General features: G+C 41.0%; 1 protein-coding gene across 3 annotated transcripts; it reads right to left on the minus strand.

Moving 5' to 3' along the window:
• Positions 1-374: 374 nt before the first annotated feature.
• On the minus strand, positions 375-76,711 carry R3HDM2 (R3H domain containing 2). Of its 3 annotated transcripts, XM_063427387.1 has the most exons (25): positions 76,674-76,711; positions 60,865-61,046; positions 60,627-60,668; positions 58,167-58,253; positions 55,279-55,390; positions 55,091-55,169; positions 53,383-53,442; positions 51,988-52,128; positions 49,760-49,868; positions 48,853-48,948; positions 48,423-48,451; positions 48,038-48,091; positions 28,043-28,272; positions 27,478-27,641; positions 23,889-23,981; positions 19,986-20,228; positions 18,284-18,410; positions 17,560-17,717; positions 16,739-16,893; positions 15,720-15,820; positions 6,527-6,699; positions 6,205-6,349; positions 4,514-4,611; positions 3,527-3,605; positions 375-1,638 (listed from the first exon to the last, which is right to left on the minus strand). In XM_063427387.1, the coding sequence occupies exons 1-25, from the start codon at positions 76,690-76,692 to the stop codon at positions 1,295-1,297; spliced, it is 3,120 nt and encodes a 1,039-aa protein (XP_063283457.1). In that variant the 5' UTR covers positions 76,693-76,711; the 3' UTR covers positions 375-1,294. The 3 variants fall into 3 exon arrangements, with proteins under 3 accessions (XP_063283457.1, XP_063283462.1, XP_063283470.1); XM_063427392.1 differs by lacking the exon at positions 48,038-48,091; XM_063427400.1 differs by lacking the exons at positions 23,889-23,981; positions 48,038-48,091 and having other exon boundaries at positions 76,674-76,710.
• Positions 76,712-138,890: the final 62,179 nt, after the last annotated feature.

Genomic DNA, 138,890 nt, shown 5'->3' on the forward strand with positions numbered 1-138,890 from the left:
ACTCAAATTAAATAGACCAGGAACCAAATATAGCAAGTTGACACTGGAATTGTATATAGCAACTCTAGAAAGAAAAGGACACATGTGCTTTAATGTGACACATACTTCTTTTTTCCATATTTAAAAACAAAATTGGATGAAATAAAATTTACAGTGAGTACAGCCCATTTGTGCAAATAAATATCCATTGTTAATGTACTCTCACAAGCGTCAGAAAAAAAAAACCCTAAAAAAATAAAAAGAAAATTAAAAAGAAAAAAACACAAACCTTTACAATGTTCAGGGACAACCAACTCCAAGAAGAAATAAAAAAAAAAAAAAAAAAAACAACAACAGAATTTCCACTCAGGGCAAAAAAACAAAAATGGAAAAAAACAAAATAAAAAACAAATTATTTTGTCCATGTTATCACCCTATGGCAGCTTGATACCTTCAAAATAGCTCCTTTGCTCTCGATCAGCAAATAGGTTAATGTCTACATCAACAGAACAGTAGAGGGGGAAAAAATCTGACAATAGGAAAACAAAGATATAATGGTTTCATCCCTTAGGTAGAAGAGCCTGTTACTGACTGCAAGGTAAAATGCAATGTATGCTGGATGTGCAAGAAACAAAAAGATAGAGAAAAGCAAGTGTATGGCAGAAAGGGTTAAAAGGGACAAATTGAAAGTCAAAAGGGAAAAAGTGGCAAGGAAAGACAAATTAAACATATAGAAAGGGAAAAGGGAAAGAGAAACAGACTATTGGGCTCATTTGCTAACCCAAGACTTGTGGAGGATTGATCAGAATGAAAAAGTTTGGGTTATAATTCTAAATAGAAGAGATTTTCCAAATGTCCCCACCTCTGCTATTTTGGCCTAAAACTAGTCATTCTCCAGTCCACCCTTCACAATTCATGGATTAGTAGATAAAACCGAAAGAAGATCATACAACTCTCAGAAGTGGTAGAGATGAAAAATAAAAAGATTCAGACATGGAAAGCTAAGGTTGATGAAAGGTAAACAACACAAGACTAGAACTGAGTGAACAATGAAGCCATGCTAGAGACAAAAATAAATTAATCTGTGAACAAATTAGATGTTTTCAAAGAAACTGCTCCAAAAATATAGCTGACAGAAAGAAGGGGAGCTAGGAAAGGAGAGGCTGTATTTATAAGTCCAGTGTGCTTCTTGTTTGGGGCAGGAAGGGGAAAGGGGAAGAGGAGGAGAATGGTGAAAGTTGAGGGATGAGTCTTTCATGTCCCTGAATCTCACTTCAGTCCTCTTGCTCCCCACCCTTCCACCCTTTTCCACGCGCTATTGTGAGCTGGCACGTTCCAGTATGCGCAAGTTCTTTTTTATGCTGCGCAGTCTAAAGCGACTTATTGGGCTGTTGATCTGCAGTGAGGCATTCTGTGCTGCCGTGGTGCTGGGGAAGACTGCCACGATGGTATACAAGGCTGCCAGGTCATTGTTATGGGTTTGACGGCCATTTTCGGCATGTCCATTGTTGTCGCCACCAGGCCCTGTGTTATGACTCTGAGCGTCCCTCAACCACTGGATTTTGGCACCAGACATTGCCAACTGGGTGAAAAGTTTGCATGCTTCTGCTCGTGTAATGCCCTCAGGCAGGTCTGTGATCTCCAGGACCCGGCCAAGCACTAGGAGAGAAAATAAGAAGAGAGGCAGGTAGAAAACATATCTGCTGTAGGGTTGTAATACATTTGCATGTTCAGTTGTACACAAACTGCTATTCTAAAACAAGTCAAGCACACATTCATTATCAAAAACACACCACCCACAAGCAAATAAAGACAAACTAGAAATACTCTTCCTTAAAAAAAGTTGTACTCTCCAGGACTCCTCAATTCTTTATTAAAAAAAATGCAATACAAAAAGGGGATATAATAAAACATTAAATAAAAAATCATAGGGAATTAACCATATAAATGAACCCTAAAGGCTGCCTAAGTTGCAAGCTTAAGGAAGTAGAAATAGAAGGCATACCACGGTCTATCGCTGCAGACAGTATTTCATGTATCTTTAAATCACCATGCCAAGCTAATAGAGGTTTTTCATGTGTTCTAACATGCAATGTTGTAAGGTTATACACTTTCTGATCAGCCTCCTGATCACACATCCCATTTTATTCTTAACTGTAGACAGTAGGGACAGCACAGCAAAGAGAACAGTGATGAAATAAATGTATATAAAAACAAAACAAAATTGTAAAATAAAAATAGATGAAATAAAACAGTCCCAGTGTTACATATTTCATCTGTATAGTCAGACTTCATCAGTGATAACTGAAGGCATTGCTGCTAACAATTGTCTCTTAGGAAGCCTGACTATGCAGACAAAATGTGTACGTATGGGACGGTTTTATTTTGTCTACTTTTATTTTATCATTATTTATATGCACTTCCCTAAAGTCCACAACTGAGAAACCGTAGGAGGTGTGTACAGGAGGGCTGGTCAGCTGTACAGAACTATAGTACAAGACAATGGGTAGTGTTTCAAAAAGTAAATCTTTAAATCAAAATATTGAATAAAGAGAGATTTTAAAGTCAAAAACAGAGTTTAAGGAGTCATTTGGTTAGTTAAAAGTTGTATTTTACATTATTAGTACAAACTCCTTTTTCATGCTGCACACAATATATTAAAATTGGAATAACTCCCCCAAAAAACACAAACCGCTAGATCAATAGCACTTTAGGCTAGACAGTCCATTACCTTATTGCGATTGTTGGTGAGCCTGCCTGGTCACAGGCTATCCCACTCTTTTTGTCTTAATCCATATTGATAAAGCCACATTGGCGAAACGCGTTTATGGAATTTTACTGTGTATTTTAATATTAAAGATTTTTTGGACACTTTTTATTTAGTGCCATTTATCTTTTTTACACTGTATATTAATTTGTTATCTGGCATTTTTATTTTCCTGGACTCCAAGTAATCCGAGGTGGGGATCATACCACCAGCGCTATCTTCAAGGAGCAGTCGGTCTGCTCCTCCCTTGTGAGTACCATTTTATACAAAAATATTTTTTATCACTATTTTACCCAGTGAGCACTATTGGTTGTTTCACTTTTATCTTTGAGCGTGGAACATATCACTGACGGAGGAAATTTTCCCTATATCACATAAGCGGGGATTGTACCGCTGTACGCCTTCAACACTAGAGCGAGTTATAGCTCTTATAAATGTGAGTTTTATACCAGCTTTTAATTTCCTATCTACCTCACTATCAGACGTATTGCACTATCCTGTTTTGTATCTGTTTTTTTCCACATACAAGTGAATTCCTAAGAAGGAGACCAACGAGGAACTTTCCCCTGACCGTGGATCTACAGACTTCCCATTCTCCATAGGAGCATATTCTAGATAAGACTTTCTCTTTTTACTTGGACTAATTGTCGTTTATATATTGATTTCCCCTGGCGCAGCCTTTTTTGTTTTTTCTTTTATCCCACTCTTTTATTCATTTTTAGAGCTTACACATACTCTATATGTTAAACAATACTTGCTAACAGGTTAAACATTACTTACCTATGTCAGCTGTGCCCAAGTCCGTGGATGCGGATTTCAGAGCTTGCCTCTTTCCTCGATTTCCATGTTTCATCCCTGTCTGTACCGTTGGAAGTATGAAGAAAAAAAAAAAAAAAAAATCAAAAAAAAAATCACTGAGATGCCTGCAAAGTTTTCACACAAACAGACGTTGCCATCTCATTTCACACACTTTTTCAACCAATGTGGATGCAACACTTAATGAGGTTGAAGTAGAAATTTTGAGAAAAAAAAGCTAAAACAACATAGGTTTCCGTCTTTCACTTTCTTAATTTTCAATGCAATGTTTTTCAAATGTTTAAAATAGTGAAAGGAGGGGAGTTCTCCAAACCTTTATTTTTCATAGAATAATGCACTAGTGGCATTATTGCCTTATTTAACCCCTTAAGGACCAAACTTCTGGAATAAAAGGGAATCATGACATGTCACACATGTCATGTGTCTTTAAGGGGTTAAAAATGCCCAAAGAGCATTTTTAAGTAAGATTTTGCTCACCTTAAAAATCCAGCGTCAGGAAAAGCTCCCTGGCAACCATCATCTGATGTCATGGGAGCCATGCCAAGGTCCAATCAAAAGCTTCTCGAAGAGAAAACTTTGATTAGAAAATGTAATGGGCTCAGAGTGCATGCATGTGCTTTGAGCCCACAAATGGAGGGAAAAGGGGAGGGGCGCAATCAGTGTGGGAAGGCGGACAGACAAGTGCTGTTCGCACTGACGACAGACTTAAATTATGCACAGAATTGACATTAGGCAGGATGGAATTGAGTTCCAGGCTGCCTACATTATGTGTGCTGGGGGTGCAACTTGCCCCTAGGACACAATTGCCAATCTTTCAGAATGTTCAGTGTTTTAAGCAACTGAAGTGGTCATGGTGGTTGGAGTAAACTTAAGTAAAGCTCAACTCCATTTCACAGACATGGGTTAAAAGGTGTTAAACTAAACACTACACATATACTTATGGTAGCATACCATTTGTGCTGAATAAGGTGACTGGTTGTGCAATAATGGAGAACAGACAGAGAGGTTGTACTGCAGTGGTTGTCCAAGCAGAGAGTAACGAGCATCACCTGAAGGAGGGAAAAATGTGGAGTTTTATATAAAACAAAGCAGAGCTGTCAAGCGAACAATCCATCTGCTTTACTTGGTATGTAGAAGTTCTATGTAATATTGTGCTTCACTATTCACAACTAAATACAATATTCCACTGAAATACTCTCATTTAGTTAGATACATGCAATTTGAATTTTTTTCCTAAAAATACATTAGATAAAGTATTACATGAAGGTAACATCTTGAGGCACCCACCAACACAACCTTCATATTATACTTGCTTATTTTCCAAGACATAATACAGAACCACAGATAGATTTTAGGATTTTCTTTAATTTTACTCTATAAAATGACTTAAATTATACTTATTAATGAAACATTAAAGTGTACCTGTCATGACAAAAATAATGTAATTTTACATAAGTAGTCAGATTTCATCTATACATTGTGCTAGGGGGATTGCTGTATATCTAGTTTTCTATAAAATCAGAAGTTCATAAAACAACCCTTCCCTCCTCCTGCTAGTCAATCCAGTCTCTGACAGATAAGAAGGCTGTGATCTGCATATCTTATCAGGGAAATCCTCCTCTGGGTGTCTCCCCTGCTTGCCTTCCGTCTAAAGGAAAGCAATTCCTGCAATGGAAAGGAGGAAGAGGGGACAGGCAGGCCAGGTGTGAGAGTAGCACCATAGAGAAAGGAGAGAAAAGGCCAGATTTATTGCAGAAGCTTTGGACAGACAAAATGAACTAAAAAGTTTTAATTACATACAACAAGACCGCATAAAGTGTTGGGGACTTTAAACCTGTACTCCCAAACAGGGGTATGCAGAAGAGATGTATCTTATAGAAAGTGTAACACCCACTGAAAACATGATTGATGCGGTCAGCAGGAGAAAGGGTAATGGAAATAAATTTAAATATGAGCTTTTAATAGTATTAAGAGAAGAAACACTTAATTGTATAGCATGTGTAAAGCCAGATAGTAAGAACACTGCAGTTTAATTTGTGAAGAAATGTAATGGCTTAAATCATTCATCAACATAGGAGAATTCTGGTAGGAATTCTACTTTCAATGCCTGTGTTCAACATTTAATTGTGTCTTATTGTTATGAACCCAATACAAAAGCTAAAAATACAATTACCCCCCACATCCTTTTTGTTTTGTTTAACGGAAAAATAAATCCGCAAATAAATCTATGGCATTCCTTTTTAAAAAGTGCTAGACATAAATATTGCCTTATGTGTGTTCCTGTAACTCACTGTTGGGTCTTCAAGGTAACAACTTTTCACCATTCACCTGGTGTACCCCACCCCTCCCCCCACATCATTGCAAATGCAGACTTCTTTTACGTTTTTCCCATTTTTGATTGCATGATTATTAGCAACATTTACACAGCACCAACATATTGCATAGCGCTTTACAATTAAAGAAAGGGACTATTTAGGGGTGAAGAAGGTCCTGTTTAGCCAAGCTTACAATCTATCCAGTTAATTATGCCAAGTAAATAAAGAAACTATGTCTGAGCCACAAGCTAGTAAATTAACATGTTGGAACTATTTTATTTTCGTTAACATACAAATATAATAAGCTGACACTTTCACATGTTTTACCTTGTGCCGGTCCCACCGGCCGGGGGAACTGTGAAATCACAGAGATTGGCGAGAGCCCAGTGCACACACTATTCATGTTGGAGCCTGGAGATGGTGTAGGTGACTGTGCTGGGGATGTCATGGGGCTGCTCATCAAGTTATTGGCCTTAAAAAAAAAAAAAAAAAAAAAAAAAATACAATAATAATAAGCACTGTATAATTTGTTTTTATTAATGCTGCATAACAAATTATAGTGTCTAAATATGATAACTGTTAAAGTGATATTCATTTTGACATAAAAAGTGTGTAAAATAAAGAGTAACAAAAATATTTTTTTGCTTACCTGAGTATTGGCATCTGGACTGTAAAGATGCTCAGGTTTCTGACCCCGCTGGTCAACACTGAAATATTTGCAGTGGTTCCACTGGACCATTGGTGGGTTCTGTGAAGAAGACTGAGGGCCATTTGGAACATTTAGTTGCATTACCACCACACCAAGACTTGAAGGATTTACTCCTAAAAAGCAAAAAGATCCGTGTTATAAAAGATTTTTGTTAGAGTAGGACTGCATATTGCTTTATGTATTTTCAAAGTAGCGGGTTAGGCTCCATTCCCCCTACACCCCCCCCCCCCCCCCATACATAAACTTGTACTTTTAATTCACCATAACAATAAACATCTCAGCACATTTAAAATATTGTCATTAACAACCATTAAGGAGTGTATCTGCATACAAGTAAATTATGGTAGAGCTCACACCTGCCACCCATATGTGGAGCTGGAATGGAGACATTACCCCCTAGAATAAAATTAGAAGCCCCAACATACTGACCACTGCACCCATTTTTTTTTTATGTAATTTAATTATTTAATAGCTCCCAAATGCTGGCCACATTAAAGTCCCCCACTATTTTACAGACCACATGGGGCCTTCCTACTGACTGGGCAGCAATGGCTGACAAGTTGCTAATTTATTTGAGATATATATTCATAATGATCCCCATATTACTATATGGGAGATTTTAAACCTCTCTATGCCCCCTATCTGAGAGATATATAGATCTCTCTCTCTCTCTCAGATAGGGGGCATAGAGAGATTTTAAATCTCCCATATAGTAATATGGGGATCATTATGACACCCATGGACTATTTTTTGTTTATTTTGGAGGCAGGTTAGCTAGCACTTCTACGTACTGCCCTCGCATTGCCGAGGGTTTTTAAATGATTTGCCCACCAACTGCAAGTGAATGATAATGTGCGAATGCGCAACATGCCCCATGTATTTAATCCAGACATTAAATGCATCTTTAATGCATGTTGCAAATCTGGTCAGGTTGACTAAATTCCAACCAGATTTTGTCCATCTGGTGTTTAACAGCTATTTTAGTATTTCACGTCAAAAAGTAGTGAATATATAACTAATCCAATAACGTGAGTTATAACAAATACATTTGCATAAACTGTTTTTATGTAATTATACACCCCGGATCATCTCTCTTCTCCATTCTACCACGGAAAAGAGGTGCAAATGTAGTGATAAGACTTTAAATCACAATCTCGATCATATTGTGCATACTTTTTACACCTACGCTATCTGCATTTACAGCCAATATATTGAATGGATTCCACTTCTAAAAAAGTATAGGGAAAATTAAATATACAGGAATTGGTAATGCATTAACTCCCTCAAGCTCATAGCTGTGACAATCAAAGATCTCTCTAATGTTTTAGAGGACACTATTATGGAACAGTAGAGGTAATTAGAGCAATATACCCAACTGAACCATCAGGGTAAGAGAAAATTAATAATTTCAGAGGTAATGTTTAACATCTCTTAGCTTTGCTGCTAAGCAAACTTTAAAGTGGAAACGCAGCAAATCACATCTATTATTAAAAAGGTAGCCACTGGTGGATAACAAGCTGAGAATTTTCAGATTGAGAGCTGTGAAAAAGAGCTGTGAAATTGAATAATGTGCAGTTCTGAGATCCAGCTGTGCGTGTTATACAGACAGCAGTGATGAGCAGAGTAAGAGAAGAAGTGGCAGAGAAATCATGTAAATCATGGTGAAAAGCAGTACATGATCATCTATTACAGAGCTGTCAGTAGCTATGGATGTCCATTATTTTTAGGAGTAATCATTGGTAGTAGGTTTGTATTTTAACTCGGAGTGATGTCGTTTACCAGCAATAGATAGTGGCGCATGCTTGAGAGCAACAGATAGCTGAGCTGATGCCGGCATTCCAGCAACAGCCAGAAAGCGGTGTTCTGAATTATGGGTAATGTTAGACATCAATAGTACCTGCATTAAAACAATGACAGACCATTTTACATGCCCTACATACAAGCAATGAATATCAGTTATGCATGTCCTATATTCCAGCAGAGACAGATAGCTGTGCATGTCCTAAATACCAACACTGACAGATAGCTGGGCAGGTAATTTGTGCAAAAAGAAAATGCCATACATATGGAAACTGTGATCTTATCAACTAGAAGTAGAACACAAAATATGAGAAAAGGCATGGCGACAAAAAGAGCAGGATTGGTCAGTCTCTACAGACTTAAAAATGATTTTTAAAATGCCAGCTACCGGTTGGAGGCGGGGCCTGACTGCCGAGACAAGCAGAAGCACAATCCTTGAGCTCCCAGCGAAAAACGGGAAAACCGACTCGAATTACTACAAATCTCACCTCCAAACACAACAACACTGACGAGAGAACTCACCCAGCATCATGGGGCGAAAAAGTAAAAAACCGCCGACGGACAGACCAACTCCGGGACTGACAATTGGAGACATGTGGCGGCAAGCACGCGGCACGGGCGAAGTCAACATGGCGGCTCTCCACGGAGGCTGCTCCGACTTCTACTCGGATGACTGCTCTGGGGATGCGGAGGATGACTACCCCCCAGCTTCGGCCCCTAAGCAAAAGCCGAACCCCACCAAACCAAGGGCTGACACAGATTCCGATTTGGTAACCACCGGGGTCTTGAAAACATTGCTGGCGGACCTGCAGAAAAACATACTCACAGACGTCACTGCTCTCAGAGGTGAGCTGCAGGGCCTGACAGGCCGCATTTCGACACTGGAGGTGTGAGCTGCCCGCAGAGACTTGAAATTCCGGGGAGCGGCTCATCTTGCCGCTGGACTCTCACCCAACTGTTGCTCCCTGGTTCTTTGTTCTTTGTTTTACTTGCTTCACGGACTGCACACATTGCCCCTGGCTTCCTCACCCGACCGCGATGTAGCGGACTCGACGACCGGAGAACCCCAGATCCATGAACACTCCTTGACTGCCTCCTGAGGATGACTAATCTGGAGCACACCGCAAACACAGATTGATACACCGAAGATTCACCCCAGCACATGAGGCTATCTTGAGTGGGACATAAACTCTGACACTGAGGCCCACATTTCCTCACCACAAACGGTCACAGAGCCGGTAGCGGACATGGAGGACTCCAGCCTTAGCGGCCACTTGTCGGCTCACCACACCCTTGGTTTTCCCGCTGACGTACGAACCACCTCCGCTGCTCAGACTATGGGGCCTCTGCACACCTATACCGGGACTCAAAAGTTTGTTTGTTTTCTCCCTCCCTTGTTTTCCTAGGTGCTGCATCACAATAAGGTAACGCCACACTACACTGGGACACATAGTGGATAACATACTAATGGTTTACAAACACAGCACGTAGACAGGTCAAAATTTCAACCCAGGTAACCAACTAACGTAGGAACGCAGGTGGCTCACTTACTTGCCCCAATGGCTAACCTTATAAACCGGCTGGCAATAGATTTGTCCCACACGAAGCATCTATGTCATTCCCCACCTAGCCAATCATATACTGCTCCTAGATCTACACTGCTCCTCCCTTAATTTACATGACAGCAGTGACCAAGTGGTAACGCACATCTTAAAGGGCGTGTTTTAGACCACAAATTGAGCGCTACTAGCCCGGGGTGCACCCACTGGTCATACATATTGGGTCCAGTCTCTGCTATTATTAGGAGATGTTACTATATGTTCGTTATTAGGTACCCATCATTCTTCTTTTTCTCTCATATAACTATGCATAGTGCTGGCTAAAAGGGTGCATGACCGGCAGTTTATCTTGTATTTTGTTTAACCATAAGAAAGGGTAACGTTCTGCCCTCCACTGTTATGAGCATAACTGTTTGCATAACCATGGTGATGCGGTGCAACACACTCGACTATCGTTTAACAACCCTAGACTCCGCCCTGACCCAACCTGCACTGACTATCCCTCCTGACGGTAGTCCCTAAAAACATACCCTGATATCACCATACCAAAGTAATGCTACGCTTTTTACCCAGATAAGTATAGTTGAAGTTTATCTTAGTTTACAAGCAAAGCCTCGAGAGGGGGCCAGTTACTAACCCCACAATCTACCTAGCCTGAACTAACAGCGTGGTCTCACATTGATTTACGAAACCATTATATGACTCCCCTACCGGACTTAACCACTTCAGTGGGCTTGCATAGTAACCATAACGTTGGATACAACATCTCACTTACTTACCCCACGAGCAGAAAGTTTAGCGTTGCCAAGTTAGCTTATGCTAGTTTATTTTATTTTATGCATTACTTGTGTTTTATAAACATGCAATAATTTTAACTTTTAAGTACACTAATACCCTGATCCAACCAACACTACTGTAATGTTTCAATGCTGTTAATCTTATTGTTCACTAGCATGGTTAATCTAATCTAACATTGTTTCGTAGCGACTACCTAATCCTAATAATATGATAGTAATGTTGCGGTCCTAGCTTGACAATTAAATGATAAACCACTAAATATAATACTAAACCTAGAAGTACCTAGGAATGTCATATGCATGTCTAGAATGTAACAAAACTAGCTGTTTCATATAGTTCCCGAAGCTGATAGTCGCTCACTAGCCTGTAAGCTTACTGTTTGTTCTTGTTTTTATTTTTAATACAACACTCTTGTATTGCACAACTTGGAGACAAGCCTGTTTAATCTTTTATATACACATTCAGCTCAGCATTATACTGTTGTCTACTCTTATATAATGTAAAAAATGTGCACAGTCTATCCATGCCAAATGATTGTACATCTATGCTTATGAAAACTCTGGCATTGCTATTGTGGCATTGCTAGTATAAAATGTACCTTGTCTAATTAATGCACAACAAAATAAAGAATTAAAAAAAAAAAAAATGCCAGCTACCAGAACAGCACTGTTGCTGAATATTCACAATTACATAAGGCATATGGTCACGTACAAATGTGACCTACATCTTGCATGAGGTAGTAAGATGTTTACACCTGCCTATATATATATATATATATATATATATATATATATATATATATATATATATATATATATATATATATATATATATAAACATCCAGATCTCTATTCTAGTCCATCATTACAAACTCTTCGTTCCATTTGTGTACATACCATCGGCTATTTAGAGCATCATATATTATTAAAGGTCTACAGAGTAAGTACTAGTTAATTCCAAATGGCTCCTCTTCCAATAAATTTCCTCTTTTCTAAAATCAGCATTCTATAGTTCACGGAACATGAGGGATACTACTGCTTTACAAAACTGAGAAAACCGTACATTAACTGCCCTTTAACGCTGAAAGTTTGCAGACTAATCAAATGCCTTTGGAAATTAAAGTAAGTGAATTTTAAAAATATATGGTGGCTATCAAAGATAAACCAATTATTCAAGGTGTGTACACAATCATTCTAGACAGAGGATGGTGGCAGATGTGAGTCATACAGTCTAAAACTCTACATAAAGAAGCCCACAGCTACGTCTTCATGTCAAACCATACTGAAGGGAGAAAAAAAACAAAAACAATCAGCAGTAATAAGGGACACGTACTCTATGAACCTTAAATGTTAATGTGATTAAATGATTACATGAGTAGCTTAGGAAAAGCCTGCTTTAACATAAATGTTAAAGGACCACTCTAGGCACTCAGACCACTTTAGCTTAATGAAGTGGTCTGGGTGCCAGGTCCTTCTAGGGTTAACCCATTTTTTCATAAACATAGCAGTTTCAGAGAAACTGCTATGTTTGTGAATGGGTTAAGCCTTCCCCTATTTCCTCTAGTGGGTGTCTCACTGACAGCCACTAGAGGCGCTTGCGTGATTCTCACTGTGATTTTCACAGTGAGAGCACGCAAGCGTCCATAGGAAAGCATTATGAATGCTTTCCTATGTGACCGGCTGAATGCGCGCGCAGCTCGTGTCGCGCGTGCGCATTCAGCCGACGGGGAGGAGAAGAGGAGGATCGGAGGAGAGCTCTCCACCCACCGCTGGAAAAAGGTAAGTTTTAACCCTTTTCCCCTTTCCAGAGCTGGGCGGGAGGGGGTCCCTGAGGGTGGGGGCACCCTCAGGGCACTCTAGTGCCAGGAAAACGAGTATGTTTTCCTGGCACTAGAGTGGTCCTTTAATGCTCTAGAGCCATTAGCAAAAAATGTATGTGCCGAGCAACTACTAATGTGCTTCTTTAGCAAGGAAGTCCCAAAATCATAAATAAATTATTAAAAACAACAGATAAAAATAACCCCCCAAAAAACAGTCTTATACCGGACGGGGCCGGATTCTTGTGCTGAGCAGACGTTAACTGCGGTTGCTCCCGCTCATCTTGTGGATTGTCAGGGGATATCCCCAATCTAAGCGCATATTCAGGTGCCATCACACCCTACCTTTGTTGGCGGTGTCGGGGCAAACCTATTGAACCCTCACTCTGGTTCCCTGGTTGATGGGGGACCTCAGTAGGCGACTGAGCTAGGGGAAGGTGGCCGATTTCCCTGCTCATAGGTAAGCCGTGTGGACTAATCTCATCTCTTCTGGGCCGACTGGTGTTATCCTGGTCCCCACCAAGCAAGAACCTACTTACCACACTAATCCAGGGTGACCTATAAGTGAACAGCTCCCTCGTGGTCATTTCAAGATGGCCAACCGCAGTAAAGCTACGAAGCAAAGTGCACCAGCCCCGGCCGGAGAATGAGAAGCTGCCGTTAGGAGCAGGTTTGACTACATTTGTCAACAGTTCTGGAAGAAACTACAATCATGAGAGAAGCAACCTAGAGTGCCCGCTCCTGCTACTAGGCCTCAGGGCAGAGTTATACCCCAGGGACTCCCTCCCAGACGAGGAACCAAGAAGCTCCGATTGACCACGCGCCGTCCACGCACCTCATATTACCAACTAGGATCTCAAAGCTGCACCCTAGTTAAAGGGAGAGTGGCCAGTGGACTCTGGGTTCAGGTTCCCATCACTTCCTGGGACTAGGTTGATGCAGCACTAAACAGCACTGTCAGAGCATTACTCATATTTGGCATTTGTGTAGATCTAGCTGCAGTTTACGGTTTTAAATACGCTCTCTTCCCATATACCTCTATTATTCCACTACAGATGTAGCCTATAAAGTCTTGCCCTGTCCCATAGCACCTTGGTGGTACTATTTGCTTGTGATCCAACAGGTCTCGCAAATCTAAACAGGCTGATAATACAGTTAGTGCCATGCTACTAGTATGCTAAGTGTTCTGTTATTCTACTCCACAAACAATATAGAGCTACATAGTTAGAATGAATGTTTAGCTACTGTCTAGTCTATTAATTATACATGCCTAGCATAGCCTGTTATTTTCTTGTTTTCTATGTGTTATTTTACAAAAAATAGTGCAGTTGGTTTAATTCTTGATGAAACTACACTATAATATAAAACGTGCAATGTTTTGATATGCCAATCAATCGTTTCTAAATGTTGAACGACACGCCGGCAATAGCTGTTGTGGCATTGATTGCCTTTCTATTTTACATGCACGACAAAATAAAGAATAAAAAAAAATAAAAAGTCTCATGAATTAGTGTTTTAGATTCAGGGTGCAGTAATACATAAAGGACAGAAGATGGCAGCAGAAGACCGCATGACTGGCTTGTTGTGAAGTGAAAACGGCGTTTTTTTTCTTTTGACATTTATCCTAGAGTCATTCAACACATACAGAAATTTGTATAAAAAGATGCAAAATGCACAGGATAAATTCCTGATCACTTAGTGGTTTGATGGTGGCAGGAAATATCTAAGTACAACGAGAAGGCCAATGGTTTCAATTAAGGCAGGCTCATTCTTTCATGTTTTTCAAAATGAATGCTATTAATGTAGACAGTAAAAGCTGTCGCACATAACCCAATTCTGCTAATTACACTATGTAATGATGCAAATCATCACACATTTTTACATAAGGGTTTACAGTGACATTTTGTGTTTAAAAGTTAGCCATACTCTAACCTATTTTATATCTCATTGGAAACACAGCCAGGAGCAACACATATAAAAATCTAAAAAGTAACCTCTTCAACCCCTTCATTTGCCAACTTCAATTATCTGGATGTATTTGCATAAAAGGTTAGAGAATATTTAGTATCCCCTTTCTCTGTTCTAATTAGTTTTTACACAGTGAAAACACATATTTGAGGCAAATATTACACTTTAAAAAAAAAGAAAAAACCTTTATCTAGATCTGTCTGCAATTACCCTAGTATAGATATTAATAAAAGTTCTCTAAACCTTGGTATTTATGGTATAAAAACCCCACCAACAGCACTTGAGGTTTATAGTTGGTTGGCATTCAGAATGTCAGGGAGGTTTTCTTCTGCTTCCATTATCTGCACAGAGCCAACGGAAGCGGCAGGTACACTAAACTACAAAAAGCCATGCCTTGCCCCCTTCTCAATGAGCTGTACTCATCGACAAAAAACTGTGATTGTGTATATGTACTTGCAGTTCCAGCAGAAACTTCTCAATGAGAACAGTAGGTGTCAGGGAAAGAGGGACAGACTTGCAAATGCTGCAGAGAGTACATCTCACCGCTCGCCCAATTTTTAAAAACACTTCAAATAGCAAAAAAAGGATTTGGGATGTGTGGGGGGTGATTTTGTAAGGAAGTAAGGCCAAGAAGAGAGTAATGGGATATTTAAACTGGACACTTTACTCCATAAGCGTCTTAATGAATTTAAGTAGTGCCATTAACTGCAAACAGCCATGCAGGCTTTAAAAGTGCTCACATTAACAGACTTCCGGGCATGTGAGCCTAGTCATACTCTTAATTAACTACATTGAGCTAACTGCACCATATTTTTCTCTTTTTCCTGTGAGGCCACCTACCTTATTTGCAGTGAGGAGCCAAGAGGCACATAGAGGGAATGAGTCGCTCTAAAGAGGCTCCAAAGCTCTATAGAACAGGGTCATTCTCATAGGCTCTTGGAAATATGAGTTGCCACTCCTCCGCTACACCCAGGTTGTAAAAAGTCCAGAATAATACATATGTATTCCTTGGTGTAGGTGCCAAAGAATACATTTATATCATTCGGCACTTGTTCTATTATCTGCACTATTATATATTGGTCTATTTCTTCCTTGAGGTATTTCCCAAAATTGATTTGTACATAGTAAACCCAGTGACTCACTGAGCGTGGGGAAAGCATTTTGCACGTTTTTGAATTCTAACAATACTTACCTGAATACTGCTGTTGCAGCTGTGGAGGACTGCAGGGCGAAGGAGATTGAGACATCTGGTACTGCTCGGAGCCAGGAGGTGGGAGAAAGCCAACTGAAGGACTATAGCAGGAGACAAAATGATGGGAGAAAAACAAAAAAGCAATAAGATTTGCAATACAACATTTAATTCCACTTTAAGGTGTGGAAGTCATAAAGATATGTTGTATATTATATTACAAATACATGCAGCAGATATTTACATCCAAACAAATATTAAATAAAAGGAACCCATAAAGTCAACATATTCTACAAACCAAAAACTCACAATACAAACCAAAAACTCACAATACTTTCAAGACTATGCAAATGTATATCAAATAATCACTTTTCGCAGAAAGAAAGAAATATAATAATAATATAAGGCTTAAAGGGACACTCCAGGCACCCAGACCACTTCTGCTCATTGGAGTGGTCTGGGTGCCAACTCCCACTACCCTTAACCCTGCAAGTGTAATTATTGCAGTTTTTCATAAACTGCAGTAATTACATTGCAGGGTTAACTCCACCTCCAGTGGCTGTCTACTAGACAGCCACTAGAGGTCACTTCCTGGGTTCTAGCACAGGAAACCTGTGCTAGAGCGTCGCTGGACGTCCTCACGCTGTGTGAGGACCTCCAGCGTCACTCAAAACCCCATAGGAAAGCATTGAAATGATTTTTCAATGCTTTCCTATGGGGAGACGTAATGCGCATGCGCGGCATTTCCGCGCATGCGCATTAGGTCTCCTCGGCCGGTGGGTGAGATCAGTCTCGCCCACCGGCCGACGCAATCACTGGGAGGAGCGTCGCGGAGGCGGAGACAGCGGCGAGGGACATCGCCGCTGTCCCAGGTAAGTGACTGAAGAGGTTTTCACCCCTTCAGTAACTGGGGATTGGTGGGTGGGAGGGAGAGGGACCCTCCAGTGCCAGAAAAACGGATCGTTTTTCTGGCACTGGAGTTTCCCTTTAAATAAGACAAACAAATCATGCAGGAAGCACACCTGGAACCATTTTGCTGTGTCGGTGGTATAACACTGTAATATACTGGCATCCCTCCAGCAGGCATTGTTCCCTGAACAGACTGGTTTGCGGGTACCAGCACAGATTGCGGATACGTCTGCGGCACTACTCCCTGGGATTCATTGCCCACTGGAACCTGCAAATCAAAAATTTTGAAATTTAAGTACAATAATTTATGTGAACAAGCTTGAGCAATTTACACTAGATGCATAAAGAAGTCTTCATAAAAAGAGGCATTTACCAAGACTGAAGAGTTCTTTGCCTACATACTGACAGGCTATCTTATGAGGACAACCACTGCATAAAATCCCAACATAAAGAACCACAAATAAACAAAACCTAAAATTGGCAAAGGAGTTCCAGTACGCTAGAATTATAGACCTGTATGAAAACAAAAACAAATTGTCTGATAGGTGTATTATTATGTCTATGTTGAAAAGAAGAAAAACTACCACAAGAGGGCAGTCTTAAAATTAGAGGAGCAAAGGCTAAAAAATAATTTCAGAAAGTATTACTTTACTGAGAGGGTAGTGGATGCATGGAATAGGCTTCCAGCTGAAGTGGTAGAGGTTAACACAGTGAGAGAGTTTAAGCATGCATGGGATAGGCATAAGGCTATCCTAGACTTAAGATAAGGCCAGGGATTAATGAAAGTACCTAGAAAATTGGGCAGACTAGATGGGCCAAACGGTTCTTATCTGCCATCACATTCAATAATCTAAAGTCTTATCACCTGCCCTGATTGCCAAATATACATTCAAAAGTACTTAATAAACAAGAGGATTCTTCTCTTGACACGCACTTGATATGACGGGAGTGGAGTGTATTGCACCATCATGCTCTGCATTTGGCTTCCAACATTGGATCTCTGGTTGTTCAGGATGGCAGAATTCTGAGACTGCTGGACTCCCATCATGCCTTGGTAAGCAGCAGGCTGGTTGGGGATTACAGACTGCATACCTGTCATTAAAAGAGGCATATTGTTCAGTAGTGGCAACAGAGGCTGAAATCACTGATCGATACCTACGTAGGGCATAACTTTACAATTCTATTGTCAATTCACAGACGTGGAAATGTTTTTCCAATTTATCTAGATATAGCAAAATGTTTTAGTCATGGTTTATTACAGTAATATAGGTATAGATATTTTGAAAGAATAAAGAAAACTTTCTTCAAATCTTGTTATAAAATAATTAAAACAAAAGTCAGGCTTTATATGAAAAGAAACGCCTTGATCCAGTTCATGCCCAATCGTGGAGTTTCTCGTCATGTGAAGTCTGACTTTTGGTGAAACCTGCAAACGCCACTCTCTGCATTCAAGGCACTATTTATGAACTGTGCTCAAGTGAAACTTTAACTGGCTAACTGATCTCCGGCTTGGAGATTTGTCTTTGCCTTTAAGCAATAAAGGAATGACGGCTGTTTTGGAAAGAGTATAAGTTCTTTAATACAATCTATCTCTACCTGTAATTTTGTTGAAAATCTCAGACATAACCAATTAAAGAAGAGCCCTTTTACCATCTTACCTGCTTGCTGAGACTGCTGGGTGACCTGCTGATTGCGTTGTGAATTGTAGGCCCCTGGGTGTGATAGAGGTCGGTATTGCTGGCTAGAGTTTGGGTACTGCCCCGTGGGGTAATACGAGACCTGAATCTTCAGGAAAAAGATGAAAAGTTAAAATTTATTCTAAAACATCTGAATAATGTCTGCATATTACAACATTCATACAAATAGCTTGAAATGTTTGAGGAGAATCAAAACCACTCTTAATAAGTTAATGTGGGGTTTTCATGTTATCTACAACATATATCAGGGAAATAACCTGTTTTACATAGTATGTCAAGATACAAACGTATTAACATCGTCACATATATATGTATTGTAGAACACGCTATGATATTTGTTAATGAATATCTTGCTATGTCTTCAAAGCTGTATTTTTTCCCCATAAAAGTAAAACAATGAAATGGCAGATTCCACTTATACTCCTCTTTATTACATGTTAAAGGGCTTTCTGCTTGGTGCTGTGTCAGCAACAGAAAATGATATTGTGATGCCTAGGATAGTTGTATAAGCGCTCTCCACACAACATTGTTTACAAATATGGGTGTTTATATATCCAATGTGTGTATTGGATCATAGCCCATACTTTGGTTTAAAAGACAATAAGCAACCACCACAAACTGAATTTAAAACCGTATATGTTGCCAAATACCTGCAGAAATGCAGTTTTAAATCTGAAACACAAGGCCTGCCTTAAGTTTGTAAGACAATGCTCATTTGCATGCCTGTCTGAGAACTCTGGGATAGTTGTGGAAACATGGTTTGAGTTTCTGTACTTAAAGGGACACTATAGGCACCCAGACCACTTCATCTAATTGGGTGTAGTGTTCCAGGTCCATTAACCCTGAAAAAGTAAAATATTGCAGGTTTTTATTTTTTTATTTAAACTGCAATAATTACTTTTGAGGGTTAACTCCATCTCTAGTGGATGTCTTCCAGGTTGTTAGGTGACTTTTGGTAACCTGACGCTGGACATCCTAATGCTATGCAAAAGGACATCCTGCGTCACCCAAACCCCCATAGGGAAGCATTATACAATGCTTTCCTGTGGGGGAAGTCCTGAAGCGAGCACAGTTGTTTCCGCGCATGCGCATTAGATCTCCCCGTCGATGAGGAGCCTGAACCAGTGCTGAGAGACATCGGCACTGGAATCAGGTAAGTGACAGAGTCTTCTGCACCTTCTGAAAGTCCAGCTTGATATATGCAGATGATGCATAACAACAAAATGTTTTATTTTGCCACCATTCCAAACCTGCACCATATTTACACAAACAGTGGAAAATATAATGCGGTTTTCTACATGAATATTAACAAACATGCGTCTGTCATAGAGCTCTGTGTGGATTTTTTTTCTGTTTACCTCACAGAAAACTATCCCTTCAAAGGCTCGCAAGCCTCAGAAAACATGTATTACTTCAATTTCAGTACTTTATACAGAATTTTAATACCGCTATTCCCAATAGGGCCAAAAACATATACATGTGTTTCAAGGAATCTTTTGTCCCATGTGTATTTCATGTTATTACTTTAATTTAAGTATTTAATGATCAAAGCATTTACAGGCATCTATTTTAAATTCTTGCACACATTATCTTTACATGCGTAAAGCACTCAAGAGATAGACACATCAAAGTGAACATTAAAATTAGAAATACAGGAACATACTTGCTGTGGAGGTTGCATGAATCCCTGTGGAGGGATGACCTGCTGAGTAGGAGAAGGGTGCCCTGAGGAAGGGTAGCCGGTTGTGGGGATGGTTTGTCCCCCTGATGCCATGATGAAACCGGCTTGCTGGGGATGCTGGGTTATCAGGGGAGGCTGGTACATGGCAGAGGCTGGATCTTGTGTCTCAGTGGAACCTTGCCGACTAAGAGTCATCTGCCCAAAGTGACTGTTTAGATCTTCAGCCTGCAAAAAAAAAAAGTGATTAAATATCTTAAATTTGCTGCAAACACTTAAGGGAGTTTAATTAGGTACAAACAAAAAGTGCAATAAGGTTAACTTGTCTTTCGAGTTAAGTTTATAAATATTGGATTTAAAAATCATGATATATAAAATATGCACTTTTACATTTTGCAAAATAGGTGTAAATATAGCCTAAAGCTTTTTATCCCTTCAGTATTTTGGTAAAGGCCACACAAATACTTAAAATTGACATAATTGTAATCTTATATGTGTCTTTGAAAAGCAATATATACACACTGTATGGACACAAGTATTGGGACACCTGATCATTACATCAAAATGGACTTTTATAATAGTGCATTCTAAATACAAAGACATTAAAGGGACACTGTAGTCACCAGCACCACTGCAGCTTAATGTAGTTATTCTGCAGAATAGTTAGCCCCTGCTGGATTTTTGCAGTAAAAACAGCTTTTTCAGAGAAAAGGCAGTGTTTACATTACGGCCTAGGAACACCTCCAGTGTGCAGCACTGACATTCAGTGTCTCCGCCCTCTGCATGAAGACACTGGACTTTCCTAATAGAGATGCATTGATTTAATGCATATCTATGAGGAGAATCTAATTGGCCAGGGCAGTGTTTGGCTATGCCCCCACGGCCACGTTCTTGGCTGAGGTCATCAGAATTGACAATTGCAGCCAATCAAATGCTTTCCCATGGGAAAGCATTGTGATTAGCTGAGATCTTCCCTTCTGTCAGCCAAGAAGGCAAATTAGGAGCAGAGCCAGCAGACTAAAAAAAAAAAAAAAAAAAAGGTAAGATTTTACTATATTTAGGAGGGCAAGAGGGTGCCAGGAGGGGCTAGATAGTGTTTTAACACTATATGTTCAGGAATACATGTTTGTGTTCCTGGCCCTAAAGTGTTCCTTTAATATATAGTTGGTTCACCCTTTGCAGCTATTGCAGCTTACACTCTTCAGGGAAGGCTTTCCACAAGATTTTGGCATTTCTGTGAGAATAGCAGTATAGCATTTGTGAGGTCAGGCAATGATGTTGAATGAGAAGGCTCAATCTGCATTCCAGTTCATCCCAAATGTGTTTGAAAGGGTTGAGGTCAGGGATCTCTACAAAGTTGGATGCATTGCTTAAAATGTCTTGGTATACTGAAGCATTAAGATTTATTTTCACTGGAAGTAATGTGCCTAGGCCAACACCTAAAAAATAGCCCCATACCATTATCCCTCCGGTACCAAACTTTACAGTTGGTATATTGCAGTCAGGCAGGTCAAATTTACACCACACAGACGATTGGAATTGTACTTGGTGAAGTCAGCTTTGAGTGCAGCTGCTCGGCCATGGAAACCCATTCCATGAAGCTATGCCGCAGTTTCTGTGCGAATATTAATGTCCGTGGAAGTCGGAACTCTTCAGCTCAGGAAACAGCATAGCATGGGCGACTTTTACGCACCATGTGGCTTAGCACTCAGTGACGCCGCTCTGTGACTCTACATGGTCTTTTGCTTCGTGGCAGAGTGGCTGCTGTTGCTAAAGGCATCCACGTTTGAATAATCCCATTTGCAGTTGGCCGTAGAATATCTAGCAAGGATGACATTTCACAAAATCCTATCACAGCACCACCCTTGAATTCAAATGTTTATAAATGAAGATTGCATGTGCTTGATTTTATACACCTGTGGCAATCGGTCGGATTGAAATACCTGAATTCAATAATTTAGAGGTGTGTCCCAACACTTTGTCCATCTAGTGTACAAACAAATTTGCCCCTTAACTTTACCTATGTGTTCGCTATGTATTCAATGTTTCAAATAAATATTAGAACAATTATTCTGAAAAAAAAAAAAAAAAAGAAGCAGGTTTACTTTAATTAAGAGTTTAATTGCTGATTAAAAGGGACACCTTTAGTTTGCAAAACAACTTCAGCTCAATTAAGTTGTTTCGGTATATAGATCATGCCCATCTAGTTTCTCTGCAAAATGTTAAATCAAGTATTTTCTCCTGCACTGTTAATTACCTACTAGATCCTACAGGAGCCATATATACAATTGAAGTTTAATTAACAGAATAGGATATAAGAACTTCTGAATTAAGCACAATATCTGATTAAAAATAAAAGGTTTTTTATGGAGGCTGTGTGATTTACAGCCAGGTAAAGTGTGGATAGGGCTGTATAATCGGAAATAGAAGTGATATAACTCCTAAGTGACAGAGAATTGAGCAGTGGGACTGCAGAAGCATCATCTATACATAAAAACTGCTTCATCGTTATATATAGTATGACCCTCTTCGTATGTTAGAAGCCATACTTCTCTCTATACACACACACACACACATATATATATATATATAAACATATATACACACACACACACACACGTACATATACATAGTGTGACTGAATTTGACACGCTACACTACACAGACCCATATTAAAGCAATACAGTTGATGATCATTTTATAAGTAATAGACTGAACAACTCTTAATGACACAATTTGATTGTGATATTTCTATATTTCCCAATAATCAAATAGAAATGTTTAAATTCGAAGAAACAAGTTGTATCACACAACTACCCATAGCCAAGATTGAGAGAGCATTATCGGACTAATCAAAAGCCAAAGAAAAATGTATATAGAACTCTTTACACTGTGCACAAATCCACTTAAAAACAAACCAAGTAAAATGCTAATCATATCATGAAGTCCCTAAATACTCAAGAGCATCCAATACACTGGAATAGTGGTTTAGAACAGGAGCAAAGATTCTACAATTAGATAAAAGATCATGCCATTTCAGCAAACAAACGAATATGGAAACACAGGCACTAGGAATTATAATTAAGAGTTAATGAAATGAAAGGATCTAATGCTAGTGAAAAACAACTCGTGCAACTTAAAGTAAAAATGTCAAGTCCTATATGAGTAAGATCCATGAATAGGATGGTATGGACAGGAATCACACCACATTCCAGACTATCAGCAGAGCCAATTCAGGACAGTAGTAAGGTGGCCAAGCAAAGGCACAAGTATCCATGAACAAACCAACATGCATTTAAGGGACTCACCAAGGAAAGAAAATTCTTAAAATAGGTCTTATGGCTTACTGAGCACCATATTAAATATAGTTCACATACAGAAAGTCAAGCTTAGTCATTCTTGCATTAGAACAATGGATAACCTTGACACTTCTCAAAATTTGTGAACTTCATTTTCTAGGATGCTTAACCAGCTTTCATCAAATGTTCCATTTTTAGACACCCATGGTCTAAAGTTTTTCTCTTTCTCTCCGAAAAGATAGAAACAAGTTTATTTCAAAACATGAGCAATTCTAAGGTAAAGTGCTAAATTTAAACAATCAGCATGACTATATCACTAGTTTCTAAGGTGATTGCTCCATCAGTAGGCACTTTGCTCTGGAATTGCTCCAGTTCTGTTTGATGAAAAAAGGCCTATACTGCTAAACTGAGAGTTCCATTTTTAGAATGTAGACAGGAGACATAAAGCTGACAAGACTAGCAGGAGCAATTACTCATCATTCTCCACAGAAATACTCCATCTTGGAACAAAATACTAATTAGTAAGCAATCCCTCACACAAGTGATTCCATAAAATAAGAGGAGGAGGGGAATGGTTAATAGAATATACCAGATTGAACTGCTGGGGAGGTGAGACTGGCAGAAGGACTTGGGGGCAGGAGCTGGCGGAGTACTGGACCGGTTGTGGTGAGGGCTGAAGGGTCTTGGCACCAGCAGAGCAGCATGCAGATAATAGGATAAAGAAAGGATGGGTACGGAGTGAAAAAAGAAGGACAAACAAAAGGATGGGGAAGGGAGTTTGGGAATAAAAAACAAAAACAAAAAAAACAGTATGTTAGTACCACATTGTTAAAAGAAGCACATCTAAATACCTAATCTAGAAGAAATAAAATAACTACAGTTTTTATAATCTTAATTGTGGTGCATAATTTTATGGACACTACAAAACCAAGAATCAATTATTTGGACACAATACCACAAAGAACAGAAGTTCATACTAAGAAATGGAAGCATACTATAAATTCTGTTTTATTAGCCTAGTATTTTATTATCTTCTTTTAATGAGTTAATCCGACATCCTTTGTGGCCATGTCAAACTCCTAACCTGCATGCGGCCCTGGAAAGCGGGAGTTTGGTGGCACACCATCTCAACTGTATGGATAAATTTACCCAGGCCTTGCAAACAATCCTTACACGTACATTTCATTTGCAGTCGGTGGCTCAAGCTACTGCTGTAGCCCCTGTACGTTAGTCCAACTCCAGTAGCTGGTAATTACTCGCCTCCGGTACATATGACTACGCCACAGTTACAGTCGGGATCCTATGTTGCGTCGTGGTTTCCTAAACCAAGTTGACATACACTTTGTATAGAACCCCATGCGAGATGCCCTGTGCACATCTGACTACTGACTTCATTGTTGAGTTGCCACCTTCTAAAGGAAACACTTATCCTAATGGTGGTTGACCGGTTTTCAAACATGGCCCACTTTGTAATTCTGACGAAATTACCCACTGCGGAACTCTTGGCCAAAGTATTTGCAAAGGAGATATTTAGGTTGCATGGAAATCCTATAGAAAGTCTCTAGCAGGGGATCCCAGTTTATGTCTAGATTCTGAAAGAGTTCTTGCGCTGCACTCTCAGACAAACTGAGCTGCTGAACGGCTAACCAATCACTGGAACTGTACTTGTGCGGTTTTAAAACTTATTCTGCTCTCATGGGCTGAATTTGCTAGAAGCTCAGCTCATCATGTTTCTACTGGACTAAGTTGGTTCTCCTTGTGGCTTATGGTGTACAACCTAGTGTCCTAGTATGCCGTGCAAGGTATTTTCTGAAAAACTCGCTTTGGATACACACCTTCTTTCCATGCTTTGTTGGAGCAGGTTCAGAACACCTTGTCTCAAGCAAAAAAAAAAATGCTGATTGCCTTCAGGCTTTGATGCTAATCTACCTATTTTTGCTCTATTTTGGAACAAATTTCATAGAAGATACTCTGAGACATATGTTTTTTTTCGCAGACAACTTGCTCCAAAATACATTTGGTCTTCTAGTCATTCGGTGGACTCATCATGTATATTATGCTTCGATTCTGTTTAAATCTCATCATTAATATGTTTCCTCGCCTTTTACCCTGTTGTGATTCTAGTAGCCCAAGAACACGTTCCTTGTAATTCCAGTTCCTGGTTTCGGATTTTGTCTGTTTACTCAATTCTCCTGATCTCTTGTATCCTTTGACCATGGCTTGTTTAAAGGGACACTATAGTCACCTGAACAACTTTAGCTTAATGAAGCAGTTTTGGTGTATAGAACATGCCCCTGCAGCCTCACTGCTCAATCCTCTGCCATTTAGGAGTTAAATCCCTTTGTTTATGAACCCTAGTCACACCTCCCTGCATGTGACTTGCACAGCCTTCCATAAACACTTCCTGTAAAGAGAGCACTATTTAGGCTTTCTTTATTGTAAGTTCTGTTTAATTAAGATTTTCTTATCCCCTGCTATGTTACTAGCTTGCTAGACCCTGCAAGAGCCTCCTGTATGTGATTAAAGTTCAATTTAGAGATTGAGATACAATTATTTAAGGTAAATTACATCTGTTTGAAAGTGAAACCAGTTATTTTTTTCATGCAGGCTCTGTCAATCATAGCCAGGGGAGGTGTGGCTAGGGCTGCATAAACAGAAACAACGTGATTTTGCAGGGGAATGATCTATACACTAAAACTGCTTTATTTAGCTAAAGTAATTTAGGTGACTATAGTGTTCCTTTAACATTTATCCATATCTCTCCTGTCCTTGACCTCTGCATTCTCTCTGACTCCTACCTTTAGCCTGGCTACTCTGAAGGCCAGTATACAGCTTGTCTATTTATTGTGTTAGAGTCTGCATGTTAAGGTTCCAAGCCGATCCGGACAGTCACCAGATATTGGCGTAGAAATGAGGTAGGAGCCACATTAATTGTGCTTAGGTTCTTTTGGAAGCTTGATGCTTATTATTTTTCTCCATATGGGTGCAAAAATAAGTATAGATACCCGATTTAGCTGTGTGTCAGAGAGGAGCTCGAGCTCTATGGGGCCATTTGCTTCATGTCCAAGCCACACCCCTGTATAAAATTATTGTTATTAGAAAAGTTGTATAATTATGAAGTTTCTAAAGTGGAGAAATCGCTATAGAAATCAATGTATTCAGCAGAATCAATTTCAACTCTGTCACACAGTCACGTTTTATATATATATCCCTACTGAGTTCTGCATTTTTCTTCAAGTAAGCAAAGATGATTGTAGCTTGAGAATAACCACAGCTGGACACACCAACCATCAGAGAGTATGGCTTTGCCTTCTGAGACAAAACAGTTAAAGGAACACTATAATGTTAGGAATACAAACATGTATTCCTGACACTATTATGCAACAATCACTGTTTAGGTCATTGGAATTCCTCTAAAGGAGATTAAAAGTTTAAAACTTACATTTTTATTCCACACCATGCCGGACTCACCACGGCTGCCGCCGCCACCTTCATGGCTAAGATCATCAATCTTGATGATCTCAGTCAATACAATGTTTTTCCATAGGAAAGCATTGGAGGCTACTGTGCATGTGCGGCATAACGCTGCGCCAATCGGCATCCCCACGTAGGGATTCATTGAATCAATGCATCTCTATGGAGATAATTAATTGTGCAGCACTGTCTAGGATGTACTGCCTGAGTGACTGTCACTAGGGGTGATCTTAGGCAGCAAAGTAAACACTGCCTTATCTCTGAAAATGTATTTGATATGATTTTCTTTCATTGGACTAGATTTTCTTTGCATATTCAATTAAAACTGGTCAAAAAAACAAATTTTTGCTAAAGTGAAAAAAAACTAAACATTTTTTATTTACTTCCTAAAAGTAAAACAAGTACTTTTTTATTTAAAGAAGTATATATTCTGACCCTTTCTACTATACTGGAAAATGTAAGCAGAGAACATAAAATATGCACGACCAACTACAAGGAGAGAACAAAGTTGAGAATAAAGGTTTGATGTCAGAAATATCAGTGGAAACAGCAACAGGGAGAAGGAGGAGATGGAGAAAACTAGGAAGGGAAAAACAAGATTGACACAGGGTAAAGAAAGAGCGAAAGCACTAGGCAAGTAAGCAGTGAGACAGATGCAGTGACATTATATAGTAGATGGACTTGATGACAGTCTGGTGACTCACCTGTGACATTAAGTGGTTACTCATGGATTGATGCTGAGGAGTGGGTGGAAGTGCCTGGTGAGGATGGGGATGCGGTTGCTGTGCCGTGCAAGATATGACACTTCGAGTGGACTGTTGTGAGGAGGAGGCTTGGCTGCATACTTCTGGAGTGCCTACCGGCAAGCCTGCCAAGAACAAACAAATAAAGCCTCAAAGCGCAATGAAAGTGGTGAGAACGTCAGAAGAAAAGGGTGCACAGCATTGCCAAATACACCAGTATGTATCAATATCAACAGCTGAATCAGTCAGTGTGAGTCAGTGAAAGCTGCAAAACACTTTAGGCTCTGATTTAATAATTTCCTTTAAATATACATATGCACAGAGATTAATGACAGAGGACAACAGAAGAGTGTCGATTATTACAGTAAATCAAGATTGCAGCAGTGAAGGACATGGAAACAAGGTAAATCTAGAATACGCCCAGGCTTCCATGAAGTATCATTACAAGGCATGTGAACACAGAGTTTGTTTGTGTACGCAAAATGTAGTTGAAATGGAGGTATGCTGCATAGGTTAATAATATTACCTGGTCTGCCAGATCGGTTAATGGCATTCTTATTGCTGCCAATACTGTCTCCTCTACTTAGGATTGAGATGCCACTGAAGCTGCTGGCTTTGGTTACAGGAGGACGCATGTTGCGGCAAGACCCATCAGACTCTGTGCTGCTCCAGGGACGAGGATCCAGAGACTTTAATTCGCTTTCAGTGCTGCTCTGCCGACTGCAAGAGCCTCGATTCAGCAAATCTCTGTTACCTCTACAGGAAAAGACACTGCTTACATCAAGCTGTATTATTATACAAAAGGAGAGTACTGCGCAAATATCAATGATTTTATACATAAACACTATTAAAAGGGCTTTACAAAATTAGGCACAAGGTTCCCATGGAGACAAGAGACGCATCTAGGGTCCCAAATTTATTCCCCTTTTAAGCAGGAGGGATCAAAAGAGGTCCCTTAAGACAGACCTTTGGTGATAATTACTGTTTTTCTCCTCTCCTCTGGTGCCAAGAAAAGTGATAAAAGGGAGGTCTCCAGCTAGTGCCTGGGTCACCGAGTCAGTTAGGATCTGTCTGACACTGCATGATATGGTAGCAGTGGCAGCTTTCCTTGCTACCCCTCACTTCAATCCAGGCAGCATCTTGACAGCACTGGGAGGAAGTACCGTATATACTCGAGTATAAGCAGAGTTTTTCAGCACATTTTTTGTGCTGAAAAACCCCAACTCGGCTTATACTCGAGTCAATTGACTGTGTTATGGCAATTTACATTGCCATAATACAGACAATGGGGCTGTGTAGGAGGGGGGCTGGCAGAGCTGTTACTTACCTCTCCTGAAGCTCCTGTCAGCTCCCTCCGCGCCAGTCCGTTCAGCACCTCTGTCAGCTCCCAGTGTAAGTCTCGCGAGAGCCCCGGGGTCATAGTGCGGCCGCGAGACTTACACTGGGAGCTGCATGGACCGGCGCGGAGGAGGAGGGAGCTGACAGGAGCTGCAGGAGAGGTAAGTAACAGCTCTGACAGCCCCCCTCCTACACAGCCCATCCACTGGACCACCAGGGAGTGAGAGCCCCCCTCCCTGCCATGTATCAAGCAGGGAAAGGGGACGAAAAAAATAAAATAAAAAATAATAATTAAATAAAAAAAAAAAAAATGAAAATAATTAAAAAACAATAATAAAATTGCCCACCAAGGCTCTGCAACACACACACACTGTAAATAAATATTCAATTAATATAATTTTTTTAGGATCTAATTTTATTTAGAAATTTACCAGTAGCGGCTGCATTTCCCACCCTAGTCTTATACTCGAGTCAATAAGTTTTCCCATTTTTTGGGGGTAAAATTAGGGGCCTCGGCTTATATTCGGGTCGGCTTATACTCGAGTATATACGGTAATAGTGTTACGTCCACTTCGTGCTTTGCTTGAATACAGCATTTAAAAGTAAAAGAAAAGAGAGGGAAGCAGTCTCTGCTAAAGCTTCATATAGATCCACTTCCCAACTAAAACCAAGGATCAGATTCAGACCTCCTATCCCCTCATCCTCCTTGCAGACAAGATTCCTGAGCAGTGAGAAGGCAGGGAAGGATTTTACCTATGCATGAATGTATAAAGAAACAGATATCTATATCTATGCATGAATGTCTGTACAGTTGTCATGTATGTATGTATGTATGTATGTATGTGTGATTGTCTAACGTGGTGTATGAATGTATGAGTGGCTAACTACGCGTACATGCAAATATCGAAAAATTTAAAATGTCTATATTATAGTGTATTACGTGCTATGATTGTGTGTATAATTAATTAGGTATGTGCGACAGGAATGGTTTCTGTGTGTTAATGAAACTATGCCCGCCCGTCTTCTAAGTATTGGCCCGGGATTTTAACTTTAAAGAAAAAAAAAAAAAAAAAACTGTCATGCCTTGATCTAGAAAATTGTAAACCAAAAACAAGCACGAGTTCTTTCACACACAAAAAAAATAATAAAAAAAAATCCTAACAGAGAAAATCTATTAATACTAGCCCAATCCATTTGGTGCAGCCATGCTGTAAGAACTGGGCAGGTTTAATGTGATAGGAGTTGCACATCAAATGCCTGGTTAGAAGTTTATGCAATAATGGGCACATTGAGCTTTGTGAACCTGACTGATGTCCAAAAGGTGATTTCCCCAGTCATCAGCTGTTAGATCCTCAACATATATTTTAGAAAATTAAACGAGCAACGCAAAAAAATAAAAAAAAAATACAGTTAATGTACAATTAAAATGATATCGAAATCCAACCAAATATCTAAGCAACTATAGCCCATCCGACCCACTTACCGCCACAGCTGGGTCCCCAGAGCCATAACACATCGATAGATGCCTTTCTTTCTTACGACAAAGCACTCCAAACCACGGCGCAAATCCGCGGCCTACAACACACCCCTGAGCCTGGGACTGGAAGCACTCCTCCGTGGCAGCACCATACAACCCCCGCAGGGAACGGAGCCCATAACGTCCCTGCCGCAACCGGCGGACCGCAATGGGGAGACGCTCCCAAAAGCCAAACACAGTGACTGACGGCAGAGACATTGGGGACATGCTGAGACAGCCCATGCAGCCTAAGCTGACCCCTGCTGGGGACCGGAATGAGGAGAACCGGGCGCAGGACAGACAAGAAGCTGCACCGACCACCCAGGCAAGTCTCCTACACATAATCGACAACCCGGACGGGTCTGCACCCTCAACAAAGCAGGATTTGAAACTCCTGCTTAATGACATCCAACAAGTGTGGACTGCTGACCTCAGGGCACTGAGAACTGACATACAGGCCATAACTGACAGAGTACAAACCTCTGAAAAGGACATATGTGCTGCCAGAACTGACATCGTGGCCCTTAAAGAGACAGTACAACAATTGCAAACCACTCAAGTCACACTGTCACACCAAATCTCAGCCCTGGAGGACAAACAGCGCAGGAACCACATAAAAATCCGTGGCATCCCTGCTGCGGTGACCGCAGAGGAACTCCCTCATTACGTACGTAGATTAATCACATCCATACTGCCCCCACACAACAGCCAAAAAGATGGTTATGGACGGAGTGTATCGCATATCGGGCACACCTAAAACACCAACTGGAACAGCACGAGACGTTATCCTCCGCTGCTTAACCTCACAAGATAGGAACCAGATCATGATGGCACAGAAGAATAAAGCACCTCTGCCCTTTGAAGGCTCCTCGTTAACATTTTATCAAGACCTCACCAAAAATACCCTAGTCTGGAGGAAGTCATTGGGTACAGTTACCTCTCAACTACGATCTGCAGCCATACCCTACCGCTGGGGAGCCCCAGGAACGCTTGTGGTAACCCACAATGGAAATAATCACACACTCACGTCAATAGAAGGGGCACCGGCCTTCATCCAAGCACTGGGACTAACGGACAGCCAACAGGACCCACTGGCGACCAACCCTAGGGGCACATGGGACCCTGCCCACATCAGCCCCTTCGTCCCAAGAGCCGGAGGCTCACAGGAAACCGACGGTTGACAGCTAATGGGGTCTGGGCCAATGCTTATGGCTATGGCACCTGCACAAAAAACATCTGGGGCAAAATCGACAAGCTGTTATACCCGTTTTGATTTCAGTTGCATTTGTATATTTGTTTTTTGCTTTTTATTTCTGTTTCTCTCTCATACACACGTTCCAGACCACTGCTCTACCAGAGCTCTAGAACCCCCAGAGACAAGCACCTTGAGGCACACTGATGCTACAACCCCTCCCCGCCACCCCCTTGGTTAGGGGCAGCACATAAAGAGGAGGTCCCACATCTCCCCTCAGGCGCCTTGGCAGTGCGCCTAGCGACACCCAGCCACATACCCTTATATGACAGCCACTAGGCAAAAGACACCCCACACACCGGGGAACTCCCGCAGAATACCACGGACATACGCATGGGAGGCCACTGCAAGCCTTCACATAGAATCGCATACGACTCTCTCACACATCACAAGGGCACACCTAAGAGCCTTTTTTTCTCGAGACACCTAACACCCATCACTCCTCGTAGATGCGCTCACAAGAAAGCCATCTCCTGTTATAACGCACACAAAAGAAAATGTTGACAAGCATGTTTTATATCTTGTTATTAATCCTGTTAAAAAAGAAAAAAGTGCAGCACACCATGACTATGCTATGCGGAACACTGTCAATCTCTTTCTAAAGCCATGTAATATTGCTGAAACGTATATTTACCGCTGCACTCAAAAATAAAGAATTTAATAATAATAAAAAAAAAAAATGCTTGATATCACAGCCATACACACATTTACAAACAGATAGACCACGCATATATTTTGCAAGTAGGGAGAGATTACAATGGCCTTATACAAGACTGGTTATGCCCATACTATCAAACCCAAACAAAACTTGCAAGGAGGGAGATTTTTGAGGTGTAACTCCAATCGCGGAGACTGAATTGTTAATTGCTGAGAAGATAGGAAAATGAGTCTACCAAAAACTTGGATTTAATGTCTGTTGAGATATTCAAAAGAGTTCTTGCAAAACAAAACGGACACAGGTATATAATTTTTACTATGTCTCCCATCACCAGAGACACATTACCACATAAACAACCAGTTTGATTCACCAACAAAAGTAACTTTTTTTTTATTCTGTTGCATCTCTTCAGTACCCTTAAAATACCCAGCACACAATTCTAGCTTTTCAGACAATGAAAAGAAGTTCTAGTATTAACCAGAAGAAGACACGAGTTCTTACCTTCGTGAAATACTTTCAGAGCCAACAGCTCAATAAAAAGTCACAGCACTTGCAGTTCAGCAGCGGCCACAAATGTTACACAAGATCAGAAACATGCTTCTTAGGAACAGGCATGTAGTTACAGACTCACTCCTATAAATATCTTGAAACTTGGCTAGGCTAAACTACATGGCCTAAGTGGTGCTCTGTTCAAAGTATGATATGAATAAACTGGTAGTACAACATAAGGTAATGTCTGAATGACTTTCGGGAGGCAGTAAATACATCAGCATGTCAAATGCATCTCCACAACTTTACTAGATTTACTAGATTAGAAAATGTATTTGAATGGCAAGATATAGGCTAAACTAGCAGATTTGAATAAAGTTTCCAACTCTGCTATAGTCACAGCTCGGCTAGTCTAGCCTGGAGTTTTCCATTTCAATTAGCTAGAATGTGAAAAATAGTGAATAAATCACTACAAAATGGTGAAAAACAACTAAAATGAATAACACTGATAAAGATGTATCCTTTACTGTTACATTGCCTGGTTCATAAATTGCATTGCCAGTAAGCTCTCACACCAATAAAAATATATGTTCAGACCTGCACTCCATACTCTTTGTAAAGTCCACTTTCAGCACCTTGCTCTCCCCATTCCCTTTACAAGAAAGTGAGTTGTGCTGTATTCTCATACAGAACTCTTGCAATTCTAAAATAACCTACCAGAAAACATTACATCTCCACAAACCTACAAAGATCTAAAAAAAATGAAATCTCAACCAATCTCCAGTCAAACAAAACTGTTCTTCCATATATACATTTTTAGCTTGAAATAGTGCATGTGTGGGAAAGAAAAAAAGTAAAGTCAAGAATAAAAGGAATATATCTATATCGATATATATCTATATCTATATCTATATATCTCTTTCCACGTGTCCTGCAATCACTGCTCCCGGTCTTGTTAATGCCTCGGTGCAAACTCCATAAGTATATATAGGTTCTTGTTGAAGTGCACTCACAGGACTCAATAATATTTCTAATCGTGTTGTTTATTCAAGCATCAAGTAATACAATTGCTCGCTGGTGCTTCCCCCTCTCATCGGTGGTGAGCACCGATTTTAGCAGTTTCTGCGGTAGTAAAGCTTAGCTTTGCCGAGTTTTATCTCGGAGCCGTCTAGAGATGCGTCTGCCTCGGAGCTCCGCTTAGCTTCGCCCCCACTCAATAATATTTCTAATCGTGCTGTTTATTCAAGCATCAAGTAATACAAAGAAGTGTCGACGTTTCAGTCCTTCCGGACTTTTTTCAAGACAGTTTGATGGTGTGGGTCATTTCATTAAATACACACTACTGAAACATGATTGGAGGGTGAAAAACAGAACTGAGGTTCAATTCAGTTTTAAGTGACGTGTATCATGTGAAAAGAATATCATGGGTGAGGCAATTACCAACCCTCACAGGATTGAGTGGTAATGTTGAGACAAAGTGTCTATAAACAATAAATTACATATTTACAACTATTTACATATATTGTATCATCATCTCCACAGCGAAAAAGCCGGGCTTCAATGGCCATGATATAAACAAAGCACTTGGCTATCGTGCTTATAAATGTCAATTATGATTATCCGTGTATATTGTTACTATCATGGTCACTGATTCCTCCTGCATTAACAACATGCAAGATTATATTAATGATGTATCACAGCATTCATAAGATATGTCTATAAAATGCAATGTTTAGGTGATCTTCCTTTTTTGCTAATTCAGTATTCAGCATGTCTAGCTATCAGTGTCCTGTTGATATATGGTTATATTAATTATTTACCCTACAACTTATGTTTGATAATGATATGGATTGATTCAACATTCATACAACTAACATGTTATGTGATAACTATAAACTATAATACATAGATTAAGGGTAGACATATCTTATGAATGCTGTGATACATCATTAATATAATCTTGCATGTTGTTAATGCAGGAGGAATCAGTGACCATGATAGTAACAATATACACGGATAATCATAATTGACATTTATAAGCACGATATCCAAGTGCTTTGTTTATATCATGGCCATTGAAGCCCGGCTTTTTCGCTGTGGAGATGATGATACAATGTATGTAAATAGTTGTAAATATGTAATTTATTGTTTATAGACAGTTTGTCTCAACATTACCACTCACTTAACTATTCACTCATGTGAGGGTTGGTAATTGCCTCACCCATGATATTCTTTTCACATGATACACGTCACTTAAAACTTAATTGAACCTCAGTTCTGTTTTTCACCCTCCAATCATGTTTCAGTAGTGTGTATTTAATGAAATGACCCACACCATCAAACTGTCTTGAAAAAAGTCCGGCATGGACTGAAACGTCAACACTTCTTTGTATTACTTGATGCTTGAATAAACAGCACGATTAGAAATATTATTGAGTGGGGGCAGAGCTAAGCGGAGCTCCGAGGCAGACGCATCTCTAGATGGCTCCGAGATAAAACTCGGCAAAACTAAGCTTTACTACCGCAGAAACTGCTAAAATCGGTGCTCACCACCGATGAGAGGGGGAAGCACCAGCGAGCAATCGGATGCCCTTCACTTTCCCCGCGCACGCCAAAACCAGGCGCCGAGGCCTTCGGGCCTACCACGTGGAAAGCCGGTGGCCGACCACCGACCCCTACTGGAGCGGAACGAGCCCAGAGGGAAACACACGCACAGATTACTGCAGACCGACCCCTCCAGACGGCGACATGGTACGCAAAACACAGAAGCAGACCCAGTCTGCACCAAGAGAAGGCAAAGATATCGGCCAACTACTCACCCTGAAGCCCAGAGGGGCGACACAGCCAGGCCCTGTAACAACAACATACTCACCAACAGGGACCCCCTCCACGCCGGAGACCACGGCGATACCCGATGGAAATGCACCGTCCACCAAACAGGACATACACAACCTGCTGGTACACATACAGCAAATGTTTGCGCCAGAACTCAAAACTGTGCGGGCAGAAGTACAGGCGGTTACTAACAGGGTCCAAACGACAGAAGAGGCCCTCACTGACCTGAAACAGGATTTGGCTGCCATCAATGACACCGTGCAACACCTACAAACGGCTCAAGCTCACCAAGGTGTCAAATTGGCCTACCTAGAGGACAGAGAACGGAACATCAAGATCCGCGGAGTGGCGGAGGCCCTTTCACCCGAGGAGCTTCCCCACTTCGTCAGGCGCCTAGTCTCCACCGTTATGTCCACAAAACATGCAAAACAACTCAACTTTGACGGCATGTACCGCATTGCCAAATCGTTGCAGGCACCAGCCACGGCCACCCGGGACATTATTTTACGTTGCCAAACTCAAGCCGACAAACAACAGCTCCTCAATGCAGTGAAGGGCAAGACCCCTCTACAATTCGAGTCACACACGCTCACGTTCTTCCAGGATCTGAGCAGAGCCACATTACTGTGGCGCAAATCGATGCAGCCGATCACAAAGTCACTACAAAACGCTGGCCTCCCCTACAGGTGGTCGTTCCCTAGAGCTCTGGTGGTCACTCAAGATGGAAAGACTTTAAGGGCCCAAGACCCCACAGAAGGAACTGCTTTCCTCCAGGTGCTCGGATTACAAGGCCAAAGTGCAACGACAGACACAAGCCGAACCTGGGACGTATCCAGAGTCACCCCTTTTACACCCAGTGGTTCCAGTAACTCAGTGACCTGACTTAATACGGGACAATAATCTATATTATGTTTCCTCCTATAATGTTCCTTTCTGCTTCTTTTAATGTTTTATACTAATTTTTCATGTTATCCGCCCACGACATCAATACACAACTCACTTGCCGCCACTACCCCTCAGTGGTATACTAAGATCTGCCTAAGAGAGCTATAGCCTAACACAAACGTTGCTCTCCCGTGTCACGTTCCCGACTAGCCATACCAACCGATCAACATGTAAACCTCCCTCTCCCTCTCCCTCTCCCTCTCCCTCCCCCTCCCCCCCCCATAACCCCGCAGGTTAGGGGGCAAAAACACTAAGAACAGGAGCTACAACTCATACACGCAATCGCACACAGGTTAGACCGCAACTTACACATAGCCTTACATGGTGGTCGAAACCTTCTACACCCTTAGACACCCCACTCCTGGGAACCACTAGCACACTCCTAGATGTATATAAAGGAAAAACGGGCCATCTCACAAAAGGACATAACCGCTCATGTATGTTTACAATGTTTTTTTTATCACGACTGTCTTTAAACTTTGTTTAACTGCCTTGAATCACCCGAACAAAGTAAAGAATTAAAAAAAAATATATATATTATTGAGTCCTGTGAGTGCACTTCAACAAGAATAAATATATATATATTTATTTATTTTTCCTAGATAAGCCTGATGCAACAATTACAAAACCCAATGTGAATAAACTGCCTTGGATATTGGAGCCACTGATTGAAATATTGCAAACACAGTAAATAAGTAATTAACTTTTGAGGAAGGACTCAATTCAGATTCATGTACACGGAAATGCAGTGTAAGGTGCTACACTGCCTACCTAATCTGGTATAATGATGTGCAGTGTGGCATTTCCCGTCACGTTCTTCGTAACGTACATTGCATGTCATATGTTAGGTTGACAAATAAAGTGGGTATTGCCTTAAGCCCCCACCCTTTGCCAAGACTGATAAGTGTAAGAAAAAAACAAACCATAATACAAAGTCATCCCTACGTTGTCTTATATCTCAAAGAGAAATAGATCAGAATTAAAGAAACAATTCTGAAAGTAGAAGAACCAATAGGAGAAAGGTAAATTTGGGTTAACAGTCAGACCTGAGAGATTCAGAATATCAAGGCACTCCTGGTGAAGACACCACCAGAGTAACCATACAGTTAGAAACATGCACAAACTGGTGGACTCACTATACAGCTATTGTCTTACAGATGGTGTGAACCTGTCCCCAGAGACTATTCTAGAGCCGGTCTTATTTTGCTAGTTGGAATTTGAATTTGAATTTCTGTGTTACGTTTATTTTTTCTGAATATCCTTATGATGGGTGACAATACTTATTTCAGAACCCTAGAACTGCAAAGATTATGTAAAATATTAATTCTCCTAGGTTAGGTAGTCTGATATGCTTCCTTGTGCTGCATTGCTATTATATTCTCTTTTTTTTCCCCTCAGTTATTAGTGTGCCCACCTGACTGCTTCTATCACATTTATTTCTGCAGTCTAATTTGGGTTAATTTTCCGTTGAAGACACAAATGATTCCAAAGAGTTCTCATTAACTCCTTAGTCCTTTTCAATGACACGCCAGGCTCCTACCTAATACCCGATCATTAAAAGTTATTGTTCAATTATATACAGGGATTGAGTTCTTTCAGAAAATCTGGATGGAAAACACAGTGACCATATAACATCAGTTGCAAGGAGCATCGACAATCCATCTAGAAGCAATTACCTTTTTACCAGTAGCCCTAAAGTCTAGTGCAGGGGTGCCCAAAAGGTAGATCCCCAGATGTTTCAAAACTACAGCTACTATGATGCTTTGTCATAGCAAAGGCATTCTAAAAGGCATGCAAAGCATCAAGGGAGATGTAGTTCTAAACCAATGGGATTTACCTTTTGGGGACCTCTGTTCTGTGTGATTCTGTTCTCTGTATAGTGTGTTAAACTAAAACAGATAACCTTTTTAGTTTTAACTAGTGTAAGATTATGAAGCAAGGAAATGTGGGAAATAAATGCAGAGTTGTGGGGAATCCCAAGGGTAAACAAAATGTAAACCGTCGAGATGTCAGAAAGACAACAAAGGAACACAGCCAGCAGGAGTAATAACGTTATTTTATTAATCATATCTGAAGAAACAACCACACAAACAACAAGAAAAAGCTGACCTAAATTCTACAAAAAGCATGCCAGAGACATATTCTGTTACAGCTACACTTCCTAAATAATTTAGATTTACCCCATAAAAACAGGAAACCGCAATATGAATAAAGAAGGCAACATTTATAACATTAACAACATAGGAACACAAAGTACTTCCAAAATTATCACCATACTATTACAATTTCCATTTTTATTATTTTCAACTTTATATCTAATGCAGTGTTTAACATTGTGATATCCAGCTAGATACATTCTGTATCTCATTTGATAGCACTGTACAGTAGGTTTGTGATTTAATATAAAATATTAACAGAAAAGAAAGACCACCATGTAGAACAATCAGTGAGTTTTCAATGGGACTAAAAACTGAAGAACTGAATTGAAATCAGCTGAAATAGGACTTAAAAACAGAATTTATACATTATGTATTTAATTTAAATTGTTTCAATATTCTATAAGACAATGTCTAATGAAATGATTACTCCTCCCATGATGGGACTACTAGATTATTATTACTGGTATTTATATAGCACCAGCATATTCCGTAGCGCTTTACATTATCAAAGGGGGAGATTTAACAATAAATTAGACAATTACAAAAACTTACAGGAACGATAGGTTGAAGAGGGCCCGGCTCAAGCGAGCTTACAGTCTATAGGAGGTGGGGGCGTAAAACACAACAGGACAGGAAGTAGCAATCAAATAAGGTGGAGAGAAGCAGAGCTGGAGGAGAGAATAGAGTGCTGCCCTTTAGGAGAGAGCAAGAGACAGGTATGTGAGGTAGAGGTTACCCTGGGAGGCCATAAGCGTTCCTGAAGAGATGGTTTTTGAGGCACGTTTTAAATGATTGAAGACTAGGGGAGAGCTTGATGGAATTAGGCAGGCTATTCCATAGGAAGGGAGCCACCCGCGAGAAGTCCTGCAAGCGTGAGTTGGCCGTACAGGTGCGAGCAGCAGACAGGAGGTGGTCACGGGCAGAGCAGAGAGACCGAGAAGGGGCATACCTGCAGATCAGTGAAGAGACATAGGAGGGGCTAGAATTGGTCAGTGCTTTATAGGTGTGAATTAGTACCTTGAATTGATGCCTATAGAATACAGGAAGCCAATGTAAGGACTATGGGGAGAGGTGTGAGAGGAGCGACAGGAGAGAATAATCAGTCTAGTTGCAGCATTCATTACAGACTGTAGCGAGGCAATACGACTTGTGGGAAGACCCATTAGGAGAGAGTTACAATAATCCATGTGACAGATTACTAGAGCATGTACAAGCTCCTTGGTAGCATCTTGTGTAAGAAAGGAGCGAAAGCTATGTTTTTAAGGTGGAATCTACAGGATTTGGTAGAGACTGGATGTGAGGCCAGAATCAAGTAAAACATCAAGAGAGCACACTTGCAAGGATGGACTGATGTGGGTGCCACTGACTTGAAGGGAGAGCGAAAGAGGAGGATCAGTATTAGGAGGAAGAAAGACAAGGAGTTCAGTTTTAGAGAGATTGAGTTTCAAAAAGCGGGAGGACATCCAATAAGAGATGGAAGAAAGGCAAACAGTGACAGGTTGCAGGACGGCAGGGGATAGGTCCGGGGAGGAGAGGTATATTTGAGTGTCATCAGCGTAAAGGTGGCATTGGAATCCAAATGGAAGTATTAAGATTGCCAAGAGAGGCAGTATAAAGAGAAAATAGAAGGGGACCAAGGACAGAGCCTTGGGGGACTCCAACAGAGACAGGAAGAAGGTAGGAGGTATCATTAGAAAAGGAGACACTGAATGAGCGTTGAAAGAGATAGGAGGAACACCAAGAGAGGACAGTGTCACAGATGCCGAGTGATTGAAGAATTTGGAGAAGGAGAACATCGTCAACAGTGTCAAAGGCAGCAGAGGGGTCAAGAAGAATTAGTATGGAGTAGTTGCCTTTGGTTTTAGCTGCCATTAGGTTGTTAGTAACTTTGATAAGAGCAGTCTCCGTAGAGTGGAGGGGGCGGAAGCCAGATTGAAGAGGGTTAAGGAGAGAGTTGGAATTGAGACATATATGTCTTTCCAGACAAGACAAGTCTTTCCAGAAGCTTTGAGGAAAAAGGGAGCAGGGATATGGGACAATAGAAGGTGAGGACAGGTCAAGAGATTTTTTTAAGATGGGTACTATAGTAGCATGTTTAAGGTCAGCAGGGACAACACCAGAAGAGAGAGAGCAGTTGAAGATGTGTGTTAAGGAATGCACAGGACAAGAGGAGAGAGATCTGATCAAGTGAGACGGGACAGGATCAAGCAGGCAAGTGGTGGGGCGAGAGGAAAGGAGAAGTGCAGCCACCTCTTGATCAGTAGCTTAGGAGAAAGTCTGAAGGGTAGGAAAGGCATGACCTAGGTGTGGTTGAGAAAGAGAGGGGCAAGGTGGGGAGAATTCTTTCCTTAGCTGTTCAATCTTGTCGGTAAAGTAGCATGCAAAGCTATCGGCTGTAAGGTTAGTTTGGCAGATGGCAACAGGAGGGCAAAGCAGTTAAAGGTACTAAAAAGACGCCTGGGATTGCGGGAGCATGAGCTAATGATGGAGGAAAAGTATGACTGTTTGGCAAGGGCTGTGCTGTATGAACGCAACATGAATTTGTAGTGGAGGAAGTTAGACTGGGTGCAATGAGGCGAGAGCAGAAACCCTACACCACTACCTATGCTTACATGCACATCATTTTAAATGTAAAGTTATGTGTTCGAGTAGATAAATCTGATACACCTATTACCGAGATTGTAAAGTATGTGCTTCTTTTGTGAAAATGATGTGAATTCAGGCAGCAAGGGCTTCAGACGGTCAAAACATCCACTGGATGATTTATTTATTTTTTTATTTATTTTTTAATACCTTTATTCCAGAAGTTATAAAAATTTATGAAAAAAATAAATATATACGATAAACAGCTCAAGAAAGCCAAGCCAGCTTGGAATTTAAAAGGTATTGTGAATATTTCAGGATGGTTTATGGTTGCTTGAAGACAGCTGGAGGATAGAACCAACACTGGTTTCCAACTACTGTAAGGCTTACTGGTAATTATGATTGAATTAAGTATTCTTCTATTGAGAAAGCCAGCCAAATAAATATTAAAGCAACACAAAAAAAAGTGTGAACGAACGCGTGCGCACTCACCCCCTGTCCCTCTCCCCTAAAAAAACCCCCACACCTTTTGCTTAATGAAGCAGTTTAAATGTATAGATCAGGGGTAGGTATAGATCAGGGGTAGGTATAGATCAGGGGTAGGTATAGATCAGGGGTAGGTATAGATCAGGGGTAGGTATAGATCAGGGGTAGGTATAGATCAGGGGTAGGTATAGATCAGGGGTAGGTATAGATCAGGGGTAGGTATAGATCAGGGGTAGGTATAGATCAGGGGTAGGTATAGATCAGGGGTAGGTATAGATCAGGGGTAGGTATAGATCAGGGGTAGGTATAGATCAGGGGTAGGCAGCCTGTTCATAGTACTGTGCCAAAACAAGATTGGTGTATGATATCTATGAATGTGAGCTGTGTATGCGGGGGGATGCCTGTGGAATTGTGCAGATGATATATCATATTGTGTATTTGGTGGTGTGTGTATGTGTGTGGCTGCTTGTATTATTTGCATGAGGGAGAGGATTATCTTGCAGCTTTATGTATATCTAGCAGTGTTGTTTGGGGTCCAGTGGGTCCAGTGGGGTCACAACCACTTAATTACACCAAAATGTTTTGGTGCTTAAAGGGTTTCCATTGCTCAAACACCCACAAGAACATTAAAAAAATAAATGAATTAAACTCATTGGTTCCAGTGCCAGGAGAGTCTTCTCGCTGCAGCTCAAATCGGTCTTATGTGAGGTCAACAGTACTGATGACTTGTGTCCAATCGAATACAACTGATGGCACATGTGCAGCAATCAAATTGCTTAAAAAACAATTCTTCTGCCTGAGAAGCACTTTTCCACTTTGAACTACAGTTCAAAGCAAGTAAAGCAGGAAACACTTGCAGACTGAAGAGGAGAAATGCAAGTATTTGGAAGGCCAACGAATAGAGCGTTGCAATAGCCAAGATGGAAAATGAGTGCATGAACAAGTGCCTTAGTTGTATCCCAGTTAAAAATGGGTGAATGCAGGCAATATTTTTACATTGGAAGCTATGTTATTTGGAAACAGACTGGATGCGAGGAGAAAATGTAGGACCAGAGTCCAAAGTAACACCAAGTCAGCGAGCTTTAGCAGGTGGGGTAATAGGCATCCCATTGACTTTCAGGCAGATTGATGTAGGACGACTATTGGAGGGGGGAAAGATGAGGAGTTCAGTTTTACAAAGACTAAGTTTTAGGAAGACATGCAGTTATAAATGGAAGAGAAAGATAACTCAGGGGAGGAGAGGTAAATCAGAGTATCGTCAGCATATGATGGTGCTGAAATCCAAAGGAGTTAATAAGGTTACAGAGAGAGGTAGTGTAAATTGAGAATAAAAGGTGACCAATTGAGAGAGGCAGCGGGGAAAAGGCAACACCAGAGAATGAGACACTAAATGAGCTTTCAGAAAGATAACATGACCATGACAAGTATCAAAGGCAGCAGAGAGGTCGAGCAGATTTAAAAGTGAGCAAACTGCCATGCTTACATTCCAGTGTTGAGACCGCTTCTGGATGTCGTTTACCAGACAGCCAATAAAGGTGCTTTCCTGCTGATTCACCGAGTTTGACTCTGTGAAACAATGCTGGATGTCCTCATGGTTTGCATGTCTCCACAGGAAAACATTGTGTCAAAGCTTTCCTATGGGGAAGTCCTAATGAGCAAGCGGAGCTCACCATGCATGCGCATTAGGTTTTCCTTTTCGGCTGACGTCAGCGGAGGAAAAGCCCGAGGAGGAATGCTATAGAGCAGAGGATTCCTATAGTGTTAGGAATACAGCTTTGCATTCCTAACACTAGTGTTCCTTTAAAGGGACACTAGTCACTAAAACAACTACAGCTTAATGTAGTTCTGGTGAATATAATAGCTCCCTTCACGCATTTTTATGCAAACACTGCCTTTTCAGAGAAAAGGCAGTGTTTATATTGCCCCTAGGGACACCTCCAAGTGGACACTCCTCAGATGGCCACTGGAGGGGCTTCCTGGCACTGGGCTGCACAGTGAGCAGCCCTGCCATTCAGCGTCTCCATGCTCTGCATGGAGATGCTGAATTATCCTCATAGAGATGCATTGATTCAATGCATCTGTATGAGGAGGTGTTGAATGGCCAAAAAGGCATTTGGCCCCGCCCCCTTGTGGATTTTAGCCAATCCAATGCTTTTCCCATGTGAAAGCATTGGACTGGTTAAAAAGCTGCAATTTTGGTGTCACCAATGGGGCGGGGCCAGTGCCGGTGGACCCGTGGAGAGCTGGAAATAAGGTGAGCTTTAACCCACTCTGAGGGGGCTAAGCCATCTAAATGGTGATTTTTCACTATAGGGTCAGGAATACATGTTTGTGTTCCTGACCCTATAGTGATCCTTTAACTAGTGTATGTTTGATGGAAGTGAAGAAGATGCCAGTAGACAAGGAGAGGTTGAAAATATGCATTAAGGATGGGACCAGACAGGAAATAGAAGCCAGAGAATGAAGGATGAAATGAGACTTGAACGTATGTGTTGGACGTTGGGTTTTAGCGGCGGAAGGGGAGGACAATGATGTGTGAAAAAACGTCATGGAATGGAAAAAGGGGTGAAGGAAGTATAGCAATGCAGATTGGGTTACATGGATGTGAAGGGTGGAAGGAAAGGTGTACTAATTGAAGAAGCAAACAGAAAAAATAAACAGCTTTATAAAGACAGGGAAGGAGATATTATGTAGTGTAGCAGTCTGATAGCAAGGCAGGAATAGTTGAGGATAAAAAATGGTGAGTAATCAATGTTGGAGATTGTAAGAGTGCCGTTTGCAGAGAAGAACTAGCAGCTGATGACTCCCCTTACTCAATTACTCAAATATGGTCAATATCAAGACAGGATGCCAACGTGGGTGGATGAGGGAAGGATGGGACAGAAGAGAGTGTTGTCAGGCTTGCTTGCAAAAGACTGAGCTGGTAAAAGAGGCGATTAGAAGTTAAATAGGTGCAATTTGGGATGGGTCCATAGCGTTGAGGTGAGGTATAGGCACGGTGACCGATACTATAGGAGAAATATTCTGTATGTAAGCATACAAGTTCTACAACATTTTAGTACAAAAATATAAAACAGAATAAATAGCAATTGTCAAAAAGGGAATGATGATATATTCAATGTAAAATATTTACATTGTGTTGCTATCTTCTCAGCTTTGTTACACTTTGTAAAACACTAACCCCCGGTCCATCTTCTGTTCCTCCTATGGTCTGCACTGATCTGCTCTGCTTGAGGACACGTCCTCCTCGGTGATGCCAACACGCAGGCTTTGTTGTCAGCATGCAGACATCTGAGCAGAGTGACATCAGTCACTCCATTCCTATACTCCCTACCTAGTGCAAGTAGCGTCTACTAGCGAATTCACATAGCAACTGCTGAGCATGCGCTGTGGTTATGTTTAGGAGAGCAAGAGGACTGCATGTGGCATTTTTGCTGTCGCTTGTCAGTCAATTTAGCATTTGACTTAGAAATGGGAGAAATACTTCATTTTAAACAGGGTTTTTCTCCCAATCTATACATTTGCTAGTATATCTACTAGCACAATGTATGGGTGAAATGTCATGCTCTTTAAAAAGAGTGGGTTGGGGCATGACAGGTCCCATTTAATGCATTTGTCCTTGGTCTCATTAATATATATTGTTGTATGCTTAAATCTTGTAGTTTTTTTGTGAAAAAATACATTGCAGAATTTGTCACAAAAAGTCTGCCTTCTTGCCAACTCCCCCCTGATTACTGTAAAAGACCTTAGAATTATGGGTACACGGCTCAGCTATCAACTAAACTGATTGAGCTGGAAGCCAAACTGCCTGCATTAAAAAGAATGGACACCCAGGCAGATACATAGTAAGGGTATCAATATATGTATGTTTGACTGCAGGATGGATGTAGATTGAATGAAGCAGCTACATTCTATATTAGAGTGGAAGGGAACTGTAGGTTGTGGTTGCTCGTTCTGCTCACTGTAAGAACAGCAAAGCTTGGAATCGCCCTGACTAGCAGCAGAAGTGCAGGTGTGAAGAAAAAAAAAACACTTAAAAAGGCCTTTAGAAAATCTTTATATAATGTTTTGCTAATGCCCATTGTTTAAAATTTTTTAACCAAAAAGGACACTATAGTCAGTAGATGAGTAGAATCATTACCTTCAGGCTTTTTGCTGTAAACACTGTCTTTTCAGAGAAAAAGCAGGGTTTACATTACAGCCTATTGATAACTTCACTGCCCACTCCTTAGATGGCTGTTAGAGATCCTTCCTGGGTCATGGCTGCCTAAAATGCATCCAAACATTCAGTATCTCCTCCCTCTGCATGCAGACACTGAACTTTCCTCATAGAGATTCATTGATTCAATTAATCTCTATGAGGAGATGCTGATTGGCCAGGGCTGTGTTTGAATCATGCTGGCTCTGCCCCTGATCTGCCTCTTTGTCAGTCTCAGCCAATCCTATGGATCAGGCTACCACTTCTGATGATGTCAGCAGACAGCTTGTTTTTCTGAGGGAAACAGCATGTAGATCTACAGCTTCAGGCTTGAATACAGTAAGATTTATGGAGGCATGAGGGGCTAGATGGTGGTTTTAACACTATAGGGTTAGGAATACATGTTTGTGTTCCTGACCCTATATTGATTCTTTAAAGGACCACTATAGGCACCCAGGCCACTTCTGCTCAATTAAGTGATCTGAGTGCCAGGTCCACCTGGTTTAACCCTGCAGCTGAAAACATAGCAGTTTCAGAGAAACTGCTATGTTTTCATTGAGGGTTAATCCAGCCTCTAGTGGCTGTCTACGTGACAGCCATTAGAGGCCGCTTCTGCAATTCTCAATGTAAAAATCACATTGAGATGACGCCAACGTCCATAGGAAAGCATTGAGTAATGCTTTCCTATGGGCGGTTTGAATGAGTGCGCGGCTCTTGCCGCACATGAGCAGTCGGAGCTGACATCGGCAGGGGGAGGAGAGGTTACCAGCGCCGAGTGAGCCCGGTGCTGGATTAAGGTAAGTGGTTGAAGTGGTTTTAACCCCTTCAGCCTAGCGGGAGGGGGACCTAATAACCCTATAGTGCCAGGAAAATTAGTTTGTTTTCCTGGCGCTATAGTGTTCCTTTAATGCTCCATGCAGTTAAAGGATCACTATAGTGTCAGGAAAACAAACTTGTTTTCCTGACACTATAGCATCCTTAGGACCCCCCCTCAGGGCCCCTCTCCCGAGGCACTGAAGGGGTTAATACCCCTTCAGTTACTTACATTAATCCAGCGCCGGGCTCCCTCTCCTCCCCCGCCGTCAGCTCCCGAGTGGAGCGAAATGCGTGTGCGCATACAAACAGTCCATAGGAAAGCATTTCTTAATGCTTTCCTATGGACATTCTGCACGCTGGATGCGAATTTCGCATCCAGCATTGCAGAAGCGCCTGTCAGGAAGACAGTCACTAGAGGTTGGATTAACCCTGCAATTTAAACATAGCAGTTTCTCTGAAACTGCTATGTTTACATCTGAAGGGTTAAAACCTGGGGGACCTGGCACCCAGACCACTTCATTGAGCTGAAGTGGTTTGGTTGACTATAGTGTCCCTTTAAATATCCTTGGTGTGCAATATTTAGCCTATTTGGCTGCTTTCCTCTGCTCACTTAAACAATTAAGCTGTAGCAATCCATATCCAAGCTGCAGATGGTAGTTGAAACAGATATGTAGTGAAATCCTTCCTTGAGTATCCTCTTCTCATGCATGTTACTTTGGTTGCAGCAGTTCAGCTCACTCAGTGCAGTCACTAGCTGGTCTTTTGTTAATGGAGAGTCTTGTGTGAAATGGGAGGTGGAGCATTGCAAAAACTACAAACATTTGAGCACTCAAAAGAAAACAAACAGTATACCAATGAGGCCCAAAAGTTATGTTGGTGCCTGGAGTGTATCCTTACATACACCGCACACATTGCTTAAAACTCTTGCTAAGAAGTTTCCACACACCAAAAAAAAAAAAATTTATAACGTGAAATTGGAAACCGTAAAGCCATTTTAGTTACCAAGCACAAATAAAACAAAAGACAAAAAAAAATTAAAGAAATTAACAGCAGACATCAAAAGTCATATTTTGACAAAAGCCGTGAAGAAATGCAGCAAGGAACCCTGGCCACAAACAGAAAGTAACACTTCAAACAATGTACACTGCAAGAGTAACTGCACTAGCAGCCATGCGAGGGGGGAGAGAGGTATCAATGACCTTGACAAAAAAATAAAGATACTTCAAATACATAACATAGAAGGTACCTAAACAATTGTCTCCTTTTGTGAGAGATAGAGGTAAAGCCTTCTCTGTAGACTCTGTTGGTTACATTAAGGAGGAAGGAGGAAAGACATTTAGCAAATTTTGCCCTTTTAAATTTTATCAGGAAAAAAGAAAATGACACCTGCCCTGCTTACTAGCCAAATTAATATATAGACATTTTTATCATCCCAAAAAAAATGTGGTTTTTTTTTTTTTTTTTTTGTTTTTTTTTACACTTTATGCTTATTATGCATTATCATTTTTATTTTCTGAATTAGTGATATTAAGAATAGGAAGCAACTTAATTTGTTAGAATCCAGTTCTGTAATTTTAAATTGTAGGAAAAATAAAAATAACATTTGGAATTGTATGAAAATATTGACTTACCTATCAACAATATGGCCATTCTGTGCAGACTGATGGAAAGCAAAAGAGAAACAGAGACTTGTTAGTGACAATGTTTAAGAACACACACCATCAAATGTATTTCTATTTTCTTCACCAACACACCTAAAATGTATTGCCTGTTATGTGCTAATCAAACTGCTTGTAAAGTACATGCTTTTTAAGTGATCCAGATGTGGCATGGTTGTTATCAAATATTTGAAAGAACTTGCATCTTTCCAACAAACCGCTGCTATGGTGGTTTCCAATTGCTTAGATAACACTCTGCACTTTTCAGGTTGCAAAATTTGTGTTGCACAGTGTATATTTCAACAATCAATTTGAAAGTAAATAAAACCTGCTATAGTTATAACAAATTGAAAAAAAAAAAAGTTACCCCCCAAATATAAAAATTACCATTCAAGGCACTTACCTCTCGGGCAAAAATCCTTTCCCGTACCCGTTGATATTCTTCCTCGCGCTCTTCTATTGACTTGCTCCGCCTTCCATCTTGTAACGGAACTCTGATCTATATTAGATTTACAGAGAAATATATAAAAAGTTGCTCTGAACAGCAGTGATATTTAATGCTATATTATGTGTTAGATTTTAAATGTTTATTCAGTTCTCGACAGATCAATGCTGTAGATATGCAAAATGAAGGTGGGAAGGAATAATAAAGCATGGAAAAATAAAATACTACCATGTTACAAAGAGGTAGACAGCTCCTACACATCGTAAAGATTTAATTGTGAAACTGACTTAGTATCCTCCTAACACAAATGATAAAGAGTGCCCCAAGATCTCTGATTATCTCAAATATCGTGGCCCACAATAAATAATTTTTTGTCTGAAGGTCGATCCTAACTAGGACATTGTCAGCATCTTATCAAGACTTAACAGTACTTAGAACCAGCCTCTGAAAATGTAACTATTCATTCTTTGCCATTTCTGTATTTATCCTCACTGATTAAGCTGGGCTGTACCTCCTACCTAATGATAATATGTGGGCAAATATAGCTCCGCGTGGAGCCATCCAATTACAGTACTGGGAATCGTGCTATGAGTTCGAGTGCTCATGATCACAGCTCCTGCATGCAGTGATCATGCCATACATGTACTCTGACAGCTTAATGGAGAGTTATTGTTTCTCCATGTTGTCAGTGGTAAGTGTGGAGGTACCTAGACACTAGAGATGAAAATGTAAAAAACCCACATCCACAATCCAACACATCATAATTATCTATAATAGTCAGAGACGAAAGCAGATATAAAAACTGTAAATAAAACAATATTATTATTACAAATTAATGGGGGGGAAAAAATACAAGAAACTTTACCTGATTATCATCCCTGTCCATGCTGGCATCATCTCTTTTAAGGATAAACCTTTGTTGGAAGTCACAGCTCTTTTCGTCTTTGATGTGCTCCGAAAATCGCTGTTCAGGACTGAAAGCAAATGTTTGTCACAATTAGAAGACATGCTATTCTAGCAGGTTAATACAGTAAGGCAAATATTTTTCTGTCTCAGTTTTATAAAGTCCTCCTTCAGGACTATTGTGAGAGAGAGTTTGCAAAACAGATACCAGGCAGTAAGAAAAGTAATTAAGTAACATCAAAAAGAAAAGTCAGTCAGAAACACCAAGCTCCTAATTATCAAATGTTATACTTGCCATCAATACAATCTGGTGGCAAAAGTTATTTAGACATATTACTGTTTGACAAACAGGATTCAGCAATGTTGTGGTTCATATAAAAGCTTTAAAAAGCTGAATCGTTGGGAATAAAAATCACGTTTTAACTAAACACCTGTGTCATATTTTATGCTTTACACAAGATTGATAGGAGTCACACTGCTGGGCAGCAGCTGCTAACGGTCTTTATAAGTTCAGTCCATCTCCCCTTTAAGATGAAATGTCACTTCGTTTGCATTTGGGTTTAACAAAACCCAAATGTAAACAAAAAATTAGCTCAAATATTATATAATTGTATTGAATAATATATTATTATTTATTTTCTTTAATTTGATGTAAAAATTTTGTCAGACATACAGACTTCCTCGATAAAATGTAGAGCGTGCATGTGCATTTTTGCAATTTCTTTATTAAGAGGCATACAACAGGAGGGTAGAATTAATGATGGCATGAGCAAATGGAGGCTATTTTTTTTGCCGTCTGAAGTTTGCTCTTTGCTACCCCATGATTGATAGACTGTGTGCCACAATGTTGGATCACACTGTGAATTAGATTTTTTTATTACATATTTTGAAAACATGACCTTCCCAATGAAAATACTGCCAGATTATAAAATATAGACCTATACTGATAGATATACATATGTGCAGGAGAACTTCATGGCATAATATATTTATATTCAATTTATCTGAAAGTTATTAGTGCATTTTATTGAGGACCAGTCCAGTTAACAGCTTGATTAAATGCCTATTCCAGATACATATATGGCAGGATCAAAGCTTGAGGACCTGCTCTGAATGGAAAAATATCAGTCTCTTTCTAGAAATAACATTGATCTAGTATGTGGCACACGTGGTTTACTACAATGGCTTGTGAAGTATTACCTTACAAAAGAAAATGTTAAAATGGATATAAACCAGTATAATACAGACAAATTCAATGGGAATGTTTAGACCCCTATAAAAGCCATATGAAACAAATCTATGGTGTAACTAACCAAATATAAAGCTGTAATATATACAGCGGGAGAAAAAATATATAAAAAACATAAAAACAGCCATCATGATATCAGAACCATATTTACATAGCTACAGTGTGTTTGGGGGATTTTTTGGCACACAAAAATAGCCATTAATATATATAAATATATATACACTAATATTCTAACTTTATGCTATCACTTTCCCAATGCAGCAAAGAAAAACTCACTTAAAGATGAAAAAAAAAAAAGACTATCGAAATGAATAAATAAATGACACAAATATGTCATAATAATGTGTTCCTAAATAATAAATAGCTACATATGAATAGAGGCCATATGCAATATGTATGCATACATTACAATTCAAATAGTGATAGCAAAAGCTATATAACTCTATAAATATAATGTATGCAATTCTCTTCTTTCAAAGCTTCCATTTATGAGTTCGACATATTACAAACAAAATGCTATAGCCTACTGCGCAGGGTTCTCTATCAAATTGTAAAAAACAAAGGTGCCTTATTGTATAATGTTTATAGAAACATAATATGAAGATTAGAAGGGCCTCTGAAAAAACGGTTTGAATTACTGCACAATAAATAAAGTGAAAGCCCTGTAAAACATGACACCTAATGTATACTTGCTGGTATATGTACCAGGTTTGTATTTGGAAATGACAAAGAGCAGCATGTTTTAAGAAGATTATTATAGTCGTTTTTAGAAACATACTTAATTCCATTAATCCACATATAAGCTAATGCTATGGAAAGAAAGGGGAAAAAAAGAGATGAACAAAGAGGTATTTTAAATAAAAATTAAACAAAACTCAAATAAGTTACAAATGTATAAACAAAAAAAAAAAAAAAAAAGCTAGCATTGGGTTGAAGCTTACATTCGCGTGTTACTGGTTTTATTGATGATCACGGCTTTGCCCGTTTGATCTACATTATGATCCATGCCAAAGTATGCAGCAGCACGGTGTAAAAGCATTCTGTGATATGAGGTCATCTGTGGAAACTTCTTAAACTGATTGCTAGATGGAAAAAGAGATACAGAAATAGATACAGTAACTTGAGAGGTAAAATAAGGCTGTCACCAAAACAAAAAACACTTGTAGGTTCAAAATATGAACACACACTATATTTATTATACAATGATTGTTTTGTAATGTTATCCTAGAATAGATGGTAGAATAGGACGGCTGTCACTTACTAAAAGTTTATTATAAGACTATTTGCACTGTTTGAGAAAGGCATTTATAAGGTTGAAATGGTGCTACTCTGGCGACAAAATGGGTGTTATTTACGAAGCAGTGAAATAAAAACTAAAATTTTAAAAACTAAAACCTTTAGCTTCATTTTTTGAAATATAAGGGGAAGGCTTAAAGTTGCAGATTTTTGTTTAGCAAATTTATATATATATATATATATATATATATATATATAAAATATAAACAGACTCAAAAATGTGTGTAATTTGTTGTGCATGTTCTTAATTTGGGTATTTGAAATCTTGGCTTGCAATGGTTGCAGATCGAAAATATGCAGCTATTGCAAGCCATCCCCCATTCTTTCTTAGTACATACTTTGTGTGGCTGTCCAATCAAAGATTTCTCAATCGTTTACTCAATATAGTTATATTGCATCTCATCAACAAGTCTTTGCAAGGCAGATGCTCTGGGCATTTCACCATACAACAATTCCTATATTTGCTGTATGTATTGAAGGAAGTCTGATTAACAGCTGAGAAGGTGTAAATGTTTATTTAAAAAAAAAAAAAAAAAAAAAAATAGATTTGTATTAAAAATTTAAGCTTTTTTATAAAATGGAGAAAAAATAAAGAACAAATGTTTCACATATACAGCACTACCGCAAGCAAAAAAGTTTTCCTTTAAGATAGCATGTAAAGCAGTGGTGAGTGGTCAATAGACAAGGTGTACACACACACACACACACACACACACACACATACATATATTTATTTTACAGTTAAGACCTTTAAACGTCAGGGAGAATCCAACACAGGGTAGAGCATGAGTGTGCTTCATTTCAGCTTCAGTAAATTATCTAATTGAAGTCACTATTTGCCTCTGTTCAGTTAATTCACTTAAATATTAGGATTAATCGTCAAATTCTATGACTTGCTACAAACTGGATTATTTGTTACAAGGTGGAGTTGTATTGATCAAAATACTTACACTATAATCTGTTGTAAGAAGGAAAAAAATAGCAAGACAATATTGGAGTACTCATGTCAGATTTCACTACACATCTTGATGGGGACTTACCTATTGTCATTAATAAATTCAAGAATTTCTTGTTCTAATTTTAGCAGCATCATTCTGTCCCTACAAAAATTGCACATGGTTACTAAACCTGGTAATGAATTTAAAAACATTTGGTATCAGTCGAAAAAAAAGCTACTTCGGTTCATGTGGTACTCATGAAAAACAGTACACAAAATAATCATAGATGAATAAAACATCATACAAAATTACATTTTGGTATTTTAACACTAAACACAAAGTTTCAAGCACGCACAACATAAAACAGCATAATATATGAAGCAAATTAAGCAAAATAAATTGACATGAGTTTTGATGAAACGGTTTGAGCAATTTGGCAAAATACAACTGGCTGAGGAAGCAATACAGATTGCCTATAATAAATTGGCAAAACTTTATGCACATTAATAATAATATATATTTTAAGTGACACGATATGATGGCATTTAGCGAATGTGTGCAAAAACTAAAAGAATTAACAACTAAATCTCAGACAGCCACTAGAGGCATCCATAGTGATAAATTTAAACATTGCATTTTTTTCACAAAGGCAATGATTACATTCGTCATTTTGCATTACAGGGACAAGTGTCATCATACCAAAACCACTACATTAAGATTTTGTGGTTTTGTTGCTGAAAGAATGCCTTCAAAATAGACCTGTCATAAGAGGTTCACTTTAAGTAGCAGATTTAGGGGCAGCTATAAAAGTGCACAATGACAGAGACAAAATTCCAAGGATTAAAGGAAAACTCCCTCCACCAGAACAACACCATCTCATAGAAGATATGGGTTGGGAGATTCTTTATGTGAAGCTTTTTTTCAGCAGGTAAAACTTTTTCCAGTGGAACAATCCCAAAGTAAAGCCTGTGGTACTCAACACAGCCTCCCCCTACCAAAATCACCCAATGAGAGAAATAGAACATACAAGCACATGTTGCGTTAAGAGGCAGTTTGAAACTGTGAGTATATGTGGTCTAATATTTCATGGCTGGGCTGTTCTTAGATACTTTCACTTCACAATAATAGCTCTAATAATTGATAAGGGGAGATCTAGTAGGGCTGAAATTTCACAAACGTGATTTGATTTAAATGTGTCATCCTTTGACAGTGCTATACTTAAAGTCACTGAGCTCTTTAGTAATACCCATAACACAGCCATGAAATCCCAATTGACTAATATTGGCAATGTGCTGGATTGTATTCACCCATTATCAATGGATAAGGCTGAAATGCCTGAACTCAAAACGTAGTAGGGGGATCCATATTTGCATAGTTAAAGACCCATTATTCATTGCTTAGCCCGCAAAATTATTTTAAACTTTATTTTTATTTTTTTACTTACTCAAGAAGCGATATTGCAATGAAAAGTTTACTTTTACTTTAAAATACAATTATGTAGGCACAGCACGTTAAACATTTACTACAAGCTTTTCAAGTGTAAATGAAGCCATGGGCCAGATATGGCTCAGCAGGGTTTATACAAAAGCTTCAAAATACACCCAGAGAGTCTAAAATATTGCATCTGTCCATCAATGTTCATCAAGCAAACTATGCTTCTAAATGGTGTTTGAGCTCCACAAGATATTAAATAAAGTAAAAGTAATAGATCATGAACAACAAGCTCAATATTTCATAAAACATCTAGTTTACAGTAACAAAACAAAATCAAGCCAAGAGGGTTCACATCAATGAGAATTTAATGTATTACCTTGGGTTATTCTTCAGTGTGTTCACTAGAAATTCATGTACATCAATTCCCGTAGAATCAGTGTATTCTTGGCTAGAATCTATAAGAATTCAATGAAAATAATAGCTTAATATGCTAAAAACTAAAATCTGAACCTTCAAAGGTTATGTGCAGTTTGAAATTATATTTCTGGAAAGCGGTCTACAAACCTCTGGACAACATTTTCTTTGGCCCCTTTTCTTTACTTTTATCTTCCTTCTCATCTTTGCCATTTTTCTCTTCCTTATCAGATGGACAGCTGATATGCAAATGAATAACATCCTGAAGAAAATAAATAAATAATTAGAATATACTCAAACATTAACCCCTTAACACCGCAGCCAAATGTACAAGTTGTGAACGAAACAAAATGTAAACAAAACCTGGCATTTGCGCTATATGTCTGTCAAACCGTAATTCACCTCTTTCATATTAAATGCACCCCCCTTATTATATATCATTTTATTCAGGGGAAACAGGGCTTTCATTTAATATCAAATATTTAGCTATGAAACATAATTTAATATGAAAAAAATGGGAGAAAATAAGATTTTTTTTGATTTTTTTCGTTCTACATGACATTTTAACTGTCAATGTCATAATACTGTTTGCTTTTACTGCAATAAAATACACATATTTGTATTCAGCAAAGTCTCACGTGTAAAACAGTACCCCCTATGTACAGGTTTTATGGTGTTTTGGGAAGTTACAGGGTCAAATATAGCATGTTACATTTGAAATTGAAATTCGCCAGATTGGTTACGTTGCCTTTGAGACTGTATAGTAGCCCAGGAAATAAATTTACACCCATAATGGCATGCCATTTGCAATAGTAGACGACCCAAGGTATTGCAAATAAGCGATGTCCAGTCTTTTTTAGTAGCCATTTGGTCACAAACACTGGCCAAAGTTAGCGTTCGTATTTGTTTGTGTGTGAAAAATGCAAAAAACGCAAATTTTGGCCAGTGTTTGTGACTAAGTGGTTACTAAAAAAGACTGGACATACCCCATTTGCAATACCTTTGGTTGTCTACTATTGCAAATGGTATGCCATCATAGGGGTAATTTTCATTCTTGGGCTACCATAGGGTCATAAAGGCAACGTAAGCAATCTGGCGAATTTTAATGTGAAAAAAATTAAACACCTGCCTTATATTTGACGCTGTAATTTTTGAAAACACCATAAAACCTGTTCATGAGGGGTACTGTTGTACTCAGGAGACTTCGCTGAACACAAATATTTGTGTTTCAAAACAGTAAAAAGTATTGCAGCAATAATATCGTCCCTGTAAGTGCTGTTTGTGCGTGAAAAATGCAAAAAACGTCACTTTTACTGGCGATATCATGGTTGTAGTACATTTTACTGTTTTGAAACACTAATATTTGTGTTCAGCGAAGTCTCCCGAGTAAAACAGTACCCCCCATGTACAGGTTTTATGGTGTCTTGGAAAGTTATAGGGTTAAATATAGTGCTAGCAAATTAAATTCCCTATACTTTCGGCATGGGTGGTCAGGCAGGTCCCGCTAATTGTAATTAATTAGGATACCTAATTATGTAAAATTATTACATAAATATATGTGTAGAATTAATATATTTATATATATACATATGTGTATATATACGTATATATATATATATTTTTTTTAATATTTTTATTTATATATAGGTATATATAGTGATATATATGTATATATTTATGTATATAGATATATATATTATTTCGTTCTACGTGTATTTTGATATAAATATATATATATTAATATCACAATACAGTTAGAACGAAATAAAACACATCTATATATTTTTTAATATTTTATTTTTAAAAAAAATTTTAATTTTTTTTTTTACGTATTTACATATTTATTTTTTTTATATTATTTATAAATATATATATAACAATAATTATATATATATTTAATCAGTATCAGTCTACGTGTAATTTGATATTAATATATATAATTATATATATATTAATATTAAAATACACCTAGACGGTGTATGTGTGTGTATGTATATGTGTATATATATACTTAGATCATATATATATATAATTTTTATATAAAAAATTTTTACACTTATTTAACATTATTTTATTTAATTTTCAGCCAGCAGGGGGACCAACTGTCATTACAGTTGGTCCCCCTGCTGGCAATGCCTGAGCCAGCTATACCGGCCATGTGATTGTGAGGTCCTCGCAAGGACCTCACCCTCACATGACCGGGAGGGACCGGAGGAGGCAGATCTGCCTCGGGGGGGTTCCCTGGGAGTCCCCCCAACCGCGATCGCCGGCGTGGGACCACCGGCGACCGGGTAAGTTAAAAAAAAAACGGCGGGCGTATATTTACGTCCTGCGGCGTTTAGAGCCGCTTTTAAAAGGACGTAAATATACGTCCGCCGGACTTAAGGGGTTAATGAAAAAGATTTCATGACCGGAGCAGACAACGTGATTTCAGTTAGCAGTTAATAAATATGGACAGGCACTAAGGATGTTTGGTTCAACTGAAGTGAGCGATTACAAATTAAACATTGCTTACTCCATAGATGCCCCAAATATTTATTTTCAGAGACAAGTTAATGAAAGAGCATTACATTTTTCAAATAGTATACTTGGGCACTGTTTAAAAACCCACTGAATGTAGCAAGCCACCAACTTTTAAATTTGCAGTGCTTCAGAGAACCAAATCCCCAATCTTCATTTCTCATATTTATGAAACCATGCTGGGCTGGAAATAGGGCACCACTAAGCCCACATTAAATGCAAAACTAACAAGTGACTGTTTCTGAGATCTGGGCGGAATGGGCTGTATGTGACACTAAATGCAGAGCTTAACATTTCAAGTCCTGTGCTAGTAGCCAGGCCTGAAATGTTACTCACCACTCCAAGCCTGCAGGTTCCATAGCACACTCACCAGTGGTAAGTTTCTACTTGCCAAAGCTGATTTTTTTTGCCAATGGCTAGTGGAAATTGTGGGCCTTGCTACATGGATTACATGCATAAATGTTTGAAGGTGACCTTTCTTTTACAGACAGTAAGTCTACTTTAAGTTTAAAATTTACCTGAGGCTCTAAAGGTCCATCCACAAATGGTCCAGATGATTCTTCACAAACAGCTAAGCCTCTGACCAGCTTTAACTTTGAGTTAGACTAAGGAATAAAGATAAAATATTTTACCGGATGAAAAAAATTATAAGAAAAAAATTACAAGTCAACCATACACTTAAATCCAGGGCTATCCACCAAGTCCAACTTAGCTAAAGGAACACTATAGGGTCAGGAACACAAACATTTATTCCTCACTGTATATAGTGTGTTATTTACCATTCAGGTGGTTTGCGCCCCCACCTCTCCCCCCACCTAGAAAATTTTAATTCACCTTATTTCCATAGGGAAAGCATTGGAATGGCGGAAAGCGGTAAGGAGGTGGGATGGGGGCAGGGCCAAATGCCCTTTTTGCCAATCAGCACCTCCTCATAGAGATGCATTGAAGCAATGAATCTACGAGAAAAACGCAACATCTCCATGCAGAGCGAGCAGCACTGCCCCAGGAAGCACCGCCAGTGGGAATCTGAGGAGTGGAGCTGTCCCAAGGGAGAAATGTAAACACTGCCTTTTCTCTGAAAAGGCAGTGTTTGCATGGAAATGCCTGAAGGCAATGATTATACTCACCAAAACAATTACATTAAGCTGTAGTTGTTCTGTTTCCTATAGTGTCCCTTTTAAGAGGTTAATCTAATCATTATAACCACTTTAACTGAAGTGGCTATAGTGGAAGCACCTGAACTGTATAGCATTGCATCCTGAAAGGGTACCAGATCAGCGATATCATTTTGTTTTTGGACTGGCTGTTTAAATTTTATTCAAGTTCTGTGTGTTGTGTAGCAATGTGTAAAATTATAGAAGCAGTGGTAAAATTGTTATCAATTTACAGAGAAGTTCCACGGTTTCATGAGATGAATGGAACTGCTCTTGATGATAAACCACTTATAACTTAAACCCCTGCTGTGACTTTAAGAAAAAATATCCTTCATGGTTTGGAAGGTCTAAATGAAGCTGCAGGCAGACCCAATAAACATTACACAAAGGGGATCTTTGAAAGGTATAGAAAGGATATGTGTGTTTCAAACCAAAAGGTTCCCTTTAAAAGGTTATGCATTCTCCTGAATTAGATTGTAGGGCCTGTGGGATATATAGTCCTGGAATCTACAACAAGTGAGCTCTATAAGTATTATTGGAAAAATATATGCAACAAAGTCCATACATGAGCAGAATATTATGCCATATTGGCTAAAAATAAAATGGGCAAGGTAAAATTATCATGTGATAGCTATGACAAATAGCTTTGCAAAGTAAAGATGTAAAGTGGAAAAATATGTCAAAGCAGGCATTCATTTAATAACTTCTACTAGAAAAACTCATGCGCTTGGCAATTAGATTCAAATGGAATTGTGATTACTACCAATAACGGCTGCATTCACCTACATCATTAATTTAAACTGAAGTCAAAATTACAATTGTAATTATTCTCACACCCTGAAACTTTTCTGACTCTATATTTGGGTGATGCATACACCATATGTACAAATTAGAGAATACCTTTTTTTTTTTATAATTGCTGAACACACTGCCAATTTTGGATACCAATAGGAACTTTGAATGTTGGATTTCTACCGTTAAGGCCTTTGACTAAGTGCAATTCACATGTCTATGGCTTTTTTTTCTGCCAAGTCAGCCATCTTTGACGCCCTGCTCTACAGAAGTATTTTTTTTTTTTTTTTTGAAGGATGAAATAAAGCAGTGAATATAATGTTAATTCCTCTTCTTGGGTTGATTTTTTCGATCAAATAAAACATTATGGCCAAGTGCAACAGTCTTACATGCTCAGGGTAAGAATACCCATAGACCATTTTTTTTGGTCTGTGTTAACCAAGTCTAATGAGATTAATAATATCATCTACATGGGCTTATACTTGATGTGCACTGGGTGGTAGTACAGAATCAAATTTCTTCATTTTTATGGTCGATTAAATGTGGCAAGTATTTTGACCGATTTAAAAGGAAGAAAATCTCTCCTGTAATATAATGCTATAGCGTTTCTGTAATGTATTAAAAATGAAAACAGAGATACTCGAAAGGTAGGTCCCAAATGCTGGAGAACTAGAAATCTCACAGTGATTTGCAAGTCTTTAGAATGGTAAGAACTGTAACTAGAAAGTTATAGAGTGACTGAAAGTTACAAGATTTCATTATTGCCCCAGTAAATGTCAATGTTCATGACACAAACGCAAGTAGAGCAAAAGTGCTAAGAATGACAGGTGTTTTAATTGGATCAACTGACAACGGCATACAAGAACAGAACACACACAGAATTTAAGCCTATTCTTGAGTTAGGGTTGAGCAAAACTGGGCTAAGTATTGCTTGTCCCTGCTCTAATGCCTTCTGAAATTCGATTGGAGAGAGTACAAGTAACAAGTGACTGTTTCTGAGATGTGGGCGGAATGGGCTGTATGTAAGTGTACCTTGGCTCTTTTCCTAGCGTGTCCGTGGCTTGGATTCCGCCTCTGCATCATTGGAATAGATTTATATAAAAAAAAAAAAAAAAAAAAAAGAATTTAAGATAAATGTAAATCGTATGAATAATTAAAAATATCATGCACAGGACTACAATCTGAACTACATTTATATGCTCAGTTACACAGTCAGATTTTTTAGAATGACTCGCATAGAAACAGGAATTAACCCAAAATATGAAATAACCTGAGGTTCTTGTCGTGAGTTTGGCTCATCAGATTCCTGCTCCTCTTTACTTGATACAGTCTTACTTCTATTGACAGATTCCTCAACCAGTCGCTTTTCCGACTCTTTCATGATTTCTAGAGTTTCCTGGGTTGTGTGGCCATGGGACATCTTCAGCATAGCACAGAACAGAAAATAATAACCTGTGAGCAAACAGAAAGTACAAGATGAGCACCTACATAGAAAATAAACTAAAAACAATTTCATGGTAGATACATCTTTCATAAGGAGTTAAAGCTCAATTTTTCCATAGTGAAAACACTATAGGCCAAATCACTAAAGTGGTCATTGTGCTCAGAGTAACTCTTTAAAGTTTACAAGTCAGAAAACTATTACAAATACAAACTACTTTTATCCTTTGCTTATATACCCAACAAATCAAGGAGGCCAATCAGTGGTGTATTTTGGATTTGTGCTGCCATAGGCAGAACTAAATTCTGGCACCCCCAAATCTAAATTTGCCCCCTCTAATTTGTGTCAAGGCGACTTTTTGACAGACAGACACAGGCCCTCATTGATACATGCACTGACATACACAGTCATTGGCACACACATATAGTCATTGGCACACACATATAGTCATTGGCACACACATATAGTCATTGGCACACACTGTTTAACCAACACACGCTTTCACTGACAGACACACTGACACCCACTCAAAGACACACACTGACAGCTACAGAGCAAGAAGAGCGGAAGGACAGCACTTCCTTTTCGCCTGGCAAGAATATAGAAGCTCGGGGTGGCGTTTTTTGGCGCGCCCCCCCTGAAAGTGCCGCCCTAGGCAAATGCCTTGTGGTAAATACAGCCCTGAGGCCAATATCTATTATAGCCTACACATAACCCTTTAAAAATGTAGATGCTTGTAATCAACATTTGTATAAATCATGCAGTTCTAAATTAATCAAATTGCCCATGGCGTGCAGGAAAATGGGAAACATTTTTGCACAAGCAAACTACTAAGTAAAAGTTTCTCCCCCGTCCCTCCCCCATTTTTCGGATTGGCATATATGCAAGAATGAAAACACACAACTGGTTATACAAAACAATTTAAGTTGACTACCAGGATGCTATGGTAGAGCACCATTTAAAGAATCCCTACACTTGTGCAGCAATCTAGAATAAGGCATTCATGATTCGAGAGGACCTTGGAAAGATTAAAGTGCACACAAAGTGTGTTGGTTGTAGTGATATAAAGAGAATTAGCCACAACCTCCACAATTTACAATAGTCACCAAAACAACTTTAGTTAATTAAGCAGTTTTTGCCTCTGAAGTTTCACTGCTCAATTCACTGCCATTTAGGAGCTTAATCACTGTTTTTGTGCATGCAGTCCTAACCACACCACCCTTGGCTGTGACTGACACAGCCTGCATGGAAACAAAATGGTTTAATTTTTAATCAGATGTTAACTTACTTTAAAAGTTTTTATCTCTTGCTCTGTAAAACTTAACTTGAATTACATACAGGAGTCTCCTGCAGGGTCTAGCAAACTGTTAACAATAAGAAATTCTAAATGAAACATAATTTGCAATAAAGGAAGTGTAAACATTAGATGCCTAATTACTAGAAGTGTAACTAGGGCCGCATAAACAAATATTTAATCCATAAATGGCTGAGAATTAAGCAGGGAGACTGCAGGGGCATGGTTTATACACCAAAACTGCTTCATTAAGCCAAGTTGTTCTGGTAACTATAGTGACCCTTTAAATAAAGTAAACAAATTGTTACGTTAATGGCCAGTGGTAAGATCATTTATATAACTTGCCTACTGCCATCAGACTCTCCCCTAGTCTTCAATCATTTAAGAAGGGCCTTAAAACCCATCTCTTCAGGAAAGCATATGGCCTCCCAGAGTAATCTCTCCCTTACATACCTGTCTCTTGCTCTCTCCTATGGGATAGTGCTTTGCTCTCTTCTCCAGCTCTGCTTCACTCCTACCTGATATTTCCTATCCTAATGTCTCTAATACCCCACCTCCTATAGACTGTAAGCTCATTTGAGCAGGGTCCTCTTCAGCCTATTGTTCTTGTAAGTTTTCTTGTAATTGTCCTATTTATTGTTACATCCCCCCTCTCAAAATAGTGTAAAGTGCTACGGAATCTGTTGGCGCTATATAAATGGCAATAATAATAATAATAATAATAATAAAACCCATTTAAATTAATAAACAAAGCAAATGACCATATGTCCACATGCAAATTGTCCCTCATCCTTCTGCTGCAATGACCTTCAACTCCTTTTGCAGATCAGAATGAAACAGCAATATGAAAATGTTACAGCATAAGCAGCCATGCATCACAGCATTGTGAGATATAATGTACCTGTGAGAAGATCACATTACCAATCTTAAAACAGAGATACTTTAAGCACCAAAACACTATATTGTAAAGAGAAACTATCACTTCCACAACAATATTTTACCAGCACCTTTTCCATGCAACCACCTACTCTGCTTCCAGTCTGGTCTTCCTGCAGAGACACTATAGTCACCAGAACAACCACAGCTTAATGTAGTTCTGATGTCCACTGCCTATCCCTGCAGGCTTTTTAAAAACAATGCAGTGTTTACATTACGAACTAGGAACAACTCTAGTGGCAGTCACTCAGACGGCCACTAGAGGCGCTTTCGGTGTCATTGCTGCACAGTGTGCAGTACTTTCAGAGTCTCCCCGCTCTACATGGAGGCTCTGAATGTTTTCCATAGAGATGTACTGATTCAATGAATCTCTATGAGGAGATGCTGATTGGCGCAGTGTGGTACTTTGCTGTGAATGTGCAATAGCTTCCCAAATCATACATAGAGAATAATACATAAAGGAAGGGTCAGCCACATTGAGAGCGGCTGGGTGTGGGGGAAAATAAAAGGGGGAGTAAAAACCTTTCCTATATGGTAAGAGGGGGATCAGTTACCTAACAAGACACACATCTCACACACTCAAAAATTGTGTTATTTTATTTTACATCCACCCAGCCTCCCTACCTTTGGGAGGAGCTGGAGTGGATCCTCTCTCTGGAGTCCAGTGTGGTTACTCTAATCTTCCTGCTCTGCCCTCTGTGTTTAGTGATCCTGGCTCGTGGAATCACAGCAGGGCACAGCTCGAGGGAGGAGAGCAAGATGATAACAGCTCCCTCGCCGCCGCCCACTTGCCTCCATTCACCTGATCGACACACTGTTACGTGTATGGTAGGCTGAAAATAGTAAGCTGGCACTTTCAGACAACAATGCCGCAGCCTGCTACTGCTCAAACTAATGTGGAAGCACACTGAGAAGCAGAGATGGGCTGGGGTCAACTGGGGACACGCATTCAATGTTAAACCATTGAAAACTGTTTAACACGGAACAGAGGGATGGCGCCAGCACTTTCCTGTGTCTCAAGAGTGGTTTATAGTTGAATATAGTATAAGTCTACTGTATAACTTACTCCAGGTATAACATGTTTGTTTCCAGAAAAAAATTACACAATTAATGTTGTTTTCCACATTTTGACACAGCTATGTCAATATGTGTAAGACTGCAGCAGCCGACATGTGTGGCATGTATGTAAAGGTTTAGTAAATGAAGTGGCACGTATAAGCGTGGCAAAATCTAATTGTCTATATCCGAGAATGATTTCAAGCATGTGCATGGAGAGCTAGTGTGTGTGCGCATGAATGCAGAAGTGTACTATTTCCAATCCTACCACGATCCGAGGAGAAAAATCACAACACCAAATGCTCATTAACAACCAATATACAAATGGTCCCATTTCAAAGAACTAAAGAAAGAAAACAAGATATTAAAGTGTTGGCAGGAATTTAAAGGAAATATCAACTGTGAATCACGTTCATGAATCATTCACACACAGGATTCAATGCACAAACACACAAAGTGTAGTCATATCTATAGCTAATGCAATGTCGATGGACATCAAAGCAAACCGAATTGTGGGGTAAAAGGTAGACACTAATATAAATCCCATCATGCTGTCAGCCTTAAAACTGGCAAAACAACAAGGGAATGGTCTACCTTTTGAACAGTCCTTCACTTTAATTCAGATAAATACCAAAAAAAAAAAAAAAAATAGAGGGTTGCATTCAATCAAATAAACCACAGGGTGCTGACCAAGTAGGAGTCAGCATACCCCAAAAAACAGATATCATAAGGAAAAAAAAATCTCAGGCACTCACAGTGAGAACTTTAAGCAGATTTAATGGACACCACAACGTTTCAACCTGTTCCCAGGTCTTTATCAAGCTTACTTAGCTTGATAAAGAACTGGGAACACAGGTTGAAACGTTGCTGTGTCCATTAAATCTGCTTAAAGTTATCACTGTGAGTGCCTGAGATTTCTTCCCTTTTAATTCAGATTTAGTCTCCAAACATTCAATGGCCATTTGTTTTTCATATGCTTAAGAATTAAAGAAAAATCATTTGTTATATAGAAAAATTAAGTATGTTAAGCAGCAATTCCTTGAGAAGAGTATTTTAACCTTCATATCACGCTCACACTCTGCATGCATAATGTAAGAATGCACTGTCTGAATGGGTTTACTCACTAAATGGTAAATTGTGCTCAACAGATTTGGAGATTGTATCTGATTTGAAAAATTGGGTCAAAATAGAAGATTTGGAAAATTCTTCCAATATTATAATTGCCTCAATTTTGCAACTCGGTAGTCCATAAACCACATAATTTAATCATGCTCCTGCTTCCTAAATGCCTAATTAAGAAGATAAAATAGAAATTTTATCAAAAAGATTTTCAAGAGTGAATATTTGGGGGGTGTGTTTCATTGATCCTACAACAAATAATGTTAATAATTAATTGAAAAAGTTGATGACTGAAAACTAAAAAAAATTTTTTTTTAAACTGAATAAGTATACCAAAGCAGCTGTATTGGAAAAATTGTTATTGTTTCTTGGCTCGCAGACTGAGCATTATGAAAAATATACTGCAAACTAGTAAGTTTTCAATTATATTACTACGGTTGTCATGAAAATTAACTACATACACAGTATACTATAATATGGAATACAAAGAGACTTATCTATACAATGATCTAGCACTAGGATGAGAATACAAGTAGACCAAATGGAGGACTTTTTTTTGTTTTCAGCCACATTTTGTATCTGTTACATTTTATAATGATTCTTGTGACTGAAGCTCCTGGAAGTGTTGTAACTGGTTTGTCGTTCTGCGTGGGATCGGTGGTGATAATGTGCTAATTATTTTGATAGCGCTATTTTAAGCTGAACTGAAGGTGAAAATAAAACCAGAGATTTTCATCACATTTTTTCACAAGGGATAACTAAGCAGAGCAGAAAGCAAGGGGCCTGTTTCACCGTACTGAATGCCTCTGCCTTGCACTTTCATTAAGGATTTTCTAAAAGGCAGGATGTTTTATCTGTATGAATGAATCAGCCCAAGTCCCCCAGGTCAGCGTGGGAGGCTGTGGAGGAGGAAGGAAGACATGATCAAATCTGACAACAGCGTGCAAGAGCAAATAAGCACTTGGAGACAGGGGAAGAGAAGGGTGAGAACCAGGTAAGGCAGAGCTTGACAAATTTGTTTGGAATCTAGTAGCCAGCTAAAAAAAATTAGGAGCCTAATATTTTTTCGACGAGTAAAATGCAATTCTTAAAGGGACACTATAATCACCAGAATCACTACAGCTTGATGTATTGTTCCTGGTGTCTACAGCTTGTCCCTGCAGGCTTTTCAGTGTAAACACTGCCTTTTCAGAAAAATGGCAGAGTTTACATTCCGGTTTAGTAACACCTCTAGTGACAGTAACTCAGACAGCCACTAGAGTGTCCTGGGACACTGCTGCACCACATGCAGCACCCACGTTCAGGGTCTCCAAGCTCTGCATGGAGCAGCTGAATGTTCCTCGTAGAGATTCATTAATTTAATGCATCTCTATGAGGAGATCCGGATTGGCACATTTGCTGCGCATGCACAAAGGAAGGAAAGCATTGGCTTAGCTGAGATCATAAAGATTGATAATCTCAGCCATGGAGCGGCAAAACTGGCACGGAGTGGGGGAAAAAGGTGAGTAAAACACCTTCCTTATTCAATTAGAGGGGGCTGGTGCCTAAATGCACGCACACACTCCCTCCCTCTGATAAGAGGCTCGCACGCGCGCAGACACACACTCTCTGGCTGGCGCACACACAAACTCACATTTTTGTTTTCATTGAAACCCACTCAGCCTCCCTACCTTTTGGAGAGCTGAGTGGGTCTTTCCCTGTGTGCGAGGGAGCAGTAATAATACTACAGCTCCAATCTGCTCCCTCGCACTGTTTAAAGGGAAACTCCAGTGCCAGGAAAACTATCCGTTTTCCTGGCACTGGAGGGTCCCTCTCCCTCCCACCCCCCAATCCCCAGTTACTGAAGAGGTGAAAACCCCTTCAGTCACTTACCTGAGGCAGCGGCGAAGTCCCTCGCCGCTGTCTCCTCCTCCGCGCCGCTCCTCCTCTGTATTGCGTTGGCCGGTGGGCGAGACTGATCCCGCCCACCGGCCGAGGAGACCTAATAGGCATGCGCGGCAATGCCGCGCATGCGCATTACGTCTCCCCATAGGAAAGCATTGAAAAATAATTTCATTGCTTTTCTATGGGGAAATGAGCAACGCTGGAGGTCCTCACACAGCGTGAGGACGTCCAGCGACGCTCTAGCACAGGAAACCTGTGCTATGGAGGAGGAAGTGACCTCTAGTGGATGTCTAGTAGACAGCCACTAGAGGTGGAGTTAAACCCTGCAAGGTAATTATTGCAGTTTATAGAAAACTGCAATAATTACACTTGCAGGGTTAGGAGTAGTGGTAGTTGGCACCCAGACCACTCCAATGGGCAGAAGTGGTCTGGGTGCCTGGAGTGTCCCTTTAATGATGCCGGGAACCGGAATATGACATCACTCCGGCCCCGCATCATTACAGAGAACCTGAGGGAGCAGATTGGAGGTGCAGTAAAATTACTGCTTGGAACAGATTGGACAGCAGGAGAAAAAAGTGAGCGCTAATTAACAGATGGACAGTGTAACGGATCGACGGGCACCCGGACTGGGTACCTCCGTTGAAGGATGCTCCTAGCGCTTCCTGAGGACTCCAAGCACTGCAGCAGACACCACAACCACCGAACCGGAGAAGCATACACATGCTCTCAAGCATATGAATGCTCTACATGGAGGCTCTGAACAGGAAAAGCATTCAATCAGCTTAAACTCGAGGCAATCAGCATACAATCCAATTCCCCCAATAACGAGACGACACTTCGTTTTGAGGTCAAGCAGAACTGACTGTACTGGCACATACAGCCTCTTTTATTCACAATCCACAAACATAGTACTGCCCACAGGGTTTTTAAATACAACCAATGAATCCTTACAATACACACAGACACTCCCACACACAATCCTCCCCACTGCCTGTGATATGATTACTGAACACAATGGGTAATGTAATTATCACAGACAGAGAATTACAGTTTTATAAAACATATCACAGGGACCCCAAAACATGCAATAACCCCATAATATCTTTAGAACCGGGGGATCTGGGTGAACCACATATCCAAAATTCACCCAGATCCGTTCAGTAGTTTGGAAGATACAGTTTAATGCAGATTCCGCAGAACATATACAGGCTATATGAAAAATAATTACTGTATAATGTGTCCCCTGTTTTATAGTTTAAAACTACTGCACGATGTCTTTGTGCACCAAATACCGGCGAGATGGCACCGTGTAGAAAAGTCACAACAGTGTCTGTGAGTTAAAATGGCCGCCATCCATTGTTCTCACCATGTGCCTCTGATACATGAAATGGTGGCCACCCAGTAACTCCACAGTATGTCCTCAGATGGTTCTTAAAGGGCAAGTAGCAGCATAATACAATATAATATGCCTAAATCAGTTCCTAGAAGGGCAATACATCCCAGGGCCATAGTAGCAGGGCAAGAGGCTGGCAAGCAGTCCTCTCCAGGCACAAGTGGTGGGGCTGGTTCCGCCACAGGCAGCAACCCTAGAAAGGAGATCCCTCTAAACCCATCGAAAACAGAGATAGAGAACAAAATAGAAGAAAGGGCTGAGCCAACTCATATCACATGCTTTATAAAAATGGAACAACTTATTTATTATATATGATATTCCATTTTGATAAAGCCCTGAGTAGGGATTGACCGATTATTGGTCTGGCAATATTATAGGCTGATATTATGTATTTTCAGCAATATCGGTATCGGCCAATACCGATACTGCAGACCAGGGCCGCCATCAGGGTCCTGGAGGACCCGCAGCGGTCCTGGGGGGTCCAGCAAGCGCTTACTTACCTTCCCAGCAGCTCCCCTGTCTAACTCTCGAGAGTCAGAGCGTTGTCACGGGTTACCATGGTAACGCTCCGCGCGGGGGCACACAAGCCGCGAGAGTTAGACAGGGGAGCAAAAGGGAGCTGCTGGGTGGGTAAGTAAGCACTTGCTGGGTCCCCCGGGGAATGCCATATACCCCCCTCCCTGGCCAGGTTAGAAGCAAACGCGTTTGTGGAATTTTAATTCTGTATTGTAATAAAGAGTCACTTCCCTTGTGCCAACTATCTTTTATACAGTTGTTTTTACCTGGCATTTTTAGTATCCTGTACTTTAAGAAATCCAAGGTGGAGATCATACCACCAATGCGGTTACCAAGGAACAGTTAAGCCTGCTCTTTGCTTGTGAGTACTATTTTAGTTATTTTATATACTGTTGCTTTTATTTGGTGAGCACTATTCGTTGTCTCTTTATACCATCTTTACTGAGTGTGGACCATACCCCAGATTGAAGAGACTCACAACATATGCCATAAGCGGGGATTATACCGCTGTACTCCCCACAAACTAGAGCTAGCTATAGCTCCATTAAATGTGAGTTTATTCCCATTTGTTTCATCTACAAATATATATATTGGACAGTTCATATTGCACTATTTGTTCTTTTTATCTGTTTTTTGTCTTTCATATAAGTGGATTCATCTAGATAATCCTCTCCTGATCTCTCCCCATCCCTCTTGACTAGTGTCTCTGACTGTCTCTCTGCTGTTTCTAACTGGTTGGCTGCCCACTTCCTTAAACTAAACTTGACCAAAACTGAAATTCTGGTCTTTCCTCCGTCAAGTGTTGTTACTCCTGTGTCTCCCTCCCTCCAAGTCAACGGTGCTACCATCAGCTCCACCACGCAGGCTCGCTGCCTAGGTGTTCTCCGACTCCGACCTCTCCTTCAAGCCTCATGTTCAATCTATCGCCAATTCCTGTCATTTCCATCTCAAAAACATTGCGCGCATCCGCCCCTACTTAACGCCAGATGCGACTAAGGTGTTGGTCCATTCCACTGTCCTTTCTCGCCTTGACTACTGTAATCCGCTTCTCAGTGGTCTTACGTGCTCCCAACTTGCGCCGTTACAGTTCATAATGAATGCGGTGGTGAGGCTCATCTTTCTGTCTGCCCGCACCTCCCATGCCTCACCCTTCTGTCAGTCCCTACATTGGCTTCCTATAAAATATAGAGCTCAATTTAAAATTCTGGTTCTTGCTTTCAAATCTCTACATAATGCTGCTCCCACCTATCTATCCTCCCTTATACACAAGTATGTCCCGTCTAGGCCCTTACGATCTGCTGAAGACTTACGTCTATCTTCTGTCTGTACTCCCACCTCTGATGCTCGCCTTCAAGACTTCTCAAGCACTGCACCGTTCCTGTGGAACTCGCTTCCCTCCTCCGTTAGATGCTCACCTAGTCTCCACTCCTTCAAAAAATCGTTAAAAACCCACTTCTTCATAAAAGCGTATCAATTAAACTGTTAATAGCTCCCAACAGATTCCTCTTCTGCAACTGTCACTATTCTAATACTATCCTTACCTTTTGTGTCATTTTACCCCACTCCCTCTAGCATGTAAGCTCATTGAGCAGGGCCCTCAACCCCTCTGTTCCTGTGTGTCCAACTTGTCTGGTTACAACTACATGTCTGTTCGCCCACCCATTGTAAAGCGCTGCGGAATTTGACGGCGCTCTATAAATATCATCATAATAATAAGGAAACTAAGGATATTACTCCCGAGCAAGCACTTTATTCTATATTTGATCTGAGTAAGATCCTTTTTATTGCACTCTTTTTACTGACATTTGGATCGTTTACTTTTTTTATGTTGTGATTTTCACTGCTCATTATATTGTGATATAAGAATTGGCACAGTCCTTACTTGTATTTGGAAAAGATTGGATCTGCAGGCAGAGTTCTGCTCCCTCACACTCCTTCTACAATGCCCCGCGGGCAGCTCTATGTTGCCTTAGCCAGCTGCCCCATGCTCCTCACGCCGGCCGCCTCCCTCCATGCTGCTCACTGCTCCAATATTCCCTGCAGAGCTGGCAAATCCCAGGCGCCAGGACGAAATTTCTAGTCGCCGTGGCGACCTGGGATTTGTCGAGCCCTGAGGTACGGAAACACAAGGTAGCAGCAAAAGTGAGGGCACATAACAAAACGTTAAGACACACACACAAAAAAAAAAAAACAGTCCAATGGTTCAGATTAATCTCTTATGAAAGGATGATAGAGGCCTTACATTTCATCAACACAAAACATATTGTTACTAAATGTCTAGATAAAATTAGATTTTTTTTTTTTTTATATTCTTTATTTTGTTGTGCATAGGAGATTACAACATTGCTTGTATAGCCACAACAGCTCTAACAAGCGCGGTGGTCATAGAGTGATAAACGTATTTGTGGCACAAAAATAACTTGCACATTTTTTGGTTAATTAGACGTTTCATAGTATTGCTAACAAGTTTAGCGTGAGAATAGTGAAAGTAGAGAGACATAAGCTTAATATCGAGTAGAAATTTTAGCAAGTATGTGCCATGAGGAACAGTGCACTTTTTAAGCAAGTGTGATAGAGTAGTATCTTACCGGCACATTTTTAATAAGGACGGGTGGTCCAGAATATAGGTATACAATGCTAGGTAAGAATTCTGGCTAGTGCGGTTAAGCTTTGTAGCAGTAGTATGGGTAAACAAGCTAGTCAAACATTTAGTCTCGCGTACAGTGTTGACAATAGTAATCAACAGTTGCTAGTGTAAGCTGCTTAGAGACATTTAGAAGCATACGTTTCAACAATTTAGACAGATTCAAATAATCTAGTATACATTCGTGAGAGTTCAAATGGGGCACAGAGGGCTGTGTGACAGAGGGTACTATGCCTGGCTTTGAGTCTTAGTCCCTCTGGGGGTCAGCCGATGCCTTGTTGGGGCTGTGGTAATCGGTGCAGCTGGTGTGATCCCCTTGGTGTGAAGGAGCTGACATCCCCTGGGCTATGCAGAGTTGCTGAGGGCACTGAGTGTAGCTCCAACCAAGCTGTGTGTCGGGTAAGGTTTGCCTGTCTTGGGCTGGGGTAGCTCTGCATGTACCTTCCTGTCGCAGTCACCTCCCCTTCGCTTGCCTTGTCTGTGGAGGTCTTGTGCTCAGCTTCGGTGGTCTCCTCCGTTTCACTGCCTTGCATGGGGGGTGAGAGTACTTGACCCTCCACCGCCGTCCAGCTTCCGTTTTTTTGGGCCTTGTGACTTGACTCTGCCCCCTCCGATTCGGGTTAGCGTCACCCTTGTGAGACATCTGTTGTTGGGGTTGCGCTGCTGTTTTTCCCCGTCTGGCCTCCTGTGAGGTGTGCTGTGGTGGAGTCTGGAGTGGTTCTTCAGACTCTGAGGCTCTCATGCGGGCTTCCAGGGACTCCAAGAAAATGGCGAAGATGCTGTTCAGCCTCATTTCCGTTTCCCGCCATGCGTCGGAGGTGTGGGAGGCTTCCGACATATTAAAGACCGCCGGGTCGGTTGGTTTGGGGCTCCACGGAGCTGGTACTGGCCCATTGCTTTGCCAGGGAGTCGGTTGGGGGTAGACCGGGATAACCCCCACCGGTCCAGAGGGGGGGGGGGGGGGAACGAGGGCATGCAGACAGATTCCCGGCGTGGCATTGCAGCTGGGGAGCGGCCGTCTCCCCTGCGCCTGCCATGCTTGTAGGCCTCATTGTGAGTTGTGCTCGGTTCATCGCTGGAGAGGTATCTTTCTCTTCCCCTCTGTGTCTACTCTCGAGTGGTAGCTTTAAATTCACGATTAAGTGCCTGTGGGTCTGTGAAATTTAGCGTTAAGTGCCGAGTTAAGCAGGAGCTGCTGTGGTGAGCGTCCTTACAGCTCTGCGGTCAGGCCCCGCCCCCTAGATTTTTTTGTGTGGCACAGGCACAGCAATGTGAAAGTATGGGGATTGCAGTTTGTGTGTGTGTGTGTGTATAGTCATGAATTCCTGCACTATCAATAGTGACCTCTGTCAAAATGTCATCATGAAATGCAAAGTTGACCGTTGTGAGTCTACAGATGCCCATAGAGCCCACAGCAGAGATTTAGAAACAAATTTTAGGAAACTTACACCTAACCTGCATAACTGATAGAGATTGTGACCCCACAGTCAGGGCAAATTTGATTTAAACCCCTTGTCAGTAAGACTAAGTAATGATTTTTAAATGTATAGACTCATTCTTGCTTATTGCTAAAATATTAATATGTGCACCCAGATGAAGATTTATTTAGAATGATAACTTAAAATATATAATAATTGCCGGAGCTCCCGAAATCTGAGTGGCAAAAGCACCAAACGCCCTGGAACTATTATGGGGTAAGACCAAGTGTGTGGCCGGTCAGAACTTTACCAGAGTGGCGTATCCCCTGTACTGCATGGATCTGGGCACTATTTGGACAACTTGGGCGCACAGATCAGGGCTATTGGGGGATGTGGGACATGTGTTGTAATTGTATGTTTTTATTATGTTTTTGGGTACTTTTATGTTTTGTGTTGGGCTCTCTGTTCCTGGGAGATAATTAGCTTACCGGTCTTTAACTATTATCTTCCAGGCCCAGAGATTCCTGGGGTTGTATTGCATGGTTTGGAGATCTCTTGTTGGGGTCTGTGCATAAGAGGCACTGTGTCATCTAGTTACTGGGAGGGAAAAGGGCTAATCACTGCTCAGCACCTTGGTTCAGCTCATGGAGGATTCAGCGGGAAAAATCCTTTGTTGTCCAGTGCCTGGGAGGGAATAGAGCTTGTCCCCCTATCCTGTTCCAGGACGGAGATGCTCCAGATGCTCCAGGAGGACCCAAGTCAAGCCAAAGCGTCAGGGGCCAAAACACTGAGGTATTCCCCAGTTCCAGCAAGGAAGCGATTCTTGGTGGAGCTACGTTAACACCCCACTTGCTCTTCTACGCTATCCGTGTAAGTGAATGGTTAATATATCTTGAATGCACCATCTCAAAGGGATCCTAATGGCTGCTCCCTTTGCTGTGACTGTAAAAAGAGGGGTGAGGAAAACTATTGGGTTATACTACTACTCACTAGTAAATAAAATAATAAAGCTTTAGTCAGGTGATGAAAAATGTTTATGGAATATAGAAGTCAAAAGAAAGTCCTGTCATTTTAGGAGGAATTTAAGAAGTCCAGTCTGATTTATACACAGAATAGTACAATTTTAGTAGTTAAAGCACCCTGATTTCTGGGGCTTGCTGAATTATTAAGCGACGGGTTAATAATGTGTCCTACTAGTTATCCCCTTAAAAGATACACTTTTTATGAGAATAGCAGAGTGAAATAACTATTCAGTCTAGAAGCGTTTTATATTTCTGAGAGAGAGAGAGGGGAGAGAGAGAGGGGAGAGAGAGAGGGGAGAGAGAGAGGGGAGAGAGAGAGGGGAGAGAGAGAGGGGAGAGAGAGGAGAGGGGGGAGAGAGGAGAGAGAGGGAGAGAGAGAGGGGAGAGAGAGAGGGGAGAGAGAGAGGGGAGAGAGAGAGGGGAGAGAGGAGAGAGGAGAGAGGAGAGAGGAGAGAGAGAGAGAGAGGGGGGAGAGAGAGAGAGAGAGGGGAGAGAGAGAGAGGGGGAGAGAGAGAGAGGGGGGAGAGAGAGAGAGAGGGGAGAGAGAGAGAGGGGAGAGAGAGAGAGGGGAGAGAGAGAGAGGGGAGAGAGAGAGAGGGGAGAGAGAGAGAGAGGAGAGAGGGAGAGAGAGAGAGAGGAGAGAGAGAGAGAGAGAGAGAGAGAGAGAGAGAGAGAGAGAGGAGAGAGAGAGAGAGAGAGAGAGAGAGAGAGAGAGAGAGAGAGAGCGATCTTGCCTTTCCTACCCGGCTACTTAACAAGAGGTGGCTGCGCTGCTCCTTTCTTTCCTCTCGCCCGCTTAAACCTGTCCCATCTCACCTTATCAGATCTCTCTCCCTTGTCTTAGTGCCTTCCTTAACACACATCTTCAACTGCTCTCCCTCTTCTGAAGTTATAACATATAAAAACACTTTACTAGGCATTAAAAAAGTCCAATTTCCATGAAGACAAATAATCTCCAACTTCCCATGGAAATTGGACTTTTTTAATGCCTAGTAAAGTGTTTTTATATGTTATATAGTTTTATGTAATAAAGTATTTATAATATTTTTTAAACACTACTGGCATTGTTCCTGCTACTTTTATTAGAACAAAGAAGGTTTGTGGTCCTTAACCACATATGCTCCTGATCAGAGCCGATTTGGAAGGCTCTGGGTTTGTAAGTACCCATTTTATTTTATCCTTTTGAAAACTTTTATCTAAGGTACTGCACCATATACCTCTCCTGATTTTAGAGACCAAGGAAGAGGAAGAATTCCCACCAAAAGAAGGGATTAGGATCGCCTTTACGGATCCTACAGGCTATTTTATTGAGCTATATCGATTAGCTCTCGAAAGTGTGAGTGGGAAATCTATATATTTTATATACTCTTTTTTATATATCACAGGATACACTATTTTGCTTTATTTGTGTTTTATTTTAAGGTACTATATGACACTTATGGACCTATCTGTATGAATTTAAGGTATTATCCTTGCATTTTTATACCTCACATTGTTTAAAATATCAGCGCTTCACTTCACGTTTCACTTTTTCCACTATGGTACAAAGGAGCTTGTCCATGATCTAGTAATTTCCCACATGGATTACTGTAACCCTCTCCTATTGGTCTTCCCCTTAAAAACCGTATTGCCCTGCTACAGTTTGTAATGAATGCTGCCGCCAGACTGATTTTCCTCTCTAGTATGTCCTCTCACACCTCTCCCCTCTGTCAGTCCTTACATTGGCTTCCTGTATCCTATAGGAGTCAATTTAAAGTACTAACCCACACCTACAAAGCATTGAACAATTCTAGCCCCTCACATCTCTTCACAGATCCATAGGTATGCCCCTTCTCAGTCTCTCCACTCTGCCCATGAACTTCTCCTGTCCAATGCTCGCACCCATACGGCCAACTCAACGCAGGACTTCTCGGAGGCAGCTCCCTTCATATGGAATAGCCTGCCTACCGCCATCATACTCTCCCCTGCCACTCTTCAATCGTTTAAAAAGTGCCTCAAAACCCATCTCTTTAAGAAAGCTTATGGCCTCCCAGAGTAACCTCTAAGTTTGTTTGAGCAGGGTCCTCTTCAACCTATCATTACAGTAAGATTTCTTGTAATTGTCCCATTTATAGTTAAATCCCCCTCTTATAATATTGTAAAGCGCTACGGAATCTGTTGGCGCTATATAAATGGCAATAATAATTAGTGACACCGGCATTTAACCATTTAATCACCAGGTGGGTTGTGGGGGTAGACAACAGCTTTAGGGCATAGGGATACTATAGTGTTGGCAATACAGTTTCTAATTAGAAGAAGGAAAAAAATTGCATAAAATTAGTTTTCCTGAGGTTGTAAAATATCACACAAAAGCTACCTTTTGTCAAGCTTGTCATTTCCCTCAGCTGTTACCAGTGATGGCTGTAGGGGAGTAAAAAAGCGATTTTAAAAATGTCCTACATGGACAAACATACATAAACACAAAAGTATAGACACACAAAAAAAAAACAGCTTTCTGAAAATGCGTTACAAAACATCTGCATTTAATCTCTCCCATTGACAAAGTCTGTAGCTCCATATATTGCAAGACAACGAAACCAGGGTTCCAAATTTTCATTTTCCACTAGCCTTTGCAGAGTGAAAATTTAGTCGTGGCAAGTAGAAATTCACAGATCGCAAGAAGCACAGGACTTCAAATTTTCATATGAGACTATTATCCCATGCAAGCAAATATACATAATATACATGCATATTGCAAAAGATTGCAAGAATCTTAATGCAGGAGATATGGGAAAAAGAAAAATATATATTAGAGGAACAATGCCAGCATTCATTTTCTAAACTATAATTATAGCATCAAAAGTGCATACTGAGATTTTGAGTTTGCTACATTAAAAATTCCCAAAAGACCTGTAATTTGTTGCCAATTCCACTTGAATGCATTGCTCCCTATGCTTGTTTTCCACCGGTACATTAGGCATATTACTTCAAATTAGGATTAAATTAAATATCAAAGGAAAATGTCAAACAATTTGGGATAATTAAATAACATTTATAGGAAACCGTCATCTGCAAGATAATGCATACAATTAAATGAATTCTTTGCAAGAGGTATATCTGCGGTTGGCACATTCCCTCAATAACATTTCAGCAAAATGCAGGTGCACACACTTTTCTATTTTAACATAATTTGATATAGATAAATTACAAGCACCTAAAAGCAAAAACACTTCAGGTGGCATCCATTTCATATAATATGCACTCTTTTTTATCCTCCTAAACTAAACATAGAAATGCAATCCTGCTCTAACATGCAATGTTAGAGTGATGATGCCGAGAAGATCTTGATTCTCAATGGCAGCAAATGCTGGCCAATCAGAATTTAAACTCCATGGAAACGAACACCAGGAGTGGCCAAACAAGACATATCTGCGTACAGGAAGCATACTGCAGTACTTACAGAACAAACCAAACAAACAAAAAAAATAAAAATAAAAATCTATGTAACAATTCACAATCCATTCAAAACCTTTTTTGTTTGAAATGAATTCAAAAGGAATAAGCATCAACATAAATATTCAACATGACTGTAAATAATAGTGTTTGTGTAAATTAGTGATGAAAAAATTGTTTTGGGGTAGGTCACGTGAAGGAGGGCGTATGTTTAAATTGACTCACTGAGAACACAAGTAAAATGTGCCTTTTATGCACAAAACGTCTAATAAAATTGATTGTATTGCTCAACTACCAAGTATAAAAAATAAGCCTCAAGTACATGTCAGTATAGCATTAAAGGGATACTGTAGGCACCCAGACCACTTCAACTCATTAGAGTGGTCTGGGTGCGGTGTTCCTTTTGCACCTTCCAGAGAACTGCAATGTTTACATTGCAGCACTAATTTTGCCCCCAGTGGCTGTCTACCAGAACGTCACTGGGGGCGCTTCCGAAATCGTGACAGACTTTTGGTCCGTTATCTGACGCTGGACGTCCTCACGCTCTGAATGAAGACCTCCAGCGTCAGATTTTTTCTCACAAGAGTTAGACAGGGGAGCTGAAGGGAGCTGCTGGGAAGGTAAGTAAGAGTGTGCTGGGCCCCCCGGGACCGTGATGGCGGCCCTGGTCTGCATTATCGGCAATATCTGTAATATCTGGCAGATACCGATATTGCTGAAAACACAGAATATGGGCTGATAATATTGGCAAGACCGATAATCAGTCGATCCCTAATAAACGCAACACTTTTGTTTTTGCCCCTATTTTTCATAAGTTGAACTCAAAGATCTAAGACTTTTTCCATGTACACAAAAGGTCTATTTCTCCCAAATAGTATTGACAAATCTGTCTAAATCTGTGTTAGTGAGCACTTCTCCTTTGCCAAGATAATCCATCCACCTCACAGGTGTGGCATATAAAGATGCTGATTAGACAGCATGATTATTGCACAGGTGTGCCTTAGGCTGGCCACAATAAAAGGCGCACTTTTACGGTACTGTGATTGTTGATTGTGGCCTGTGGAATGATGGTCCACTCCTCTTCAATGGCTGTGCGAAGTTTATGGATATTGGCAGGACCTAGAACACGCTTTTTTTATACGCCGATTCAGAGCTTCCCAAACATGCTCAATGGGGGACAGGTCCGGTGAGTATGCTGGCCATGCAAGAACTGGGATGTTTTTAGCTTCCAGGAATTGTGTACAGATCCTTGCAACATTATCATGCTATAACATCCAGGTGGCTGGTCTCAGACGATCTTGGAGGTGAAGATGCTGGATGTAGAGGTCCTGGGCTGGTGTGGTTACACGTGGTCTTGGTTGTGAGGCCGGTTGGCTGTACTGCCAAATTTTCTGAAACGCCTTTGGAGACTGCTTATGGTAGAGGAATGAACATTCAATTCACGGGCAACAGCTCTGGTGGACATAACCTGCAACATCTGTGGCATTGTGCTGTTTGATAAAACTGCACATTTTAGAGTGACCTTTTATTGTGGCCAGCCTAAGGCACACCCGTGTAATAATCATGCTGTCTAATCAGCATCTTGATATGCCACACCTGTGAGGTGGATGGAATATCTTGGCAAAGGAGAAGTGCTCACTAACACAGATTTAGACAGATTTGTGAATAATATTTGAGGGAAATAGGCCTTTTGTGTACATAGAAAAAAAGTCTTAGAACTTTGAGTCCAGCTCATGAAAAATGGAGGCAAAAACAAAAGTGTTGCGATTACAATTTTGTTCATTGTATTTTGAAGTGGAAGTGTCTAAGATCAACAACAGCCCAGTTACAAAGTGGCAGACCAAGCATTTGTTGCATTACTGACTACATACTTCCCAAGTGCCTCTGAAAGTAACATTAGCACAAGAACTGTGTATTTACGAGCTTCATGATATGGTTCTCCATTTGCCAAGAAGATATATATATATATACAAGCCTTACATCAGCATGCCACGCATTGACTGTGTTGTAAAGCACACCAATACTGGACTCTGGAGCAGTGGAAATATCCTAAAGGGGTGATCATGCTTCGCTATCTAGCAGGAGGTACATTTCTGGAGGAGAACGCAGCCTACCAGAATGTACAGTGTACTGTAATACTTGGTGGAGGTGGGATAATAGTCTGGGCCTGTTTTTAGAGTGTAGACTGGGCTCCTTAGTTCCAGTGAAGAATTATCTTAAAGCTAAAGAATACAAAGACATTATAGACAATTGGATGCTTTCAATGTTGCGGGAACTGTTTTGAAAAGGCCCTGAACTGTTCTTGTATGTCTGTGCCCAAAGCAAGGTCCATGAAGACATGGTTTGGGGGTTTGATATGGAGCAACTTGAGTGACCTGAACGCAGCCCTGACCTCAAACCATTCAACACCCAGATTAATGATAACACAATTGCGAGGCAAGACCTTTTTGTCCAACATTAAAGGACCACTATGGTGCCAGGAAAACCTACTCGTTTTCCTGGCACTATAGTGCCCTTAGGGTGCCCCCACCCTCAGGGACCCCCTCCCGCCAGGCTGGATGGAGAGGAAGGGGTTAAACTTATCTCTTTCTCCAGCGCCGGGCGGGGAGCTCTCATCCTCCTCTCCGCCTGCATTGCGCGGCAAGAGCCACGCGCACATTCAGCCAGTCTCATAGGAAAGCATTTACAATGCTTTCCTATGGACGCTGGCATCTTCTCACTGTGAGAAGCATGCAAGCGCCTCTAGCAGCTGTCAATGAGACAGCCACTAGAGGCTGGATTAACCCAAATATAAACATAGCAGTTTCTCTGAAACTGCTATGTTTATAGAAAAAAGGGTTAACCCTAGCTGGACCAGGCACCCAGCCCACTTCATTAAGCTGAAGTGGTCTGGGTGCCTATAGTGGTCCTTTAATGCTCTTTTGGTTAGCCTTCCCAGAAGAGTGGTCTATGTTCTAGCTTTAATGGGAGCCAACTGCATATCAATGCCAAAACTGGGCCATGCAGTGCTCATAAAAATAAAAAAACAATTAGCACAGGGAGAAGGGTAAGGTTGGTTCACAATAAAACCTAAAGCAACTGGTAAAATAATATTAAAAGTGAAAAGAGCTAGGAAATAACAGCAGAGATCACACTATTAATACAGAACTAAAAAACAAAAACAAAAAAAACAACAACAACAACTTGTAATTACAAGCATAAGCATACATTATCACCTAAGCATAACCACACATCTGATCTATTAAAAGACTAAGGAAGAAAGGACACAAAATCTGACTGCTGCACAAACAAATGAAAATAAAAAGTGCCAGTAGCATAGCTTATTATGGTGCGTGGAATGACAGGGCTTCTCAACCTGTAGTTCTGATAGAATGTGTGAATAATTCACTAATAATTTCACTTAAACAGCTAAAAATAAACAATTCAGGCACCAAAATCATTGTTTATACCTTTTGACCAGAGTTATCTATATTTTGTTTAGTTTTTTTTTCTGCACAGGCTAGTTTGTAATTTTTAAAATAAATATTTTGCAGCATTAAGCACTTCAAATGGTCAGTCTAAGCAACCAAACCATTTTGGCATTCGTAAAAGGCATTGCTATAAGACAGCTCAAAGGAACCTCGAAACCTTTTCATCACACACACAATATGGATGGCTCTCTCTCTCATCTCTGAATCAAGACGAGCCAGGGACTGCACATGAGCAATTTATGGTTCTGCAAAAAAAAAAAAAAACTTCACTAGTCCACAGTAACTAACAGGACTGTTAGAGATGCAGATTTTATATGGACACTCCACTGCCCAAATTAAACATATAAAAATAAACCATTCATTAGATATACCCCCAAAAGAAAACTTTGGGTATATCTAAAATAAAGATTGCAAAAGTTGCAGACCTTTTGTCTGAAGCCTTTGCAAACACCTCCCCCCTATACCAGCCCTGCCTTTTGAGCTTAGCACCACTGAGGCAAACAACCAGGAAGCAGCAGGACCTGTTGTCTCGACAGCCAGGGAGGTGTAACAAGGTTACGTATCAAAGTTCCAATTTCGATTAAAATCCACGCTTTTTGTAGAATTGAAAAGAATAGGAGGAGGGGGAGGGAAGGAAAAACTACAGTGCTTTAAAGGGACAATATAGGCAGCAAAACCACTTTAACTAAATGAAGCAGTTTGGCGTATAGCTCATGCCCCTGCAGTCTCAGTGCTTAATTCTATGCCATTTACTTTGTTTACGCATCCCTAATCACACTTCCCAGCATGTAACGTGCACAGCCTTCCTAAACACGTCCTGTAAAGTGAGGTCTTATGTTTACACTTCCTTTATTGCAATTTTTTTGTTTATTTTAGAATTTCTTATCTCCTGTACTGTTACCTTGCAGGAGCCTCCTGTGTGTGATTAAAATTCAATTTACAGAGCAAGAGATACAAAATTCTAAAGTAAGTCAACATCTGATTGAAAATGGGAGGACTACATTTTTGAGAGGTGTGACTAGGGCTGCATGGACTGAAACAAAAGTGACTGAACTCTTAAATGACACAACTGAGCAGTAAGACTTCAGAGGTATTCTCTATACACAAAAACTGCTTGATTAACCCCTTAAGACCGCAGGGCGCTCTATGCTGTCCCTGTTTTGATGGCTCTAAATGCTGCAGGGCGGCATAGAACGCCCTGCGATCTTATGTACTTACCCGGTCGCCGGCGATCCCACGCCGGTGATCGCGGTATGGGGACTCAACTGGGAGCCCAGGGAGTCCCCCCTCTGTCCTCTTCGGCCCCTCTGGGCCATGTGATCGCGAAGTCCTTGCGAGGACCTCGTGATCACATGGACGGCCCGTCCAAGGCATTGCCAGCAGGGGGAGTGCCTGTAATATAGAAATGCAAGTTTTAGACCACCCAAGTGCAGTATGTGAAGAATATGCAAAAGGATAATTACTTCCCTTCGTATGGTAAGGTATAGCAAAAGGATTCCTCTTAATCCTCAAAATACACAGAAACAAAGCAAGATATACCTATACCTAAAAAATACAAAAGAAAATACGCTCATAGGGGATTAACGTTGATATAATAAAATGCCCCTTATTTATATATCACACTCACAAGATTGAGGTTGTTTTCAAGCCCATCAAAATTATGTAGATTCTCTTGGATCCCTCGTTGTTAAAGGAATGGATATTACATGCAAGAGATGAAAGATGACATAGTGTAACACTGTTTTGAAAAAGTATAAATTGGCTTTAATGGTTGCACTTACAGCATAAAAGGTGTAAAAAGGCCCATCAATACAAATCTGTCGTCCAGACAATGCAGGGAACGAAATCCTTGTAGAGATCTCAGCCAGATAAACAAATATAAAATCAAATAAAATTAAATAAAAGTTCAAATAACTCAAATAAATAAAGAGTTATTTGAACTTTTATTTAATTTTATATTTGTTTATCTGGCTGAGATCTCTACAAGGATTTCGTTCCCTGCATTGTCTGGACGACAGATTTGTATTGATGGGCCTTTTTACACCTTTTATGCTGTAAGTGCAACCATTAAAGCCAATTTATACTTTTTCAAAACAGTGTTACACTATGTCATCTTTCATCTCTTGCATGTAATATCCATTCCTTTAACAACGAGGGATCCAAGAGAATCTACATAATTTTGATGGGCTTGAAAACAACCTCAATCTTGTGAGTGTGATATATAAATAAGGGGCATTTTATTATATCAACGTTAATCCCCTATGAGCGTATTTTCTTTTGTATTTTTTAGGAGTGCCTGTAATGACAGGTACTCCCCCTGCTGTCTGAAAATAAAATAAAAGTTAAAGCAGTGTAAAATTTAATTATATATACTTAGATCATATATATATATATATATATTTATTATATATATATGATCTAAGTATATATACACACACACATACACATACATAGTCTAAGTGTATTTTTCTGTCATATGGTGGCAGTACCAGTGGGTTTTGCTCCTTCCTGTGGACAAGCATCTAACAAGCTTAATTAAATCAACAAAACCCCTCCCCCTTGCCCTATAAGAAGGGCTATCCGGCAAAACCAACCCCAGTTTCCTTTCTTGTCCCGAGAGGGAAGGACACAGCATCTGGAGGGTGAGACACACAGGCTGCTGGTCTGGGGGATTCCGGTCCGAGAGCTGCCCGGGCGGTTAGCTGAGAGACCATGCTACCTCCGTTATGGTTACGGAGCAAATGGATACATTGCCTCTTATGCCGAGAAGGTTCCGGCGAATACTTTCTGGAGGCGGTCTTGATGACCTGCGCACAGCGGTGGAACGCACGCCCGGGAGGTGATGCGTTCCACCAAAAGTTTCCGGTGGTGCGCATGCGCATGCCGAAACTTTATTAAAAAAAAAAAAAAAAGCGCGAAGTTTGATGCTCGGCATAGATGAAGCTGTGCAGTACCCACTGACAGCATGGATGCTTGCCAGAAGTGGTACGCCGTGTCACCAACCCCCCACACGGTTCAGAGGCATTTTGAGGTGAGGTGAATTAATCTTTCCTTCAAAATGATCTCTGTAAAAGTTTAGACACTTCATTTGCAAAGTGTGAAGCCACGTGGTAAGAAGAGGACGAAGATGACGGTATATGTACCCACTTTATGCACTATGATGAATTGCTGTGAGCAGTATAGGTACTCTCTATATGCTCTATGACGAATTGCTGTGAGCAGTATATGTACTCGCTATATGCACTATGACGAATTGCTGTGAGCAGTATATGTACTCACTATATGCACTATGACGAAGTGCTGTGTGCAGAAGATGTATGCAATATATACACTACGATGTGTTGCTGTGAACAGTATATGTAATCACTATATGTTCTATGACGAGTTACTATGAGCAGTATATAAACTCACTATATGCACTATGATGAATTGCTGTGAGCAGTATATGTACTCGCTATATGCACTATGACGAATTGCTCTGAGTAGTATATGTACTCACTATATGCACCATGACTACTTGCTGTGTGCAGAAGATGTATGCAATATATGCACTACGACGTGTTGCTGTGAACAGTATATGTAATCACTATATGTTCTATGACGAGTTACTATGAGCAGTATATATATACTCACTATATGCACTACGACGTGTTGCTGTGAACAGTATATGTAATCACTATATGTTCTATGACGAGTTACTATGAGCAGTATATATTCTCACTATATGCACTATGACGTGTTACTATGTGCAGTATATATTCTCGCTATATGCACTATGACGTGTTGCTGTGAACAGTATATGTAATCACTATGTTCTATGACGAGTTACTATGAGCAGTATATATTCTCTCTATATGCACTGTTGTGTTGCTGTGAACAGTATAGGTTACCACTATATGTTCTATGACAAGTTCTGTGAGCAGTGTATGCACTCACTATGGGCACTATGACGAGTTGCTGTGCACAGTATATGTACCCACTATATGCTCTGTGTGTGTGTCTAAGATAACTCGGCCTCAGTAGGGTACACACTATAAAGTCCTTGTATAAGGACAAGAACCTCTTTAGATGTATCCACTAGATGCTCTATGTCGCATTGTTTTGTTATCCACTCGACCTTAGTAGATGCACCCACTATATGCTCTATGCCGAGTTTGAAGTGTGGCCTCCGCTTCATTAGTTGTATGCACTGTATTCGTTAAGAATGAGAACTCAACCTCCGTGCATGCTCTGTTAGGAGTTACTTGAGGACTCAGCCTTAGTATATGCATCTACTATATACTCTGTCGAGTTGATGGGTGGTCTCAACTTCAGTAACCACTATAGGCTATTTTAGGGGGGTTCTTTTCCTTTTATATACTCTATAAAAAAAAAAAAAAAAAGCCTCACTAGTTTATGGGATATAGGTATGCTCTGTATGCCTTATGTATGAGGTACTGGGAAGACAGGGCCTCAGTATATGTCTTCACTAGTTTCTCTATGGATGAGTTACCAGGAGATGAATGCTCATTAGCCGGTATAGAGATGGCATCTTCACAGTAGCTCATATATCTATATCTATATCTGTATCTATATCATCTCCACTGGAGTTGCGTAACCCTGGTATATGGCATAGGTTGTGTAGGTATGCTTTCTGTTCATACAAGATTCAGTATAGGTTACTGATATCTCTGGCAATTTGGACGGTTAACGAACACACACAATGTAGGTGTTTTTTCATCAACACACTGCAGAACAGGATTAACCTCTGCCCCAGTCGTTTCAGAAATTGCAGTGGTCTAATAAATTCCGTTACTTGTAGCAGGTGATTAGCGTGTAACCTCGGTACTGTCTAAAGAAGTACTGTTGTGTATATTAAGGCGATTATTTTAATTTTTGGAGATCAGACTGAGATCAGATCAGACTGAGCGTACAGAGGGAGACCGACGTTTCCCCAGCAATCCATATATTCTATTGCCTATTCATAAGAGTCCCTAGATCTCGTAACATGTTAAAAAAGAAATCCCACTGTTTTCTCTCCCCGATCATAGAAGAAGGGGTGTTGGTAGTAGCGGATCCAATTTTCAAATTAGATAGAGTTCATTTCAGGAAGTCTGTCTTCCGTCTAATGTTTTCTGGTTGGGGATCGCTACAGATGCTCTTTTTTAATCCCCTTCATGTTTCGTGGTAATGATTAAGGGAAAATCCGCAGATTCCAGGGGTTTTAAGGTGTATTGCCACCCTTCATCTCTTCATTCCGTAGATATGGCAGAAGGCTGTAAATTTTCATGCGTACTCTTCTACAGGGTTGGTACATCAACCGGCAGGGAGGAACCGGTGTAGGCGCTCTCTCTCTCTCTCCTGCATGCGGTTATCTTGCTGAGGTGCAAATTCATCTAGTAGATATTTCGGTAGTTCCTTTCAGAGGGATTGACATAGCCGTCTAGCTCAGAGAGGGTATTTGGAATTAGGAAGTTTGGTCCTTATGTCCGTGTAATTTGACTCTCTGGAGTGGAAAATTGTTGTTCCAGCCAGGGCTCTGTTGACAAACTTTTCAGCGACCAAGTCACTTCCTGTTTCAGTACAGGTCCCTCGGTGGTGGATTACTCTCTTTGTAATGTGTCTTACTTCCGCTTACGTTTTTTCTAGTTGTCTTAGAAAATTAGGTCTATCGGAGCCTTATCCTGGTTCTTATTCCATGCTGAGCATAAAGATTCTGATTCCCAAACGTTCGAAGCTCTATCGGTCTCACGATGTATAGGGATCTACCCTAGTGGTTCTGTAGAGTTTCAGGTTGATAGCCTGACTACGGCTAGGGTTCTTCTTCATCATCTAGGTCTGCGGGAAGATTTGTTTGGCTATGTTGCTTGGCAACTATATATCCTGTTTAAAGGTCTACTTTCCGATAAGGGTTAGAATTTTTTTGGGGGGATTTTGGGAACACCCCTGCTGGTGTGTTTCATTCGTCTAAAAACCCTTGCTTTAATGTCTTCTGGTTTTTTGTTCGGCAGGCTTCGGCGTTTTCTGCTTTGAGGTCCAGGCCTTCAAGCCTGAGAATCCTGCTGTTCTTAGAGTTTACATCCAGATTTTAAGCTTGAGGTTTTTTGTAATCTGCCAGGTCCAGACATCCTCCTAGAGTTCTGTTTTCCCTTCCTGGTATTTTTGTCCTTGAATTTTGATATATTTTGTTAAATTTTTTTTAGGTAACACCCGTTCGATCCTGTTAAAGGGTTTCCCTTACAAGTTTTGTTTCTCCAGGACACCTTCTTGGGGGCCATCTTATCGGCTAATATGTTCAGAGAGCTTCAGTCATTTTTCATCCCCAGATGATTTTTCAGTATTGCTCATGGACACGGTGGTTCTTCACGCTAAACATTTTTTTCCCTACGGGTTGGTACTAAGTGTAGCTTGAAGGAGCTTTGTAATGTCTCTTTTCCTGGGACTGAAGAGCTCAGTTATTCTGGTCCTCTGTTTGTTAGCCTCCCATAAAAGGTGTAAGGATACAGTGATTCCTGCAACTCTTTTTTCATTTGACTCAGGCGAGTATGTTGGTTGGCCATTTTCTCCCGGTGGTCTTCAAGTTCCGGCTTCTCTCAGGACGCTTGGAGTATTGGCTGCCTCTGGGCCAGTAAGAACACTTGTTTTTTCTAGTGGCCTTCTGTTAGGCACCATCTTGGGCTTCCATTCCACATTTTCATAAAGCTCTACAGGTTAGAGATGTTCTCATCCTCTGAAACTGCTTTTTAGGCGTATAAGTTGCGACCTACGGTGACATTGAACCCGCCCTAGTTAAGGATCTTGCTATATCCCACTGGTACTGCCACCATATGACAGAAAAAACAGAAATTTTTACTTACCGTAAATTCTTTTTTTCTTAATATGGTGGCAGTACAGCTTCCCTCCCTCTATTTTACATTATCTTGATTCGTATGAGTTCTATTTGGGATTTTTCTTGCTACTTACTGAGGTTGGTTTTGCCGGATAGCCCTTCTTATAGGGCAAGGGGGAGGGGTTTTGTTGATTTAATTAAGCTTGTTAGATGCTTGTCCACAGGAAGGAGCAAAACCCACTGGTACTGCCACCATATTAAGAAAAAAAGAATTTACGGTAAGTAAAAATTTCTGTTTTTAACCCCTTAAGGACACATGACGTGTGTGACACGTCATTATTCCATTTTATTCCAGAAGTTTGGTCCTTAAGGGGTTAATATTAATATATACATAATTATATATATTAACCCTTTAAGACCGGAGGGCGTACAATTACGCCCTATTTTAAGCGGCTCTAAACGCCGCCGGGTGCAATTGAAAGCCCTCCGGTCTTTTCTTACTTAACCGGTCGCCGGCGATCGCGGTTGGGGGGGGGACTCCCAGGGAGCCCCCCGCAGCAGATCCTCCCTCCTGGGAGCCTCCCGGCCATGTGAGAGAGAGGTCCTTGCGAGGACCTCACAATCACATGGCCGGGATAGCTGACTGAGGCATTGCCAGCAGGGGGACTAACTGTAATGACAATTAGTCCCCCTGCTGGCTGGAAATTAAAATAAGTGTAAAAAAAAAAAAAAAAATATATATATATATATATATATATATATATATATATATATATTATATATGATCTAAGTATACATACACACACATACACTGTCTAGGTGTATTTTACTATATATATATATATATATACACACACACACATATACACACACACACACACACACACACACACATATATATATATATATATATACACATATATACACACACACACACACACACACACACACCGTATTTATCGGCGTATAACACGCACTTTTTCTCCCTGAAAATAGGGGGGAAATCGTGGGTGCGTGTTATACGCCGATATCCCATAATTACTTACCTGAAACGTGGGCCGGTGTTCAGCGCGCACCGTGGTACTGGAACTTCAATTTCAGGTCCCGGTTTCCGGCGGGACTGAAAGGAAGTGTGCACACTTCCTTTCAGTCCCGCCGGAAACCGGAACCTGAAATTGAAGTTCCTGTACCGCGGTGCGCACTGTGAAGCCGGCCCACGCTTCAAGACAGGTAAGTAATTATGGGATATTGCTATGAGTCTTTTATATGTCCCAACAAAAACTGTGTAAATCTTTGTAAACTACTGCAAAACAAATTTGACATTGTCAAGAATACTATGGGATGAGGGGGGGGAAACACTATGGGATGAGGGGGGGGAAACACTATGGGAGGGGGTGGAGAATACTATGGGAGGGGGTGGAGAATACTATGGAAAGGGGGGGGGGGACACTATGGGAGGGGATTTCCTTCTTAAAATGAGGTGCGTGTTATACACCGATAAATATGGTATATATATATATATATATATATATATTAATATCAAATTACACGTAGACTGATACTGATTAATATATACATTATTGCTATATATATATATATTTATATATAGAATATAAAAAAATCTATTTAAATACGTAAAAAAACTACATTTAAAAATAATTAAAAATAAATTAAAAAATATATAGATTGGTTTTATTTTGTTCTAACTGTATTTTGATTATATATATATATATATATATATCAATCAAAATACATGTAGAACGAAATATATATCTATATACATAAATATATACGTATATATCACTATATATACACCTATATATAAATAAAATTATTTTAAAAAAATGATATATACATATATATGTACACACACACATATATATATATATATATATATATATATATATATACACACATATATTAATTCTACAAATATATTTATGTTATATTTTTACATAATTAGGTATCCTAATTAATTACAATTAGCGGCACCTGCCTGACAACCCATGCTGAATGTATAGGGAATTTAATTTGCTAGCACTATATTTAATCCCTATAACTTTCCAAGACACCATAAAACCTGTACATGGGGGGTACTGGTTTACTCGGGAGACTTCGCTGAACACAAATATTAGTGTTTCAAAACAGTAAAATGTATTACAACGATGATATCGCCAGTAAAAGTGACGTTTTTTGCATTTTTCACGCACAAACAGCACTTACACGGACGATATTATATAAATAAAAGCCCTGTTTCCCCTGACTAAAATGATATATAATAAGTGTGGGTGCATTTAATATGGAAGAGGTGGATTACGGTTGGACAGACATAGCGCAAATGCCAGGTTTTGTTTACATTTTGTTTTGATCACAACTTGTACATTTGGCTGGAACTGATTATGTCAGCCAATCACAATGCTTTCCCATAAGATGGGGCAGAGTCAAACCCCGCACTGGCCAACTGAAATGGGCAATACCTATTGACCCTTTAACTTTCCAAAGCTCCATAAAACCTGTGTGGGGTGCTGTTGTAGTTGTGAGACAATGCTGAACACAAATAGGAGTGTTTTAGAGCAGTAAAGCATATAAAGACATTGATTTCATCAGTAAAAGGGCAGTTTTTGTGTTAAATGTCAAATAATAATTATGGATACTAACTTTGGCCAGGGTTTGTGGCTACGTGACTACTAAAAGACTTGACATTTTGAATATCCTGGGTGGTCTACTTTTTCAAATGGTATGCAACGATGGGGATTATTTTCATTCCTGCACTGCCATATTGTCTCAAAGGCAACACGGGCCCAGCAAATCAATCTAGCAAATCTCAATGTGTAAAAACTAATCTTATTTGATACTGTAACGTTCCAAAACAACATAAAACCTGTGCATGGGAGCACTGTGGTACCCCTGGGACATCACAGCATATAAATGTGTGTTTTACTGCAGTAAAAGCAAAAACGGTATAATATTCACAGGTGAAATGACATGCAGGAGTTGTAATGCTTAAATTTTTACTTACCGTAAAATTTCTTTTTCCTAACGATTAGAGGCAGTGCTTTACAACAGGGATTTCTAGTCCCATCCCTCCCTCCCCCTCCCCCCCCCCCCCCCCCCAAATTACCTTTTGCACTATAAAGGGCCTCTTACCCCAAACAGCCCCAGAAGACAACTGCCAATTTTTTTTTTATTAGAACATAAGGGAGGGGGGGAGGAATTGTGAGCACTGTCTCTAATCTTCAGGAAAAATAAATTTACGGTAAGTAAAAATTTTAGCTTTTCCCTTCAGATTAGAGGCAGTGCTTTACAACAGGGATAACCAAAGCAATCCCCTAAGGGCGGGACTCATTTCACAACTGCTTGTAACACCTTGTGCCCAAAAGTTGCGTCTTCCGAAGCCAGTATGTCTAATTTGTAAAGTTTAGCAAACGTGTGAAGAGATGACCACGTGGCTGCAGAACAAATTTGAGAAAGCGTACTTGAAAGCCGCAGGGCCCAAGATGTGGACAAAGCTCTGGTGGAATAAGCTTTAATGATAGGTGCAGAAACGTTGGATGTGGAATAAGCCAAACAAATGCAGTCTTTTAACCAAAAGAGCCTTTTGAAGCCATCAAACCTTTTCTAGGACCATGAAACAAGACAAAAAGTCTGTTAGATTTCCTAAAGGACTTTGCACTTTCCAGGTACTGTAGCAGAGATTTCTCAACGTCCCGGCAGTGGAATTTGACTTTTAATGCATTAGAAGGCTGTTGGCAAAAAGTAGGTAAAATTATTTCTTGATTGATGGTAGAGGAATAACAAACCTTGGGAATAAAAGGATCCAACTTTAACACCACTTTGTCCTGATGGAAAACTAAAAAGGGGAAATTTCAATTAAGAGCTTGAAGTTCTCCCAAACTTTTAGCCGCGGTAATAGCCACCAAAAACAAAGTCTTGAACGATAAAACCTTCAGAGAAGACTTTTCTAGAGGTTCAAACGGAGGTTCACAGCGAGCTGATAAAACCCAATTAAGATCCCATGAAGGAAACGTGTCCCTGATGGTAGGAACGAGAGGATGGTGAGAACAAGACAGTGCCTTGAAAAATCTGGTGATTAGAATATTCGAAGCCAAGCATCTGAACGAAAAGAAACTTATAGCCGAAATTTGGACCTTAAGCGTTGCTGGTTTCAATCCTTTCGCAAAGCCCATCTGAAGGAAACCAAGGATGTTTGGAATGGAAGCGGTTACTGGATTTTCTTTGATCTTAATACACCAACAACAAAACATCTTCCATATTCTGGAATAAATCTAGGAAGTAGATTCTTTTTTAGCAGCCATCCAAATCTTAACTTCAGAAGACGAACCCCTTCTCTTTAATATCTGGTATTCAGAAACCAGGCCGTCAATTTGAATTTCTTCAGAGTCGGAAGTGGTACCATGGAGTGTTCCAGTATGTCTACTGACAGGGGAAGTTTCCAAAAGGTTGAACCGGGTATATTTAGGAGAACTGAGAACCAAGGGAGAATTACGATCATTCTTACCCTTTCCATCCTGATCTTCTGTAGAATCCTGGGAATAAGCGAAATAGGAGGAATCACATAGGCTAGGCTGAATTTCCATGGAATAGAAAGGGAGTCTATGACCTCTGATCTGTCTGCGGGGTTCAAAGATGCAAATCTTGTTTTCTTGTTTGATCTTGAAGCCATAAGGTCTATTTCTGGATAACCGAATTTCCTTGCTATTTGACTTAAGATCTGGGAAGAAAAGGACCAATCTGCTTGTTTTAAATGTTGACGACTTAGAGCGTCTGACAGAACATTGAATTCTCCTTTTATGTGAACTGCTGAAATCGACAGAAGGTGAAGCTCTGACCACAGCACGATTCTGGAACAAAGATTTTCCAAACCTGTCGATCTTGTGCCTTCTTGTTTGTTTATATACACTACTGTTGTAGAATTGTCTGACCTGATCTGGACATGATTCTGGATCTGGTTCTGAAAAGCAACAAGAGCCAGCCAGACAGCCTTCAGTTCTTTGTAGTTCGACGAACTTCTTAAATTTTTCACTCGCCAAATTCCTTGTTTCTTCTTTTCTTCCAAATGAGCCCCCCAGCCGAGACCTGAGGCGTCGGTCGTTAAAATTCTGAACTACTTCATTTGGAAAGAAAGGCCTGATTGCAGGAAACACAACGAGATCCACCAGAGAACACTGGCTGACTGGCACCTGACTGAGTTTCATAGGCATGTCCAAGCTGTTCGTTTGCTTGTTCCAGAAGTTTAAAATGTTTATTTGAAGAGGTCTCATTCCTTCCTTTGCCCAATTGACTGCTGGGATAGAGGCTGTGAAAAGACCCATCAAACTCATTGCTTCTCTGGACCACAAACTTCTTTCTCTGAGGTTCTGAATAGCCAGAGCAATCTTCGTTCTATTTTCTTCTGGAAGAAAGATCTTCATATAAACTGTCTATAATCAGACCCAGGAACTGAATTCTTTGGACTGGGACTAAATCCGACTTTACGAAATGTATCAACCAACCATGACTTTTTAGTGAGTAAAGCCATACTGAGGTTTAGGTAGTGATGTTCTTTTGAGTCTGCAATTAAAAGCCAGTTGTCTAAATAAGGATTGACATTGATGCCTATTCCCCTTAAATCTGCTGAAACGACTACCAGAATATTTGTGAACACTCTTGGGGCTGAAAAAAAGACCAAAGGGAAGAGCTCTGAACTGGTAATGTAGAGTCTGACTCTGGAAGTTGATAGCGAACCTTAGGAATCTTTTGCTGGATTCCACGGTGGGAATGTGTAAATAGGTGTCTTTTAGATCTAGAGAAAGCAGCCAATTGCCTGGTTGATGTAAGTTGCAGACTTTATGGTTTCCACACAAAACTTTTTTTTTTTTTTAGAATAAATTTGTTGACTGTTTTGAGATCTAGAATGGGTCTGTAAGAACAGTCTGGCTTTGGAACCAAAAAGAGCCTTGAATAAGTGCCCAGGAATCTTTCTTTTAGTTGCACCCTTTCTATTACATTCTTTTGAAGAAGCTTTGATGCTTCTCCCATCAGAGCCGTTTCTGTTGCAGTCGAGTGGACTGAAGAGCATAAAAGATTTATTTTTGTGATCTCTGATAGATCCAGATCGTAACCATTCCTTATCACTGAAAGAATCCAGCGATCCGAGGTAGTTTTCTGCCAGCAATCCAGAAAGTGCGTGAGTCTTCCTCCAACAGGAATGGCATCATAAGTTTCTATTCTTTTTGTCAGAGAACTTCTCTTTTCTCCTGTAATCAAACACTTTTCTTTGTTGACCCCTGTAAGGTTTCTCCGAAAGGAGCATCTGTAAGAGGATTGGACTCTAAAATAATATTTTGTTCCAATGCTGCTTCCTGTTACCTTCAGGTAAAGCCTTCTTACCATCCTTCATTTGCTTCAAAACATCATCTAGTTTAGAACCAAAAAGTCTGCCTGGTTCAAATGGAATGTCACAGAGAATTTTTGGATGCTGAATCAGCTGACCATCTTCTCAACCATACTGCTCTTCTTGCCACCGTAGAAAAACCCGGTCTTAGCCGAGATCTTCAGACTTTCTGAAGAGGAATCAACTAGGAAGTCAGATGCCATCTTGATATTTTGTAACAACGTGACTAGATCTTCTTTGGATTCACCCACATAAATATTTTTGAATTCTTCCAGCCAATGTTTCTTTGCCTTTGCCACTGAAATACCTGCAATCAGTGCTTTGGATTGAGGTGCTTTAAGGAAGAATCAATATGTTTTTTCATGGCATCTCCAAGCCACTCAAATGCCCTATAGGTAAAGTGGTCGTCTTTCCCAACTGAGCTATAGGGAAGTCCGCTGATGGTAAAGGATCTAAGAGGCACTCGGGATCCTCATTGATGGAAAAGAGAGCGTTAAAGTTTTTAGAAATAAAAGGCTTCCTTCCTGGGAATTCCCATTCCCTTAGAATAAAATCCTGTGGATGAAAATGAAAAACCTTGGATTTCTTTCCTTTGCTCCTGAACTGTTCCTTATCACCCATCAGACACTGGACTTCATTTACCAGTTTTCCAATAGATTCCTCTGGAAAGGAAAATTCTTCAGCAGAAGAATCACTAGAATCCCCATCGCTTGATTCTGACATATAAGATACCTAGCTTACGTCAGACAATTCCCAGGATCTATTACTGGAGAATCCTGGGAAGCAGAGGCCTGAGCAGACTGAACGGCTGCAGTCTGCATTTCAACAAATGTTTGTTGCAGACTTTGCTGGAACCAACTTGGGAAAGTAGTCATTTACGATTCCTTTGCTTCCTCAGAAGCCTCTCTAGTACAATTGGAACAGATCTTTCGCTTATATCTATCTGGCATGGGTTGGGAACATGCAGCGCAGCTTAAATGTTTAGATTTCGCAGAACATTTTCCCCCTCTCTGAAGCTCTCTCTGCAGTCTCAGGATTAGACATACTTTAGAGAAAAGCGAGAGAGAGAGAAAAGCTGAACAAAATATAAAACTTTACAATTCAGGCTATACTCACATAAGATAAAAGCAAAAAGTCTTGCCTTAAATGGCCTCACAGTGTGTTGGAGGGAAGGTGAGAACACACTCGCAACAGACACCTGGCAAACAGTTGCTGCTGGTTAAATATCCTCTCCAAGTCCTGGAAACCAAAATTTGAAGAAAAAAAAATGTGTGAAAAAAAAAATTTTGGGCGCCTGAATTTTTAAATCGCATTGCGCAATTCCACGGTGGAACACATCGCAACCTGTACTTGCGTTCACAACCAGGACCTACCAGCTAGCACACGCACAATCGTCTGCCCGGCACGGTATAGGCGGAACCAAAATAAAAGCAGGGGAGATGCAGTCGTCTGGCGTGCTTACCCCTGGCAGGATATCCGAAATGAAAAGGAAGCAGAGCCTCCAGAGTCTCAGCACTCTGACTATACTTCCTGGGGGGAAAAAACTTGACCCCCTCCTCTGCCGAAGGCAGGCAAAGAACTGGGGCTGTTTGGGGTAAGAGGCACTTTATAGCGCAAAAGGTTATTGGGGGAGGTATTTTATAATTTTAAGGATTGCCTGCCTGTTTTTTTTCCTTCCAGATTAGAAATCCCTGTTGTAAAGCACTGCCTCTAATCTGAAGGGAAAAATAGCATTTCCTAATTCATCACACTTTTTTAGATTTGATAAAGATCAAACTGGGTTCCGTGTATGAATATTTGATGTGGAATGAAAGCCCCATTTCTCTTGAACAGAATAATACATTTGAGTGCACTTAATATGAAAGCGGTAAAATATGGTTGAAAAGACATAGCTCAAATTCTAGGTTTTGTTTTGGTCAGAACCTTTACAACTGCCTCCATCCTTAAGGGGGTAAGCATGGATCTCATCTACAAAAAGGGGATTATTGTTTATATTAACGAAGGTACCGAATGATAAATTGAGACCTACAGTTCATCATATATAATTTCATTCCCTTGGACCAAATCACCTATAAAATTGCCTTAAAGGAACCCCTAGACATTGCAGCAACCCACTGTATTTAACACAAGACTACACACAATGTACATGTATTTGTTAAATCTCCAGACGCCTTAGCATCTTTGAGAACCAACAATTTAAAATTTGTACTTATTGCTTCATAAGGTTTTCTGCCACTGATTACAATCTTTCTATTTTATGGTCTTTTGCTTGTTGACTTCTTACAAGAATACAGTCAGCTGCATTAAGCCCTATAAGAACCTTTATTTCTTGTCATAGTCCATACAGGTGCTTTATTGATGTGGAGTGGTCCTTTAACCCCTTACGGACACATGACATGTGTGACATGTCATGATTCCCTTTTATTCCAGAAGTTTGGTCCTTAAGGGGTTAATGTAGTGATCGGGATGCCTAGATTCTCTCTCTGTGGTCTGACAAATACAAGCATTGCTGTTTCAGTAAAACATCAATGTTTACATTTGTCAAATAGTAAGCCATCATCAGTACACTGTCCGTCAGACAGCTTGAGAGTCACTTCCTCCTAGTGTGTGAGTGTGTGTGTGTGTGTGTGTGTGTGTGTGTGTGTGTGTGTGTGTGTGTGTGTGTGTGTGTGTGTGTTTTGTTTTGTTTTGTTTTGTTTTTTAAAAAGGCATTTACGTTTGGAATCATGATGCTGAACCAAATTAAATCTCTCCAAAGAGAAACATTATAATGCTTCTCTAAGGAGAATTCTACAGTCACAGCATGGCAACTGGCACAAAAGCAAATTAGGGTCTTCAATCTCTCTCTATGGATAAACACTGCATTTGCCTGAGATCATACTTATAATGGAATCAGGAGAAGGCAAAATGGTTATTGTAAGAACGGGAGGCTGCTGGATGAAAGGTGAGTTTATCTTTATTATTTTAATTTGTGAAGGGTCGCCAAGTAATCTAAATTCACCAGAACATTAACATTATAAGTACAGGTATGTTGACAATCTAGTCTGTCAATCCTGGAGGGAACAAATTAATGAAATACCGGTATATATGAATTTAAATCCATTGTATGTTATTAATGGTAAGAAATTACATCTAGTTTTGTTTCAATAACAGCACATGCATTGCTAACCGGAAACCGATCAATCATAAACATAGGGATGAGAGCTCTTTTTCTGACATTTATCTCCACCCTTATACTTATTATGTTCATCAAAGCTGCAGAACAAGGGAGAAGGATGCTAGCCATGTAAGACTGCAATGCAGACCTCTCAGCAGCAAAACGGTTAATAAGCTCTTCATGTAGCCTGGGAACTGCCATTGACGTCACAACTGTCACTTGGCAACCAAGACACAGGGATATCCTCTACAGGGGATCCCTGAATGGTGCACAAGCACACACAATCACAAAAAAAAAATGTACCTTCCACAAATAAGTCAAATTGCAATCTTGCACAAATTTGTTTTCTCTTTTAAATTCTGTGAAGGTCACTCAAGGATCTCTTCTCCCCAAGGTTGCCGTTTTTTTCTCTGTTTCTTTTAAATGTATCCATTAGCCATGCTCCCTCACCCTCCTCCTTTCCTTCAACTTACCAGCGTGCGTCATAAGGACGGAAATCCCAGCTGACGTAGATGCATAAGGGCAGATGCTGTGCAGCTTGTTCGAGAGGAGGAGAATGCAGAGATTCGGACTAACTTGCCAATAATCTGGACAAAGCCTACAAAAACTGCATTTTTTCCCTAAACTATGCATGCACAAAATCTGTCTTGCTACTTTGCTAAATGTTTTAAATAAAGTAACCAAGAACGTAAATAGTTAAATAAAAATAAAAAGAACATGACTACCTCCCCTCTCTCGGGTAGGACTTACTCCATGTTCTGTCAATACACAGCTATCAAGCTGTACATGGAGAGTCAGACTCCTCTGTAAACAGGGCCATACAAATGGTCTACCCGTTTTCCCTTAAGCTGTAACAAACAAAAGACAGGTCAGTTAACAGAAAGGCACTGAACGGTCTATATTTCTAACTACCATGGAAATAATCCAACAAATGCACTGCACCCAGGTACTGCTGGCAGAAACAAACATAAGCAACAAAGAACAACAAACAGGATACATCAATGATAGTGAACCTTTGCCACTGCAGCATTTGTGGGCTAGGTTTTTCATGATGCTTTTCTATCTGTCCTGCTGGGGCAGCATCTTGCAAAATGTATTACAAAAAAAAGACCCTTTTAGAATTGCTTATCACAGATTTAATCAAATTCCAATAATATAACTAATTTCAAACAAATACACACTTTGAATGCAATAAAACTGAGAATCTAATAAGCAAGTTGTTAATGAAATAACTGTTTATATAAAATAGGTACTTGCAAAAGCCTGAATTATAGGAGTTAGCCAGATATACTTAGGGAATTCAAGAGTATTAACGCAGGGATTTCCAATATCAGTAACTAGTAAGGAGACTGCCAACTATAAGCCTCTTGCATCACTCTAGTTCCTAATGTTCCTTGCAAATCACATGGCTTTGAAAATTTGCTACTTCACCAAGAGATTGCAGGGAAACTTCAGAGACATTGCCAATTTTACAAGAATCAAGTTATTGTCATGCAAAAAGCCCATAGACAGCAACTGAACTATTTTTTATTTTTAATATGTCTTAAAGCAAAATAAATTCTTATTTCTAGGTATGTTCTGGAAAGAATGTGCAATACAATATTACAAGACATAAGGACATATACACTTCAACAATATGCCAAATCCACAGCAACATTACATGCATGCAAAGTGAGCATTATCGATTACATAGCAGGAAATACGGAAAGATTGTAACCTTTTGCGGTTAGCAAAAATAATGATAAATATTCTTACTTTTCTAGTTTAGTTTGAATGCATTTGTGATAAGCAGGTGGCTGTGGGGGATGCAGAGAGGAAGTGTATTTGTGAATGCTGCAAACAGTTGTCTTTTTTTGTCTAATTAAAAATAAAACAGAACTAGACAGGGCACTGAGAACATGGCAGGAGTTTAGACATTTGTTTGACAAGGAAAAGAAAAAAAAACACAACGGTGAGAGAAAATGAAGTCACACTGCAATCTGTCAATTCACGTTTGTACTTTTTGGAACCATATGTTCTGTTCAAGAAACCTTTATGTATTTATTTATTTATTTTTTTATTGCTCATGCTTTGCTCTAAACAAAGTTTTGTTTTTTTTGTTCCTCAAAGAGAGAAAGTTCAATTTAACTTTACTGGGGCAAATAGCCAAAGAAGGCTAGATAATCTAGAATAGACCATAAAGCGCCTTAATTACCTCTACATACAATACCTATTATACAAACAAATATCCCTTAAAAATATACAAAACAAGAGACGCACCCAACAATAAGGCAGCAATCAAGTTTAATAAGCAAATTATTTATATAATGTACTCCAAAATGCTCCATAAAAAGGTTGTACTTTTAACCAGCTATATTACATTACAAAAAAATAAAACTCTAAAATAAACCACCTGGTACAAGCACAAAACAGGTTTTAAGAATGGTTTCATTGGAACAACAAAAAATAAAAAATAAAAAGATTCAAAATGTGCATTTTGCTTAGTAAATGGGAAGAGGGATATTAGATTGTATGTGCATTTATAATACCTAAAGGATATGGGAGAACTGTATCAGCAAGGACGACGAGATGTATACATTCTTGGAAAGAGCATTAGATACACAAATAAAAATAAAATAAAGAGAAATGTAAAAACATAAAACATTGATAGGCTAACATTCAATTAGGGCAACAATTAACAAGGAATTACTGGAGATTAGTTAAATCAATTTTTACTACATATAATGTAATTCAAAATGTATAGCAGACTAGGTTAAAGGGGACAGCCTTCTCAATGCAGGCTTGGCAACAAACCCATGCTAGCATCTATCCAACAGTGGGAATCCCCTCAATGCCAAAGGCACATTAATGACGCCATCAAGTAGATGAATGAAAGAATAAATGAATGAACCAAAGAAATTTACCAGGGTTTATTAATCTCGTACATGGTAATGGACTTTGTTTGCAGAGAAGCTCCACTGCTTTTTTTTTTTGGGGGTTCTTTTCAAAGATTTTTCATTAACTATAAAAACCAATGCATTCATTCTGGCTCCAGCATCACCACATTTACATTTAGACCATATCGTCAATTTATTTTTCATTCATTAAAACCCAGGCATGATCTGAAATAAAAGGCTGAACATGCCGGGTCTTTTCTTTCTTGTATTGTGCATTTAAATACACATTTTTGTAAGAAGCATTTAAACAAGCTAAAAAATTCTGAATCCTGTTCATTGCTAGAGTGTATACATGCTTTAACCCCTGCAGTACATTGAGGCTAATGTAGTTCAGGCCTTCCTAACAGTTTATGAATGGGAAACAAAAATTGTGAGGCAATTCGAGATGGACAGTCAGCCATTGCATACAAATCAGATAGACTCACCGTTGGGTGGGCTTAAAAAGGGGTTGATTCGAAAAGAAAATCAGCTATTCCACCCTATGAACGAGATCGTCATTGTGAGGTACAGGAGCAGATGGATTTCACTAAAGACCCAGGAGATGAATTTTCTTTAGCCGTCTCTCCCAGCCACCTCCGGCAGCCCTCCCCCCCACCACCTCGCTGTCTTGTGAATGGAGTGTTACGGACTCTGGCTGCCTTTCCTTTGCCAAGATAATTGCTCTGACAAGCTGCTCTCGAGCAGGGCAGAGCCCAGCTGTTCCCATCCGCTGTCACACAGAGTTCTGCCAATAGTCGAGCACACAGCCACCCACACACGCTCTCCTTCTTGCTCTCATTCAAAACATTGTTTAATGGAACAGCCTCCGCAGCTGCTTAAAGACACAGTGAGTCTTCCAGGGAGAAAATAAACAGAATAGCTCATTCGAAATCCTGATTGCAAAAAAAGAAAAAAAAAAAGAAAAAAAGAAAAATCTGACTAATGTGACTGAGTGACCTCTCAACCAAATATTTTTTTAGCACATATGGGCATAAAGCAGCAAAAAAGTGAAATTATAAAAAAAAATTATTGAAAATAAATATAGATACAGGGGACTCCTACAAACCTCAAAGAAAACAATACTATGTTCAGCAATTCTAAGTCTATATCCATATATGCTCTAATAGCATGTATGGATATAGTGGCAAAGTGACATTCACTATGTAAGTGAGAGGGCCAACGTTAGTCTATCTGTGGGAGTGGTCTGGGTCTATATAATCTTCTATCCTGACAGTATTCTGGGTACAACATTGTACCACCTATTACAACAACACATTTTTATTCAAGCTCTAGGGCTAATTTAAAGTATCTAAAGTTTTATTCAGTTATTATTTAACTTCATATTCCATTATTTGTTTTACCTGCATAGTTTCTGCACCTTGGCTGCCACCCCCCATTCCAATAGGAGGCAAGCTGAGAAATGTAAAAAGTGCCAGTACATATTATAGAAACCACTACACCGCATAAACCTTTTTTGAGTGTACAGCATTATGCATGCAATTACCCAATGACTTCTTCTCATTAATAGTGGAAACAATTGAAGACCCCCCCATACGTTTCCATTCACTCGTGCAATCTCATACCTGTTTTCATGAATGAGAAACAGCATGCATGCTACTGTACAGCTTACCGGTACTGCCACTCCAAATGGCAGCAAGTTAAAATACAAGTTACAAATTCAGACTAATGTAGCCAAGCAGTGAAAACACCCGAGTGGAAGAATTTTTCCAGATTAGCTAGCTATTTTGCCCTAACCCTAGCCTAAGTTGCTATGTGTAAAACCATAGATACAGTTTGGAAAGGTCGATGAAATACTAGTACACAAAAAATAAATAAATAAATAAATAAATAAATCAACGTCAGTCTGAAGAAGCATGCTTCTTTTAGATTATCAACACACCAAGCAGTTGGGTAGTCTTCTAGAAAGCACTTTATCATCAATGATAATTATGACCATTATATCACATCCGCCCAGCTCTCTTAACCCCTTAAGGACACGTGACCTGTCATGATTCCCTTTTATGCCAGAAGTTTGGTCCTTAAGGGGTTAAAATCCCTGTTTAGTAGATATACCCCAATGCATGCATGCATTTATTGGGGGTATATCATAAAGTTTTTTTAACCAGGTACATTCATATTACTCTGGTTTTCAAGTACATCCTGGGAATGTTACCTTAGCCCAACATCCAGGGGTTGATACTATTACCCAATTTAAAGGACCACTAGACCACTTCTCATTGAGAAGCCTCTGAATTGGTGCGCACTTTTATGAACTAGGCTTAAACTAGGCTACTCCTTACCCATAAAGCACCATAAAGTGCTTTTGGGGTGTGGCGTGGTCCTTTAATCAAGAGGTTACAGGACAGTGAGAGAAGCCAAGAAAGCAGTCTCTGCAACAGCAGCAAACAGAGGCAGCCCCACTCCTTTGCCATTTATTAGGGATAGTCGGGGAGAAATTTTTACAGCTCAACATGATGAGCATCTACATCCTCCATGTTTGGCAGCATATTAGAATTTCTAAGAGGTGTCTGCACCACTTAAGATGCAACCAGGCCAAAAGAAAAGACTAGAAACATGGGTACAGCATGATAAGTTGCAAAAGGCATTCCACAACTTTTAAATGCTTCCCCACACAAGGGAAAATATACACTGCCATCGCATCACTTGAAGCCGAGGTGACTTTGTCCAGAAAAGTTTGGGATGGATGAGTACAAATGTTTGCAAGAGGAGGATGCAATCTTCAGATGTGTAAATCCTTCAAGCACTATGGATAGATTAAATATATTAAGGGTAACTTTTAATCTAAACAATTTTCAGATGACAAGTTCAGTTTACAGATAAAAATAGGTCAACTCCCTTAATATAAGAACAGATCTGCCCAGGTCTCTGAGTCAGACCGTTGCATGAGTGAGGGGGAGTAAATAAAGGTGTCTCTGCTACTGCAAAGGATAGAGGCAGCCCACTCCCTTGCAGTCCATGGGGGCCTGTCAGGGAAGTCTTGTGATCTCTCTTGACCAACAAGGAGACAACATTTCTTGCTGCCAGGTTTACCTAGTACTGCATCACCATGGCAACCTGCCACACCCTACCCAATATATACTCACATAAGAATGTCCCTCTGTTGAAGCAAGCCCTGAAAATTCTGCAATAATATTCCCTTTCTTAGAAAATAGATCTGTGGAGCCAATCCTGGTGTACACAAGGATTCCTACGTGATAGCAGTACAATTCCCACAAGCTGCAGACGAGTTTACAGGAACCATATAGTAAAGCAATGGGCAAAAGAAACTAAAATATAAACAAATAAAATACACCGCACCAGCTTCCATAAAATGGAGAGGTGGGAATTAATTCAGAAACCACTGCATAAAAACAGAGACTTGTATATTTCCATCTGCATATTCCTTTTACATGACCATATTATGATAATACAGCCCATCTCTGATCCTTATTTACACGGTATAAAGCTGTTCCAAAGGTTATAGGATTTTCCTATTCTGTCTTTAGGGAATATTTAGCATTTCCCCCCACTTTTGCTTATACAAGAGAGAAAAACAAATATAGATCTCTGTTACTGCTGCAAAATAATTTATCCCCAGAACCCTTTGCAAGGACTCAAACCTGGTTACTTGCTGTAAAACATGATCCAAATCTGTCAGAGGCTAAAACTAAGCACGTGGCAGCTAACAAGGATAGAAAGGAGTATCAATCCACCTAAATCTGAATAATGCTAAATAATTCAGAAAATCTGATATACACAACACAGGAACATCTAAAAATAGTACAAAACTGTTTGAATAGGCAGATAAACCAAACAAAGATATTACATGACAAGGATATTACGCAATTTTATTAAAGACACGGAGGCTCATATTATGCATAACTCTTTCTTTATTTCCTCAGCAGCAAAGATAGAGGAATATAAATATTGTCAAAATGAAAGAAAAAACTAAACAGGCATAACAGTCAGCCAATCACATAACAGAGGAAGTAGCTATATAAGTCCTGTGTCTCCCACAATCCCCCTCTTTCTTTGCTGCTTCCTCAGACAGCTAAGTATCCATGTTTAGCTCTCTTACTTGTTATACTTTGATTGTGGTATTTCTTGTTATTATTGCCATTTACTGATTTTACTTTGGTATTGTGTTTATTGATGCATCCCTTGTTTAAATGTATATGCATCGTTTTTATTTGTTGTGCTCTTAGTGTGCCTTGGGGATCCCTGGGGGTTTTTCCCCTTTACCGGGAGATTTTTTCTCCCCCTGCCTTTCCCTTGCTCCCTCGCGGGTGCAAACAGTGATTTTGCCGCGGCCGGTCCTTGCTTCACGACCGCGGCTACGTGCACTTTTTCCCTACCCGCTCACGGTCTTACCGCGCGGGCAGAGTGCACGCGCCCCTTCCCCCGACGGGTGCACGGCCGCGAGCACTCCCTCGCGTGCGGCGGCCATTTTGGACGGACCTCCATGCGGTCTGCCTCCTAGTTGCCGTGCAGTCGGTCGCCTCGATCCCTCCCGGGCACACTAACGGTCTGACTATTTTCTTATTGCTTTTTCTCTGTGGGTTACTCAACCCTTTTTAGTTCTCTCTGCCCCATTTTCGTTAGTCTACAGTTGGCTCTTACAAACTATAGCCAGCATGCAGGATAGGGATGATGGGCCTGCAGATCCCTCAGGGGACTTTACCATGGAGACTACTGAGAGTGCTGTGGCCTCTCAGGAATTTCAAGCATTGCTTGAAGCCACTATGGCTTCCTCCCTGCAGAAGGCTATTGCCTCAGCCATGGGGGCTGTCTCCTCCTCATTTACCCACTCCCTGCACTCGATGGTTTTACCTACCGTTACCGCCCCAGCTTCCCAGGGTGGGGGGTCCCCTTCCCCTGCCCAGACAGTGCCTGGGGCACGTAAGGCTAAGGCCAAATCCAAAAATGTCGGCTCCCACTCCTCGATGCAGGTGCTACCTGCCTTGAATGACTCGCTGGAAGCGGTCACTGATAGCGCGCACCCCACGCGCAAAAGAGCCCCTGGCCGGGCTAAAAAGGCTAGACTATGGAAAAGGGCTAGAGCCCTGGATGATGGGTCGGATACCGACCGGAGTGTGGAGGATGAGTCCGACCATATGGGATATGACTCCTTCGATGAAGGTGAATCTGGCGAGGATTTGCCCCTTACGGGCGTGACCCCCTCGGGCTCCTCCGCCATGGCCAGTGGCCACTTATTAGACGCCTCTGGGGACACCAAGGCGATTCTTGACCCGCAGGGTAACCCCCTGTTCGACCCTGATGACCTGCGACACCCCAGGTCCGCTGAATGGGTTCCCCCGGACCATATTGCCCAGTACGTGGCTAAGCGTATTCGCACCCCGCTCTCTAAAGAAGGCCGCAATAAACTGCGCGCCGAATGCCCGAGGCCTTCCCTCCCCGGCGCCGCCGGCAAAACCCCGGATATTGATCCCCAAATTGCCCAATTTCTCAATAAGTCGGGCTGGAAGCCCAAGAAGGGCCTTGACCACTCCCTGAAAGGGTGCCAGGACAAGATCCTGGATACTCTGGGGCCCCTATCTAAATTATACGAGCTTCTCGAAGCTGCCAAATCTGGAGACTCAGTTTTGGATATGGATGTGGCCATTGGATGGGTCCAACGGGCTATATGCCTGCTGGGCAATGCTAATACAGCTATGTCCTCCGAGAGGCGTAAGGCGATCCTCCTAAAGATCGACCCTAAACTGGCCGCTATGACGGTGACAGAACCTGACCCGACTGAAGAGGGCTTACTGTTCGGCTCCTCCTTTGTCAAAGACATGGGCTCCTATGTCAAGACCTTTACCGCAATTGATAAGGCGCAAGCGAACATGAAGCGCATGTTCGCGCCCAAGGTTTTTGGAGGGGCCGGGCGTAGCAGGAACCGTCCGCCTGGCCGCGGTTACAGAGGCTCATTCCGAGCACCCAGAGGTTCCTTTTTTCCGTCACGAGGCTTCCAAGACCCGAGAGCACCCACCTTCTTCCCAGCCAGAGGCAGGGCTTGGGGCTCCAGATACCCCCGCAGTGGCGCTCCAACCAGACGTCCTTACGGTGAGTACCCCTTCTTCCCCTCCCGCTCAGGTTCAGGTAGCGGGGAGGTTAGCCATGTTTTACCACAGGTGGGTGGCACTGACATCAGATGCTTGGGTACTACAGTGTGTAAGGGGATATCGCCTAGAGTTCGTTTCTATGCCTGTCCAGTTTTGTCCCCCCAGAGAATTGTCTCTTCCACCAGATCAGGACGAGATGATTTCCGCGGAGGTCGTGGAAATGTTGTCCAAGGGCGCAATAGAGGAACTGCCGTTCGCCGCAAGAGGCTTTACGAGCAACTTGTTCCTAGTACCAAAGAAAGGGGGCGGAGTGCGCCCCGTGATAAATCTTCGCCCTCTCAATGCTTTCCTGCGTTACCAACATTTCCAGATGGAAGGCATACACTGCCTCAGAGATCTTCTACGCCAGTCGGACTGGCTGGTCAAACTGGACCTGAAGGACGCTTACTTCACGGTTCCCATTGCTGCGGACTGCAGGGATTACCTGCATTTCACTTGGCATGGCCGACGATGGCGCTTCACCTGCCTGCCTTTTGGTCTCTCTTCGGCTCCTTGGTGCTTCACCAAGCTCTTGAAGCCGGTAGTGGCATTCCTCCGAACCCGAGGGGTCCGTCTCATTATTTACCTGGACGACATTCTGATCTTGTCCCAGTCAAGGGCGGACCTCTTACTACACTTAGAATGGACGACCGACCTGTTACAAGGTTTGGGATTCCTGATCAATTGGGACAAATCGGTCCTGACCCCCGCCCAGTCGATAGAATTCCTGGGCTTCAAAGTGGACTCCGTCCAACAGTTTTTATTTCTACCGGATTCCAAGATGAAGGCCATTCGGAAGGAAATCCGGAGGGCTCTTCGTGTTTCGAACTTGTCAGTAAGACAATTGGCGAGAATTATTGGCCTCCTCGCAGCCTCTATTCAGGCGATCTTCCCGGGCCCACTACATTACAGAGCCCTCCAACGGCTCAAAGGTTCACACCTTCGGCTGGGTCACTCCTACGAATCCCGGATACGCTTGGACACGGAATCCAGAGACGAGTTGGAATGGTGGTTGGCACACATGGAGGCGTGGAACGGGAGAGCCATTTTCGGCTCCGTCCCGGACGTAGTGATAGAGTCCGATGCCAGCTTACACGGCTGGGGCGCTCGTTGTGGAGACGTTTCCACAGGAGGCAGATGGTCCGACGTGGAGAAGTCGTTGCACATCAACTGCTTGGAACTCCTGGCAGGAGCATTCGCGATCCGCAGCCTTACCCCAGGGCGGGCGAATTGCTGTGTTCTACTCAAGATGGACAACGTGTCGGCAGTCCGTTACATAAATCACCTGGGCGGCACGAAGTCCAAAATGTTAGCGATTCTAGCGAAAGATTTCTGGCAGTTCTGCCTCTACAACAACGTCTCAGTGACGGCGGAACACATTCCGGGTCTGGACAATTCGGGAGCGGATTGGAATTCCAGACACTTAAGAGACTCTGGCGACTGGCATTTACACGCTTCAGTGTTCCAGGGCCTGGACATGTTATGGGGAAAATTCCAGATGGATCTGTTCGCATCTCGGCTGAACACTCAACTGCCGAAGTTCTACAGTTGGAGGCCGGACCCGGCGGCGGTGGCGACAGATGCCTTTCTCCAAGACTGGCCGCAGGGTCACCTGTATGCCTTTCCCCCGTTCAACATGATCGCACGCACGATCTCGAAACTGGTTCGCCACGATTGCCGTGTGGCGTTGGTCACCCCTCTCTGGAGATCTCGACCATGGTTCCCTCGCTTGATGGAGTTGTCAATAGATTTCCCTCGGCTGATACCAGTCTTCCAGGACCTCCTTCTGGATCCGGATGGGAACTCACACGACCTGGTGTTGCAACACCAGTTGCCCCTGATAGCATGGTTCCTTTCAGGGGACCTTGGGTTGTCTCAGACGTTCCGCAGACAACTCTCCTGCTCCTCGATAACGCCTGGGCCCCAGGCACACGAACAGCTTATCGAACTTCATGGAGATCGTGGTCTGGTTGGTGCATGGAACGGGCAGTGGATCCCGTATCTGCCCCTCTACATTTGATACTGGAGTTCCTCACGTTCCTGTTTGACTCGGGCAAGGCGTACCGCACGATTAACCTATCCCGCTCGGCTATTTCAGCAGGACACAGGGGTTTGGATGGTTCCCCTGTCGGCAGACATCCTTTTGTATGTCGCCTTCTCAAGGGTATTCGCCTTGCCCGTCCTCCTCGGCCTCGTTTCTCTGCATTTTGGGACGTCAACGTGATGTTGCAGTTCCTCTCATCATGGTACCCTAACCAAGAATTGTCTTTAAAACGTTTGTCATCCAAGCTGGTGATGTTACTCTGTTTGATCTCTTGCAAGAGGATCTCTGACGTCAGGGCCCTGGATTGGGACGCCGTTGCATTCACCCCAGAAGGCGTTACTTTTGACATATCCAGGAGGACGAAATCCGCATCCAAGTCGTTTACTTACCCGAGGTTTTCTAGTTGTCCGGCACTCTGCCCAGTGGATTGCGTCAAAGTTTATCTAGATGCTACACGCTCCCTTCGCTCCGCTGATCTGCATGATTTGTTCTTATCTTTTAAGTCACCTCACCGGCCAGTTTCGACACCTACTCTGGCACGTTGGGTGCGTTGGCTACTGTCTTCTGCAGGTATAGACACCTCTGTTTTTACGCCTCATTCTGTACGGGGCGCGATGGCCTCGAAAGCATCCTCAGTCGGATGTCGTCTAGAAGACATTATGCGAGCGGCGGACTGGTCCAGAGAGTCGACCTTTCGAGATTTCTATTTCAGACCTATTGAACACATCGCATCTCGAGTAGTGGCACAGCTTTGAACTTGCATAATATGAGCCTCCGTGTCTTTAATAAAATTCCCAGATTTTACTAGTAACATGACGTAAAGTCATGATTTTATTAAAGACACGGAGGCGAGTATTATTCCCGCCCACCCTCCCGGTGTGGATTCTGGGAAATGAGATGCTTCGGTGCTATTCAGGTATGCTTTTCAATTAGGTCTGTATTTATTTCATGTATTTATATCATATATTTGCATCATGTTTTGTATGATCTTGACCATTTTATGCTGGATCCTAATTTTATATATTTTCTATTCCAGAATACAGTTTTTGTATGGCTCCTCACGGTTATGTTTGGTAAGTCTACAGTTTTGAGTTTGGAAATTACCATATTTTTCTATCTTTTTTAGCTTGAAGTTTTCGTATTGTTTCCCGTTTCCTGTTTGGATCAAGTGGGACATCGTTATCTTACCTGGTCTTCGGTTTTCGCAAGAAAGAGGGGGATTGTGGGAGACACAGGACTTATATAGCTACTTCCTCTGTTATGTGATTGGCTGACTGTTATGCCTGTTTAGTTTTTTCTTTCATTTTGACAATATTTATATTCCTCTATCTTTGCTGCTGAGGAAATAAAGAAAGAGTTATGCATAATACTCGCCTCCGTGTCTTTAATAAAATCATGACTTTACGTCATGTTACTAGTAAAATCTGGGAATTTCAAATGGTTTATAAAAAAAATTGCATCTCAATGACTACTAGGACACAAGCAATCCACTCCCAGTGGAGGACCATAGACTTGCGTCCCACTACAAGCCTAAATCCGCATAAGAGGGGTAAAGTCCACATTACAATTAAGATATTTAGGAATTGTCTGGTCCAGGAGATGAACGTGTTAACCCATCACTTCTGTAAATTGTAAGTTTAGCAGCAAGATTGTATGCATCCAGTCATATGTCAAACAAAGCTTGCAATTAACAGTTAAACACTATAGTGTCAGGAACCCAAACATGTATTCCTGACCATGACCACCATCTAGCCCCTGTGGACCCCCTCCCTTGCCCCCCTAAATTTACTAAAATCTGACTTTTATTCAATCCTACTGCTGCTGGCTCTTCCCCTGATCTGCCTGCTTGGCTAACATCATCAGAAGTGATTCTCTGAGTCAAATGACAATGCTTTCACAAATGATTGGCTGAGACTGTCAGGTGCAGAGCCAAACACAGCCCTGGCCAATCAGCATCTACTTATAGAGATGCACTGAATTAATGCATCTCTATGAGGAAAGTTCAGTGTCTCCACACAGAGTGACCCCAGGAAGCACCTCCTCTAGTAGCCATATAAGTGGCCAGTAGAGGTATTCCTAGGTTTTTTTTTTTCTCTGAAAAAAAGTGTTTGCTGCAAAAAGACTGAAGGGACTGACTATACTCACCAGAACAAATACAATAATCTGTAGTTGTTCTAGTAAATATAGTGTCTTTTTAAACTTACAGATCAGGGGTAGGGGTACTGTCTAAATATCCAAAATCCATTTTAGAGATCTCTAAAGTGAATATTTAGACAGTCTGCCTTTTTTTCCTACCAGTAGGCTTTTTTTTCTTACCCCAATTTGCAGACATGTAAATATACACATATTATGTTTGTTCCTAGGAAACATGTTTAATGAATAATAACTGCAAAATAGATCTATATAAGCTTCTAGATTTTTCTATTTTAGTTTTTTATTTTACTGCATAGGTAGGAAACTTTATAAAATCTGTTTGTTAAGGACGCTATACAATGAACTGTTAATGGGACTATAATTGCTCGCAAATATAAAGCGAGGAAGAGTGGGCGTATACACAGAACGTTTGACAAAGCCCCAAGGGAGGGGCGAAACGCGTCACGATCAGGAAGCACTGTGGACGGTTTTTCAGCTGAGCCAGCTCAATATAGCGACAAGCAGAACTGCTTGACCTATACTTCAACTATTCGTTGCCTAGGACTGGTGAGCGGTTTACGGACTCCATATTTTGGCAAATGTTTTTAATTATATAATTGAAATAAAGGAATTTTGATGCACCCAACATCCTGGTCACCTGTGTATCATACAGATCCCACGTACGCCAGGGGCTGATCCTCACTGAGCGCTATAGCCAAGACCCATATTTTTATTCTGTATAAGTGTTATAATGTACTAGGAGCTGAATCTTTTTGTCTCCCTCATAGATACTTGAAAATATATGCACATATGTCACTTTATTCAACCATCACATACTGCACGTTTTGATTGCTTGTGAAACACCAATATTGTACTTTGGTGTGTTACACGTGTGCATTCTGCAAATTATAAGCTATATTGGATAAGGTTTTTTTGATCTAAGATACTGATAAGGAGTATTTTTAATGCATTGCGCACCTGCAATTTGATACATTATTCTGTTTGATCTGATTATCAATATTGTTTTTGCTGGTTGCTCCATTTTTTGGAAAATGTATTTTAAGTCTTGCGCGAACCTATTCAAACATTTATACACATCTTCACAATCCACCATTACATCTCTATAAGGAGATTCTGATTAGTGCAGCATGTCATTCTGCCGTGCATGCGCAAAAGCCTCCCAATGCTTTCCTATGTGAAAGCATTGTATTGGCAGAGATCCTCAATTTTGACGATCTGACAATTTTGGCTAGTCAGATACGATAATCTCAAGGAGGAGGAGCCAACTGAGTGAAGACCCGTGCGGTGCTGGTATAAAGGTGCTGGTATAAAGGTAAGCTTTATACCTTTTTAACGGGGCAAGAGAGGGACTGGCCACCTAAAATGTGCTTTTTACACTATAGTGTTATGTATACACATTAGTATTCCTGAAAATATAGTGTTCCTATAAGTTTAGATATTTTTAGTGCTGGTTGAAAGCTGTGGGATGTGTGTGTACAATCAAACTTGCAATCCCACAGTGATTAGCCCAGTATTCTCAATGGAACAGATCTAGACAATGCTGAAATTATGGACTGTATGTGTGCCTTGAGTACTGGATTGGGGAACCAATGGGTTTGGGTACATTTATATAAATAGAATGCAATCTGTTTGGCTCTATTAAACCAGACTTTATAATTCCCCTTTCCCCTACACTTGATGCATTTCCCTTTTTGTTCCAAATATATTGTTTCACATAATTTAAGGACTTCTGGGAATTTCTGGGAGTTGTAATTTAGCAGTAAGCTTTTTACAACAGACATTAAAAATTAAATTAGGTGTTGCTTGTGGGAGAACACCATCTGCATTATAAGAAGTAAAAGGGAGAATCTACACCTTAAAGGGACACTGTAGGCACCCAGACCACTATATGTTCACATTGCAGCTCTAACTCTGTCCTCAGTGGCTGTCTAGCAGACAAGCTAAGTAAATAAAAGGTTTTTATCCCTTTATTTACCAGGTGGGGGGAGGGCTGTGCATATATACATATATTACATATGCTCATTGCAGTTCTGCTCACAAAACCTTTTACTCAACTCAAAATCGATTAATTGAATGGATTAATAATCCAGACTGTTAAATCTCCCAACTGTAAAATAAATTGTTGGAAGTTACAGGTCAAATAAACTAAAGAAATAATCACAGTTTTAAAACTAAACCATTACTATATTTGGCATGCAGAGACAAGAACTTAAAATGAGTAACAACTATAAAGAACAACTATTGAGGGAATATACAGATGCTGCCTCCAACTGTTCTCTAAAACCATAAAAAGCACAAGTAAATAATGGAGTTACAATACCAAAGTATTAAAAGAACATTATAGGATGAGGAACGCAAACATGTATTCCTGACCTCGTTTGCCCTCTCTAGATTATAGTATAATCTCACCATTACTCCAGTCTACTGCTGCTGGCTCTGCCCCTGATCTGCCTGCTTGACGGATATCATCAGAAGTTTTGCTCAATACCAATCACAATGCTTTCCCACAGAAAAGCATTGGATTGGCGAATACTGTTAAAGAGCCAAACACAGCCCTGGCCAATCAGCATCTCCTCATAGATATGCATTGAATCAATGTATCTCTATGAGGAAAGTTCAGTGTCACCATGAAGAGGGTGGAGACAATGAATGGCAGTACTGCAAATTGTGCACCACAGCCTTAGCAAGCACCTTTAGTAACCATCTGTGTGACAGTGTTTACTGCATAAAGCCTGAAGGGAATGATTATACTCACCAGAACGAATACAATAAGCTGTAGTTCTGGTGACTATAGTATCCCTTTAAGTGGAGCAACAGTATTCAGCAAACTGGATGCTTCATCCGGATTTTGGCAGATTCCCTTTCCTCTGCAATATTAAATTCAGCAACAGCCATACCGAACAACAATACGAACCCTAAAACCAACAGAAATTTAACCTAACACCAACCCTAACATTACACCGTTTAGTAGAATGGCTTCCAGGTTGACTGATCACAGACCGTTAAGGCAGGTCACAACTTTGACAGGCTCCCACTGTTATCAGTCATCCTGGGAACTGATTGGTGTGTACCGGGCAGAGAAAGTCTGCAAGTGAGTCCTGCTGGAAGGGCTGAAAAGAATGTAATCAACATGACCGCCTGTCTGGATGCAGACTCATCAACACTATTTTTGCAGATCTCACACTTGAGACATTCAGCAGTAGCACTGTACACACTGAGACTGCATGGCATTTACAGAGTCCCATGTGCCATTAATAAACTTTAAATAGTGTTTGGTGCCACAGCAATTGGATGTCAGGGGCAGCATTATGTAATCTATTGCTGGACTCTTATTTGTGAGACAAGTACTATTTCTCTAAAAGGAAGACCGGTGATAGGCAGCTGATGCGCTCAACCAACCATGAGCTGCCTGGCAAACCATCCTTATAATAAAGAGGCAGAAAGGAAGGAAGCTTGAAGTGACTGATGCCACAGGACCAACTTCGAGTTTAAACCATTGCAAATAAACGCTTTAACCAGAAAAGATGGTGGCCGGACACTCCTGCCCCCATAACTTCAATGAGCTAAAAGTAGTCATAGGGGTGGAAGAGTTCCTTTAAAGTCACCCTATCACTTATGGCAGGGCACCATGGTGACTACCGATTTCATCCTGGTGCCTGGGATTTGCAGCCCTTTAGCTAAAGCAGCAGATGGGGGAACATTGGAGCCGGACGAGAGAGCATGTAGCCGACCGCCTTGGGGAGAATGGGGGCAGCCAGCTCTTCCAAAGGTAGGGAAGCTGTGTGTATTATAATAAAAAAATGTGTGTGTACTTATGTCAGTGTGTGTGATAGTGAGCTTTAGCTTTAGTGTGTAAAAGAGTGTGTCCTCTTTCAATAGAAATTGACACACTTAAAAAATGAACCTGTTTACACCCCCTTGGCTTTCATGCAGACAACAGCTCCTGTTACTTCCTGGTTTGGCTAGCTCAGTTGAGCTAAACTCAGATCACCTGCCTTGCAAAGACTTCTCATTGAGTTGTGATTGGACAGCCACAGAAAGTATGGGCGGGGTTAGAAGAGCAGGGCTTGCAAAGGCAGCAGACAAGAGAGCTGCAGGTTTTGCAACCTATCTTTAGATATACCCTAATGGAAAAAAATGCATAATTAAATGCATGCAAGTTTTCATTTGGGGTATATCTAATAAACAGTGATTTTTATTTTGCATTTGGAGTGGTTGAGTGTCCCCTGGCACTATAGGGTTAATAGGTGCCCCCCTCCCCCGTTCGGGGCCCCACCTGAATCCAGCGCAGATGTGCCTCGGCGCTGGGTCAGGCTCTGCCCACGCTCCTCCCCCGCCATCACTGGCATACTGCAGCAGGAATGTCAAACGTGAGCATCTTATGGTTTATTATTCTTGCTTTTAAATATGTTTGTAAAAGAAAATTACAAATGAAATGTTCCTTTTCTTAAGTCTACCATACAATTCAAGATATTAAACACTTAAAACGGAGATTAAATATGTTCTTGCTCTTCCTTCTAGATATGGATGCTCAACTAACATCCATAATATATTGTACTACAGTTCCCAAATTAGCTGTCATTGAAGCAATTGGAGATTATTAGTTCCATTACACCTCAAAGGCCAAGGATGGAAAAACCCTGATACACAGACATGTATAGAACATAAAATACAAGATTTATAAATGCACCATACTGCTCTGCATCTTTCAGCTTCACAGAAAATAACTCTCTTTCTGGCTACATCTGCTACACAGGCTGACCCACTTATACCATGCAGCTTGCACCATGTACTGTGATAATTGCAAATCTCTCAAAATAGTTTGGCTGCAGTTTCACTCGTTTGTGTTGCCTTACACTCTACAGCTATTTGCAGAACTGCTCAGCGTGGCGTCATACATTTAAAAATCAAGGTCAATAAAAGGACAGAAAAATAAATATTCTGGTGTAATCCATAACTCATCAACAGCAACTTCCCTGAAAACACACAAAATACAAGCGAAGAAAGAAAAATACCATTTTATAAGCCGAATTTATAAATACACTCATCTAGGAACTATTGTCAGCTATTGGGGTATTAAAAAAAAAAAAAAAAAAAGTGTGATATTGTATGCTACATTTGTGATAATCATTGTCATAATCAAGGGATTTCACACTTATACACAATGATGGTTTACATTATTATCAAATTGAACTGAACAGCCGACACCCGTTGTATTAATATTAAACTTCATTGGAGATACTCATTAGGATTGTTAAGCAGGGCACATTTTTTTTTTTAAACCATATCCAAAACACTATGGAAGGTTTTGACCAATATCCCCTGTCAAAAGGCCTGGGTGTTATAATATGCAGGTGCTCACCTGATTTATTTTAAAAGGACACTGTAGGCACCCAGACCACTTCAGGGCATTTAAGTGGTTTGGGTGATGTGTCCCTTTTGCACCTAGTGCTGCAATGTAAAACATTGCATTTCCAGAAAACTGCAATATTTACATTGCAGCTTTAAGTCTGCCCTCAGTGGCTGTCTACCAAACATCCACTACATGGCTTATGGAATCGAAACAAACCTTTGGTCAGTTATCTGATGCTGGACGTCCTCGTACTCTTCAAGAGCACCTCCAGCATTCGAATTTTTGTTATAGGAAAGCATTGAAAGCTTTCCTTTGGGGAAAAACTAATGCATGCGCATTAGGTCTCCCCCGCCGGTTGAAGTCAGCGGGAGAGGAGAGTGGGTGGAGCCTGACCCAGCGCCAAGGGACATTGTCACTGGACTCAGGTTAGTGACTGAAGGGGTTTTAACCCCTTCAGTGCCGTGAGAGGGGTGCGCACGGGAGGGGGGGCACTGTAAGGACCTATAGAGCCAGGAAAACAGCTGTGTTTTCCTAGGATTATAGGATCCCTTTAAAGGGACTCTCCAGGGAGAATATTTTACTCACCTCATTCCAGCGCCGGGAGCCTCGTGAAGCCGCGCCCCCTATTTCATCAAAATGACGAAATAGGCGGGCGCGAGCAGGGAGCAATCAGACGCTTCTATTTGGAAGCGTGATTGCTCCCTTGTGCGCATGCGCGGCCTCGCCGCACATGCGCACATACTTCAGAGGGCCTCTGAAGTCCTGAGCGCACTACTGCGCATGCGCGCGGCCGCGAGCTGAGCTGACTGACAGCTCAGCTCGCGGTCTTTGCCCGCCCCCCTCCTCTGCTGACAGGCTGGAGAGAGAAGGCGCGCACACAGTGCCTTCTCTCTCCTGCACACGTCAGACGTATTTTAATACGTCTGACGTGTACAGGGCCTTTGTAGGGCCCTGCATGATAGGAAGTCCCTCTGGTGGCCGTCTGAGTGACGGCCACTGGAGGTATTCCTATCAATCAATGTAAACACTGTATTTTCTCTGAAAATACAGTGTTTACATTAGATTGCCTGCAGGGAGCTATAGATCTCACCTGAACAAATACATTAAGCTGTAGTTGTTCAGGTGACTATAGTGTCCCTTTAAAGACAGATAAAATGTACATACATTAAAGCGACTGTCATCGTGTGAGGTCATATTTTGCACAGACCCCTGACTGCAACTGCTCCACTCGCATTGGGGGAGGGAGAAGGGGCATGGGGTGCAGAGAAAGGTGAGTTTTACTTACCTGAACCTGTTCCTCATGGCTGACGCCATCTTCATTTGATTGGTCCACTTCATCTGTCAGGATCCAATGTCAGTGTTCTACTCATATGCATGCCAAGATCCCAGATGGTAAGATCACCACTTGGCAAGCAGCAGCCCAGGAGTGCAATGCAGGTGAGATTTAATAATGTTCTGCATAGCCATCTTTTTTTCTTTTAAAACTCATGGAGCTTCATCCACCAGGAGACCACATTAGTGCTGTAGATTTGTGCATTCATGGGAGTAAAACACTGAAGTCTACAAAAGATCCCTCAAGGCCAAGGAAACCACCATAGATGTTTTGTGATCAGTGAGTCGATGCCTTTTCACCCATAGCTATCAATAGGGATGGCTGGGGAAAATTATAAAACTGGACAGCAGTAGCTCCATCTTTTGTTGTTTTTTTTAGCGTAAGCGGCACGGTCATGGCCGAATCCCGTTTTTTTGTTTGTTTTTTTAACCCCCCTCCACTACATCTAACTGACCCCCTAGTTACCCCCAAATGCCCCCCATTAAGCCCCCCATATTACCTATTTATTAATCTTTATTTTATGCCCCGATCTATATTCAGGGCGCCGCCATCTTTGTGTGGGTAGATGAAGTCCCTGTGGGACACGTCATCTGCCCACACTAGACAGACAGATTCCCGCACATGCCCAGTGAAACACTTGGACATGTGAACGGAATTTCATCTATTCATTCATTCAGACAGACGAATGAATGAATAGAAAAATCAGACGAACAAACTAACACTGAATATCAGTGTTCGTTCGTTCGTTCAGTTTATTACAAGGAGGGAGCTACCGGCACGCAGCTCCCTCCTTGTAACATGTAAAGATAGAAGCGGCAGGGAGCAGTGCTCCACGCCACTTCATAAGCCCCACAGGTGCCCCTCTCACTCTATGGGGGTCAATATTACCCCCATAATAGCATAAGGGAGATTAAAATCTCCCCAATTCCCCTACTCGCTATACCGCAATTAGGGGCATGTCTACTAAACAGTGAGCAGCCTATGGCTGCTCACGGTTTAAAGAATAACAAGGAGGGGGGGACACACCTACTGTCCTCCCCCCAGCACCCACCCCTGAAAAGTGGGTGGGGGCCCTATATAAGAATGGTTTGGGGGGGGGGGGGGGGAGGGGAGGACTACTACTACGAGCAGTGGGTGGGGACCCTTAAAAACAATAATGAGGGGGAGACTTACTGTCTCTCCCCCCCCCCCCCCCCGCCCCCACCCCTGAGATGGGTGGGGGCCCTATATAAGAATGGTGGGGGGAGGGGACAACTACTGTCCCCCCCCCCCCCCCCCTGAGCAGTGGGTGGGGGCCCTAAAAAACAATAAGAGGGGGGGGGGCCTACTGTCCTCCCCCCGGCCCCCACCCCTGAGCAGTGGGCCTTAAAAAAAATAATAAGGGGGGGACCTAATGTCCTCCACCCCAGCGCAGTGGGTGGGAGCCTTAAAAAAACAATAAGGGGATGGGACCTAAGGACCTACTGTCCTCCCCCACCCCTGAGTGGTGGGCGGGGGCCCTAAAAAACAAAGGGGAGGGGAGACCTACTGTCCTCCCCCACGGCCCCCACCCCTGAGTGGTGGGCGGGGCCCTAAAAAAACAATAAAGGGGAGGGGGGACCTACTGTCCTCCACCACTGGCCCCCACCCCTAAGCGGTGGGTGGGGGCCCTAAATAAAAATTCCTCCCCCCCCCCCCCCCCCCCAATCAAGGTGACTAGGGGTCCCAAGCCCCTAGTCACCCCCCCCACCCAAATAAAACTATCCCCTACCAACCCCCCTCACCCTAAAAATAAATAGTGAGGGGGGGATAAAATAACTAACCTGTAAACAAAAATTAAACTTACCATTTGGCGTCATCTTTTTTCTAAAATCTTTTCTAAAAAATTATCAGCCCCAAAAAATGCCAAATAAAAAGCCACCATACCCGTCGAACTTAAAATAAAATAAAATACAAGAGCACAAAAAAAAATCCAGACAAAAAAGAAAAAAACTGACGCAATTTTTTTTTATCCATCTTCACCCATGGAGGGCTCCGAGCAGACTGAGCTCTGCAGGGCAGGGGAAGGCTAATAAAGCCTTGCCCCGCTCTGCAATTAGTCTAAGAACGCTCTGATTGTTTGCTTTAAGCCAATCAGAGTGCTCTTTGTCATTTTACAGAGCGTGGGAAAATTCCAAAGAACTTTCCCACTGTGTAAAATGACAGAGCACTTTGATTGGTGGGCTTGGAATCTAACCAATCACAGTGCTCTGTGTCATTTTACACAGCGTGGGAAAGTTCTATTTTCCCATGCTGTGTAAAATGACACAGAGCACTGTGATTGGATGGATTTCAAGCCCACCAATCAGAGTGCTCTTTGTCATTTTACACAGCGTGGGAAAATTCCAAAGAACTTTCCCATGCTGTGTAAAATGACACAGAGCACTGTGATTGGTTAGATTCCAAGCCCACCAATCAGAGGCTGCTCACTGTTTAATAGACATGCCCCTACTCACGGTATAGCGAGTAGGGGCATCATTTACTAATACTAAGTAATCTTTACTTAGTATTAGTAAAGTTGGCTGAAAGACCAATTTAGGTCTTTCAGCCTTTTAGTAGATAGCTCCCTGATACCGTGGGAATTAGGGAGCTATCTACTAAGCGGCTGCAAGATGCAGCCACAGCACGAATAGGATCGGAGTTTCATTCATTCGAATGAAATTGCGATCCGAACAAAGTCCCGAATTGCATCCGAACACGAATGGAGAAACTCTTCTCATTCAGTTAGGATGCAATTCGGCAGTTTTGCCGGCGTTCTAAGTGACAGGACGTTCGGCAATACTGACAGGAAGCATCGTGGGAACAGGGAGGAAAGCTAGGGATCATGGGAAAATTGCTCTGACCAGCGGAAATGAAGCACACTTTGATCCTCCGCTGGTCAAGCAGAGGAATCCTCCATAAGGCAAAGAGTCCCTAATTTGTCTTATGATTTTAAAGAAAACTAAAGAAGACAGGAAGAAAAGAAGAACAGATCCTGAGAGAGTGAGAGAAGAGGAAGAGATTGAGGAAAGGTAAGTTCGGCATGACAGTGCCGCTATAGGAAAAAAATTATTTTGGCAAAGAATCCATTTTAATACTTATTCATATTAGAAATTGGGACATTTCAAAGATACAGAACACTAGAAAAAGCACTCTGTAAAAGGAACACTCACACCCTCCATAACAACTACAATTAGCAGTTGTGTCTGGGCCCTGACTTACCTCACACGCCTTCATGGTTGTTAATGCAGTTATATGCCAGTGCGAATAACAAAGTTCAACGGAAAGTGAAAAGCCCAAAATCACATCACACATGATTGTGAAATAGTGCCAAGGATTTCCCCACAAATTCAAACATAAATAACTTAATCTTCAGCAATTTAGAAACGAGAACAAAATCATGAAAACTGAGAAAAACACAGAACTTACCTAAAAACCTGGATGCACTGGCTCATCCAACAACCGACTTCTGAAACAATCGTACCTGAAGAGGAGATAACATTTTTTTAAATTAATGATTTCAATCCCAAAAAGAATGTTTAAGATCCTGAGCGCCAGTCACGTACCCTACAACTGTAAGTAGCTACATTTTAACGCACTATTAAAAGTCATATGACTAACCCCCAATCTATTCTTTAAACCTGCAATCAATAACTATCTCACTCATCCAGACTGCAGTCTACATTGTTATAGCACAAGCTACTAGTTTTGTCTAATCCACACTACTTTTCATAAGGCAAATTCTAGACACCATAACATCAACTGACTGAAATGTTTACGGTTCCTGGAATCCATGGGCAGCAATTCCCACATTACTGCTACACAGTTTAGCAGTGATGCTTGGCCCCCAGCCCTTACAGCCCGGCTTCCAATAGAGATATGGCACCTCGTGCCATACCAATTCATATCAGGTACTGAGACAGTGACTGGCTAAAATGTATCAACCGGTGCTCTCACACTACCATTTCTCATTATCAATGGTATAGCTTCAAGAGGAGTTTCAACTCCACCATTTCATTATTGGAGGCCAGGCTGCAGGGGGACAAGCATGCCTGCTAAACAGTGTGGGGTCAAGAGCCCACAGACTGTAGGAACCATAGCCACTTTAGTCTGTTGAAGCGATATTGATGCATACAGTGTACCTACTTGCATTCGATTTAGCTTTGTATTTTTCACAAAACTGAAAATTGTCAACTATTTATCCTGCTTGCCAATACTAATAATTTAAACTGTAGTATGTCAACCACCAGTGTTATTAGGACTGGCGAAGGGCATGAATTACAAAGTGCATGTATGAAATGATTAGAAAAGTTAAAAAATTGCAAGGTGGAGTTAATCAACTAATTTTAATTGGAGACAGACTTTCAAAAGAAGTCCCTGCATTTGTTGTATAATCCACATGCTTTGCAGAAACTGGTGCCTGCTCTCACCAAACCAGGATGTGTCTCAGCCAGTCTTGATGTTCCCTTTAGTTTATTGGTGTACAGAAAGGATTCAAAAGGACCCTGCAGTGCTTTGACACAGCAGAATTTATTTTTAAGCATAAAGTACATGATCCTAAAACCCTACCAGTCACTGCTTTAAATTTAAAGGATCACTATAGTGTCAGGAAAACAAAGCAGTTTTCCTGACACTATAGTGCCCTGAGGGTACCCACCCTCAGGGTCCCCCTCTGTGGCCCTGAAGGGGTTAAAACTCCATCAGCAGCTCACCTTTATCCAGCCCCCGCTCCCTCTGCGCTTGTGACCTCTCCTCCACGTCCGACGTCACTGGAGCCGAATGCACATGCGCGGCAAGTGCCCCGTGCGCATTCAAAGTGTCCATAGGAAAGCATTTCTCACTGCTTTGCTCTGGAGGTTCTGCGCGATGGAGGCGAAATTCGCCACCAGTGTCGCAGATGCAACTCTAGTGGCTGTCCGGACCTGGCACCCAAACCACTTCGTTGAGCTGAAGTGGTCTGAAGTGGTCTGGGTGACTATATAGTGTCCCTTTAAGCCTAAAAAGGTAAACGAAACAGAAAACACAGATCTGGTCACTTTACACACTTCAGGTTCAGCCCTTATTCATAATGCATATAATTAAGACAGAGCCCAAAATGAGTGAAGAGTTTACTTGTTGGATTTTTTTATTTATTTTTAATCTGGTCTCTGTGACCCCAATGTGATGTCTATCAGTGTTCTAGAATCTATTATGCAGCCTCGCAGAATAACAATTCAAACATTACAAATGAGGAAAGAGGAACACTTTAAATGTAGGGGTGTGAGTGGGGATGTGGTCAGGGGCAGAGCGGCTCTGAGATATTTTGTGACTTACTAATAACAATGCATCTCATTTACACAGACGGATTTCTAAACACATTTATTTTAAGACACAGTACTGTGAATATTATTGCTGTGGGTCTCCATTATACAAACACACCAACAAGATGGAGCTCCGAGAAAAGATGGGAATTAGAACAGAAGCCTACAGAAGGGTCCCAAAATAGGGACTGCCTCTCCTAAATAGGATCATTTGGGACATATGCTTGTATTTGATTAAACTTTAGCTGTATTATTGAAGAAGAATGGGGAGCAAAGGTAAAGGGATGATTAAAAGAAATCTCTCGAGTACAGGGAACGGACTACTCCTATAGGAGTCAATTCAAAGTGCCAACCCATACATTTAAAGCACTGAACAATTCCAGCCCCTCTTACATCTCTTCACTGATCCATAGGTATGCCCCTCCTCGTACCCTCCGCTCTGCCCGTGACCACCACCTGACCGCTGCTCGCACCCGTACGGCTCTCCTATGGAATAGCTTGCCTACTGCCATCAGACTCTCCCCTAGTCTTCAATCATTTAAGAAGGGCCTTAAAACCCATCTCTTCAGGAAAGATTATGGCCTCCCAGAGTAATCTCTACCTTACATACCTGTCTCTTGCTCTCTCCTATGGGACAGTGCTTTGCTCTCTCCTCCAGCTCTGCTTCACTCATACTAGATATTTCCTGTCCTAATGTTTCTAATACCCCACCTCCTATAGTCTGTAAGCTCTTTTGAGCAGGGTCCTCTTCAGCCTATTGTACCTGTAAGTTTTCTTGTAATTGTCCTATTTATTGTTACATCTCCCCCTCCCCTACCCCCCCCCCCCCCCTCAAAATATTGTAAAGCGCTATGGAATCTGTTGGCGCTATATAAATCGCGATAATAATAATAAGTGTTTTTTTTTGTTTGTTTATTTGTGCTTGTTTTGCTTTAAAAAGAAACTGGTTTCTTGTATGGTTGCAGTGACAATCTGATCTATAGATGAAGAGAGGCACAGGTTCTGGTGTAAAGACAGTGGCTGTTCTGGAGATACAAGCTGGTAACATTTATTTTGTAGCTCAGTCCATCTATAGCTGCTACATGCACATAGACAAGTGAGGCACCTAATTTGCAGCAATATGATTTTCAACATGCCTTGAGGTTATGCAGCTGTCAACTTGAACATCAGGAGAAGTGAAGCACAGAAGACACAGATTTTGGAAAAGTCACCCAGAGTAACTATTTCAATGCCATAGTATTACATTTTTAAAATATTTTAAACAGTCTTCCTTTGTGATGATCATCTCATGCCAGCCTATTTTAAAGATAAAGAAAGTAAAACAGAAAAAGAAAATTGTATGCAATGCTCAGAAACTCCCCTGCCTAATTTGTGGAAACTATACAACCGTAGAATAGAGTAGAGCAGGGGTAGGCAACCTTTTAGCAGCACTGTGCCGAAATAAGATTGCAATGTCCTGTAGCGTGCCGGTCCTATTTTTTTTTATTGAGGTGCGAGGGTTGCCGTATTCCGCTTGTGGTATTTTTACTGCAGTTGCTTTGTATTGTTGTATTTGTGCGTATATGAGCCATTATATTCTATATGTTCATGAGTAGTTTGTGGTGTTGTATATCCAAGAATGTGGGCTGTGTATGGGGGCTGCTTGTGAAATTGTGTGCATGGATGGATATGTCACAGTGCGTATTTGGTAGTGTGTGAGGGTCTGTTTGGGGTATTGCATGTGAGAGGCTGCATGTAGGGTCGTGCGCATGTATGTGGATTGTCAGTGGTGTTTAGTTTGTGCAAATTGTGTGTTGTACTTGTGTGTGGGCTGTTCGTATTATTTGTATGAGGGGAGGGTTATTCTGCAGCTCTGTGTATATCTAGCAGTGTGGGTGGCTTCCTTGGGTTCCAGTGGGGACCAGGCTGCCCAGGTACAGGTCAAGGACAAGAGCAGCAATAGCAGCTGCGGGCTACTCTACTACAGTGTGGATTCCCATTCACAAGTGCTAGGAGGAAGTGATCTGAGATTACGTGCTGCAATGCATAAATTGAGGATTGTCCATCACCACCTTTTCATTTTAGCAGATATCGGAAGTTTTACTGGGAGTCCTGATAGGCCAGAGCCTGTTTGGCTCTAGCAGCCGCGAGTGCCGTGGAAAGACACCTTGAGTGCCGTACCTGGCACACGTGCCATAGGTTGCCTACCCCTGGAGTAGACTCTTAATGCATAATGATGAAAATGCAATATAAAATGCAAAGAAGAAAAAACATATATATATATAAAAAAGTACACTTTGCTCAGTTGCAGCATACACACTGCCTGCAATGATCAGGAAGAAATCTGAGTCAATCGTGTCCGTCCCATTGTTTGTTTGTTTTTTTAGAAACACTGCATAGGTAATCCAAAATGGAGGTTAGTAAGTCAGCTATCTTTACACTACTCTGTAGTAGTTATAGTTCTAGGGATTTGAGATGGTGGCTGTGCAATTAGGCAGCAGTATGAGGTGTATTGAGGTACCATTGTATCTGTATTAATAAAGTGAGTACTTGGTTATACAGATAGGAACATCAATGCATTTGACTAAACATCACAGTGAACCCACAAGATTCTCAATATTGCCATTCAGCTACACGAAGATCAACAGACAAAGCAATGACCACTCAGGACCCTTTCTTACATGCAAAAGTGTAAAACAAGGCTTTGTTCTTTTCACAATCCTTTTACGATTGAGGTTTCAAAGGATCACTATAGGCCTTGATAAAGAGGATGGTGTCTGTGGCTGCCTATTTAACCTTAGGCGACTAACAGCCCACACCAAGACTGTGGACCACCTCAGAGAGCGGTTTTTCACCGACGATGCTATCCTTGTTTCCCACACCGTGGCTGACCTGCAGCGAATAATGTCCTGCTTTGCAGACGCTGCTGAGCTCATTGGATTAGTAGCAGCTTGAAGAACATAGTCATCTACCAGCCCGCAACTCATGAAGTTTACAATCACCCTCAGCAAATCAAAGCTAAAGACCGTTCACAAATTCAGCTACCTTCAGATGTCAAGATTGACAAAGAGTGACACAGACTGGCAAAGACAAACAGCGTTCAGCAGACTGTATAAGAGTCTGGAACAACAAACATCTAAACCGAGGCATAAAGATCAGTATGTACAGAGCTGTCTTACTGACCACTCTCCTATACAGCTCTGAGTCGTTGCTTACCTATCACCATTACCTGTGACTCCTTGAGTGCTTTCGCTGCCTCCGCACAATCCTTAACATCCGTTGCAATGACTTTATCACCAACATCGACGTTCTCGAACAGACAGAGACCACCAGCATCAAGGTAATGCTTATGAAGTCACAGCTTTGCTGGGTATGTCTCCAGGATGGAAGATAATCGCCTAGCTAATGTGGTGCTGTATTGTGAAATTGCTACTGGGCACCGCTACAGAAGAACACCAAAGAACACCAAAGTACAAGGACTCTCTGGGAAAAAAAAAAAAGCCACTTAGTGCCTGTTACATTGACTATTGTCACTGGTCTGCTCTAACCTACAATCACGTGAATTGGTGAGACACCATTCATCAGGCTGTCTCCTCCTTCAAGAAGGCACGCAGGGCAGATAGTAAGAATAAAAATAAACAGAGGAAGGACCGTAGCATTCTGGCATCAAAGTTAGACCAGATTTTACCTTGCAGTTGCTACGGTTAGATCAGCCTGTCCCACATTGGCCTCGTCACCCACCAGCATGTCTGCAGCAGACATGGACAAGCCACTTCCTAAATCTTCTGTTTAGAAAGTCAAGTCAAGAAGAAGTGGTTATGGTGGTTAAAATGCACCTTGAAGTAAACTGCATTATAAAAGGGAGTTATCCTATTACATAGGTTGTCTGTACAGCACCTTAGGTCCCCACTTACCAATTTTTACTAGTTAATGTTAAAAATATAATAATTTTAAACACTAGGGTGTTCCTCTATTGATTTAGATAACGGGCCTTTCTTTTCAAATTATGTCACTTCTAAGATCAGCTGTGATGATCTTAGTACAAACAAATGCTTCTCAGAGTAGCACTGAAGACCTATCGTACATGCACAGGCACCACTGCACCCCCACAAGTCCAATGCTTCTCTATGAGAGGCAATGCATATGTCAGGTGTATGCAGTACACAAACCAAGAAATTTCTATTAGCAACTAGTCTAGTGGTAAAAATGTAAATGGTGCCATTTATGCAAAATGCCAATATTAGATGTTGAAAGAAAAGAGAGGCAGAGTCTATTCCCTCAAAAAAACTGCATGACAATGTAGTCGTTTTGGTGCTTAATGTATCCCTTTAAGTTACTCTATATGCATGGGCAGTCCTTATATTCCCCCTTAAAATGGTGCATGCACAGATCACAATTGGCAAGGGACCATGCTGGGGACTCCCTTGAGCACTTGCCAGCCCAAAATGACCGCAACAGAGCGTGATTTGCTCAGTGATGGTGTACTCAATGAATTTAGATGGCTGTATTCAGTGCTTATTTACAGCACATCTGACAGCCAGGAGGCACTAAAAATGGCCCCAGCTGACAGACGAGAGGCCCAGCTAGCCATTGAAACCTGGGACTCCCTGGTGCTCACACCAAAGCAGTATGACGTGTCAATACGTCGCAACGACGTTAAAGCCCAGTATACTTCGGCACATCCTAAACGGTTATCTGCTAGCTTCTGAAAAAAAGTCAGAAGTAATGATTAAAAACATACCAGTAATAATACATCATTTAAGGAACAGATTTGAGAAAAATATTCACATAATATTTTCAGTTTTGCTCTGTATAAGCACAATGTGCGAGTAACTGGTTCTTATCTGTTCAAACCCCCCTGAGAGACCACTTGCATGAAAGGTCTAAATTTAGCAGTGTGATGGGAAGAGCTCGAAAGCATGAATTTCATTTTTAAAATTTCCACTTTTAAGCTGTAAGACACTCTATACTAAGAGAAAAAAAAAAATATATATATATATATATATATATACACATACACACACACACACACATATTTCTTGCAGTAAATAATAATTAAAGATAAATTGTGACCTCAATGCTTTGGAACTGCAAAGTGTGTGTCTATTATTTTTGGAATAAATTGCTAGCTTGTTAGGAACCTGACTGTTGTATAAAAAGCTAAAAGGCATGTAAACCCTCTGTTTGATTAATTTAGTTTGATTCTGGAAACAGGCTTTATTAAAAGGGATATTCTAAGACAGCGTTTCCCAATTGGTGTTCTGCGGAACCCTGGGGTTCGGCAGAACACCAATTGGGGTACCGACAATAGTTTAAAAAATAAAATGACCGCGGGCGGCAAGGGACCAGTGATCTCCCTGCTCAGCTCCCTTGCGCGCACAGCACAGGTTCACCATCACTGTTCTAGGTCTTGTTTTAGCTCAGAACTTGGACAACTGCCTCCGTCCTTAAAGCAGGGCTCGACAAATCCCATGCGCCAAATCGCCACGGCGACTAGAAAATTCGCCCTGGCGTCTTGGATTTGTCAGCTCTTTAGTTAGCGTGGGAGGAAGCTTTGACGGCGGCCATCATGGGGAATATTGGAGGCGGCTGCCCGTCCGCGGGAACATTGTGGGCGGTGCGCGATGGAGCAGTACTCAGTCTGCAGATGCTCTCTGCTCCCTCGCACTGTCTGATTATGTCAGGAGCTGGAATATGACATCATTCCAGCCCCGGCATCATTACAGAGCGCAAGGGAGCAGAGAGGAGCTACAGGCAGAGTACTGCTCCTTCACACACACACAGGAAGAGCGCAGCACCCACTGGACCCCAGGAAAGACCCACTCAGCTCTCCCAAAGGTAAGGAGGCTGAGTGGGTTTCAATTAAAACAAAAATGTGCGTGTGTGTGCGCGCAAGCCTGTTGTCAGCGTGTGTGCGCGCAAGCCTGTTGTCAGCGTGTGTGCGCGCAAGCCTGTTGTCAGCGTGTGTGCGCGCAAGCCTGTTGTCAGCGTGTGTGCGCGCAAGCCTGTTGTCAGCGTGTGTGTGTGCGCGTTTAGGTACCTGCCCCCTCCGATCGCATAGGGAAGGTGTTTTTACTCCCCTTTCTTCCCATTTTCCCACGCCGTGCCAGTATTGCCATGGCTGAGATGATCAATCTTTAAGATCTCAGCTAAAGCCAACGCTTTCCTTTAAGAAAGCATTGGGAGGAGCAACAAATGTACCAATCTGCATCTCCTTACAGAGATGCATTACATTAATCAATCTCTATGAGAAACATTCAGCGCCTCCATGCAGAGCTTGGAGACACTGAACCTGGGTGCTGCACGTGGTTCAGCAGTGACCCAGGACTCTAGTGGCCATCTGAGTGACTTTCATTAGAGGTGTTACTAAGCAGCAATGTAAACTCTGCCTTTTCACGGAAAAGTCAGTGTTTACACTGAAACTCATGCAGGGACAGGCTATAGACACCAGAACAACTACATCAAGCTGTAGTGGTTCTGGTGACTATAGTGTCCCTTTAAGAATTGCACTTTCTTGATGAAAATGACTGGCTCCTAACTTTTTTTTAGCTGGCTCCTATTTTCCAACCAAATTTATCAAGCCCTGCCTTAATGCATGAACAAGTATTTTTTAAATCTGATGTGGGCTACTACTGTGCAAAGCCCCATGTGTTCAGCTACATCTGAGTATAATGATATCTACAATGTATGTCCTTACCACTATCCTGTGTAGCTTAATCTGTGTGTCATTTTGGGCATCTCATATAATGTGCCTTAAAATGCTCTAATTTTTTCCATCAGTTTATGATTATTTTTAACACGGGCATCACAATTTAACTGGCCATTTTTTAAATCTGATATGTGCCAATGTGAAAACCCCCCGCCCCAACTTATGCTCAGCACTCTTTTGAACGAATTAATAACCCCAATGTAGGCCCATCACACAAATTTTGCAAAGCAACAGTGCCATATAAGAGACCTGAATAATTCCATTTTTACAATCAGACAGGGTCGACAAATCCCAGCTGCCAGGTCGCCATGGCAACTAGAAACTTCACCCTGGCGCCTGGGTAGCCAATCCTTTAAGCGGCTGGCAGCGTGGGAGCCGGCGACACGCAGCACCATAGTAGGCGGCATGCAAGGGAGCAGTAATATACCTGCAGCTCCTCTCTGCCCCCTCTTGTACTGCTTAATGATGTGTGTGAGTCTGTCAGAGGGTGTGCGAGTCTGTGTCTGTTTAGGTACCTGCTTTCCTCCAATCGCACAAGAAAGATGCTTTTATTCACCTTTTTTCCCCCACACCTTGCCTGTTTTGCCATGGCTTGTCAGTCGATCTCAGCTAAGAGAGAATATTGTGCATGTGCAGCAAAACAATGTGCCGATCAGCATCTCCTCATAGAGATGCATTGAATCAATGCATCTCTATGGGGAACATTCAGCACCCCCATACAGAGTGTGAAGACGCTGAACCAAGGACTCTATAGTGGCCATCTGAGTGACTTACTTGGCAGCAATGTAAACACTGTCTTTTCTCTTAAAAGGTAGTGTTTACATTGCAAAGTCTGCAGGTACAGGCGCTATAGACACCAGAACAACTGCATTAAGCTGTAATGGTTCTGGTTTCTATAGTGTCCCTTAAGAATGAAAACTTAAAATTAAATTTCTCCTAGATTCTAAACAAAATTTGTCAAGCCCTACAAAAGGGAATTTTCATTGATTAACTTAATGGGGCTATTCTGCATTTTTGGGCATAGTAGCAGTTTCACAGTTCAAATCACCTCATAAATGCATACCATTCGTGAAAGTAGACCCAACTTATACTATAGATTATAATTTTAGCACACATTTCTTCTAAATTTTATGTTTGCTTTTTTTTGTCTTCAAAGTTTGTAGTACTAATTTTGAATTTTTCAATTTTAACATATACATAAGCGGTTTATTTTTTGTTTACTTTGTTTTAGTTATTTTCAATATGGTGCCAAACCAATCTGTTACTGCCACAGTGTTTATACCCTGGGCCTTGTGGGTAGGCCCGACTACCACACTCCGAGAGATTCTCGCTTTCTTGACACAATTGCTGGGTTTATGTTTTATCAGCCTTGTATAGGGATACTGTCCACCCCATACTTAGTGGATTTGCCTCTGCGCTTGAGAACGCTGGGAGGAACGGGCAACCCCGTACATTACGTACACCACACGACTAAGTCTCTAACTATGTCTTTTGATCCTCCATGAAATTTTGTGCCTTAAATGTGATGAGGACTTAATGTTCCGGCCGATAGCCACCACCTGAGACGAGAACTTACAACTCTAGGAACAGACATGGTTTGTTTGCAGGAAACACACTTCAGAACAAATGACTATCCCTGACTTCTAAACTCTGACTTCCACCATCAATTCCACGCTACATCTCCCACTAAAAGCAAAGGTGCATCCATACTACTCAGTAAACATGTAACCTTTACTCTACACTCGTAGATACGAATGGGAGGTACGTTATAATCACAGGGACCATTAACGATATGCTCTATACTATCGCAAGTGTGTACGCGCCAAATTCTAACCAGCGTAACCTCCTACATAAAATACTACACAGTGTCACGACCATCCAACAGGGAGTCACAATCCTATGTGGGGACCTTAATCATGTCTTTGACCCATCACTAAACACAACACTGGCCCAAAATAGCCCCAGAATCAGGCTCCTTAGACACCAGTGTAAGGCGCTTCAGAAACTACTCCACACTAACCATTTCTATGATACCTAGAAAATCACACATGCCAGAGAGAGAGGCTGTACCCACTATTCAATGGTACACAATATCTACTCCAGGATAGATGGGTTCCTCATCAAGGGTTCAAATCGAGACCAATTAACTCGCTGCACTATAGCACAAATCACCTGGTCTGACTATGCACCAGTGGTAATGGAAATAAAGGACCTTTATGACTACAAACACCGCAGCCCCTAGAGAATAAATGGATCCCTATTAAATAACCCCACATTTGTGACACAGCTAGATGTGGAATTACAAAATTACTTTACAAACAATGTCTCGGATGACATGTCGCCCACCCCAATATGGATGGCACATAAACCAGTCATGAGAGGCCTGCTCATACGTAGGGTTGTATACGTTCTCAAAACAACGTAAATACAGAAAAAACATGACAAAGGGAACTCCACCAACTAAATGTCCAAAACCAACTGACACCATAAGACCTCTTGAGAGATCGCATTAAACAGGTCACTAGATGCATACACCAACAGGCAACAGAAAAGATGCAAAACTAGATGCGAAAACTCAAACTTACTCAATATCACCAGGGCAACAAAGCCAGAAAATTGTTAGCACAACGGTTGAGGGATAGGCAGGCAGCACAAAAAATATCACACCTCACCACACGTAATGGGGCTAAACTAACGATGCCAAAACACTAAAGCGACGAATTCGCCCGGTACTACGCAGACCTTTATAACTTGGGCAACGACCCACATAACCACCAACCGTTAGAGACCGACAACACCTAAAATCCAACTGCCACGACTCACACCCAAACAACAAAGTGACCTTACTCACCCACTGGACGAAACAGAGGTCATTTTGTCCATTAAAGTCCCCTGGCCCGGATAGTTTTGATTCTTAATTATTCTTAAGTAATTCTTATTATAAAACATTTTGTATGACTTAACACAGCATCTAGTCAGAGCCTTCACTGAGGCCACTAAAAAAATAAATAAATAAACTGCCCACTGATATACTACAGGCGCACAGTCACTCTACCCAAGCCTGGCAAATCAACACTCCCGCAAAAATTTAGGCCCATATCATTACTGAATACGGGCGCAAAACTGCTTGCAAAATTGAATGCCACAAGACTTGGTACAATCCTCCCGCACATAATAAACAATGATCAAGTCGGATTTGTATCCAGACGACAGGGAACTGACAACACACGAAAGGTTTTAAATATTCTGGGTGGTCTCAGACAATGCCCTCGGGGAGGGGGGGTGGGGGGAGACTGCTTGTCTACCTCAACACAGAAAAGGCGTTCGACCGCCTACATTGGAAGGTTCTGCAGAGAGTGCTGTTGAAATTTGGCATGCCGGAGGGCTTCATATCGGTGGTCGAGACACTATACAACGTGCCAAGAGCCCAGGTGCTTAACTCAGGCTTCCTGTCTGAGCCATTTAACCTGACAAACAGTACGAGACAGGGATGCCCCTTATCCCCTTTACTTTATGTCTTAACCTTGGAACCTTTAGCAGCTCAGATCAGAGACAACACGTCTATACACGGAGTGACTATGCATGGGAAAGAATATAAATGATATAAAACATATCCTTGCCCAATCTCCTAAAATAAATCACTGAATACGGAAAACAAACTACAAATTAAATGACACAAAAACACAAGCTACGGGGATCCCTAAACCCACTATAGACCATTTGCAACATACCGTATATACTCGAGTGTAAGTCGACCCGAATATAAGTCGAGACCCCTAATTTTACCCCCAAAAAATGGGAAAACGTACTCGAGTTTAAAACTAGGGTGGGAAATGCAGCAGCTACTGGTAAATTTCTAAATAAAATTAGATCCCCCCAAAATTATGTTAATTGAATATTTATTTACAGTGTGTGTATGCATGAGTGCAGTGTGCGCGTGTATGCATGAGCGCAGTGTGCGCGTGTATGCATGAGCGCAGTGTGCGCGTGCATGTATGTATTTCAAAAAAGGCAAGGTTTACCATAAATAGCCAGCAGGGACATTCTATACACACCAGAACAAACTACATTAACCCCTTCAGGACTGAATCAATAGTACACGTTCTGATCAAAACCAAATGTAAACAAAAACTGGAATTTGCGCTATATGTCTGTTCAACCGTAATTAACCTTTCATATTAAGTGCACCCACACTTATTATATAACATTTTGATCAGGAGAAACATAGCTTTAATTTCCCATGAACTATTCATATATGAAACATACTTTATTATGAATAAAATCAGAAAAACTGATAAATTAAGATTTTTTTAAAATTGTAGTTCCGCCTGACATTTTAGCAGTAAATGCCATAATACGGTTAGCTTTTACTGCAATAAAATGCACATACCGTATATACTCGAGTATAAGACGAGTTTTTCAGCACATTTTTTGTGCTGAAAAACTCCCACTCATCTTATACTCGAGTGAGTGTCTGTATTATGGCAATTTTCATTGCCATAATACAGACTGGGGGGAGAGGGGGGCTGGCAGAGCTGTAACTTACCTTCACAGCAGCTCCTGTCAGCTCCCTTCTCTCTCCTCCGGTGCGTGCAGCTCCCAGGTCGGCTTCCTCTGCAACTCTCGCGAGAGCCGCGGGGTCAGAGGGTTGCCACGGGTTACCGTGGCAACGCTCCGCGCGGCCGCGAGAGTTGCAGAGGAAGCTGACCTGGGAGCTGCACGGACGGAGGAGAGAGAAGGGAGCTGACAGGAGCTGCGGTGAAGGCAAGTTACAGCTTCCTGCCAGCCCCCCTCCTACAGCCCATCCACTGGACCACCAGGGAGTGAGAGCCCCCCTCCCTGGCCAGCTAACAGGCAGGGAGGGGGGACGAAAAAATAAAAATATTAATAAAACAAATAATAAGAAAAAAAATATTAAAATAATAATAACAAAAAAAATAATACAATTAATAATAAAAAAATAATTACCTAAAAAAAATATTAAGATAATAATTAAATAATAATTAATAAAATGCCCAACCCCCACCAATGCTCTGCGCACACACACACACACACACACACTGCACTCACACACACACTGCACTGCATTCATTATACACACACTGCACTCACCATTCATTATATACACACTGCACTCATATATACACACTGCACTCATTATACACACTGCACTCATTATACACACTGCACTCATTATACACTGCACTGCATTCATATACACACTGCATTCATATACACACTGCACTCATATACACACACTGCACTCATATACACACACTGCACTCATATACACACACTGAACTCATATACACACACTGAACTCATATACACACACTGCACTCATACATACACTGCATTCATTATACACACACTGCACTCCATTCATTATATACACACTGAACTCATACACACTGCATACACACACACACACTGCATTCATATACACACTGCATTCATTATATACACACGCTGTAAATAAATATTCAGTTAATATAATTTTTTTAGGATCTAATTTTATTTAGAAATTTACCAGTAGCTGCTTCATTTCCCACCCTAGTCTTATACTCGAGTCAAAACGTTTTCCCAATTTTTGGGGGTAAAATTAGGGGCCTCGGCTTATATTCGGGTCGGCTTATACTCGAGTATATACGGTATTTGTATTCAGCAAAGTCTCACAATAACAACAGTACCCCCATTAACAGATTTTACGGTGTTTTGGAAAGTTACAGGCACAAATATTGCACATTCCCTTTTTCACTTTTCTCACCTAAAAATTTGCCAGATTAGTAATGTTACATTTGAGACCGTGTGGTAGCCTAGGAATGAGAATTACCCCCATGATGGCATACCATTTGCAAACGTACACAACCCAAGGTATTGCAAATGGGTTATGTTCAGTAATTTTTTAGTAGCCACTTAAATATACACGTAGAATTTTAATAAATTATATATATATATATATATATATATATATATATATATATATATAAAATTATACACACATACTTGTATATATGCAACGTCATACGTAGTGTATTTTAATATTAATATAAGTAATTTCATTCTAACTACACTTGGAAGTTGGAATGACATTCTGTATCTATCTATCTATCTATATATATAAAATACAAATACCGGTAACAGCAAATAAATATATATTTACATTAATGATTACATAAGTATAGACGTAGAATTTAAATATAAATATATATATATATAAAAAAAAGGTTTATTTTATTTTATTTTACACTACCCACCAGGAGACTGACAGCCCAGACAGTCTCCCTGCTGGCAGATACACAGCCAGCTATAGGGGGCCATGTGATCAGAGTGATAACATGGCCCCCAGGGGCCTGATTTGCCGTGGGAGGGCTGCCTGGTCTGTCAGGCAGTCCTCCCGAAGCAGATCGCAGGGAAAGTAAGTATTCCAGAGGCTCCAGGGCGGCAAGCCGTTATGGCGTTCTATGCCCCCGGAACGGCTTTAAAGCCCATTTAAATGGGGACGGCATAGAACGCCGTAACGGCGTTAAGGAGTAAAATTAAATTGAATTTGCAATGAAGGAAGTATAAACATTAACTGACTCTTTACAGGAAGTGTTTAGGAAGGCTGAGCAATTCACATGCAGGGAGGTGTTACTAGAGTACATAAATAAAGTGATTTAGCTCCTAAATTTTCTTACAGTTAAGGACCAGGGCTCTTTTTACATTTCTGCGGTGTTTGTGTTTAACTGTGATTTTCTTTTTACTCATTTACTGTATCCACTCATATTATATATCGTTTTTCTTGCCATTAAATGGTCTTTTTAAAGATACCATTTTTTTCATCATATCATATAATTTACTATAAAGAAAATTATAAAATATGATAAAAAAAAAAAAAAAACTTTTTTTAACTTTGACCCCCAAAATCTGTTACGCATCTACAACCGCCAAAAATTACCCGTGCTAAGTAGTTTTTACATTTTGTCCTGAGTTTAGAAATGCCCAATGTTAACATGTTCTTAGCTTTTTTGGGAAAGTTATAGGGCTATAAGTACAAGTAGCACTTTGCTATTTCCAAATATTTTTTGTCAGTGTCTGTCAGTGAATCCCTGAATAAACCTTCACATGTATATATATTTTTTTAAAGAAGACAACCTAAGGTATTAAACTTGGGGTATCTTGACTCTTTTCATGCAACCATTTTACCATCAATCTATGCCAAATGTAAAAAAAAAAAAAAAAAAAAAAAGGGTGATTCCAGTTTACCAACTTGGAATTTTCACAGCTGGTCATCATGCACCCATGTCCTATATGGGACATTTTTGAAGCCGGGGACAATGTAATTTACCCCCATCAAACCATATATTTTTGAAAAGTAGACACCCTAGGGTATTTCAACTGGTGGTATTTTAACACTTTCCATGCACTAATTCTACCACCAGTCTTTGTCAAACTTTTGGATAGTCATTGTTTGTGTTATTTGTCTCTCACATTGTACTTAAGGCATGGATTCTCAGTTCCTGTTATGTGTTACTGACAAAGAACATCCCAATATGTGTTCAGTAACATCTCCCGAGTACAACATGGCCCCCCCCAATGTATGGGTTTTTGCAAACTTACAATCTCAATGTTTCTTTCCTGGTAAAATATTTTATAAATAAATAAATAAATGTAGGGCTATACCCTTTTCCATGTTTGCATCATGGAAATTTGCCAGATTGGTTTGCTGGGCCTATGTTGCCTTTGAGACCGTGTAGCAGCCCAGGAATGAAAATTAACCCCATCATGGCATACCATTTTTAAAAGTAGACAACCCACGGTATTAAAAATGGGGTATGTCCAGTATTTTGTAGTAGCCACTTAGCCACAAACGCTGGCCAAAGTTAGCATTCATATTTGTTTTATTGAATTTTTTTTACACAAATACTGCACTTTTACCGGTGATTTTATCGTCGTGATAAGTTGTACTGTTTAACCCCTGAAGGCTATTTTAAGCACTGGTATCGAGGCATCGTGTAATACCCCCCTACACTGCCGGGGACCCAAGTGATCATCCCCCCCCGAAGTCTTCCGATGCTCTGCTCCACACTGCCGAGCACTACGTGCAACACACCAGAAGTGATCGCTCCAGAGGGGGGCGATCACTCGGGTGCCCGACAGTGTGGGGGGGGGGAGAGGAGGTATTCCACAATGCCTCAATATCAAGGCATCGTGTATGCCCGTAGTGCGGCTGGAAGCGATCACAATCGCTTCCAGCACTCAAATTTACCTCGGACGTATGAGGTTATTTTGTCAGACATACCATATACCAAATTTTATAGTGGGAAGTAGGGGAACCATATCGGTTACAACTCCAGAGTCTGTTCACACCCTGGGGGGGATCTCCCAATGATCTGCTCACTCAGCTGCAGTGTGCTCTATGGAGCAAAAGGGATATATGTAGTGCTGACTTTAAAGCACTGCAGGCAGCTCAAAAAGTCTGCGGCCACTAAAAATGGCCCCATCTGACAGAGAGGGTCCCAGTCATCTATAGAGACTTGGGTTTTCTGGTGTTAGCAGGGATTTAACCATGCTCAAACTTCATATCTGCCTTAGGGAATAAATCCCCATTGAAAATATAAAATATATATATTTATTTTCCAATATTATATATTTTTTCTGTAGCGCTGAGAAAGGATTGAGAACAGATCCGAAACGTTGATGCTACACAAACAAATTTGCTAAAAAAAATTCACTAAACAAGACCTGCGAGTGCTTGCTTTTCTTTGCCGAAATATTTGGAGAGATTATATATATATATATATATATATATATATATATATATATATATATATATATATATATATATATATACACACACACACACACACACACACACACATATACATACACACAGTTAATAACCTTATAGTTTTTCAAGTACCTAAAAAGTAACTAAAATTGCACGCACACACATTTCAGACTTAAAGAGTGGCCAAGAATTCACACAGAAGCTCTCTGGTTTGGAGATGTGCCCCTGTCAGACCATCAATCGGTCGGAGGAGTTCTGTTCTGCTCTCATGTAAGATTAGGTTCACAATGTGCCCTGCTTGTGAAAGACGCCGCAGGCACAGAGCTGGAAAGCCTCCAAGGTATTACTTACAGTCTGCTCTGATGGGACTGGAGTAGTGCTTAATTAATACAGGAAGATTCTGTGGAGTCTGCAGATAAATGAGACGAGGCTAGGTTTTGTCCTGTCTTTTACTGACATTAGTCTAAAAATGTGAATGTTAATAGCAATGTATTCAACATACTTAATTGCCTAGAAAAAAATAAAATAAAACTAAGATAGGTAATTCTATTATAATCATAGCTATGCACACCTAATACAGTTAGAAATTAAAGTCAGATTTATGTTTAAAACTCATCTAAACTGGCTGGGTATCTATGCACAGATAACATG

This window comes from Pelobates fuscus, chromosome 1, assembly GCF_036172605.1.
Source record: "Pelobates fuscus isolate aPelFus1 chromosome 1, aPelFus1.pri, whole genome shotgun sequence".
NCBI lineage: Eukaryota > Metazoa > Chordata > Amphibia > Anura > Pelobatidae > Pelobates > Pelobates fuscus.

Bases quoted from the DNA above. Each gene is read 5' to 3' on its own strand.
- R3HDM2 (XM_063427387.1), bottom strand. The intron at 60,669-60,864 runs GTTATTTCATAT...CCAATGATGCAG, and splicing joins ACTCACGACAAGAACCTCAG to AGGCGGAATCCAAGCCACGG. The intron at 48,452-48,852 runs GTAAGTGCCTTG...GCTTTCCATCAG, and splicing joins AAAGGATTTTTGCCCGAGAG to TCTGCACAGAATGGCCATAT.